We start from the raw sequence: 121896 nt of genomic DNA, 5'->3' as shown, positions 1-121896 counted from the left end.
TGTACAGCTGGTATAACCTGCGGATCTCCTGTATATAATGATATATGTACAGCCGGTATAACCTGGGGATCTCCTGTATATAATGATATATGTACAGCTGGTATAACCTGGGGATCTCCTGTATATAATGATATATGTACAGCTGGTATAACCTGGGGCTCTCCTGTATATAATGATATATGTACAGCTGGTATAACCTGGGGATCTCCTGTATATAATGATATATGTACAGCTGGTATAACCTGGGGATCTCCTGTATATAATGATATATGTACAGCTGGTATAACCTGGGGATCTCCTGTATATAATGATATATGTACAGCTGGTATAACCTGGTGATCTCCTGTATATAATGATATATGTACAGCCGGTATAACCTGGGGACCTCCTGTATATAGTGATATATGTACAGCTGGTATAACCTGGGGATCTCCTGTATATAATGATATATGTACAGCCGGTATAACCTGGGGATCTCCTGTATATAATGATATATGTACAGCTGGTATAACCTGGGGATCTCCTGTATATAATGATATATGTACAGCTGGTATAACCTGGGGATCTCCTGTATATAATGATATATGTACAGCCGGTATAATCTGGGGATCTCCTGAATATAATGATATATGTACAGCCGGTATAACCTGGGGATCTCCTGTATATAATGATATATGTACAGCTGGTATAACCTGGGGATCTCCTGTATATAAAGATGGTATAACCTGTGTGTTAACTATTATGTGAATTTGCCCAGTTTCAGTGCTGGTCTTTGTACAATAAATGAAACAAAATAAAGATAAAATAGCAAGTGATTTATTAAATCATCTTAGTAAAGGCACATAGTCGCCATCTTACATTCCCTCCATGGTCGTCTTTGAGGTCTTCGGATGGACACTGCTTGGCCGATACATCACATTCAATCACTTAGTGGGTGTGGTGTCCAGGACACTATTGCGGTTACCACTAGGCACATTAGCGGTGTATATAATTTCACATCATATAAAACGTGTGTTGGCTCATGGCATGAAAATGTATAAAAAGCCAACAAATAATATATTGACCCAGTGCTGCAGCAAGGTGCATTGGATGAGCCGGAAGCATCGATCTATGGATATGGAGAACAAGCATTGCATATTTTCCAGTTTTGCGCTCACCTATAGGTGCTAATTACAAGGACTTGTCTTGACGTAACATGGACATCGATGGATACTTAAGTCATGATCAGAACTATTGGCTGGGGTATTATATGACCCCATGGCGGTCCCTTCCAGGTACATAGTCAACTAATCAGAGACAAATCAAACACAGAAGCTAGAAATTGTCCATGTGTGATCCCCATCAGAGATGGAATCTCCAAGGTTCTTGGTTCCTCACCCAACATTCTGTAACCTATATATGTTCCATATATGAGATACACACTAGTAAGATTGAGCCATCTCATAGTAGCACAATTTGCTATTGGGAACCCTTATCTGGTTGGGAACTCGGTTGGGAACCCTTATCCGTGAGATGAACTGCAACGTCTAGAGTACCTCTTCAAATTCAGGACTGATACGGCCAACGTTCCTCCAAAAATTTGCCTTATAATAAATTTATAGTTTTTACAAACCGTGTCCACTCTTCTCATTACTCCACACTTTCGGGACTTGAGGAACTCATTTGAGAGACATCTAGAATACTAGTGGTATGTCCACCATCTTCTTGTAGATCTTATTAGATTAAACCTACAAGCAAGACAGTAGATGTGTATTGGCATATTGGTCGAACTCACCAAGAAGACGGGAAAAGCTGGCTATATATCATGCATGAGGTCCTCCCAGGAATCCCCTCATGGCAGATGGCGGTGAAGGTCCTTTAGTTCTAAGGTATACAACATTGCCCAAGCTGCTCTCTTGGCAGACGTCTAACGTCTATGGCCAGATTTGACCAAAGTGAAGACCAGCTACAAAAACATCTCTCCCTCTCGTGGACCCAACACGTCAATTCATTCAAGGCTTGAATACAAATTAAATCTGGTTGAGAGGTTTTCAGCATCCTGGAGCACTCTGGTAAGCTACTCTTTGGGATATTAGAATGCAGAGAACTCTTTATGTGACTCATTTCTTCAGGTACTGTATAGAGCGAATATAGAGATGCATACGATAAATGAAGATCATGTGTTGGATGTGTAGCATCCACGGAGACTGCCATTTTGAATTTATGTGAGACTACATGCTATGAGGTCTATACTGACCACATAGTCCACTTGTAGTAGTGGTCAGGAGCCACTCTCTCCTTATAATTTGGTGTGTTGAATTTCAAAATGGCTCCCATCACTATTTGGATGTAAAACATGGAATTTTAAGACCATTTCATTCACTCCTCTGTACAGCACCAGTCGATTTGCCCTTTTTAAGCAATTACTATGTAATAATAGACCTTAAGAGATGGACAGTGTTACTATGGCATGGTACTCTAAATCTAAATATGCCCATAAGCCCCAAAAGAAAAACATAAACAGATCATGTGTCCAATAATAAAAGAGACAATGTACCATGCAGAACATAATTAAATAATAATCAACAAAATCTCAAACTCATTGGCAGAAGAGTCATGGAGAAGAATCTCGAGTACAAAGATGAGAACCCACTTCTCGATCTCTGGTTCTGGAGCTGCAGATCATACAGTCCATGGGGATATTATATCCATGGTTGTTATTTCTACTTTAGTTGGCTTTACCCAACCCAACCCAACCCAAACGTCTACAACAGTTTTTTTATCTTGCAGTGACTCTTCAATTATTGATCCAGTTACTATTCAAAGGTGGACCCTTAAAATGTTCCCGCTCTTCTATCATAAGAAACTTAGGACGCATTCAGAAGAGTTGGACCATCGATTTTTCAGTTTGTCAACTAGGCAAGTGCCTAATGTGACGTATAAAGTTTTTGTTGTTTTATCATCAGGAACAGTTAGTCCATTTACTCATCTGACCACGAATCTTCTTGATCTTGATGTACACCTTGTTTTGTTTCTTGGACTTCCTGCTTTGTCTTAATAAGATCTTCAGCCACCACTGAAGATGATATTTCAGATGTGTCATATAAATCCCCTTCACTGAGATATGGGTTTATCAATTTCTTAGAATACTGACTTTGTTCTGATGCAGAGTCTGCTTGAACGATGGTGTTAATTTCAGAAGCTTCATCTAAGTGACCTTCCTTATGTTCAGATGCTTCCAACAAAGATTGGAAGAGGCCCTCACTTTTCCCTTCCAATACTTTAAATTCAATAACAGAATCTTCTATTTTAACTTCCGATTGAGAACTGACTATATCAGAATCCAATGTTACAATAGTCTTTGTTTCAGAAATGATGATTTCTCTGTTCTCTTCGGTAGAATGTCCATTGAACATATCAACGTCTAAATTGAGAGTGGCCTGGACAATGGTGTGCCCAAATATTCCATTCACTGTCTTTCCACTTTCACTAATTCCACCTGTATTTTCTAAAATATATTCATGTTCTTTGTTAGACTCAAGAGAAGAATCACTTCTTTCATCTGACACGTCCGTATCTTCATCTGATGATATCTGAGGTTCCTTCGGACCGCCTGTCGGGACTAGTTCGGGGGTCAATACTAGATTATCTTGTACAAGTTCTTGTGGACTAATGTCACCACTGATGTCACTTGTCTTCACAGATGTTTCAGAACTTTGTGTTTTGATTTCTTCATGGTCAAGAGTGTAACTAATAGTTGACACATTTGGTGAGCTCTCATCTGAAGTTGTTGAGTCATCAGTTTCTGAACTTTCCTCTAATGGTTTCTCATCAATCTTGACATCTTCTTGACTAGTCTCCATTGTTATTCCATCCGGTACCTCGGATTCTTCAGTGAGAACATCAGACACTTTTGATGTGATTATATCGTCTTCATTAAGTTCATCCAGAGACTCGGTTGAAGGTTTTTCCTCCTTATGGATATCTTTTTCCTGACCTTCAGTATCTACACTTTCTTCATGTCCCAGTTCAAAATGTTGTGTGACCAAATCATTTTGTCCCTTTGATATGTTTTCTTCATTCTCTGTTATATCTTCAGGAATTGATTCTATCTCAACATGTTCTGATGATGGAACAAATTCAAGGTTTTTGATTGATACATTCTCACTATTTGTATCTTCAACTAGATGTGTCCCCCTTTCTTCTGGTTCTTTATTTTGGTCTCGATCAAGATTATCACTGACCAGTTCATTAGAAGATTCTTCTTGCTCATCTGGAGAGGATGTCTCAAATTGGATATTTTCCAAATTTGAGATTTCACTAGCTTCGGATTCATCAACTTTTACTGAACAAATGGCATCCTGAGAAGTTGTGGACTCTTCGCACTTATCGTTCTTGCTCTCTTTAGGACTTTCTGATGGTTCTTCAATATCCAATCTTGCAAATGAATCTTCCGTATCCCCCGTAGGGTCTACAAATTGTTCTGAATGTTCAATCACAGGAATATCTTCCGAACATTCAGCTTTCTGCTCTGAGTCTTTGACACCATCTTTAATTATATGTGAATGCTCACTTGCTTCCCCGAGTATTTGTGATGATTGTGACTCCAAACTGCTGTCTAACTCCTCCTCAGTTTCACCACTATCTACAGGACTTTGAGATTTGGTCACATTCGATGAATATTCTGAGGCTAATATTGCTTCTTCTTCAACCAAATTGTCGAAATCTTTATCAAGATCAGTCAAAGGTGTCTTGTCTTCCTCGGGCTGTCTCACCTCTTCCTGTTCTTCACCATATATTTCTTCTGTCTGCGCCAATTCTGAATCTTCTTTAATTAAATCAGAATGTATCTTTGTTACGTCTTCCACATTCTCTGTTTCATCTTCATGACTTGGAGAAGGATCGGTCTCGGTATGTTCTGATGAAAGTATACCTTCAACAGGTAGAGTTGTCAAAGTCTCTAATTTTTCATGTTTCTTTTCTTCAGATTCTTTATTATTGTCTTCATCCACATTTTCGCTGCCGAGCTGCTCTGAAGATATCTGGTCTTGTTCTTCTACTAATTCCTCAGATTTTGTAGTAAGATCAGGAAGTGATATCTCAAATTGGGCATCCTCCAACTGAGAATCTTTAGGTGCTTCATATTCATCAACCATTGTGCTCTCAGCAAGAGTTTGTGTAGGTTGCTCCGTAACCAGTGCTGCAGAAGAATCTTCTGTCTTAGAGTCTACAACATCTTCTAGATTGTTGCCCTCAAGATCTTTCAGAATTTCAGTTTGTTGCTCATTGTCTGAGTCTTTGCCCTCTTCTTTGATTGAAGTTGACTGCTCAATTACTCCTGGAAATAATTGTGAAGATTGTGACTCCAAACTGCTGTCTAACATCTCCTCAGTTTCACCACCATCAACAGGACTTTGTGATTTGGTAACATCTGCTGAATGCTCTGTTGCTGATATTATTTCATCTTCTGCCAAATCCTCAAATTCATCATCCAGGTTGGGCAGTGGGGTTGTATCTGGAAGAGTTTGTTCTAATTGATAATCTTTACTAATTTCAAATTCTTCACTTTTTGGAGAATATATTGAAATATCTTGAGAGTCCAAAGAATCCTCAGATTTTGAATATTCATTATTTAGATTACTAGTTTCTTCCATCTCATCAAACTCTGTTAGTTGCTTTTCGGTTGTTTGGTCGAAATCATATTTTTCAGCTGGAGTCTCTGCAAAGGCCACGTGTGGTCTGTCATCTTTTAAGTTGAAAGTTTCATGCTCTAATTCTAATGACTGTGTTGACTGCTGGTAGATTATTTCACTTTCCACAATTTCTTGATCCTTTTCTTCCTCATAAACAGGAATATCTCCTTCACATGTTTTTGTGTCAGCAGGTTGAGCCTCCGCAGCATTTTCAGTTGTAAATCGAAGGTTGTTTGAGATCATGTTCAATGTAAATCCCATGTATTGGTCCTCATTAGAATCTTTATGGGGTGCTTGGCTCAGTTTGTCTTCCACCAAAGATTCTACATTGTCATTTGATTTGGAAATATTCACGTCATCCACTTTGTTGTCTTCTTGTTCTTGCTGATAACCCTCTTTGCCATCCACTTCATGGAAATAATCCTTTTGTCCTTCTATATCTTGATGGTAAACTTCAACCTCTTCTACTTTTTGGTGAGCATCCCATTCCTTTTCTTCTTCTTCTTGGGGATAACTCTCTTGTGTTTCTTCTACTTCTTGGCAATCAGTCTCTAGTTTCTCTTCAACTTCTTGCTGTTCATTTTGTGTTTCTTCTATATTGTTTCGATTACTCTCCTGAGTTTCTTCTATTTGATTATCGGCCTCTAGCTTCTCTTCTACTTCTTGGTGATCATCCTCTTGTTTTTCTTCTATTTCTTGGTGAGAACTTGCTTGAGATTTTTCTACCTCATGGTGATCAGTCTCTGGTTTCTCTACTATTTCTTGGTGATCACCCTCTTGTTTTTCTTCTACTTCTTGGAGATAACTCTCTTGAATTACTTCTACTTCTTGGTGATCACCCTCTTGTTTTTCTTCTACTTCTTGGTGATAACTTTCTTGAGTTTCTTCTATCGCATGGCGATCAGTCTCTAGTTTCTCTTCTACTTCTTGGTGATCACCCTCTTGTTTTTCTTCTACATCTTGGTGATAACTTGCTTGAGATTCTTCTACCGCATGGTGATCAGTCTCTAGTTTCTCTTCTACTTTTTGGTGATCATCCTCTTGTTTTTCTTCTACTTCTTGGTGATAACTTTCTTGAGATTCTTCTATCGCATGGTGATCAGTCTCTAGTTTCTCTTCTACTTCTTGGTGATCACCCTCTTGTTTTTCTTCTACATCTTGGTGATAACTTGCTTGAGATTCTTCTACCTCATGGTGATCAGTCTCTAGTTTCTCTTCTTCTTCTTGGTGATCACCCTCTTGTTTTTCTTCTACTTCTTGGTGATAACTTTCTTGAGATTCTTCTACCGCATGGTGATCAGTCTCTAGTTTCTCTTCTACTTCTTGGTGATCACCCTCTTGTTTTTCTTCTACTTCTTGGTGATAACTTTCTTGAGATTCTTCTACCGCATGGTGATCAGTCTCTAGTTTCTCTTCTACTTCTTGGTGATCACCCTCTTGCTTTTCTTCTACATCTTGGTGATAACTTGCTTGAGATTCTTCTACTGCATGGTGATCAGTCTCTAGTTTCTCTTCTACTTCTTGGTGATCACCCTCTTGTTTTTCTTCTACTTCTTGGTGATAACTTGCTTGAGATTCTTCTACTGCATGGTGATCAGTCTCTAGTTTCTCTTCTACTTCTTGGTGACCATCTTGTTTTTCTTCTACATCTTGGTGATAACTTTCTTGAGATTCTTTTATCTCATGGCGATCAGTCACTAGTTTCTCTTCTACTTCTTGGATATCATCCTCTTGTTTTTCTTCTACATCTTGGTGATAACTCTCTTGAGTTTCTTCTTCTTGTTGATCAGTCTCTAGTTTCTCTTCTACTTCTTGGTGATCATCTTGTTTTTCTTCTTCTTCTTGGTGATAACTCTCTGGAGTTTCTTCTTCTTCTTGGTGATCAGTCTCTAGTTTCTCTTCTACTTCTTGGTGATCTCCCTCATGCTTTTCTTCTATTTCTTGGTGATAACTCTCATGTGTTTCTTCTACTTCATGGTGATCAGTCTCTATCTTCTCTTCTACTTCTTGGTGATCTCCCTCATGTTTTTCTTCTATTTCTTGGTGATAACTCTCATGTGTTTCTTCTACTTCATGGTGATCAGTCTCTAGCTTCTCTTCTACTTCTTGGTGATCTCCCTCTAATTTTTCTTCTACATCATGCTGATAACTCTCTTGTCCTTCTAAATCTTGCTGGACGTTTTCCTCTTGTTTTTTATTTATGCCTTGGTCATAGCTTTTATGTATTTCTTCTACCTCTTCTACCTTTTCTTCAATTTGATAATCCACTTGTTGTGCTTCTACTTCTTGATAGGAAACCTCTTTTGCTACCTCTACTTCTTCATGATAACTCTCTTTTCCCTCTTCTACTTCAAAACAACCTTTTTCTTCTAGCTCAATATCTGAAACATCATTCAGTTGTACATTTGTCTCATTTTTCAATAATTGACTTTCCTGTATGGCATCACCTTTTTCTTGCTTAGTCTCATCTTCCTTTGATGCAATATATTCTTCATCTGTCACAACAACCTTAGCACTTTCTTCATGGTCTTTATCTTCAGGTTCTTGGACTAGAGCCTCAGTTTCCGGCACAAAATCGGTCTTTTTATAAGAAGGTGAATCTTGATCATCTTCTGAATCTTGTTGAACATCATCTAATTTTACGATATCCTGTTCCACATCTGCAAAAACCTCTGCTTGTCTTTCAATAAATGGTTCAGTGTCTCCTAACAATGATTCACCTTCTTGTGTATGTTCCAAGCAAACACCTTGTTCCTGCTCTTTTACTGTTTCATGTTGTTGTATACAACTGTGTTCTTTTTCACCTGGTGGCAAAGGTTCTTCTCTTTCTGTAATATTGTCCTCCTCATGGGATACATATTCCTCATGAACAGTCACTTCTGTCTTGACTGATTTGGTGTATTCTGCTGTGGAAATCTCATAATCCTCTTCGCTCACTTGTTCCTCCTTATCTTCTGATATGAAACTATCGTCCTTTACTCCTGCTGGTGTAGGTTCTACTTTGTCAATAATATTGCTTTCCTCATGAACAGATTGAGGAATCACTTCAGTCTTTATTGACTTGGTGTATTCCACCACTGTGCAGACCTCATAATTCTCTTCAATCACATCTTCCTCATCTTCTTCCTTATGTTCTGGTGCAGAACTAACTTCCTCTTCACCTGGTGTTAACTGTACACTTTCTGATATGTCACTTTTCTCAATTTCTTCCTCAGGTTTTTGGATGTTTTTGTCTTCTTCATTAGAAATCAAAGTCTCCATGTCTAGCAACTGGTTGCCTTCACTTTGCTCAATTTCTATCTTGAGTGTTTGGATATCTTCCTCTTGTTTATCAGGAATCATGGTCTCCTCCTGCACAATATCATGCAATTCTTCTTGTTTCACTTCTGGTTGGGTGTCTAGCATTTGGTCACCTTCTTCTTCACTCTCCTGGGCTTGTACAACGTGCTCATTCTCAGTATAGTCTTCATCAACTTGTTGTCCCTCTTCTTTTGTGACATTCACATCATCACTCATGACATCATCTAGGTCTGGCTGCTGACTGTCAAGTACAACTTCTTTTTGCACATTATCCGTTGAATGAAATATTTCTTCATTCTTCGGCTCCTCTGATTCTTCTTGGTTGGTGTCAATAAACTCTTCAGTGATTTCTTTCAAACTGTACTTTGCTTCTTGGCTTTCAAGCTGTAGCTCTTCAAGATCTTCCAGAACCTGGTGGTTGGTATGCTGATAGACTTCTTTAACAACAACAATACTGGACTGCTCAATATGAGTAGAGTCGTAGATATTTTGTTCAACATCAATGATATTGCCATCATGCTCATGATCATTCTTGTAATCCTCCTGATCTACTGACTCGGAGGCAACATCAAGCTCAAGTCCCTCTTGTTTTACCTGCTCAAAAGGTGTGTATTCCTGTTTGGTATTTTCATATTGGTCAACATGAGATTTTATATCTAATATATGAGGTTCTTCAAAAATGTCTTGTCTGGGTGGTTGCTGGTCAAGACTGTTATCGTTGATTGCATCTTCAGGGACATCTTTTTCAGTTTTCTCGTTATACTCTTCGATTTCCCTTTTCTGTTCATTCTTTGTGATGTTTTGTTCGTCATCAAACAGTTGGTTATTATCTGGCTTTGAAAAACCTAAGATCTGGGCCTTCTGATCCATAGTCACTACTTCTTCTTGAAGATTAACTTCTGCTTCAAGATAATGGGATGTCTCTTGACTTGAATCTGGCTCCTTTTTAAGATGCAAGATTTCCTTTTCTTCGTCGATCGCTTCACTTGAATTGTCAACATAACTAGAGACTGGAGTATCAAAATCAAGCTCTAGGTCAAGGGAATATTCAATGTCCTGGTCAGGCACAGCATTTAAAGAAGGCACACTTGGTTCATTCAAGTCTTGAGTATTTGGTTTTGTAAAATCCAGAACTTTTCTCAACTCCTCATTATTCGCTTTCAATGGTGTCTCTATATTTTGATGTTCTTGTGGTTCCACTAACTCTGCTTTTTCAACATACTCTCTCTCACAACTCACAATTTGACTAATAATCTCTTGTTTCTCAATGACATTTCCAAAGCCTTCAACAAGATGGTCATCATTAGCTCGTGAAACCTCAATGTCAATCTTTTCTTGATGGGCTTTCTCGAAGACAAGTCTATCTTTGTTTTGAGCTTCCACAGACTCGTGTTGCTCCTCTAACTCTAATTCAGAGATTACTTGATTCTGTTTTACGTCTGCCTTCAAAGAAAACTCCACTGGAGTCCACGTAGCCTCCTTTTCAGTTGAAAGTAGAAGTTCACCTTCGGCATCAGCCTTAGTGTCTGTCTTTATCAATCCTGTGTCCTGAGCATTTTCGTTGACTACAGGTCGGGCAATTGTTTCCTTTCTCGTACTCTCCTTAGTGATGGATTTGGAAGCCCCTTGAGTATATGACTTGGAAATATCTTCCACTTTACTTTTTGTAAAAGTTTCTCCATTTTGAGGGCGTCTTCCTAAATTGCTTTCTAGTGGAGGCAGTGGTGTAGAGGTTTGAGCAGAAGTTGCTTTGGTGTAGTTAAGGCTTTGAGATTGAAGCACTGAGCTTACTTTTTGAAACTCTTTGGTTACAGGACTTGCCCTGTTTGAAAATGAGGTACTTTTCACATTCAGGTAGCGGTTTGTTCTTGGTGTCTCTACACTCTGCTTTTTGTTGGAGTTTAACCTGTTGTCCCTAGAGACAAGTGATTTAGTATTCTCATGGCGGCTCTTCCGGAAGGTGCTTTGTTCCAGCGCTGCATCTATGAGATATAAGAGAACCTTGTTATATGTATATACATGGTAATACTGTATACAAGCAATGTGCTCCATTAGAGAGCTATAGTTATTGCAAAGACTCCATGGGAAACTTTGTATAGGTGTATAATTTTGGCTTTGTGTTAATTTCCCTCCCTCTACAGGTCTAAACATTTTAGCTTATGAAATGAAAACAAAATCACTCTCTTCTGAGTTTTAATGGTTCTTCAGAGCTCTTTCAGACATAATTTGAGCTTTTAGGGTAATATCCTTCATCCATGAAAAGGGTTGGCCACCAAAACCATGTATCACCACAATTGTGAGACCATTTCATAATCTTTTTGTATGGGCTAATCCCTTAAAGGAAACCTACCACCACGGATCTACCTTTTTGATCCTCCTTCCTAGACATCTTCATTCGTCCGCAAAGCCGGAGTTCTGCACATGGGCAGTAGCTCCGGCTTTGGAGCCGATATTGCACAACCACTGGCCTGTGTTCTGCTCATGCTGAACTCTGGCTTCGTGGACGAGTGTGCGCAGCTCCTTGTAGCTGCGCGCTGAAGATATCTGGGTTGAGGATCAAAGAGGCTACTGGGGCATGGAGAAGCCGCGCGGCGTAGCCTCATTTCCGGCTACTCCACGCCCCAGTAGCCTCTTTATAAAATTTGCATATCAAGGCCATTAAACTTTCTAAAAGATTGTGGGGACTATAGGATTAGCCCTAAAAAAGGGCTATCCTTACATTAGTTATATGCTCCTACCACCGATCTACCTTAATAGGTAGAAAGTATCCTTGATAGGTGATGACTATCTCAAAATACAGCTACAAAATGGTTACTGCCAATATATAGTACCGAAATCTTTTCAAGTACAAGGGATATTCACAAAGCACCTACCAATTCTCCATAGAGCCCTTATTCAATAAATTCCTATTTCGATATGATTGGATAATGTGAGGCTCATAAGGGACTCCACCCCCCCCTCCCAACACCCAGTTAACGATTTATTCATAAATGTCTAGTAGTAACTATAAATAACATAGGAAAGAAAAAAAAATACTGAATTCTGAGTAAAAAGGGGCCCAAACATAGTTATTTCAGGAGAGGTTTAAACATGGCACAATCCCTATCATTCATGTGAAGCTGAGGCTTAGAATCTGGGTAGTGATAAATATACATCATTCTCCGCTGCCGCCTTCTACCGTCTAAATATTTCGGCTTGGAATGATTTATAAGGAGTAATGTTCCGTGCCCAGGGAAAGTTGTGAAAGCTTTACTTAAAGCCGTGAAGATTATTTTAGTATCGGTAAAATCCAATACTACCAGAAATGAGACCTTTTGCTATGTCGGGAAAAGTCGTCAGGATTATACATAACAGGGAAAAAAATAATTTACAGTGAGACAAATAAGGAGAATTTTAAAGGGTTTTTGCTTGGTGGAAGCCATTTTTTGATAATTATGATCACTCATCAGATCGGTGGAGGTCCGACAACTGGACCTCATGTGTGGGACAACTGTGTCCATAGTTCCGATAGTACCTTGTCTGTTGGGTCATCAATTTCGGCAATGACGACCCAGAATAAAGCTCTCAAAATCTTTAGTGTGGATTGGACATTGACATATAAACTAGTGATAATAAGACCTACCGTGGAAGGAGATTTTGTAATCTGCAACCGGAGAATATACTCTTGTATTTTCAGCTTCGAGAAGGGATCTGCGAGGACATAAAGACGGTTATAAGTAAAACTTTAGATAACAATTCTACTATAAGTAACTTTTCATGTTATGTTTATGATATCTATATGTAATGGTGGCTACCAAAGTAATGGGGGTCATTTATCATTTATGAGTTTTTGAGTGCATCGGAGTATTTACTCAATTTTTGGCGCCTTTTTTCAACAGTTCGCCAAAGTTCGATGCCAAATTTGTCTTTGTATTTTTTCTGCTTCCAGATGTTTGCGCCTAATTTAACATTGATTTGTGCCGATATGGGCCCAAATAATTGCCCAATAACACGCCAGTCCTGACCATGCTTAGGAAAGGCGATGGCATGATTTACACCAAAAATTGTGCAAAAAGAACTTTATTTGACTAAGACAAATCAGGTGCAAAAAATAGACTCACAAAAGGCGCAAAAAGGGGGAAAATAAGATAAATGACCCCCAATGTGTTGTTTTTTAATAAGATTTTGTTATGGGTCGCTGGAAAAAAGTTCACTAATCATCAAATACACTTAACTCTAAGGATTGGTAAAAGTTTACGGACACCAAGGTGGGAATCATCACCGTTAAAAAGTTTTTCGACCAGGATTTAGTATCGATGGACTTGAATTGGCCATTAGAACTTGATTGGGGTGGAGGTAGTGGACACCGGAATCCCTCACTGATCATTTGGTTTCTTCTCTATAAATATAGGTACAAATACCCCAATATTTGGTGGAAGTCCAAGTCATTGAAAGTGAATGTGGGACTCATGGCTTCAGAAAAGGCTTCGACCACTATACAAGATCATGAAACCAACGTCTTCCAGAACCTTGTGTTTACAGGACAGAGAGAGAATAGTGTAGTCTCACAAGGGCCGTGTGTTGGCTTCACGCTTTTCAAGTATATGTGACCTATCAGGAGGAGAGACCATTGATTCTTAATCTTGGTCAACCCCTTTAAAGTTTTGGATTAATTGTGAGGGACTGGTATAACAAAATCCCTGAACTTGGGTTAAAACCATGGAACATCAGAGAAATTCACTGGGAAAATTCACAAAACCACCAAGGGTAATAGTCACTGAACAAGGGGGACTAGGGTCGAAACTGGTCGAACAAACCTGGCATTGAATCACAAATCCACTAACCACTAGTGCCTAGTGTTGTCATCATAAGGCACCATAGAGAGAAACACAAGTCGATTGAATCAGGGACATGGGGAAGTAACCATTGATCATTAGGGACTAACTGGTGTCAATACAACTGATCACCAGGGACCAAAGTCAAAACCACTAGTCAGGGTCAAAATTACCAGTCATCAGTAACTAAATCTTAAATGCACTAAATACAAGGGTCTAAACCACTAATCACTGGGGACTTTTTCACAAATCCAACAAACACCATGGGTAATGACCACTTGGGAATGCATCGATAGCATGGACAACAGGGACTACATTATAGAACCATTGACCATCAGTGTCCAAATCACCAGGAACATGAGCACTGAAAGACTAGACAGGTCTGACCAATGAACATGAAAATGATGGGGCTTTGTGAGGACCATCCTCCTATAAACTGAGGTTCTCGGAGGCTTTCAATTTTGGTAGAATGCTCATCTTTTGGACCTCTTCGAGATATAACTTGAATTTCTGGGCCCTACTGTAAAATTTGTAACAGAATCTTCTACCTACTGCGTACCATTTATGTCACTGGTGACCACTTATGTGACCTTCTTAGCCTCCTCAGGCACCAGGACTCACATGTTAGATTTTGTTAACCCCTCTAACGACACCTCTGTTCTTTGAGGAAAACATCTGACTAGATATGTTAGAAAATCGACAAAACCCAACATCAAAATTTCAATTTAGCAATGCCCCAGTTTTTCCTACATTTTTGAAATTTCTTTGAGTCAAAAAACAGTCCTTGCAAAATTCAGGAACACACAAATGTCTTTTAAATTGGGCTAAACTTTTTGATGAATTAAAAAAAAAAGAAAAGAATAAGTTTGTGCGCCTGCCCGGGCTCACGCACGCTGGCTCTTGAGAACCTCCTCATCCCTTTCACTCTCACTTTCTAGCTAGATTTATATTGTGTGACACAAGTGGCCCAATGACATAATGGAATGTGTCGGGAGTGAAAGTTTCTAGCCTCAGTCCCTGTGGTCAGCATTATGATGCTAATGAGCCGCCCGCCTTTGTTTAATACCATCTGGAAGACCGAGAACAAAAAAAAACCAACTCAAAGTAAAGGGAAAAACTTTGAGTAGAAGTTCGTTGTTGGGACCAAATTCCCATGGATGAAATGGGATGTTAAAGGAGAGACGTATTCAGGGGGGGGGGGGGGAGCCAAGCAGACATTGTACAGGAACAAGGCCGGTTGGGGGAATTTTTGGATAAAGCGTCAGTTCAACCTAGACTATAATGTATATATCTAAGTAGGGTCCATGACCATGGACAATGACTCGTTAATTTGGTCTTACTCACTACAGAAAATACACCCTCACCCATCCAGAACACAAACCAAAAAGAAACCAAAATTATTCATGAAGTTAAAATGAACTGAACTACAAATGGCTGAATACATTAGTCTGTGCAAAAAGAGGCTGATAATATGCTGAGGTCACACCCTCGGTGATGACGGCAGGGCGTTGGCATAATCACACGGAAGCATAAGGAATCTCCTTTCTCAACATTTTGGGGGTTCTGTTCAGTCAGACACCCACCCATCAGGCTCTGGTGATTGGTAAGAACGTCATTAACTTGTCACATTATTTTTAGTATCATCATGTGCATAAAAAAATTCTTCAAAGAATTTTAAAAATATGCTATTAATGAAGTTAAGGACTTTCCTAAGACAAAGTCAACAGCTCTCGTGCTAGTCGTGGGCGCAGGACCTGATCTCTGAGATACAGAGATCTGTTCTGTTTCTATAATTCTCAGCTCGCTCTGCCATGCAGTTTTTTAAACTATAATTCTCATCTGTTGGAGTTACGGTAATAACGTAGAACGGCCATCTTCAGCTCTTTTTGTAACTCTGATCACCTCAGCATCACAGAAACAAGGTCATTATCATCTGGGCTGAGGGGATTTTCGGATGCGAGATGCTGCCTCCGGCAGTGACAACTCTGGGTCACCATGAACTTCTGGAAACTAGAGTAACCACTGAGCACATACGCAGTTTACCTCAGTGACTATCTTTAACCATAATGGACTGAGAATAGGGAAACGGTTATATAACTTTTCTGTCAGAATAGATGAATATGATGATTTGGGCAGGACGCCATATTTGTGTAGACCATGGGGCAGTTTTGCCTATGGGTGTGGGCCCATGGGTCTATATGGCGTTGTCCAGCCCCTAAATGTGTGTTCCCTCTAACTTTTATCCATGTATATTGTGATAGTAGATAAGGATTCTAGAAAACCCACATAATCCATCCTATAACAACAAAAAAGGATCATGAATGAAAATGCCTTTCCAAAAAATTCAAGTCATAAGCCAGAAGTATTCATGACGAGAGATGAGCCCAGATCCTATAAATAGTCGGTCTGTATCGCCAGACGTGTTTAAAGTACGTTTATGCACTCTGTCATCTATTAGTAACGCCACTACTATGACAACGTAAACATTATACCACCTCAGTATCTCCAGGAGAAGTCGGGCCTATAAATCACTATTAGGCGCCAGATTTATCTTTATCAGTAAAAAACCTGAGGTAAAAATTGTTAAAGGGGTTGTCATATGCCCTATGAAGGTCACTTAAACTTTATTAGCTATAGGTTTCTCTTAGTAGGACCACAGATAATAATAATAATTATTTATATAGCGCCTACAGATTACGCAGCGTTGCACAAAGCAGGTCAAATTGGTCCCTGTCCCCATGGGGCTCACAATCTAATAATATATCTCTTCATAGATATATAGATACAGGCGCAGCGGCAGCACCTGGCTTACCCAGGCAAGTGGCGGGCCCAAGGGTGCTGGAGGGGCCCACTCGGGCGGCAAAAAAAAATTTCAGCCCCCGGATCAACTGTACCAGTGTTGCTTTAAGACACTGGTATAAATGATCACTTCCGGCTTGTGTAGTATTCTGCCTCTATGCTGCGCTTGTCGGGAGCGCAACATAGAGGCCGCATCCATAACTCACCTTTCCTTGTTCCCCAAAGCGGCGCTCCGCACTGTACAGCTCTGAAGCTGGCGCACACATAATATTGTCATCAGACTACGTGTGCCGGCTCCAGAGCCAGCATGTACAGTGGGCACATGCCAAAGAAAGAAGGCAGCTGCAGGTGCTGCTCCGGAGGAGCAGAGTGTAGGGGGGGGGGGGGGGGGTCAGTGTGTTTTATGGGTGGGGGGAACAGGATGGCTACAGTGGGGGGCAGTGTGCCTTATGGGTGGGTGGGGAACATTATGGCTATGTGGGGGGCAGTGTGCCTTATAGAGCTGCAGTGTACCTTATGGGTGGGTGGGGAGCAGTGTGGCTACGGGGAGGAACAGTGGGGTTGGGGGAGTGTGACTACGGGCAGTATGGATATGTAGGTGAGATAGTGTGGCTATGTATGAGGGTCAGTGTGCCTTTGGGGGGTGGGACAGTGTGGTTACTCCGGGGGTGGAGGGGGGAGCGCCTTCTTGCTACTGGGAGGAGGCCCACTAAGGGGCCCACAAAGGCTCTGTCGCCCAGGGGCCTACTTAAACCTGAACCCTGTATAAATATATCTTCTTGTTTCCATGATATCCCCGCTAGCCCTGACTACAGTGTCCTGACTATCTATCCTGCCCGCCCAACCTAAGGACTGTCTATAGACTGCCTAGTCCAGCTACCACCTTTAATGAAACCTCTAAAAAGGTAGCAGACTGTGACCTTGTCACAACAAAGTCCAGATGGGGTCACTTAGATAATGTCCTTGGGAGTAGCCAAACCTTTTAGGTGGCACAGTTGACCCCCCCGGCCGCTGTCCTTTACAAACATAATCTTTTTCGGTAACATAACATGAACATATGACATGGATCAACTTCAATTTGAAGGGCATTAATGTGTTGCCATTTTAAACCTGAAGGGGGCAGTAAAGAGTTAGTTTACCTGTAAGTCGCCACCTCCAGACTGAGAGACATTTTAAGGTGCATGAGCTGTTGTCTGTCTTCCAGAACTTGGGCGATCTGGGCCCTCAGATCTTGTTTCTCCTTCTCCAAAGTTTCGACTTCAAGCTGAAATATAATAATAAGAATAAGAATGAGTCCAGGAGGATGTAGACAAAATGGCCGCCCCCATGGGGAGCACTCTACATCTGCTATCTAGGGTTACCTAAACTTGCCTCAAAGGGGCAAATGTGTAAGATGAAAATACCCCTATCCGACCATGGAAGGTGACTACCTAAAGTTTGCTTCTGATTCGGCTTCAGGGTAATAGTTTCTTAGCAATATCTACGCTATTATTAGGACATTGTTGTTGACAACCAACATGGCCGCCAGCAGTGGTAGTCACCCTGTAAGAGGGTGCTGTGGGGGTGAAGGATGACTTGCAGATGGCCGCGCTGATCTCTCTTCATTAGGACATGTCCGTGACAGATACCTTTACAATCCATCTGATCACAAGCCCCTTTATGAGCTGCGCTCAGTATTCATCCTCCAGCCCTCAGGGATCACCCAGATCCCACGTCATGTCCATGTAATAAGGTTAAGTGCCCCAAATTAACTTAAGAGCCCTAAAAAGGCGAGCCATATGGCGGGGTGATCCATAACACAGCACAATGAGACATCTGCTTCCTTCCACCTCCGGACGAGATTACTACATAACAAGACACCAGTAACACATAGACCAGGCCCGGCATGAGATTGTGTGCTCATAGGGCGAGGGTCACCTATGTCCTGACACAGAGAGGGACAACCTGCCAGGTCACATCTATCTATCTATCTATCTATCTATCTATCTATCTATCCATCTCATATCTATCTATCTATCTATCTATCTATCTATCTATCATCTATCTATCTATCTATCTCATATCTATCTATCTATCTATCTCATATCTATCTATCTATCTCATATCTATCTCATATCTATCTCATATCTATCTATCTCATATCTATCTATCTATCTATCTATCTATCTATCTATCTCATATCTATCTATCTATCTATCTATCTCATATCTATCTCATATCTATCTCATATCTATCTATCTATCTCATATCTATCTCATATCTATCTATCTCATATCTATCTATCTATCTATCTATCTATCTCATATCTATCTATCTATCTATCTATCTATCTATCTATCTCCTATCTATCTATCTCATATCTATCTATCTATCTATCTATCTATCTCATATCTATCTCTCTCCTATCTATCTATCTATCTATCTATCTCATATCTATCTATCTCATATCTATCTATCTCATATCTATCTCATATCTATCTATCTCCTATCTATCTATCTATCTATCTATCTATCTATCTATCTATCTATATCTATCTATCTATCTATCTATCTCATATCTATCTCATATCTATCTCATATCTATCTCTCTATCTATCTCATATCTATCTATTTATCTATCTCATATCTATCTCATATCTATCTATTTATCTATCTATCTCATATCTATCTCCTATCTATCTATCTATCTATCTATCTATCTCATATCTATCTATCTATCTATCTATCTATCTATCTATCTCATATCTATCTCATATCTATCTCATATCTATCTATCTATCTATCTATCTATCTATCTATCTATCTATCTATCTCATATCTATCTCATATCTATCTCATATCTATCTATCTATCTATCTATCCATCTCATATCTATCTATCTATCTATCTATCATCTATCTATCTATCTATTTATCTCATATCTATCTATCTATCTATCTCATATCTATCTATCTATCTATCTATCTATCTATCTCCTATCTATCTATCTATCTATCTCATAACTATCTCATATCTATCTATCTCATATCTATCTATCTATCTATCTATCTATCTCATATCTATCTATCTCATATCTATCTCATATCTATCTATCTCCTATCTATCTATCTATCTCCTATCTATCTATCTCATATCTATCTATCTATCTCCTATCTATCTATCTATCTATCTATCTATCTCATATCTATCTCATATCTATCTATCTCATATCTATCTCATATCTATCTATCTCCTATCTATCTATCTATCTATCTATCTATATCTATCTATCTATCTCATATCTATCTATCTCATATCTATCTCTCTATCTATCTCATATCTATCTATTTATCTATCTATCTCATATCTATCTCATATATATCTATCTCCTATCTATCTATCTATCTATCTATATCTATCTATCTATCTCATATCTATCTATCTCATATCTATCTCTCTATCTATCTCATATCTATCTATCTATCTATCTATCTATCTATCTATCTATCTATCTCATATCTATCTCATATCTATCTCATATCTATCTATCTATCTCATATCTATCTCATATATATCTATCTATCTATCTATCTATCTCATATCTATCTCATATCTATCTCATATCTATCTATCTATCTATCTCATATCTATCTATCTCATATCTATCTCATATCTATCTATCTATCTCATATCTATCTCATATCTATCTCATATCTATCTATCTCATATCTATCTCATATCTATCTATCTATCTATCTATCTATCTATCTATCTCATATCTATCTATCTATCTCATATCTATCTCATATCTATCTCATATCTATCTATCTATCTATCTATCTATCTATCTATCAAAAATAACAAAATAGAAAAAAACAGCGCTCCACAAAGATGTTGTAACTGACAAAAAGGAGACCAATAATTCCAAAACAGGTGACGCTTGGAAACGTTATCTATCTATCTGGAAGGAAAGATAGTTAAATATGAGATAGATAAATAAATATCAAATAGATATGATTGATATGAGATAAATAAATAGATAATTTGTATATAGATAGTTGATATTGAGATGGATAGACAGGTAAAAGATATATGATAGATAATAAATAGATATTGAATAGATGTATAGATAGGAGATAAGATGATAGATAATAGATAGATAGATAGATATGAGGTAGATAGATAGATAGATAGATAGATATGAGATAGATAGATATGAGATAGATAGATAGATAGATAGATAGATAGGAGATAGATAGATAGATAGATAGATAGATAGGAGATAGATAGATAGATATGAGATAGATAGATAGATAGATAGATATGAGATAGATAGATATGAGATAGATAGATAGATAGATAGATAGATAGATAGGAGATAGATAGATAGATAGATAGATAGATATGAGATAGATAGATAGATAGATAGATAGATAGGAGATAGATAGATAGATAGGAGATAGATAGATATGAGATAGAGATAGATAGATAGATATGAGATAGATAGATAGATAGATATGAGATAGATAGATAGATAGATAGGAGATAGATAGATAGGATATAGATAGATGATAGATAGATGATAGATAGATAGATATGAAATCGATAGATAGATAGATAGATATGAGATAGATAGATAGATAGGAGATAGATAGATAAATAGATAGGAGATAGATAGATAGAGATATATGAGCTGTAAGGACAGACAGGTCTATACTATAGGCGGCTGTGTGGCCTGCTCTTCCTCTGGAGAATACAAGGCCTCCTCATATACATATCCATTAAGGAGACAGAGAAGAGCCGGCTACATTCATGTAATGGTTTCATCAATGACTCAGCTCCCCGGATAATTCCGGCTTCCTTTCCCAGACACATCTGCTCTTACTGTAACATATGGAGGCCATCCAGTCATCACAGCTCCGCATGGAGCAGGGGCAGGACAGTAGCCGCATTACAGATCTATAAAGAAGGACCCTAAAACAATCTAGTCCCCCGCCCCCTGAGATCTGGAGGGGTCCTCTATTCTCAGGTTCTCAAACATCTACCATGGGCACACTGTCTGGCACATTGGACCTTGTTTTGTGTTATTTTCCCTAGAAAGCAGGCGCTGGGTTCCTGGAGAGGTATCTGATCCGAGCGCCGCCATGTGTGCCGTGACTTAGCGGTTTTTGGAGATGACAGCTGTGGAGGATTACTAAACTATGTCTGCACATAGTTATCTCTAGAACAAGGTCAGGGGAAAAACCCTTTAATTAAGACAAAATTTAAAGGGATTGTCCAGAAGTGTATAAATAAAGTTGCTTGAACAAACCACCCTATGTAGTTATTTACTAGGCCGGAAACTGTCTGAAAGACAATCTGGCTTTGTTGCCCACAGCAACCAATCACGGCACAGCTTTCATTTTCACACAGGGCTATAAGAAATAAAAGCTGTTCAGTGATTGGTTGGTCGTAGGTAACAAACAACATTGCTTTCAGGCAATATCATAAATGTTTGTATTCAATAAACTTTATTCTTACAGTTCTGAAGTAGACAATTAAAGGAATTTTTCATCTAATAATTGATAATTTAGCTGCGTCTGATAATATATATTTCATAACTATAATTCTCACTAGAAATAATCCAATATAACAATTTAGGTGGAAGTTTAACAATCAAGAAGAAGACACCCCAAATCTCAACATTAAACCCCTTGAGGCAACATTGACAATTTTGGTAACCTAGAACCCACCTCAGACTAGTTGTCACCAAAACTGTCCTCCATATTGACCCATATTCACCTTGATAGTGAGAGTTTTGTGTAATTTATGGATAAACAAAGACTTTTTTTTTAGGAAAGAACTTAAGGTCTCAAGAAACTTCTCCACATTTACTCTTAAAGGGGTTGTCCAGTTCAGTTAAACACAGACGCCCTACCTGCTCACAGGTTATTTGCTCAGGCCATTATACCAGACATAACCTATGAACTGATGTGGTGCTGTTTCTAGTAGAGGACTGACATGTTTTTTCTAGAACTGGACAACCCCTTTAAGTTCTGGATAACCCTACTTTTTTGGGTGAATTACAGATCGGGCCATAATAAGCTAGTAACTAGGTGGTGCAAATGGTTCTTGTGGCCAAGAAGGCCGGAGCCATGGACTAGGGCCTACATTTAGTCGTCACGACAACCTAGAGAGCATTCATGCTCCACCCACAATTAGACCAATTATAACGCGTGCTATTAGTTATCATCCCTTCTATTGTATTCATTTGGCTCCAGATGTTTAGAACTTTCTACCGGAAGAAGTCGGAGCTTATTCCCCTGCTCCAAATCCCTTTTCCCTCACAAGTTTAGTGTGCGGGGGATGTTAATAAATGTTTATGCTCCTTTCAGGAAGTAGAAGAAGATATTTGACTTCATGGGAAGTGGGGATGAAATATTTCACATATCTTGGATACATAGATATACTGTACCTATATATAGAACCTTCTTGAGGTCCAGTGAGAGGTGTCAGGCCAATCCATTGTCACATACTGACAAGCGGCCTGCCAATTTGTTGACGTATTTGGCTTCTTAAAGGGGTTGTAACTTATACTCAATCGGAAGAACGGGGTCCCCATGTAGCCCATAGAAGTCTATGAATCCCCAGTCACACATTAGTACTGGTAGGACTTTCTGTCTCCTGTTTCTAGGGGTCGGAGTGGTTAGACCCCTACCCATCTGACCAGTGTCTCAGTAAAAAAAAATTTTCAGGGGAGGGGGCAAACCTTTTAGAAAACCTTATGTAAATAGATCCTTGTAGCCTCCAAAATGTGGGTTGTACTGATGGACCTCATGGGTCTAGCCCTGGGCCCACCGAAGAATCCTCTGGTGGTCTAATCCAAAACTATACTTGACATTTTGCCCTAATCTGGGGAAAGGTGATTCTTAACTTTAAGGGCACAACCCTTTAAAGGAAACCTACTATGAGGAAGTAGACCTGATGGTAGATCCATCCTGCCTCTGCCCTAATCTGTAATTTAATAATCCTGGAACCTAACCTGACTTTTTAAAAAGCTCTATTATAGTAATATGTAAATTAACTGCAGAGGCTACTGGGGCGGGCACTGGGAGCTAAGGCTACTCCACGCCCCATTATCCTCTGCAGGTAATTTACATATTACTAATATGTTTTTAACAAGTCCGGTTAGGTTCCAGGTTTAGGATGACAGGAGGAATCTATCATCAGATCTAGGTTTCCTTTATGGTGGCCATATACAGCAGATTACCATGGGCAAGATTTGCCAACTTCTTGGACGTGAAGATTCAGGCATGTTGAATTTCAACATGTTCAATCCTTTAAAGGACATCTATTATCAGGATTATGTATTATAAACCAAGTATACTAACATGATGTTGTGTGCCCCCTTTGTCAGGATCCGCTCTTCTTTAAGCTTTTTATGTCTTTGTTTTTACAAAAAAGGCTTAAAAAATCATACAAATGAACCTGAGGGGCTCCATGTTCCATAGAAGTTAATGGAGCCTGTATGTCCTCAGGCTCATTTGCATAGTTTTTAAAGCATATTTTCTTAAAATCGAGGGCATAAAAAGCTAAAAGAAGAGCAGATCCTGATAAAGAGGGCATTCACCAATATGTTAGTGTACTTGGTTTATAATCCATGATCCTGATGGTAGATTTCCTTTAAGGGTTGGCAGACCATAGACACTTGTGTAGAAAGGATCATTAGTGTCAGATCACTGAGGGGCAAAACACTGGGACCTCTAAGGATTGGTAAAACATCATTCACTTCTATAGGCAGGGTCACCATCTTGCCAAATTCTTAGAAGAGAACGGAGGACCAGTCATGCACGAACATGAAGGATCTAGGAAGATTTTTGGTCTTCTAATCATTGGGAACTAAACTTATCCTCTATCTTTTTGGTCCAAAAGTGGATTGACACCTGATAATGGTAGAGTTGTGCAATCAATGTGATTGGCCCAATCATTACCAATGGCCGAACCAACTAACTTAACACCATCAAAGTCACAAAATGAATGACATTCAAAATAAAAATGGGCACTAAACCTAAGGCTTTGTCTAGTTTCCATTCACTTCATGGTTATATGCTGTCTATTGTTCTCTGGTATCAACCATAAAAGGGGAGGAGGCTGCACTATTGTCTATGGACTGGTGGACAGGAAGTGCAGAATGCTCCAACCTCCCTATGACTATGACTCATGTCACATATTTATGATTTATGTAGTTTGTCTATTGGGGGTCCACATTAGGTTTAGTAACCCTTTCATAACATATGTAATTCATGGTAAGGAATCACATACATACCTGTAGTGCACTTTCTTCATCTTGCTGTTCCATCCACTGCTTGGCCAGAAGTTCCTCCAGCATCTCCTTCTTGCCTTTGAGATTCTGCAAGTCTCTGTCTAGATTCTGCAGTTGCAGTTGACTCTGTTTGTTCTCCTCTAACACCTTCTTCAAGTTCTCTTTGGCCTGGGACAAATTTGCCTCCAGAGCTGACACTTCATTGGTGTAGTCCTCAACAGCTCCCTGCCATATCTGTGACATTTTATTTGCATAGTCTTCTACGTTGACTGGATTGAAGTTTACTGGAGCAAGTTTGAAGTTCTCCAGTCTTTGGGAGTAACTGGAGATCTCCTCTTCCATCAGTGCCTTATCTTCTTCGTGAGTCTTAATGATGTCCTCCATTTCTTCCTCCAGGTGGACTAGTCTTTCTTTCAACCATATTTGGGCTCTTTTCTCTTCTTCTAGCAATTTTTTGCTTTCAGACAATTCTTTCTTGATGTCTTCTTGGGCTTGCTTCTCCTGAAGGCATAGATCCTTCACATGCTCAATCTCTTCACAGATGCAGTCTCTGTCAGTTTCCACCTGGACCATCTCCCGATGTCCATCATCTAAGGCGTCCCTCAGCTTCATAATTTCGTCATGGTACTTTCTCATTACTGACTTATTGGACTTGGTGCTCTTAAGATGATGGATCTCCGCCCTAAGGAGTTCATTTTCTTCTTCTAGGGCTTTGACTCGGGAGAGGTAAGCCTCAAGGCGTTTGTTGAGGCTCCACATTTGTGCAGACTCTTCACCAAGGGATATGGTTGCCGGATAGGTCTCCATTCTGCTCATTGATATTCTCCAAGTCCTCGTGAAGGATACTTCTCTACCAGCTTGTGGGAGTGTGATGCTGGATTCTCAGCAAGTGAGAGAATGGCTCAGGAGGAGCAGACCCAAAGCTATTCATACACTGCATCTGGCCGGGGAGGGGAGGGTCCCATTATAAGGCAGTGATTAACCCTTCCAAGGAAGTCCTGCTGCATCCTATGACACTGTCAGATTCACGAACACTTCCGTCAAAATGTATTCACTAAAGCATACACAACTCCCGTGTTTCCTAGAAAGTCATTTCCTTCCAACGTGAGGACAATACCTCATAGATTTTGTTAATAATCCAATTATTTATTTTTTATCTCAAATTTCTTTCTAGAACACCTGAATTTTACAACATTTAAAGAAAAAAAAAATAAAATTAAAAACATCCAAGAGAGTAAAAAATTTTAAAAATGACCAAGTATGTTTTGGAAAATACTGAATGACAACTAACATAGTAACCGTTGTAGATGTCAGAAGGTTCATCACTCAAACTTCTTCAACTAATGAACATCAAAAGGGTACAAAAAAGGGAGTGCAAGCTGGGCCAATAGATAAGAAGTCTGGAAACTATGGGAGTTGTGGTTCTTCGACTTCTCAATAGCTGTCAGGGTTCTTTGACATCTACAATGGGTGTCCTATTTCTTTGACTATATGAGGGTCAACATGGTTCTTTGACCTCTGTAAAGGGTGTGATGGATCTGGGACTTCAACAAGGGGTGTCCGGGTTCCTAGACTTAAAGGGTGTGGTTCTTTGACTTCTACGATGAGTGTTGGGGTTCTTTGACCTCTATAATGGGATCTTTGACTTCTTCCATCGTTCTTTGACTTCAAGGGTTGGCACTGTGGTTCTTTCATTTCTACAATGGTTGTTGTAGTTCATTGACTTCTATGATGGGTCTTATGGTTCTTTGACCTCCATAGTGGCTTGACTTCAACTAGAGGTGTTGGGGGTTCTGTCACTTAAAGTGAACCTGTCATCAGAAATTTGTCTAATAAACCAATACCAGTTTGTCGTGAAGCAGCTTAATACCTTCCAGATCATGTAACTTTCATGGCCCAGTGTGGTGGCATCATCTTGAAAATAATTTTTGAAGTGAGATGTCTACGATGGATGTTGTGTTTCTTCTGTGATGGGCATTGTGGTTCTTTCACCTCTACATTGGGTGTTGGGGGTTCTTTGCTTAGAAGGATGAATGGTGTGGTTCTTTCACCTCTACAATGGGTGTTGGGGGTTCTTCGCCTTGAAGGATGGATGCTGTGGTTCTTTGACTTCTAAGATGGATGTTGTGGTTCTTCAAATTCTGTGATGGCTTTCATGGTTCTTTGACTTCTTCCAAGAATGTTGGGTTTCTTCAAGAAAGGGCACTGTGGTTCTTAAACTTCTACTAGTAGTTTTGGGGTTCGTTGATTTAAACGTTGGATGTCAGGGTTCTTGAAATTTTGGATGCTCATTGTTTTTTTGTTTTTTTTAATTTTATAGTGGGAATCAGGGTTCCTTGACTTCTACAATAGGGCACACAGATTACGCAGCGCTGCACAGAACTTGCCAAATCGTTTTAGTTACCTTTATAATGGGTGTTGGAATTATATGATATTTATGAAGGGTTTTGATGTTCTTTTGGGATGTTGCAATTTATCAAACCAAATCACAGTGTACGTATAAATGTTGCAACCTCGATCCCGCGGTGTGTTGTCTGACGAGGATTCGGGTCAGGCGCGATTCATTAAGGGCGTGCGTCCAATTTCCTGCAGGTGTCGCTTCTGCGCTGAGATCCGCCGGAGTTCCCCTTTATCTTCCTAGTGCATTTGAGTGCTTGATCTTACGACACAATTAGTTAAATTCCGCAGTTTGTCCGAATCCGGCGGGTTGTCCGACGGCCACAGTCCCGATTTCTGTCGCATGCAAGCCGGTGCCGATGCACCACAATCCGATCGCATGTGCCAAAAACCCAGGGCAATTTGGCGCAAAAACGGTGCAAAGCGGAAATATTCGGGAAAACCAGACGGAATCGCGGTCCGTGGACCCTTAGTAAATGTACCCCAATAAGTCAATAAAAATTCTCCTTCTCATAGTCTTTCTAGGTCCCAGGGGTCGAAATATCATTGCTACCCCTCATAATAAGGAAGCTACATACTGATGACAAATTATGTTTATTTTGAATCTTTAAAAAAGTAAAAATCCTATTAAATTATCCAAAAAATGACACACACAATGTAAAGAAATTATCTTACACCTTTTCTGCGGGACTCGTGTTCTCTCCCAAATTCCCTAAAAGAGTGCGCACACTGTGCCACCTTGTGGTGTATTTATAGTACTTCATAGGATCCAAGACCTTGCAAAAGAAATTCTGACTACTGAGCGTTTTAACATTAAACATTAAAATTTAGTTGAGGCCGTCCCAACAATAATAAAAATATCCACAAAAAAAACACTGTTATTGTCACATTCAATAGACAACATGATGAAACTTAGACGTTGTAAGTCGTTAAAGCGTAATTTCACAAGGTTGTGTATATTGTCGGGCAGGACTATGGTATTATGTCACGGGTGCCCCTGCGACCCATATCCCGGGTACCTCTGTGTGCCCCAGCCTCTCACTCACCTGTCCCGGCTCCAGCGGTGATCACCGCACTCCGGCGCGCACCGGTTCTATACAATTTAAAGAGCCAGTGCACCTCTAATTGGCGCTGGCAAGCTGCTTGCCATTATAAATTCCAGCCCCTTCCTTTGTCCCCTGCCGGATCTTTGTGTTTCCATGCCTGAGAGAAAGCTATATTCCGAACCCTCTGCGACTATCCTGATTTCCCGTTGTGACCTTGATTCTGTTCCGGACTCCAATCCCATGCTGCCTGTCCTGACCTACAGCTACGTTCCTGACTCTTATCCTGTGCTGCCTGTCTCGACCTCCTGTTTGTCCCCGACCATGAGTTTGCCTGACGATTTTGTACTACGCCTTGGCCACCACCGCGGAGAAAAAAAGTCACGCCTGTGGAATGACCTGATGGTACCACGCTGCAACAAGTCCAACCTGCTTTGCGGCCGGCTCTGGTGAAAACCGGGAACCACTTAGACTCTGGTCTCAGGTGTTGGCTTACGTTACTGTCTGCAGTGCTTCAGAGGATCCATTACCACCAGCCAGTTGCCGTGCAAGGTCAGCAACTCTCCGCTATGCTACAGCAGCTATTGTCTTCCCAGCTGCAGCAGCAGCATCCGGTTTCTGCGGTACACTCCGCTACTGCGGTCGCATTATCCCAAGTTGTGCAGGGGCTTTATCACTCAGTGCTCCCTGCACATTGAACTCATGGTGTTCTTCACAGAACGGTATAAAGTGGCTTTCATCATCAGCCTCCTCTCCAGTAAGGCCTGGCATGGGCTACTCCTCTCTGGGACAGGAAAGACCTAGTCACGGCTAATATCCCCACCTTCTTTGCCGAGTTCCGGTCCGTCTTGAGGAACCAACCCGGGCTTCTTCTGCTGAGACCGCCCTGCTGAACTTGTGTCAAGGGGACTCATTTGTTGGTGACTATGCGGTTTAGTTCTGTACCCTGGGTACTGGGCTTGCCTGGAACGAAGCCGCCCTGGTCACAACTTTTAAAAAGGGATTGTCTGGTCAGATAAAAGAACTTATCTCTCTAGCCACTCAGATAGACATCCGGTTTACTGAGCGCTCTGATAAAGCATTCTTTAGTGGCCTCGTCCAGGGGGACTACGAGCCATACAGAGATCTCTGGGCTTTGCCAATTATTACCGGCAATTTATTCCACATTTCTCCTCTCTTGTATCTCTCATTGTGGCGCTGACTAAGAAGAACGCCAATCCGAGACTCAGGCCTCTGGAAGCTGAAGAAGCCTTCACCAAGCTGTCTGCCAGTTCCCCTGCGCCAGTTCTCACACGGCCTGATACGGAAAAGCCATTCCAGTTGGAGGCTGGCGCCTCATCCGTTGGTGCCGGAGCCGTCCTCACCCAGCAAGGGCCCAAAAGTCGAACCCTCACCTGTGGCTTCTACTCAAAGACCTTCTCAGCTGCCAAGAGAAATTATTCCATTGATGATCAGGAACTTCTGGCCATAAAGCTAGCTTTGGAGGAATGGCGCTATCATCTGGAAGGAGCTCATCATCCGATCTATATCTGCACTGACCACAAGAATCTTCTCTCTCTCCAGACTGCTCAGCGTCTCAATCCTAGTCAGGCTTGCTGGTCCCTCTTTTTCTCATGATTCTACTGCGGTCCAGCCAAGAAATCAAAGCTGATGCCCTCTCTCATGCCTCTGATGTTGTTGGGAAGAATCAGCTCCTCATCATATCGTTCCTCCGGAAAGACTGGTCGCTGCGGCTCCTGTGGACCTAAGGCAGCTCCCTCCTGGCAAGATCTATGTCCAACCAGCTCTTCGAAAGAGGATACTAACTTGGGGACACTGCTCTCATGTAGCTGGACACCCTGTGGTGCAGAGATATGTTGCCCTCATATCTCGTTAATACCGGTGGCCAGATCTGGTCAAGGACGTTCGACATTTTGTTCCTGTGCTTTCTGCGTCCGTAACAAGTCATCACGCCTCAAGCCTTCAGGTCTGCTGCTCCCAATGCCGATACCCAGTTGCCCGTGGACTCACATAGCCATGTACTTTATTTAGGATCTCCCATCTTCTTCCGGAAGTACAGTCATCTGGGTGGTAACGGATTGCTTCTCTAAGATATCCCACTTTGTTCCTCTGCCCGGTCTGCTGTCGGCTCCACACCTTGCAAGCCTGTTTTTCCTGCCCATCTTCCCACTATATGGACTTCCCCTGCACATTGTCTCGGCGCTCTCTGTGCGGTCAACTACAGGTTAAACTGGACATCTCATCTGCGTACCATCAACAGTACAATGGACAAGTTGAGAGGGTTAATCAGACCCTGGGATGCAATCTCCATCATTTTGTCTCTGCCCGACAGGATGACTGGTCCACCCTTCTACCATGGGCGGAGTTTTCTTACAACTCTCTGGACTATGAATCTGCTGGCTCTACTCCATTTTTTGTTGTCTTTGGGCAACATCCACGCCCGCCTTCCTCTGTCCGGGCCTTCTGATGTTTCTGCCGTGCAGGATCTCAAGTCCATCTGGGAGCAAACACGGCAGTCACTACTTCGGGCCTCTGCCCGCACCAAGCCTGAGGCCGACAAGAGACACAGGCCTCCTCCAGTCTTCTCTCCAGGAGATAAGGTGTGGCTGTCTTCAAGATACGTCCAGCTGAAGGTTCCCAGCTACAAGCTATCTCGGTCCATTTGAGGTGCTAAAGTGCATCAATCCCGTGGCGTATAAGCTTCGCCTTCTTGCCACCATGCGCATCCCGAATTCCTTCCATGTCTCCCTTCTGAAATCAGTCTTCCTGAATCGCTTCTTTTGGCAAGTACCACTTCCAAATCCTGAGGCACATTCTACCGATGAGGTAAAAGAGGTCCTGGGTATGAAGTCTGTCAGAGGGAAGCAGTTCTTTCTTGTTGACTGGAAGGGGTATGGGCCAGAGGAGAGGTCTTGGGAGCCCGAGGACAGCATCCTGGATCGTGCTCTTCTGCAAAGGTTCCTCCAGTCCAAAAAGAGGGGGAGACCGAAGGGGGGGATACTATCACGGGTGCTCCTGCGACCCCTATCACCCCTGTACCTCTGTGTGCCCCAACCTCTCACTCACCTGTCCCTGCTCCATCGGCGATCCCCGTGATGTCGGTGCTCCAGCGCGTGTGCTCCCATGTCCTAGGGCACGCGCGCGTTGGCTCTGTAAAATTTAAAGGCCCAAGTGCTGGCCAGCTGCTTGCTATTAAAAAATTCCAGCCCCTTGGTGCTTCCATGCCTAAGAGAAAGCTATATTCCATGCCCTTCCTGATTTCCTGTTGTGACCTCGATTCCGTTCCTTACTCCGATCCCGTGCTGCCTGTCCTGACCTACTGCTACGTTCCCAATTCTGTGCTGACTGTCTCCATGAGTTTGCCTGACGATTCTGTACTATGCCTTGGCCGCCACCGCGATCAAAGTTGCTCCTGTGGAACAACCTGGTGGTACCATGCCGCAAGTCCAACCTGCTTTGTGGCGGGCTCTGGTGCCACTTAGACTCCGGTCCCAGGTGTCGGCTTACGTCACCGTCCGAGGTGCTACAGAGGATCCACTACCACCGATCCTGACATATTAAACCAACCAGATGTTGCAGTATAGGAATCTTTATAATATTACAAATACCTTAAGAAAGTAAATCAAACAAACAAAAAGGATCTTTTCTACCAATAGAAGCCCTCGAAAACAAATCCTTTCTGTACTGGTCCAAAACTGTGCTCTTCCTTAATCTAGTCTTGCCCCCGGTGTCTGACACCAGACATGGCCGCCCATATAGAGGACAATCAGCCTCCGGTGAGATTCCTGCAGCTTCTGGCTCCTCCTATCTTGGCTCTGGTTTGTATATTTCTGTTATTTCAGTTGACTCCATAAATTGATACCGACCGACCCTTGTTCAAAACTAAATATTTATAATAGTAAAGCTTTATTTCTATAGCGCCATCATATTCTGCAGCACTTTACCGATGATAGGGAACATACACAAAAGAAACAAGTTATTACAGAGCAATAACATAATGAAATGAAATAAATGGTGTGAGGGCCCTGCTCACAAGAGCTTACAGTCTATGAGGATGAGGGGGTGACACAAGAGCTTACAGTCTATGAGGATGAGGGGGTGACACAAGAGCTTAAAGTCTATGAGGATGAGGGGGTGATACAAAAGCTTACAGTCTATGAGGATGAGCGGTTGACACAAGAGCTTACAGTCTATGAGGACGAGGGGGTGACACAAGAGCTTACAGTCTATGAGGATGAGGGGATGACACATAAGAGCTTACAGTCTATGAGGATAAGGGGGGAAACAAGAGCTTACAGTCTATGAGGATGATGGGGTGACACAAGAGCTTACAGTCTATGAGGATGAGGGTGTGACACAAGAGCTTACAGTCTATGAGGATGAGGGGTGACACAAGAGCTTACAGTCTATGAGGATGAGGGGGTGACACAAGAGCTTACAGTCTATGAGGATGAGGGGGGGACACAAGAGCTTACAGTCTATGAGGATGAGGGGGACACAAGAGCTTACAGTCTATGAGGATGAGGGGGTGACACAAGAGCTTACAGTCTATGAGGATGAGGGGGTGACACAGGAGCTTACAGTCTATGAGGATGAGGGGGACACAAGAGCTTACAGTCTATGAGGATGAGGGGGTGACACAAGAGCTTACAGTCTATGAGGATGAGGGGTGACACGAGAGCTTACAGTCTATGAGGATGAGGGGGTGACACAAGAGCTTACAGTCTATGAGGATGAGGATGTGACACAAGAGCTTACAGTCTATGAGGATGAGGGGGTGACACAAGAGCTTACAGTCTATGAGGATGAGGGGGTGACACAAGAGCTTACAGTCTATGAGGATGAGGGGGTGGCACAAGAGCTTACAGTCTATGAGGATGAGGGGATGACACAAGAGCTTACAGTCTATGAGGATGAGGGGGTGACACAAGAGCTTACAGTCTATGAGGATGAGGGGGTGACACAAGAGCTTAAAGTCTATGAGGATGAGGGGGTGATACAAAAGCTTACAGTCTATGAGGATGAGCGGTTGACACAAGAGCTTACAGTCTATGAGGACGAGGGGGTGACACAAGAGCTTACAGTCTATGAGGATGAGGGGATGACACATAAGAGCTTACAGTCTATGAGGATAAGGGGGGAAACAAGAGCTTACAGTCTATGAGGATGATGGGGTGACACAAGAGCTTACAGTCTATGAGGATGAGGGTGTGACACAAGAGCTTACAGTCTATGAGGATGAGGGGTGACACAAGAGCTTACAGTCTATGAGGATGAGGGGGTGACACAAGAGCTTACAGTCTATGAGGATGAGGGGGGGACACAAGAGCTTACAGTCTATGAGGATGAGGGGGACACAAGAGCTTACAGTCTATGAGGATGAGGGGGTGACACAAGAGCTTACAGTCTATGAGGATGAGGGGGTGACACAGGAGCTTACAGTCTATGAGGATGAGGGGGACACAAGAGCTTACAGTCTATGAGGATGAGGGGGTGACACAAGAGCTTACAGTCTATGAGGATGAGGGGTGACACGAGAGCTTACAGTCTATGAGGATGAGGGGGTGACACAAGAGCTTACAGTCTATGAGGATGAGGATGTGACACAAGAGCTTACAGTCTATGAGGATGAGGGGGTGACACAAGAGCTTACAGTCTATGAGGATGAGGGGGTGACACAAGAGCTTACAGTCTATGAGGATGAGGGGGTGACACAAGAGCTTACAGTCTATGAGGATGAGGGGGACACAAGAGCTTACAGTCTATGAGTATGAAGGGGTGACACAAGAGCTTACAGTCTATGAGGATGAGGGGGGACACAAGAGCTTACAGTCTATGAGTATGAAGGGGTGACACAAGAGCTTACAGTCTATGAGGATGAGGGGGGACACAAGAGCTTAAAGTCTATGAGGATGAGGGGGTGATACAAAAGCTTACAGTCTATGAGGATGGGGGGTTGACACAAGAGCTTACAGTCTATGAGGATGAGGGGGTGACACAAGAGCTTACAGTCTATGAGGATGAGGGGATGACACATAAGAGCTTACAGTCTATGAGGATAAGGGGGGAAACAAGAGCTTACAGTCTATGAGGATGAGGGGATGACACATAAGAGCTTACAGTCTATGAGGATAAGGGGGGAAACAAGAGCTTACAGTCTATGAGGATGAGGGGGTGACACAAGAGCTTACAGTCTATGAGGATGAGGGTGTGACACAAGAGCTTACAGTCTATGAGGATGAGGGGTGACACAAGAGCTTACAGTCTATGAGGATGAGGGGGTGACACATGAGCTTACAGTCTATGAGGATGAGGGGGTGACACAAGAGCTTACAGTCTATGAGGATGAGGGGGGGACACAAGAGCTTACAGTCTATGAGGATGAGGGGGACACAAGAGCTTACAGTCTATGAGGATGAGGGGGTGACACAAGAGCTTACAGTCTATGAGGATGAGGGGGTGACACAAGAGCTTACAGTCTATGAGGATGAGGGGGTGACACAAGAGCTTACAGTCTATGAGGATGAGGGGGTGACACAAGAGCTTACAGTCTATGAGGATGAGGGGGTGACACAAGAGCTTACAGTCTTTGAGGATGAGGAGGTGACACAAGAGCTTACAGTCTATGAGGATGACGGGGACACAAGAGCTTACAGTCTATGAGGATGAGGGGGACACAAGAGCTTACAGTCTATGAGTATGAAGGGGTGACACAAGAGCTTACAGTCTATGAGGATGAGGGGGGACACAAGAGCTTACAGTCTATGAGTATGAAGGGGTGACACAAGAGCTTACAGTCTATGAGGATGAGGGGGGACACAAGAGCTTACAGTCTATGAGGATGAGGGGGACACAAGAGCTTACAGTCTATGAGTATGAAGGGGTGACACAAGAGCTTACAGTCTATGAGGATGAGGGGGGACACAAGAGCTTACAGTCTATGAGTATGAAGGGGTGACACAAGAGCTTACAATCTATGAGGATGAGGGGGGACACAAGAGCTTACAGTCTATGAGGGGGTGACACAAGAGCTTACAGTCTATGAGGATGAGGGGGTGACACAAGAGCTTACAGTCTTTGGGGATGAGGGGGGGGGGGTGACACAAGAGCTTACATTCTATGAGGATGAGGAGGTGACACAAGAGCTTACAGTCTATGAGGATGAGGAGGTGACACAAGAGCTTACAGTCTATGGGGATGAGGGGGTGACACAAGAGCTTACAGTCTATGAGGATGAGGGGGAGACACAAGAGCTTACAGTCTATGAGGATGAGGGGGTGACAGAAGAGCTTACAGTCTATGAGGATGAGGGGGTGACAGAAGAGCTTACAGTCTATAAGGATGAAGAGTGACACAAGAGCTTACAGTCTATGAGGATGAGGGGGTGACACAATAGCTTACAGTCTATGAGGATGAGGGGTGACATAAGAGCTTACAGTCTATGAGGATGAGGGGGGTGACACAAGAGCTTACAGTCTATGAGGATGAGGGGGACACAAGAGCTTACAGTCTATGAGGATGAGGGGGTGACACAAGAGCTTACAGTCTATGAGGATGAGGGGGTGACACAAGAGCTTACAGTCTATGAGTATGAAGGGGTGACACAAGAGCTTACAGTCTATGAGGATGAGGGGTGACACAAGAGCTTACAGTCTATGAGTATGAAGGGGTGACACAAGAGCTTACAATCTATGAGTATGAAGGGGTGACACAAGAGCTTACAGTCTATGAGGATGAGGGGGTGACACAAGAGCTTACAGTCTATGAGTATGAAGGGGTGACACAAGAGCTTACAGTCTATGAGGATGAGGGGGGACACAAGAGCTTACAGTCTATGAGTATGAAGGGGTGACACAAGAGCTTACAGTCTATGAGGATGAGGATGTGACACAAGAGCTTACAGTCTATGAGGATGAGGGGGTGACACAAGAGCTTACAGTCTATGAGGATGAGGGGGTGACACAAGAGCTTACAGTCTATGAGGATGAGGGGGTGACACAAGAGCTTACAGTCTATGAGGATGAGGAGGTGACACAAGAGCTTACAGTCTATGAGGATGAGGGGGTGACACAAGAGATTACAGTCTATGAGGATGAGGGGGTGACACAAGATCTTACAGTCTATGAGGATGAGGGGGTCACACAAGAGCTTACAGTCTATGAGGATGAGGATGTGACACAAGAGCTTACAGTCTATGAGGATGAGGGGGTGACACAAGAGCTTACAGTCTATGAGGATGAGGGGGTGACACAAGAGCTTACAGTCTATGAGGATGAGGGGGTGACACAAGAGCTTACAGTCTATGAGGATGAGGGGGTTACACAAGAGCTTACAGTCTATGAGGATGAGGGGTTGACACATGAGCTTACAGTCTATGAGGATGAGGGGGAGCACAAGAGCTTACAGTCTATGAGGATGAGGGGGTGACACAAGAGCTTACAGTCTATGAGGATGAGGGGGTGACACAAGAGCTTACAGTCTATGAGGATGAGGGGGTGACACAAGAGCTTACAGTCTATGAGGATGAGGGGGTGACACAAGAGCTTACAGTCTATGAGGATCAGGGGGCGACACAAGAGCTTACAGTCTATGAGGATGAGGGGGGTGACACAGGATCTTACAGTCTATGAGGATGAGGGGGTGACACAAGAGCTTACAGTCTATGAGGATGAGGGGTGACACAAGAGCTTACAGTCTATGAAGATGAGGGGGTGACACAAGAGCTTACAGTCTATGAGGATGAGGGGGTGACACAGGAGCTTACAGTCTATGAGAATGAGGGGTGACACAAGAGCTTACAGTCTATGAGGATGAGGGGGTGACACAAGAGCTTACAGTCTATGAGGATGAGGGGATGACAGAAGAGCTTACAGTCTATGAGGATGAGGGGAGACACAAGAGCTTACAGTCTATGAGGATGAGAGGGTGACACAAGAGCTTACAGTCTATGAGGATGAGGGGTGACACAAGATCTTACAGTCTATGAGGATGAGGGGATGACAGAAGAGCTTACAGTCTATGAGGATGAGGGGGGTGACACAAGAGCTAATAGTCTATGAGGATGAGGGGGTGACACAAGAGCTTACAGTCTATGAGGATGAGGGGGGACACAAGAGCTTACAGTCTATGAGGGCACACAGGAGGTTACCATGCTCCATAACATAATTGTGCATGAGCCAATCACCATATTTATGTACAGAGTCCATAGTGCATGATCCTGAAAAGAAAGTGAAAGTAACATGAAGTTAGTAAATGTGATAGGTCTGCCTGAAGAGATGGCATGATTGACGCTTTGGTGGTTGGGTGTTAGTTTGTTTGTCCGGAGTAGGACATTCCAGAGAATCGGTGCAGCTTGGGAGAAGCTGCCAGTGGAAGTTTCGAATTAAAGAAAAGAATAATCTTAAAATGTGGGCTGATTGAAGAGCACAGGTAAAGTGGAAGATGGAGATGAGGGAGGAGAGGTAGGTAGGTGCAGCTCTGTGTGGAGCTTTGTGGATGAAGGTGATTTGATTAAACTGCATTCAGAAGACGATGGGGAACCAGTGAAGTGACTGGCAAAGACTGAAGGCACAGACCTGTAACTTCTCCTTTGGGGTGCGTTCATAAGTTCAATTTTTCAGATGGGCACTTAAGCCATAATCCCTTTCACCACATGCGGTGGACAACATAAATGGGCACTTCTGTAAATGCCAATATGAACTTGGTGTAGAATGTAGCTGTGAAATAAACCCCCATGGTGGACTATTGCGGTGGCATGGCCCGGTAGGAGGACCACTGCCGGATGTGACTTGCAGTATCATATATTTACGGGCTGCAGAGGTTGGTTGCCTCCACGACTTGGGACCTCTTTGCTCTGTAAATAGAAGCAGTGGAAATCCATAATCATGAAGAAAGAAGTCTCTCTTTAAATTTTCAACCCAGATCCAAAATCTGTATTTATTTTTAGAAAACAAACGTTCACCAAAATCTTGCTGCGATGGCCGGGAATCGAACCCGGGTCAACTGCTTGGAAGGCAGCTATGCTCACCACTATACCACCATCGCTCACACAGGCTCAGCATTATGAGCGTACGGCTCAGTACAGCCCACCCATACGGCCTCCTCCATCCTCCCGGCCCCCTACCTGCTTGTAACCTGATACTGAGGTGGACGTCTCCTGACTATGGATGTCCTCCCTCCGGCCGGGGGGGGGGGGGGGGGGAGGGGGGGGCACATTCCTACATCAGCTGCGTGTACAGCTACAAGAGCCGACAGATCCCCCTCCCTGCGCTGTCATCCAAGGCTCCAGCGGTGGTCTCCTCACACTTCACATGGCAGGATCCTGCCATGACATCATCTCCCAGATCATAGGAAGGTCCTCTTCTGTCATGTAGTTTAAGGGTCACATCTCCTCAGAGGTGATCATGATGAAACCTGATATCCACCATCCCTCCAAGCTTCTTCTTCTCCTTTCACCACTAGTTAGGATAAAATTTGGTGTCCAGGGTCTTCACTTGAGGTGTAAGAACCTCATCAGACATCGCCGATATCTCGGCTTCCGATGTTGTATTTCCACTATGTTGGTAGCAATATCGATCTTCACCCGGATTTCCCTGAAATATTCTTAGGGGCGCAGTTATTATGTAAGGATGGATTACAGGAGGTCTGGTATGTCACCCAGAAAACTGTGTCCAAAATCCATTCCTCATTGAATCCATATCTGGGTTCAGATATATGAGGGTCGATCAGTGGAAAATCTCAGACTGCTAAGATGTGAATGAGCCTTAAAGAGAACCCGTCATGCAAAATAACCCCCCTAATCTAAATATATTTCCATAAACTGCCATTAGAGAGCATTGCCTCTATCCCTTCATTGTCCCTCTACATGCCTGTAACCCTAAGCAATGAGGTCCTAAAGCTGTATGCAAATGACCTGTGAAATGTCCAATGAGTCATTAGCATATTCAAGCTGTCCAGCTTATTCATGAGTGGGAGGCACAGCCACACCCCCAGTGCTTGACTGACAACCTGTATAATGGTGTGAGGCTGTATAATGATGTGTTTCCTGGTGCTGGCGCCCCCTGCAGTACTTGTGTAGCTGATGTCTGTGTCTCTGTGTATTAGGAGGATGCAGCATGTCAGCAGATAAAGCACAGACACCGGCAATGCTTTACTATATATTACACACATACATGAGCAGTGGGAGGAGAGGGGAGGGGGAACAGCCTCTGACCATGTGACCCGCCTCATTTACATAATAAAGAAAAGATGATTTTACAATGATTAATGTATGAATTGACTAGATAAAGGCTGGGATGGAATTCTTGTGAGCTGCTACAACAGGTAGAGGTGACAGAAATAGTGACAGAGACCTGATGACAGGTGTCCTTTAAGGAGGGTGTTATTACTGTGTGCGGTAATAATCTCTCCTCTCAGTCTATCTATACCAGCCCGTGCTCTCCGATCCGCCAGGGATATGCTCTGCACCAATTCTCTGGATTGACCTTCCCCGAACTCTCTTCAGGCAGATCTATCACACTCGCTAACTGCATGAAACTTCAACTTTCTCTTTACTAACCCGTCCTGTGTCCTCCTCCCGTCGGTTATGTGGCAAACAGCAGATATTTACCAAGCTCCAGGCTTCTCTGCAGTCCCATTGACTTTGTATATACCGTATATACTCGAGTATAAGCTGACCCAAGTATAAGCCGAGGCCCCTAATTTTACCACAAAAACCTGGGAAAACCTATTGACTTGAGTATAAGCCGAGGGTGGGAAATGCATTGGTCACAGCCTCCCCATTATATAGCCTGCTGGACCCTGCCCCATAGTATATAGCCAGCATCTGCTCCCCAGTATATAGCCTGCCTGCCCATATCCCTCAGTATATAGCCAGCCCCCTGCCCCTGTATATAGCCAGTCCCCTGCCCCTGTATAGAGCCAGCAGCGGGGGAAGCTGGAAAGGTGAGTTTTGATTTTGTTTTTTTTTTTTACTGTAGTATAAGCTGAGTTTGGGTTTTCAGCACATTTTTTTTGTGCTGAAAAACTAGGCTTATACTCGAGTATATATGGTAAGATGCGGCTGATGACTGGTTCAAGCAGCAGCATTTTTTATTATTTTATTCTATTCACTTATAAAGAATGGCTGGACCATTATACATGCTCTTACACCTCTTGTGTCACCCCCTCATCCTCATAGACTACAATATAACAATCTTAATGTGTTGCACACTTGACTCCTAGGAGCTAACAACAGCTCAAGACCGGTCCACAAACAGTCCCACAATTAAAACAAAATAAAGAGAGAAATTCCTCTGGCCGGAGCTCCTAGAATCCTCTATAAATTCTTTATGGATCCATCACAGTATATTGCTTGACGCATGGATCCTTTTCAATGAGTATTACACATCTCCACAGGTTTCTGACAAGAATAGGTCACCATTCAGACCAACTCCATCGCGTCTCCTAATCCTCCTTCATTGCTATATTTCTTTAAGACAATTTCACTAGAAGAAATACGCGTACGGACAGTGCAGTATATTCTTTCTAGTTTAAAAATATACTCACAAAATATTTGTAAAAATGCGCATATCTAGACATAAGCAGGACGCCAGTCACACATGTCCAACCGACCCTGGGTTTCGCCTACACAGCTTCTTCCGGGGCATTGGGTGATATTAGCGTGGGGGTTATTATTTAACTAGGGGGCGCACAAGAGATATTATAACTGCTGGGATGAAATTAGTGAGGGGGGGTGTTATTATATCACTAGGGGGTGCACAAGAGATATTATAACTGCGGGGGTGATATTAGTGGGGGGGGTTATATCACTAGGGGGCACACAAGAGATATTATAACTGCGGGGGTGATATAAGTGTGTTGGGGGGGTTATTATATCACTAGGGGTGCACAAGAGATATTATAACTGCAGGGGTGATATTAGTGAGGGGGGTGTTATTATATCACTAGGGGGTCCACAAGAGATATTATAACTGCGGAGTGATATTAGTGTGTGGGGGGAGGGTGTTATTATATCACTTGGGGGCGCACAAGAGTCATTATAACTGCAGGGGTGATATTAGTGTGGGGGGTGGGGATTATTATATCACTAGGGGGCACACAAGAGATATTATACGTGCGGGGGTGATATTAGTGTGGGGGGAGGGGGTTATTATATCACTAGAGGGCACACAAAAGATATTACAACTGTGGGGGTGATATAAGTGTGGGGGGAGGGGGTTATTATATCACTAGGGGGCGTACAAGAGTCATTATAACTGCGGGGGTGATATAAGTGTGGGGGGAGGGGGTTATTATATCACTAGGGGGTCCACAAGAGATATTATAACTGCGGGGTGATATTAGTGTGGGTGGTTGTTATTACATCACTTGGGGGCGCACAAGAGTCATTGTAACTGCAGGGGTGATATTAGTGTGGGGGGAGGTGATTATTATATCCCTGGGGGGCACACAAGAGATATTATAAGTGCGGGGGTGATATTAGTGTGGGGGGAGGCGGTTATTATATCACTAGGGGGCACACAAAAGATATTATAACTGTGGGGGTGATATTAGTGTGGGGGGAGGGGGTTATTATATCACTTGGGGGCGTACAAGAGATATTATAACTGCGGGGGTGATATTAGTGTCGGGGGGTTATTATATCACTAGAGGGCGCACAAGAGATATTATAACTGCGGGGGTGATATAAGTGTGTTGGGGGGGTTATTATATCACTAGGGGTGCACAAGAGATATTATAACTGCAGGGGTGATATTAGTGAGGGGGGGGGTGTTATTATATCACTAGGGGGTCCACAAGAGATATTATAACTGCGGAGTGATATTAGTGAGGGGAGGGTGTTATTATATCACTTGGGGGCGCACAAGAGTCATTATAACTGCAGGGGTGATATTAGTGTGGGGTGAGGGGATTATTATATCACTAGGGGGCACACAAGAGATATTATAAGTGCGGGGGTGATATTAGTGTGGGGCGAGGGGGTTATTATATCACTAGGGGGCACACAAAAGATATTACAACTGTGGGGGTGATAGTGTGGGGGGAGGGGGTTATTATATCACTAGGGGGTCCACAAGAGATATTATAACTGCGGGGGTGATATTAGTGTGTGGGGGGGTTGTTATTATATCACTTGGGAGCACACAAGAGTCATTATAACTGCAGGGGTGATATTAGTGTGGGGGGAGGGGATTATTATATCAATGGGGGGCACACAAGAGATATTATAAGTGCGGGGTTGATATTAGTGTGGGGGGAGGGGGTTATTATATCACTTGGGGCGTACAAGAGTCATTATAACTGCGGGGGTGATATTAGTGTGGGGGGAGGGGGTTATTATATCACTAGGAGGCATACAAGAGTCATTATAACTGCGGGGGTGATTTTAGTGTGGGGGGGTTGTTATAATATCACTAGGGGGCACACAAGAGATATTATAACTGCGGGGGTGATATTAGTGTGTGTGTGGGGGGTTATTATATCCCTAGGGGGTGTACAAGAGATATTATAACTGCGGGGGTGATATTAGTGTGGGGGGAGGGGGTTATTATATCACTAGGGGGCACACAAAAGATATTATAACTGTGGGGGTGATATTAGTGTGGGGGGAGGGGGTTATTATATAACTTGTGGGCGTACAAGAGATATTATAACTGCGGGGGTGATATTAGTGAGGGGGGGTGTTATTATATCACTAGGAGGCATACAAGAGTCATAACTGCGAGAGTGATATTAGTGTGGGGGGAGGGGGTTATTATATCACTAGGAGGCATACAAGAGTCATTATAACTGCGGGGGTGATATTAGTGTGGGGGGGTTGTTATTATATCACTAGGAGGCACACAAGAGATATTATAACTGCGGAGTGATATTAGTGAGGGGAGGGTGTTATTATATCACTTGGGGGCGCACAAGAGTCATTATAACTGCAGGGGTGATATTAGTGTGGGGTGAGGGGATTATTATATCCCTAGGGGGTGTACAAGAGATATTGTAACTGCGGGACTGATATTAGTGAGGGGGGGTGTTATTATATCACTAGGGAGCGCACAAGAGTCATTATAACTGCGGGGGTGATATTAGTGTTGGGGGAGGGGGTTATTATATCACTAGGGGGTGCACAAGAGATATTATAACTGAGGGGGTGATATTAGTGGGGGGTTATATCACTAGGGGCGCAAAAGAGATATTATAACTGCGGGGGTGATATTAGTGTGTGTGTGGGGGGGTTATTATATCCCTAGGGGGTGTACAAGAGATATTATAACTGCGGGGGTGATATTAGTGTGGGGGGAGGGGGTTATTATATCACTAGGGGGCACACAAAAGATATTATAACTGTGGGGCTGATATTAGTGTGGGGGGAGGGGGTTATTATATAACTTGGGGGCGTACAAGAGATATTATAACTGCGGGGGTGATATTAGTGAGGGGGGTGTTATTATATCACTAGGAGGCATACAAGAGTCATTATAACTGCGGGGGTGATATTAGTGTGGGGGGGTTGTTATTATATCACTAGGGGGCACACAAGAGATATTATAACTGCGGGGTGATATTAGTGTGTGTGTGGGGGGGTTATTATATCCCTAGGGGGTGTACAAGAGATATTGTAACTGCGGGGCTGATATTAGTGAGGGGGGGTGTTATTATATCACTAGGGGGCGCACAAGAGTCATTATAACTGCGGGGGTGATATTAGTGTTGGGGGAGGGGGTTATTATATCACTAGGGGGTGCACAAGAGATATTATAACTGAGGGGGTGATATTAGTGGGGGGGGGGTTATATCACTAGGGGCGCAAAAGAGATATTATAACTGCGGTGGTGATATTAGTGTGGGGGTTATTATATCACTAGAGGGCGCACAAGAGATATTATAACTGCGGGGTTGATATTAGTGTGTGTGGGGGGTTATTATATCCCTAGAGGAAGCACAAGAGATATTATAACTGCGGGGGTGATATTAGTGTGTGGGGGGGGGTGTTATTATATCACAAGGGGGCGCACAAGAGTCATTATAACTGCGGGGGTGATATTAGTGTTGGGGGAGGGGGTTATTATATCACTAGGGGGTGCACAAGAGATATTATAACTGAGGGGGTGATATTAGTGGGGGGGTTATATCACTAAGGGCGCAAAAGAGATATTATAACTGCGGTGGTGATATTAGTGTGGGGGTTATTATATCCCTAGAGGAAGCACAAGAGATATTATAACTGCGGGGGTGATATTAGTGTGGGGGGGTGTTATTATATCACTAGGGGGCACACAAAGAGATATTATAACTGCGGGGGTGATATTAGTGGGGGGGTTATTATATCACTAGGGGGCGTACAAGAGTCATTATAACTGCAGGGGTGATATTAGTGGGGGGGGGGGTTATTATATCACTAGGGGCGTACAAGAGTCATTATAACTGCAGGGGTGATATTATTGTGGGGGTGTTATTATATCACTAGGGGGCACACAAAGAGATATTATAACTGCGGGGGTGATATTAGTGGGGGGGGTACTTTTTAGGGTTCACTTTTATGGGAATTAGCAGTTACTGGTACATTTTTACTATTGGGGGCACAATTATGTGGGGAAACTGAAGGGGGTCATCACTTTTGGGGGTCACAAATGACATATTAGTATATGGGGGGCACAGGAGGGGGATTATTACATTATGAGCAGCAGTTGGGGCTCATATCAGTAATTTTGCAGGGACAGTGATGATATTAGTGGGGGGGGAATAATTATACATGAGGTGTCCTGCGCTAATCCTGAGGAGATTCTCGCCTCATCTGTGCCACTGCCCCGGATTCCCCGGTCTCATACGTCATCCAGCAGGGCGTGGCCGCCGCGCTCACTGGCAGCACACACAACGGGCGGGGTTATAGTAACAGGCGGGGCCTGCTTCCAGATGGTTCTAAAGAAAAGGCGGGAGATTAGAACGCGACCGTACATCGTTAACGCATCAGGATGTGGGCGTGGTTTAGGCTATGCCTGCGTACCATTGGTCGTTTAGGAGGTAACAGGCGTGGCCTCTCCAGGATCGGGGGCGTGGAACGGCTTTCTAGAGCTTTCCAAGCGGCTGGGGAATCGATTAGCGGAGGGGCGTGTTGATGCCAGGAGGCGGGGCCTGGGTGCTAGTTTAGGAGTATAGCGGCGGGCGCGGCTTGTGCGCTGTAAGGGCGTGGTTTGTTCCATATCGGGATATGGGGCGTGACTGTGGGAGGTAGTTGTGGGCGTGGCAGTGCTTCCAGAGAGTTCGGAGAGGAATTAAAGGTACAGTGCGGGGTGTTGTGCTGTGACGCGACAGGACCGGCCCGGGGACAGGTAAGAGGGGACCCCGACACGTGACGTCACCCCTCCAGCCCAACTATAAGAGACTGAGCCCAAGAGCTCGCACTCACTGCCCCTACAACCATTACTACATACCGCTACATTATAGTATTATCACTGTACATTATCTCCTGCTGCTGGATTATTATCACTGTATATTATCTCCTGCTGCTGGATTATTATCACTGTATATTATATTACTAGTATCGCTGTATATTATCTCCTGCTGCTGGATTATTATTTCCATTTACAGCCTGGATATTATGCATCCTACTGCTGGAGTATCACTGTAGATTATATATCACTCATGGGATTATTATATCCATGTGTAGGTCATTATTAGTATATGAATGGAGATTATTATAATCTACACTACTGACTGCACTTTATATATTTGTGCTGGATTATTATCACTGCATATGACATGTGTAATCATCCTACTGCTGGATTATTATCACCATACTTTATATCCAACTCCTGGATTACTATAACTGCACATTACATCTATAGCCTAAATTATAATTGTATAATATATCCTGTTAATATAATATAATTTATCCAGTTATTATTGCTCTCCTCACACACGGCGGTGTATTATAATGTAACATTGCTGTCAGGAGACTATAGAGTGCAAGCTCTTGGGTGCAGTCACCAGGACGGCTTGTAGCCAGTGTTTATGTGATGTGGAGGTGCAGGGGGAGTTATGTGGACGCGTCTGTATAGCGCCAGCAGTGGTGGTGATGTCGCTCACTTCCCCCTTTAGCATTGCTCTGTTCCATCTACAGGGACGGGAAGAGGTTCTGCAGCTTCCCCTGCACCCCCCCTGCCTTATAGGATGAGCCCAGTATGTGCTGGGGGAGTGGTGAGAATCCTCTAGAAGTGTCCTGACCCCGGGTGACCCTGCTGCTGTAACGCAGCTGAGGAGTCGTTACAATGTTTCCGCTTTGTGATTCTTTACTGCTGTGGGGAAATAATAATAAGTTTCCTGTCCATGTCCTGTGCTGACACATTGTAACAAACCAGCAGCAGTCAGGAGTCCAGCCTGTTTAGCTTCTTGTAACAGACCCTCAGCTCTGACAGCAAGCAGAGATCCTGAAACCTCAAGTGTATCACAAAAACGTAGAAATTTTTATTAGCCGTCCCATTAAAAAAAAATTTCTAATATCGGGTCCGGAGTGGAAGCTGGACATGGCAATAACCAAAAGTTTTGGTCCTGTTCACACACAGATGTTTTGGGAACAAAAATTCCGGGACCTTGGTTGCTATTTATAGCGCACTGCCCCTTTACATCCCGTACGTGCGCTCCTGCCTGTGAAGGTGACATATTGTGTCGTAGTGTTTGCTCTCTGGTTAATGTACAATCCCGCGGCGGCCTCTTATATAATCTGTGACTGTAGATTATGATAATCCAGCCCTCGCTGCGGTGTAGACTGTAAAACGACATCTCCCACAATGCAATGCGTGCGTGGACTGCGTTCTGTGATCGGCTCCGGATTATCAGATTTTCCGGATTATCAGATGATGATGATTATACACGCTATTACCGCTGTACTGCGTCCCACAATGCATCGCTTCACGTGTTGACCAGTATGTACTGTCTCCCCCGCAGAACATGGTGAAGGAAACGGCGTATTACGATATCCTCGGGGTCCCCCCCGCCGCTTCTTCTGAGGAGATAAAGCGGGCGTTCAGACGACTCGCCCTGAAATATCACCCGGATAAGAACCCCAATGCGGGCGAGAAGGTAAGAAGCCGCCGTATTTGTGTAGGCCTCAGTGTTTCTACTCTACCACAGTTATGTTGCTCATAGCAACCAATCAGTGCGCAGCTTTGAATTCAAAACATGCTCTAGTAAAATGAAAGCTGCGCTCTGATTGGCTGCTCTGTGGTATAAAGCCAGACTTGCCTTTTAAACATAACATTATATCATGGATGCCTCAACAGGTGGGAATAAAGACTTAAAGGGGCATTTTAAAGGGGATGTCCTAGATTCCTGAGTAATAATTTCTCTACTGCTCAATCCCTCTCTAGTTCAAACAGATCTCTAAAGCCTACGAGGTGCTGTCTGATTCCCGCAAGAGAGACCTGTACAACCGCGGGGGAGAGTCGGCGCTGAGAGACGGCCCGTGTGATCGGAGCGGACATCATGCCTCGCCCATGGACATCTTCAGCGTCTTCTTCGGTGGCGGTGGCTCCATAAACCGATCCCGGGGTGACAGGAGTGGTAAGCCTGGGGCGATGAGCTCATCAAGGTCCCATTCACTGACAGCAAGCAGAGAACCCGAAGAAGCAGCCCTTGTAATCCTTAAAGGGAGTGTCTCTGTGTAGGGCGTCGGTCACATCCGACTTGTCTGCTCTGTTCTCAGGGAAGACGGTCACCCACTATCTGCCGGTCTCCTTGGAGGACTTGTACAACGGGGCCACACGGAAGCTGTCCCTCCAGAAGAACGTCATCTGCCCAAAGTGTAAAGGTGAGTGGGCACCCAACATCGCCCCCCGACTGAAAGATGCACATCTGTGGCTTATTTTTCTTGTTATTTATAATTTTATATTTAAGACTTGTTTTTTGTGGGATGAGAAGCATTTTATGTGAGCTATCTTTTTTTACTGTGTATTTGAAAGTGTAGGGGTTTGTTTTTTGCTAGATGGCCTGTTTTTATGGGAGTCTTAACTTTATTTTTATGTATGAGGGCTTGTTTTTGCAGCATAAGTTTATGGCCAAACTAGTTTTCTGTCAAAGTAGGGTTTGTTTCTTGCAGGATAAATTTGTTTTGTAGGAGGGCTTGTGTTTTTTTTTTTTTTTTTTTTTTTTGTTTTTTTGTTTTTTTTGTATGTGAATTATATTAATTTGTGAAATCTCTACCTTTTGCATTTCTTTCTTGAAAGGTTTATTACATTTTTATTGCATGATAACTTGTGTTTGTTTTTATGGGGATGTAGCTGTATAAAATCGTTTTTTTTGTTTTTTTTCTCCCCCTTCTGCGGATTTAGCAGTGTGAGGGTCTGTTTCTTTGTGGAACGGGTTGTATTTTTCTGAAAAGCTGCAATTTTTTTTTTTTCACAATAGCAGAGCTTGTTTTTTGTAGGGAAAACTGTAGTTTGTTATTTTATTTATTTATTTTTGGTTTGGTATCTTACTAGGATAGTTCACACCAGAAATTCTGTTTTGTTTTTTACATTATTTACTGAAGGGACCATACAAAATCTTTACAGTGGCTTTATCTTGGTTTTATGTTTTCTTTATAAACTTATATATATTTTCCTCCAACTTTGCAATGACTGACTACCTCCTTATTAGGCCCCACCCCCAGCATGGACATGGTTGTACAAAAATGTGAGCATCACTTTGTAATGGCGCTGTGGGGTGAGGGTTGATTATAGAATGTCACACATTGATACACCCCTTAGATGCCACCATTACTACTGTACTGCAGCACCTCGGAGGTTAGATGTCAGATATTAACTCTTGTTAAATATCAATCTGCTCTGCAGGCTCGGGTGCCAGACATGGCGGAGTGGTTCAGTGCCCCAAGTGTCATGGTAGCGGCATGGAGACCCATATCCTTGGGCATATGCCAGGGATGATGCACTCCCTGCAGACCACGTGTTCGGAGTGCCACGGACAGGGCGAATACATCAGGACGAGGGATCGGTGCCGGATATGCAGTGGCAGGAAGGTGATCAAGGAGAAGAAGATTCTGACCGTGCACATAGACAAAGGTAGGTGCCCATTTTTTGGAGAGTGGTTTGGCAGCCATTTTTGGGGTTCTTCAGTGCTGAAGTGACTTTGTCCTTTTTCAGGTATGAAGAACCGGCATAAGATGATCTTCCACAGGGAGGGCGACCAGTCCCCAGGTCTGCACCCCGGAGATGTGGTCATCGTCCTGGAGCAGAAGGAGCACCCGGTTTTCCAGCGGAGGGGCAACGACCTGGTCATGACCATGGAGATCGGACTGGCAGACGCCCTCTGTGCCTGCAGGCAGAAGGTCCAGACGCTGGACGACAGGACCATCCTTGTCACGTCACAGCCGGGTACGGTATACAGGACGGCAGAGGAGCTGATAACAGAGGGCAATAGATGACCGTAAGTCTTCTAATATTCTCATTACCTTCCCTGTAGGTAAGGTGATCCGGCCTGGTGACATCAAGTGTATTCCGAAAGAAGGCATGCCCGTCTACCGCGATCCCTTCGAGAAGGGGAATCTTATCATACACTTTCAGGTAAGCAGCAATGCAGGTCTGATCACCGCTGAGGGTTTGTCACCGTTGTATCTGCCATATGTGTGGAGTCACTGTTTAAAGGTGTTTGTCTTGAGGTCAATAAAACATGGCTGCCTTCTTCCAGAAATGGCGCCACACCTGACCATGGATTGTGCCGGTATTGCAATTCTCTCCGTTCATCTCTATACAGTTGAGTTGCAAAACTGGCACAAACCGTGATCTTCCTCCGGACAAACCCTTCAAGTTTACATAAAGCGGTGTAGTGTGGAAGCAAGTGTAGCGGACCCTCAGCTGTGAGAAGAAACACACATCTGGTCTACGCTTGTTCTGAATGCAAAAAGAGTTTTTAAAAATTGAGGGGGAAATTAAAGGCAAAATGTTCTGGGATAAATTAGACGTTTAATAGGGATTGGCCAGGATGTACTATTGGTGGTCTCACTTTCCATTGGTGGTGTAGTTGCATCTTCTGGCCACTACGGGTCCATGGAGCTAACTGCACAGGCAATAGCATTTCATTCGTATGGAGACATTGTAGACCCCCGTTCTTGTCTTGTGTAGGGGGGTCCAAAGACAAGGGAAGGGAACCCCAATCTTGATCACCATAGCACTAGTGGGCCTTACCAGTCTCTAAGTGTATTGATTACATCACATGCACCCATGTGACCTCTGCAGCCAATCACTCATAGGACAACTGCTGAGCTATGTGATTGGCTGCGGTGGTCACCAAGTAGCGGCCAGACCGCCTACAGGGTTGTGTTTCTTTTTGATATCAAAAATTTTGTTTTCCACCCTGTGCTAAAGGTGAAGTTCCCCGATCCCGGTTGGCTTCCCGTAGAGAACCTCAAACAGCTGCAAGAACTGTTCCCCTCCCGACCACAACCCAACCTCCCGGAAGACACAGAGGAGGTGACCTTGTCCAATTACGACCCACGCGAAGAGCACAAACGTCAAACCCGAAAAGAAGCTTACGAGGAAGACCAAGACCGCAACTCCTACCACCATCCAATGCAATGCCAGACCTCCTAGTCCTCCGAGACGGGACCATCACCTTGGTCCAAGAACTCAAATATGAAGATGGTGGTGGACATCTCTCGCCCACCGTCTTCTCCTGGTGGCCGTCGGTCAACTCCAACCTTCTCCAGATGGTGCTACGTCCTCGCGGTCCTCAGCCCGTGAGATGTCTGGGACGGTCTACACCTCCCTGTATATAGGACTTTATGTTGGACTAATTAGCACTTTAGTATCAGTGTGAAGACCTGAACTTAAAAGGGCCACCCAGGGGTCCGCTCACCGCTTCTGATCAACTAACACGACCTCGTTCTTATTTATTTCTGTCCGGATGAATCATTCCACCGTTGTGATGACGTCTCCTGAGCCAATGGAAGAGAAGACACCTGGTAGTCCTCCATCGAGAAGAGACAAGACACCTGGTAGTCCTCCATCGAGAAGAGACAAGACACCTGGTAGTCCTCCATCGAGAAGAGACAAGACACCTGGTAGTCCTCCATCGAGAAGAGACAAGACTCCTGGTAGTCCTCCATCGAGGAGGGTCCTCCGGCCGCAGATCACTGCCTTAGCCCTTCGATGGGGGATAGGACAAATTCTGCCCAGAAGTGCAATACTGCTGCCCTAAATCAGCGAACCAATGAAGCGCCCGCTCCGGAGGCGAAATGATCCAATCACGTTTCATCGTCGAGCGACCGGCTCGGTCTCACAATGTGAATAAATTTTTTTTTTTTGGGTTTGTTGAGTCGTCTGTTGCTTTTTTCAGAGTAGGGTGAGGAGCGCTAATGCGTTTTGATGACCCGGGAACTCTGGTCAGGGACAGGCGGGTCCAAATACCCATTATTTAAGGACCGCCTCCAAAATCCATGTGGGGTCTGATGATGAATTTGAGGTCTTGAAATTTGTTTGTTGGGGGGGGGGGTGTGTATACAGAGATTATGGCTCTGAACAAGGTGGAAATTCGTTGTGTGTAAGTTTTTGTCTGCCTGATCCAAAAGGTGTTTAAGTATTTGACGGAAATGTGTACAAAAAGGAGCAGCAGGACTGTGAAATATAGATGAATGTTCTAGGATTCTACCGAAGAGGGTGCCCTCACACTTTTGTGCTATCTGCAACCAGTTTTATGTATTGTCCCTGCAGAATTGTTTAATCCGATCTCTGAGTTTGTGGTTAGTAGCAGCAGGACTGTGAAATATGGATTAATATTACAGAATTGTACTGGAGGCAGGTCCTCCCACTGCTGTACTCTGTGCTCTCTGCAGCCAGTGTTATGTATTGTCCCTGTAGAGATGTGTATTCATAACTTTGTGTGTTGTTAGTAGCAGCAGGACTGTGATACATGGATTAATATTCCAATTCCAGGATTGTAGATTCTGTTGGATGGGGTTTCCAGGTCCAATACCCACCTTTGAATTTATATTCTAGCATTGTACGTGCACTGGGGGAGGGTTTTCCTCACACTTCTGTGCTCTGTACAAGTAGTATTAGGTATTGTCTCTGGAGAGTTGTGTAATCATACCTTTCTATGTGTTGTTAGTCACAAGTGCACTGGGGGTATGCATTGCTGTGCTCTCTCTCTGCAGGGACCATACCTTACCCTGCCCTTGGAGAGCACAGCAGTGTGAGGATTTGGAAAAATCTACAATCCTGGGATTTTAAATCCATACATCACAGTCCTGCTGCTACTAACAACATACAGAAATAAATAAATTGCTGTAGGGACAATACCTAACCTTGTGTGTGTGTGTGTGTGTTATCTAGTAGCAGCAGGACTGTGCATTATGGATGTATTTTCCAGGATTGTAGATTCTCCAGACCCTCACACTGCTGTGCTCACTGCAGTACTGTTAGATATTGGTCCTGGAGAGAGGTATAATCCTACCTTTGTCATTGTTATAGGTAGCAGCAGGACTGTGACACATGGATTTATATCGCAGGATTATAGCATCGGAGGGCATGTCCTCACACTGCTGTGCTCTGTGCTACTCCACATCCTCTCCGATCTTCGGTATACAACAGGGAGCTGCTACAATGTAACGGGAGGCTGGTTATAGGTGCAGAGCTCAGCAGATTACACAGAAGCATTATCTACATGTGATCCACCCTGTGGGGAACATGCTGCAGAGCATTATGGGTAACAGAATATTTCTGCTCAGATAAGAACATTCTCCAGGTCTCTGCTTCTAATAGATAAGAACATGTAATGTGCTTAGTGACCACTAGAGGGCAGGCACGGTATACGTGGACCCCTTCTGCCGATTTTGGCCTCTAGGACATGGTCCCATTTTTCACGTCTGCCCTGTGTCCCTAGAAGTGGTTATAGCTTTGAAACGCTTTATCATATCCAGGAGATTTTGAGATTTGTTTTCTCGTGACACATTATACTTCAAATTAGTTTAAAAATCTTTTGTGTTTAGTTATGAAAATGGAAATTTGGCAAAAATTTTGAAATATTCTCCGTTTTGTAGGTATCTGTTGAAGCAGATACAGCTGACACCCGCTGCTACTGGGGCCGGGGCGGCTCGTGAGCTGGAGTGTGAAGTACCTTCCTGCATGGACGTACTATTCGTCTGGGTGGGGGAAGGGGTTAAATATACAGTACAGACGGTCCCCTACTTGCGAACACCTGACTTACAGATGATCCCTAGTTACAGACAGACCTCTGGATGTTGGTAGGTTACTGCACTTTAACCTTCGGCTATAATAATCAGATATAACAGTTATCACAGGCGTCTGTAATGAAGATTTATTGTTAATCCTGGTTCCAACATTTTTAAAATACAATTGAGAGCCAAAAAAATTCTGGCTGGGGTTACAAACATAAACTATACAGTTCCGACTTACATACAAATTCAATTTAAGAACAAACCTCCGGACCCTATCTTGTACGTAACCCTGGGACTGACTGTACATGAAAATTAAACCCATTCCCTTCCTGTATACAAGCGGTAAACTCTCTGCCCCTGCCTAAAAAAAAAAAACCTTAAGCCAATCGAAAAAACCCGCCTGACGGCCATACCTCAAGGGGACAGACCAGAGGTACTCGTGGTTAACCCGATCAAAAGATTAACCCGATCAACACCTCTTCAGCAAGGATTTCACTCTGGAGATGTCCTCACGACTACCTCCAGACGAGACGAGATGCTCGAGTTTCCTCCTCAGGCCCTGATACAGGCGGTACCTGTCCAGGCTCCTGAGGCTCGAGAGCTGGCGGAAGAATCTCGCCACCCTTTTCTTGAGCATCTCCCACCACTCTGACTTACTGCTACAAAGGCCCAGCAATGGTACCTGGCTCTGAAGAAAGTCCTCAAAGGATTGTCTGATCTCCGCTTCTTCCAGGAGAGACGAATTGAGCTTCCAGTAGCCTCTTCCCATCCGGGGGGTCTCTGTAACATTCAGAGAAAACAAAATTAGACAGTGGTCGGAGAACTCCACCTCAACAACGGACACTGCTGAAGAGATGGCTTCCTCCTTTAAATAAAACCTGTCTATTCTAGACCTGCAGCTACCCCTATAATAGGTGAACCCCGCGTGGCCTGGGGTGTGCCGGATGTGGACATCCACCAGGCGAGCCTCACTGGCTATGCTATTAAGAGCGACGCTATCATAAGTCAGCTTGTCTCTGGAACCTCCCCTATCCTGGGACCTCGTGACAGCATTGAAGTCCCCTCCAAAGACCACCTGCCGACTTGTAAAAAGGTAGGGCTTGATCCTCATAAAGAGACACTTCCTGTCCCACTTGGACTGGGGACCATAGATGTTAATAAGACGAAGTTCTTGTCCCTTCATGAGGACATCCAGGATCAGGCACCTCCCCATTTCTAACTCAATAACTTGTCGGCATTCTACCGGTGCAGTAAAAAGGACCGCCACTCCGCTATACGGCTCGGCCGCAAGAGACCAATAGGAAGGCCCGTGTCTCCATTCCCTCTTAGCTATATACACGGCCGCCAAATCTGGCAGCCTGGTCTCCTGCAAAAATAAAATGTCGGCTTCAACACGGCCGAGAAAATCAAAGGCCGCAAATCTGGCCGCATCAGACTTAATGCTGGCGACATTAATGGACGCCAGCGTCAACAGAGTGGGTGCCGCCATCATGAGTGAGATAGACGGCTTTCCTTTTCCCACTACCCTTCTACTCAGTTTCAGAAGAGGACCCCTTACCCCACTTTTATAAAACCAAAGTTTCCATGACAGCTTCCTCATCCTCGTCTCCAAACTGCTGGTCAGTCTCCCATTCGGAGGATAAAGCTTCCCCTGAAGGCCCCACCCCCGCCATCTCCGGAACCTCATCCTCAATCTCTGAAGCAGAGATATTGTCAAGGGCTTGGAAACTGTAAAAAAAGACCAACCAGAGGTTCAGTTTTACCTTCCTTAGATTTCTGAGTGAGGGTGGGAGAAGATTGTGTGTCCTCCTTCTTTTTCTTTTGCACCCTTTTTGCACGCTTTTCCTGTAGCCACGCCCTATTACCCTCATCTCATCCATACTCTCATAATGGGAGGATTTTGAGAGTGTGGCAGCTTCCTCCCTCTGGATATTCCTGACCTCCTAATCCAACTTCTCATTCCTCGGACAGGGTTGGGAGCAGTGACCTGTCAGGCTCCAGGGGTAGGGACCTACTCAACCACCGAGGATGATGACGTAAGCCGACAGCTGGGAGCGCAGTCTAAGTGGTCCCCATTTTTTAACCAGAGCCCACCACAAAGCGGGTTGGACTTGCTGCAGCGTGGTACCACCAGGTCTCTCCACAGGCACGATTTTGTCCGCGGTGGTGGCCAAGGTGAGGTGCAGAATTGTGAGGCGTTGACGGAGTCAACGAGGTTCAGAACAGACCGCACAGGATCAGAGTCGGGGATGTAGCGGAAGGTCACTACTTATTCTTACATAGCAACACTACTACAATTCTACAATAGTAGAATGCTATTAGGTGTCCCAGGACAGAGGTGTAGAGGGTGAAGGGCAGGGGGCCCAGGACAGAGGTGTAGAGGGTGAAGAGCAGGAGGCCCAGGACAGAGGTGTAGAGGGTGAAGGGCAGGGGGCCCAGGACAGAGGTGTAGAGGGTGAAGAGCAGGGGGCCCAGGACAGAGGTGTAGAGGGTGAAGAGCAGGGGGCCCAGGACAGAGGTGTAGAGGGTGAAGAGCAGGGGGCCCAGGACAGAGGTGTAGAGGGTGAAGAGCAGGAGGCCCAGGACAGAGGTGTAGAGGGTGAAGAGCAGGAGGCCCAGGACAGAGGTGTAGAGGGTGAAGGGCAGGGGGCCCAGGACAGAGGTGTAGAGGGTGAAGAGCAGGAGGCCCAGGACAGAGGTGTAGAGGGTGAAGAGCAGGAGGCCCAGGACAGAGGGGTAGAAGGTGAAGAGCGGGGGTCCCAGGACAGAGGTGTAGAGGGTGAAGAGCAGGAGGCCCAGGACAGAGGTGTAGAGGGTGAAGAGCAGGGGGCCCAGGACAGAGGTGTAGAGGGAGAAGAGCAGGGGTCCCAGGACAGAGGTGTAAAGGATGAAGAGCAGGGGGCCCAGGACAGAGGTGTAGAGGGTGAAGAGCAGGAGGCCCAGGACAGAGGTGTAGAGGGTGAAGGGCAGAGGGCCCAGGACAGAGGTGTAGAGGGTGAAGGGCAGAGGGCCCAGGACAGAGGTGTAGAGGGTGAAGGGCAGGGGGCCCAGGACAGAGGTGTAGAGGGTGAAGAGCAGGAGGCCCAGGACAGAGGTGTAGAGGGTGAAGAGCAGGGGGCCCAGGACAGACGTGTAGAGGGTGAAGAGCAGGGGGCCCAGGACAGAGGTGTAGAGGGTGAAGAGCAGGGGGCCCAGGACAGAGGTGTAGAGGGTGAAGAGCAGGGGGCCCAGGACAGAGGTGTAGAGGGTGAAGAGCAGGGGGCCCAGGACAGAGGTGTAGAGGGTGAAGAGCAGGGGGCCCAGGACAGAGGTGTAGAGGGTGAAGGGCAGGGGGCCCAGGACAGAGGTGTAGAGGGTGAAGGGCAGGGGTCCCAGGCCAGAGGTGTAGAGGGTGAAGGGCAGGGGTCCCAGGCCAGAGGTGTAGAGGGTGAAGGGCAGGGGGCCCAGGACAGAGGTGTAGAGGGTGAAGAGCAGGGGTCCCAGGCCAGAGGTGTAGAGGGTGAAGAGCAGGGGGCCCAGGACAGAGGTGTAGAGGGTGAAGAGCAGGAGGCCCAGGACAGAGGTGTAGAGGGTGAAGAGCAGGGGGCCCAGGACAGAGGTGTAGAGGGTGAAGAGCAGGGGGCCCAGGACAGAGGTGTAGAGGGTGAAGAGCAGGGGGCCCAGGACAGAGGTGTAGAGGGTGAAGAGCAGGGGGCCCAGGACAGAGGTGTAGAGGGTGAAGAGCAGGGGGCCCAGGACAGAGGTGTAGAGGGTGAAGAGCAGGGGGCCCAGGACAGAGGTGTAGAGGGTGAAGAGCAGGGGGCCCAGGACAGAGGTGTAGAGGGTGAAGAGCAGGGGGCCCAGGACAGAGGTGTAGAGGGTGAAGAGCAGGGGGCCCAGGACAGAGGTGTAGAGGGTGAAGAGCAGGGGGCCCAGGACAGAGGTGTAGAGGGTGAAGAGCAGGGGACCCAGGACAGAGGTGTAGAGGGTGAAGAGCAGGGGGCCCAGGACAGAGGTGTAGAGGGTGAAGAGCAGGAGGCCCAGGACAGAGGTGTAGAGGGTGAAGAGCAGGGGGCCCAGGACAGAGGTGTAGAGGGTGAAGAGCAGGGGGCCCAGGACAGAACCCTGAGGGACAGTGGGGGCGAGGTGAGGAGGTGGTGTGAGAGTGATAGACACTGAACGTCCGGTTGGAAAGGTATGAGGAGATCCAGGAGAGGGAAGAGAACAAAGCGTCTGCAGGAGGAGAGAATGGTCAACAGTGTCAGAGGACAAGTCAAGGAGGCGGAGGACAGAGTAGTCATGTTTCGCCTTGCCTGACAGTAGGTCATCAGAAACTGAGGTCTCAGTGATATGAAGAAGTATTCCTACAGCCAGTCACTAGGGGGCAGTATATTACAGTATAACCCGTATACAATACCTACAGCTGCTCTCCGTGAGGTCTCCTCATTATCTCTGGGACTTGTAGTTCTCAGTCACCCAGCTTTCCCTGATCCTGCACTGCTGTACAATCTTGGCCGCTCCAGTTGTGGAATTTGTAAGTAGTCATCAGAGCAGAACCGTCACTCTGTCATCTCTGCCTGTCACCGGGGAATCCTAAGTATTTCCCCCCCTCCCGCTCACATGACCTGTAAGATTCCTGGGGTAATTAGATACCTGTTCACTCACCTGTAATACAGACCTGCAGCAACTCATAGGGAGAAAGTGGCCCCAATTCTACACTTGCTCCGTATGACATCTGTTTCTGGTTGGAAACAGTCAGCAAGTTGCTGTTGATGGATCTGTTTCGCATTAGATTGTTTGGTTGTTGCTGGTTTGCTCTCAATATCCATACAACACATTATAAAAAAAAATCATGATATAAGATCTGTTAAGAGCGGTGATCCTACTTGTTGATGGTCTCCCCCTTTTTATTATAGTTTTTTTTTAACCCTATCCGTAATGAAGTTCCCTGGTTCATGACCTCCATCTATCCCACTTTGGTGACATCTATGTCAAATGACAGATGGTTTATATGTAAAATATCCCTTTAAGGCAGTAGCGAGATGCGGCCACTAGGTGGCAGCGTTTCATTGAAGATGCAGTGTCATACGTGATGGATGGGTCTGATAATTTACATCTCATTAGAGACGGGTACATCAGAGCTTAATGACAAACTTGTAACGAATACCCTTCTCGTTTTCCTGTGTTGATGACTTACCTGATCTCCGGGACCACTCACCTGCTCTTTTCATACACAAATCCTCCACGCCACATCTATACATACTTTGGGGGAAATTTATCATAAGTTACTTAGAGCAGAACTGTTCTTGTTGCCTATGGCGGAGCTCAGCCAATCGGAGCTAAGCTTTCATTTTCCCACAGCTGTTTATAAAATTAAAGCTGAGCTCTGATTGGTTTCCATGGGCAACTGGAACAGTTTTACCTCAGAAACTTCATGATAAATCTCCCCCTTTGTGTCTCCGTTTGGGTCTAACTTAGATTACATTGCTCTGACCTGCAATGCCACACATAACCTTACAACAGGAGTGGTGCTGTTCCCGAAAGAAAGTTATGTTTTTTTCAAGCCTGGACAACAGTTAGGATGACAGGGTATCTAGTGATAAACCTTCCCTTTAAGACATTAGAACACCCCTTTAACCGGGAGTCAGATCTGGTACAAACAAAACCCTTGACTTGCCTATGTCTGGCCCGGAAGATTAAGTGCCCCACATATGATGACAGGGCGCCCATATGTGTAATTACATGAGTCATGCCGCAGATTCCCCGCTCTGCTATTTTAATAACCTCCTCCGGTATCATTAACCGTCCTCAGGAGCAGATGTTCTCGAGAGGAACACAGACTCGACCAACCTTTAAGTGCTATCCCAAAATTAAAGGGGCGAGTACGATCTACTGTGAGAAATATTAGTTTTTCCATTCACTGACAGCAAGCAAAGGTGAAAATTTGACAGTCTATTAGAAAACTTGAAACGAGACATTAAGAAATTATACTAAATTTATAGAAGAAAATTTTTCTTCACTAAATTCGCATACATGAAAATCAAATCCTACAGCAGCAACTTGCTGACCTCCATGCTGTGAATATGTAAAATATCCCTTTAAGGCAGTAGCTGAATGTACAATTGATCTGTCACATAGAACAAAGCAGATACGTTATGAAAATTCTGAATTATATAGTAAGTCACCATAGGCCTGGTGATAATGGACTTCCCCTTTAAGAGAGCCGATTCCTGCCGCTCCTTGGAACGCTTTCCTACTTCCGCTACCCCCGTTCCTGAAAGTGCGCTGTGATTGAAAGTGAGCGCTTTAATCCCTATCAATCCTTGTTTGCCGAGGAATTAAATCTGCAATGTTCCATTTTCAGCCGCTCAGCAGAAATTTCCGAGCGGGAATCGGGGCCAAACCAAAAGCAATTTGTTTCAATTACCCTGGAAATCTCAGAAAAATCACAGAAAAAACTTCTCCGTATGTGACGAGGACGAGGTTGTGGTTTATGTGCAAAAAACGGAAAGTGTAATGGTGCGAGTTGATGTAAGGGTACAGTATAATCATAGCGTGCCTTTAAGACAGGTTAAGACACGCCCCCAAACTGTAGAAGTGAGGAATTACTGATCCCTACAGTTTTTAGTAAGGATGTGAGTAGTACGTAAGTCCCATAGGCCCCTATAGCCCTCACTCCTGATTATAATGCGTGGCCAATCCACAGCCCAAAAGTCATGTGATACAATTTCCTTCAGGCTAGACTCGTTAGAAACAGGAAGAGGCGTGGTTTTAATGGGTCCATGGGGCAGAGCTCCCTTAAAGAGACATAAATCCTAGTCTCCTTTTATGGTATAAATAATATTGGCAATCCCAGTAGTGAACTATTGGATGACAATTGTCCCCTCCCTTCTCATACAAGTGCATCCGCATCGTCAATAAGTCCTTTCACCCTTTAAGAAACAGGAAGAGGTGTGGTTTTAAAGAGCTTACAGGGCGGAGCTTCCTTAAGTGGTATAAATCCTAGTCTCCTTTTATTGTGTAGATAAGGTTGGCAATCCCAGTCCTGAACTAATCGATGACAGCTGTCACCCCCTGCTTATACATGTGCATCTTCATTATCAATTAGTCCTTTCACTCTTTAAGAAACAGGAAGAGGTGTGGTTTTAAAGAGCTTACAGGGCGGAGCTTCCTTAAGCGGTATAAATCCTAGTCTCCTTTTATTGTGTAGATAAGATTGGCAATCCCAGTCCTGAAGTAATCGATAACAGTCGTCACCCCCTGCTTATACATATGCATATTCATTGTCAATAAGTCCTTTCACTCTAAGAAACAGGAAGAGGCGTGGTTTTCATTAATTGTTTTTTGGCATGTGGTGGGATAAATTTTACCTACTAGTCCAGTTTTATAGTATATTGTAGAGATTACAGTCACCCGTCTCCCATATACACATGAACACTCGGCTTGGCTGATGAGTCCTTTCACTCTTTTAGAAACAGGAAGAGGCGTGGCTCTTATGAGTCTAGTGGGCAGGGCTTGTTATTTGAGTCTCTTGACCTACTTAACGCATACTAGTTCACCTGTATAGTACATTGTAAAGGGGAATGTGACCTGTTCTTCATAGACATGCACACCCATCTTAGTCCATGAATCTTGTAAGCTTTTTAGAAACAGGAAGAGGCGTGGCTCTTATGAGTCTAGTGGGCAGGGCTTGTTATTTGAGTCTCTTGACCTACTTAACGCATACTAGCTCACCTGTATAGTACATTGTAAAGGGGAATGTGACCTGTTCTTCATAGACATGCACACCCATCTTAGTCCATGAATCCTGTAACCTTTTAAGAAACAGGAAGAGGCGGGGTTATAATAAATCTAGGGGGTGGAGCTCCCTTGGACATCAAGACTTAAATTTTGTCCAGTTATATATTAGATTGTACCAACAGTAAGGACCACTAATTCTGATAGGAATCACCGCGCCAAATATGGGTTAGGATGAGGTTACCAGACAATGGATCCATGACCAAATTTTGGGTGTCCCACTGTAATACCCGAGGTAACGGAAGTGTAAACATGACTTGAACAGGAATTTGGGGATCGCAATGTAGCCTTCATTCACTTATGTTACTTCAAGGGTCACAAGGCAACAGGTTACTCTTTGGAGTTATGGCCAAATTTCCACCAAGTCTTCTTGGATGGGACCTAGTACTAAAAAAGTACTAAACTGGTGGATACAACTAATGTTGTCCACCTACAAAAGTTAGCTGTCCACCAAATTATCATTTTTAAGAGCTCTGAACACTTGCCATCCTTATACACAGGCACACCTGGCTTGGACAATGAATCATGTTCTTCTCAGACTTGACTTCTAGATTCAACTCCAAAAGGAGATTGTTGGAGAAGCCTTTAAGACAATGGACAAAACGACACCCCTTGTTCTCTTGCAGTGGAGACTTGTGAAGGAAACCTGTATAATACTGTGAAATCGAGTCTATCCGTGAAGAATTTTCGAGGAAGGATTGAATCAATCTCCTGAGAAAGTTAAAAAGTCCCTGTCCTGTCTGAGCCTACAGGAGGGCCGGCCGGCAGCTTCAATAGACATCATACACAAGACATGTTGCTTCATGTCCTGGGGGCCTAACACTCAACTGCAGTTGACCTCTGACTGACAGCTGAAACTAAGCAGATCCTGATGTGTTGGGAGGGTAAGCCCCGGAGAGTCGTAGAGATGAAGAGGGCAACAGGAGGCCATGAGGGAAATCACACATTTGCTCCCACTCTTCCTTTTCCATAGGAGGCCCCCTGGTCATGGCATTTTCTTTATATCGTTTTTTTGGATAATACAAAACAGTTCTGAGTTGAGGTCAACATTGGGCCAACCATGGAGACCCTAGGCCAGAATTGTTCAAAAGTGGTTTATGGCCTTCCCCAAGTGTCATCATTGAGAAAATGGAGCAATGGACTTGAGAAAATGACCTCCCTGACCTCTCACTTCAGGGCAGCAAATGGGAAGCGAGGCAACAAAAGTCAATCCACCTTGGCTTTGAAGTGGAACTAGAGGAAAGTTCAGGTTTACGAGCTGGAAGTCTGTGTCTCCCGAAGGGGGGAGATCAAGTGATTTATAACCCTTTATGATCCCGGGTGCCATATGCGTCCAGCTCTGCCATAAAGGCCATTGTCTAACAAACAGTTGTAAAATCTGGGATGTTTAAGCCCCATTTCCCCTGACCCTAGAGAAAAAGTCAGGTGGAGGCCAGAGCTTCCATTCACCTTGACAACCCCAGATGTATGTACGGCAAGACAAAGTTCATAGGGTCGAAGAACTGAATAAAAATATAGCACTTTTCTGAGATGGATGATCTAGTTATTTGGCCTAAGCTACATTTTGGGAAAGTCTGGTAGATCTGAGGGCACTATGAAGCCTTGGGCACCAGGTCGGAAGAAGAGGTGTTATCATGACGTGTAAGGTCTTCTTCATGTGTGACCTTCCTGGGAACTCTTTGGTATTTCTCAATCTAAAAAGACATGGGATTTAAGAACTGACTCGAAATATTGTACATTATGGTCCAAGTAGTCTTCAGTTGTGTAATGTGTGTCAACTTGAAACTGGTCCTTAACTACTTGGGAAACGTTTGGTGGTTTGGAGAGCACTGGGCACCAGGAGAAGAAACGTCACTATGATAGGCGAGGTTGACAACAACATTTAAGAAATTTAATTTAGGTTTTAGCCTTCCGTGGACCCGAAAGTTCATGAGAGTGAAGACAGCCAAGGAACTAGACCTTAGCTACATGGGTGACCTTTAGTAGCTCAGAGGGCACTGAAAACACCAAGGCACCAAGTTGGAAGGAGAGTTGTTCTCATGCTCGATGCAGTCAACAACCATGGGGAGAATGGAATGGAGACTTTGTTAGGTGTTGACTAGAGATGAGCGAACATGCTCGTCCGAGCTTGATGCTCGGTCGAGCATTAGGGTACTCGAAACTGCTCGTTACTCGGACGAATACTTCGCCCGCTCGAGAAAATGGCAGCTCCCGCCGTTTTGCTTTTTGGCGGCCAGAAACAGAGCCAATCACAAGCCAGGAGACTCTGCACTCCACCCAGCATGACGTGGTACCCTTACACGTCGATAGCAGTGGTTGGCTGGCCAGATCAGGTGACCCTGGGATAGACTAGCCGCTGGCCGCGCTGCTCGGATCATTCTGTCTCTGGATGCCGCTAGGGAGAGAGCTGCTGCTGGTCAGGGAAAGCGTTAGGGTGTTCTATTAGCTTACTGTTAGGCAGGAGTGATTCTCAAAGAACCCAACAGCCCTTCTTAGGGCTACAATAACGTTCTACTTTTTTTATTTTAATTTGCATCTTTTACCATTTTGTGAGGAATTAGCAGGGGGACTTGCTACCGTTGTGTTTAGCTCTTAGTGGCACACATATCCATAGCAAAGACCGAAGTGGGAAAATTCAGTAGGGGTTGGATTTCTATTAGGCAATAACTCAGTGTCATCTCATCTGGCATAGTAGTGTGCTTCCTTTGATACTTGGCTAGAAAATAGCCATAGGAGAATACAAACAGCTTCTTGAAGCCTACAGTAGCGTTCTATATATTTGATTTCTGGTTGATCTGCTGGTGGCTGTAGTTTCTGCAGTGCATGTACTTGCCAATTCTGAGCAATTTGTAGTGAGACTTGCGACCGCTGTGTTCTGCGCTTAGTGGCGCACATATCCATAGCAAAGGCCGAAGTGGCAAAATTCAGTAGGGGTTGGATTTCTATTAGGCAATAACTCAGTGTCATCTCATCTGGCATAGTAGTGTGCTTCCTTTGATACTTGGCTAGAAAATAGCCATAGGAGAATACAAACAGCTTCTTGAAGCCTACAGTAGCGTTCTATATATTTGATTTCTGGTTGATCTGCTGGTGGCTTTAGTTTCTGCAGTGCATGTACTTGCCAATTCTGAGCAATTTGTAGTGAGACTTGCGACCGCTGTGTTCTGCGCTTAGTGGCGCACATATCCATAGCAAAGGCCGAAGTGGCAAAATTCAGTAGGGGTTGGATTTCTATTAGGCAATAACTCAGTGTCATCTCATCTGGCATAGTAGTGTGCTTCCTTTGATACTTGGCTAGAAAATAGCCATAGCAATAGGATAGGATTGTTTGGTTTTAAAAACTCAAAAAAAAACAAAAAACACAAAAAAAAAAAAAAACACAAAAAAACACAAAAAAAAACAAAAAGAAGTAAAAAAAAAAAAAAAGTTATAACTCTCATTTTAAAAATGTTTAACCCGAGGGCTAGGGGTAGAGGACGAGGGCGGGGACGTGGGCGTCCAACTACTGCAGGGGTCAGAGGCCGTGGTCCTGGGCGGGGTGAGACACCACCTGCTGATGAGGGAGCAGGGGAACGCCGCAGAGCTACACTCCCTAGGTTCATGTCTGAAGTTACTGGGACTCGTGGTAGAGCACTGTTGAGGCCAGAACAGTGCGAACAGGTGATGTCGTGGATTGCTGACAATGCTTCGAGCAATTTGTCCACCACCAGTCAGTCTTCCACGCAGTCCACCCATGTCACCGAAATCCCCACTCCTCCAGCTCCTGCACCTCAGCCTCCTCCCCCCCAGTCTGCCCCCTCCCAGGAAAATTTGGCATTTGAACCGGCATACTCTGAGGAACTGTTTTCTGGACCCTTCCCACAGTCACAAACCACTTGTCCGGTTGCTGCTGAGCAATTTTCCGATGCCCAGGTTTTCCACCAGTCACAGTCTGTGGGTGATGATGACCTTCTTGACGTAGTGGAAGTGTGTAAAGAGGTGTCCGACGATGAGGAGACACGGTTGTCAGACAGTGGGGAAGTTGTTGTCAGGGCAGGAAGTCCGAGGGGGGAGCAGACTGAGGGATCGGAGGATGATGAGGTGACAGACCCAAGCTGGGTTGAGAGGCCGGGTGAACACAGTGCTTCTGAGACGGAGGAGAGTCCTCGACCTGAACAGGTTGGAAGAGGCAGTGGTGGGGCCAGACGGAGAGGCAGGGCCAGAGCTGGTGCATCAGCGCCACTGTCAACTAGTGAAGCTCCCGTGGTGAGGGCTCTTGCGGCGAGGGCTAGATCTTCAGAAGTGTGGAGGTTCTTTAAGGAAACACCAGATGACCGACGGACTGTGGTGTGCAACATTTGCCAAACCAGGCTCAGCAGGGGTTCCACCACTACTAGCTTAACTACCACCAGTATGCGCAGGCATATGAATGCTAAGCACCCCACTCAGTGGCAACAAGCCCGTTCACCTCCGGCCGTGCACACCACTGCTCCTTCCCCTGTGTCAGCTGCTAGTCAGCCCCCTGCCCAGGACCCTGGCACAAAAACCCCATCGTCGCCTCCACGATCCTCCACAGCATCCACCAGCGTTCAGCTCTCCATACCCCAGACGCTGGAGCGGAAACGCAAATATAGTGCAACCCACCCGCACGCCCAAGCCCTTAATGTGCACATCTCCAGATTGCTTAGCCTGGAGATGCTGCCCTATAGGCTAGTAGAGACCGAGGCCTTTCGCAACCTCATGGCGGCGGCCGCCCCTCGGTATTCGGTCCCCAGCCGCCACTACTTTTCCCGATGTGCCGTCCCAGCCCTGCACCAGCACGTGTCAGACAACATCATCCGTGCCCTGACCAACGCCGTTTCTGACAAGGTCCACCTGACCACGGACACGTGGACGAGTGCTGCCGGGCAGGGCCACTATATATCGCTGACGGCACATTGGGTTAACTTGGTGGAGGCTGGGACCGAGTCTGACCCTGGGGCTGCTCATATACTGCCGACGCCGAGGATTGCGGGGCCTACCTCGGTCCAGGTGTTTCAGGCCTACTATGCCTCCTCCTCCTCCCACCCCTCCTCCACCTCCTCCTCCGAACTACCATCCGTGGGCACGGCGCCATCAGTCGGTAGCTCTAGGCACAGCAGCAGTGCCGTCGCTAAGCGACAGCAGGCGGTGCTCAAACTGCTGAGCCTAGGCGACAAAAGGCACACCGCCCAAGAGCTATTACAGGGCATCACGGCGCAGACTGATCTGTGGCTGGCACCGCTGAACCTCAAGCCGGGAATGGTTGTGTGTGACAACGGCCGTAACCTGGTGGCGGCTCTGCAACTCGGCAGACTGACACATGTGCCATGCCTGGCCCATGTGTTAAATCTGATAGTGCAGCGTTTCCTCAAGACATACCCCAATCTGTCTGATTTGCTCACGAAGGTGCGCCGCATCTGTGCGCATTTCAGGAAGTCCAGCCCAGATGCTGCCACTCTCAGGGCAGCGCAGCGCCGCCTCCAACTGCCCGCTCACCGACTGTTGTGCGACGTGCCCACGAGGTGGAATTCAACACTGACCATGTTATCCAGAGTTTACCAGCAGCGCAGAGCGATTGTAGACTGCCAGATGTCAACTTCCACCAGAACTGGTAGTCAGGTCAGTCAGCTTCCTCAAGTCTACAATGAGGAGTGGACGTGGATGTCTGATATCTGTCAGGTGCTGAGTAACTTTGAGGAGTCAACACAGATGGTCAGTGGCGATGCCGCCATCATCAGCCTCACCATCCCGCTGCTTGGCCTGTTGAAAAACTCTCTGGTCAGCATGAAGTCGGAAGCTTTGCGCTCGTCACAAGAGACGGGGGAAGAATATTCCCTTGTTGATAGCCAAAGCACCCTGAGGTCTGTTTCTCAGCGCATATCGGAGGAGGTGGAGGAGGATGAGGAGGAAGAGGAGGAGAATGTTGGCGAGACACAAGAGGGGACCATTGTTGAGTCCTTCACTGTTCAGCGTGTATGGGCAGAAGAAGAGGAGTTGGAGGAGTTGGAGGAGGAGGAAATGGACAGTCAGGCCAGTGAGGGGAGTGAATTCTTACGCGTTGGTACTCTGGCGCATATGGCAGATTTCATGCTAGGCTGCCTATCCCGTGACCCTCGCGTTCAAAGAATTTATTCCAGCACCGATTACTGGGTGTTCACTCTCCTGGACCCACGGTACAAGCAAAATCTTCCCACTCTCATCCCTGGAGAGGAAAGGAGTGTGAGAATGCATGAATACCAGCAGGCCCTGGTGCACAAGCTGAAACAGTATTTCCCTTCTGACAGCGCTAGCGGCAGAGTGCGTAGTTCTGCGGGACAAGTAGCGAGGGAGAGTAGGCGACCAGGCAGCTTGTCCAGCACTGGCAAGGGTACGCTTTACAAGGCTTTTGCCAGCTTTATGTCACCCCAGCAAGACACTGTCACCTGTCCCCAGTCTCGGCAGAGTAGGGCTGATCTTTACAGAAAGATGGTGAGGGAGTACGTAGCTGACCATACCATCGTCCTAAATGATCACACAGCTCCCTACAACTACTGGGTTTCAAAGCTGGACATGTGGCACGAACTGGCGCTGTACGCCTTGGAGGTTCTTGCCTGCCCTGCCGCTAGCGTCTTGTCCGAGCGGGTTTTCAGTGCAGCTGGTGGCATCATCACCGATAAGCGTACACGCCTGTCGACTGACAGCGCTGACAGGCTGACGCTTATTAAAATGAATAAAGGCTGGATTTCTCAGAATTTCCAATCTCCACCAGGTGAAGGAAGCTCAACCTGAATAATTGATCCACTCCTCCTCCTCCTCATTTTCCTCCTTCTCCTCCTCTTTGTACAGTAAAGCAGAGGAAAATGGCTATTTTTTGACAGGGCCCACTGGCTCTTGCTATAGTACTTCATGCATTTAATTTTTCTGGAGGGCCACCTACCCGGTCCTCTGTTTGAAACAATTTTTGTGAGTGCCACATACAGGCACTCAATCTATTCCATTTTTCTGGAGGGCCACCTACCCGGTCCTCTGTTTTAAAAAATTTTTGGGACTGCCACATACAGGCACTCAATCTATTCCATTTTACTGCAGGGCCACCTACCTGCTCCTCTGGTTTGAACAATTTTTGGGACTGCCACATACAGGCACTCAATCTATTCCATTTTACTGGAGGGCCACCTACCTGCTCCTCTGGTTTGAAACATTTTTGGGACTCCCACATACAGGCACTCAATCTATTCCATTTTACTGCAGGGCCACCTACCTGCTCCTCTGGTTTGAACAATTTTTGGGACTGCCACATACAGGCACTCAATCTATTCCATTTTACTGGAGGGCCACCTGTTCTGTCCCCACACAAGGCGATTGAAGGTGTAACTGACTAGAAGATAGTAACTGGGAAACTTTCCTACCTTCGTATCCAGAATGTGGAGCAGACAGGACCAGAGCTCAGATGCAGGAGATAAGATGCAGTAATCAGTGATGTGAAGCAAGACTTGGTTTATTACCTCAGATACAGCGATAGTCACAGATACAGTGTTGTGTGGCTCTGAGATTGTTGATGCTGGTAATTGATGAGTCTTGAAGATGATATACGCTTCTGTAATACAGAGATCTGAGCTGCTGGTCAGAATTTGATGCTTCTGTAGCCCAAAACACGTGTGTTCCCAGTTACAGGCAACCGAAGATGGCTGCCACAGGAAATAACCAGCGACAGGGCTCCAAAACCACTCCCACTTAGAAAAAACTTATAAAACAAGCAGAGGGAGCGCATGTGCATCCTGACCAGCAGATGGCAGCATAGCCCCAATATATCACATATAATGGAGGTAGAACAAAATACAGTTATGTAAACAGTAGAATAACAACATATACAACTAAGGGGAACAGCACACTCCCCGTCTGAAATTCCCTTTGGGGATTTCACTATGAACTAATGTCTATAAGATATAGTCCAAACCTGTAACAAAATGTTAGAATACAATATAAAACACTAAGATAATCCTGTTTCTCAAGTCACGAACAAGATCCATGAATAAAGTTCAGTCCTGTTCATCTTGCAGGAACATCCTCAATGGGTAGTATCAGAATGAGCTCATTGATTGGTCTTGCAAATGTTTTAGACTCGCCTTTCCTGGAGATCTTCAACTCCACTTTCCGAATCTTGCCATCTTTGCTGGGAAGAACTTTTGTGACTAGTCCCATAGGCCAGTCAATCCTTTCTGTTTGTTGTTCCTTCATCAACACAAGGTCTCCTTCTTTGAGATTTGGTTTCGGATGTTGCCATTTTCTTCTTCCTTGAAGAATTACAAGATACTCCTTTCGCCATCTATTCCAGAAGTAATCTGCTAAGTATTGTACACGTTTCCACTGTTTTTGGTAGATGTTTGCATGTGTATACTCTCTACTTGGCATTAGTGGATTCCCGGTCTTCTGGGTGAGAAGAGTAGCTGGAGTCAGTATGGCCGGCGTTTCAGGATCCATTGATACTGGCACAAGAGGTCTTGAATTGATGATGGCGGAAACTTCAGCAAGAAGAGTAATCAGAGTCTCATGTGTGAGTCTTGAAGAATTCACATCCATTAGCATAGAATTTAAGATACTGCGTGAGATCCCAATCATCCTTTCCCAGGCGCCTCCCATGTGGGAACTATGTGGAGGATTAAAAATCCAAGTGCAACCGTTCTCCGCCAACTGATCTTGGATGGGCTTTGTGTCAATGTTTAATTCTCGACATGCTCCAATGAAGTTGCTTCCACGGTCAGACCTCAACTGCTTTGCTGGTCCTCTGATGGCAAAGAAGCGTCTTAAAGCGTTAATCAGACTCGAAGCATCCATAGATTCTATGACCTCTATGTGAACGGCACGCACGCTCATGCAAGTAAATAGTACGGCCCAACGTTTACTGTTTGCGTGGCCACCACGGGTCCTGCGTGCAGACACCATCCATGGCCCAAAGACGTCTAGGCCAACATAAGTGAAGGGTGGCTCAGTACTTAGTCTGACTGCAGGTAAGTCAGCCATCTGTTGGTGTAACTGCTTACCCCTTGCTTTCCGACAATGCACACAGTGATGCAGTAAGTGTGCCACACGTTTCTTCATGCCTACAATCCAAAGGCCTGCAGATCGTAACTTGCCCTCTGTCATTTGCCTATCTTGGTGTTCTGTCTTTTCATGATGGTGTCGGATCAACAAGATGGTAACATGATGTTTGCTGGGAATGAGGATAGGATTTTGCTCCGCAACTCCCAGGCCAGCTTGATTTAGTCGACCACCAACCCTTAACAATCCAAAACTGTCCAAAAATGGATTCAAATTGGCAATAGGGCTTTTTGCTGGAACCTGCTGTTTGTTATACAGGCACTTCCATTCTGTATTGAATTCTTCCTGCTGCACGTGACGTATTATAAGGAATTCACTTTGAGAAATGTCCTCTGCAGAGAAGGGTTTATGGCAGATATGCCAACCACAACAATCTTTATCCCCAGATGTATGGTGATAGCATCTTGCAATATGCACTAACCTTGCAATAGTTCTTACAAGTCTCCTCCAACTGGAGAAACGTTCAAAGCGTTGACAACCGAGGCTGGAAGTTGGCTTTGTTCCAGTGACTAATGCACCAACCTCAGTGCGGATTTCTGGATCATTATCTGGATCCTGGATGCTGAAGTCCTCCGGAACATGTTTGTTCGCCTGTTTTAGCAGAAATTCTGGACCTGTGAGCCAAGAAGAGTTAGCAAAAGAACTTATAGACATAGGCCTAGTGGCATGATCTGCTGGATTAAGCTCAGATGGTACATAGTGCCATTGTCCTGGCTTGGAGGACCTCCTGATCCTCTGTATGCGGTTACTGACATACACATAAAATCGCTTGGTCTGATTGTAGATGTAACCTAAGACGACCTTACTGTCAGTGTAGTATTGGACTTCGTCTAGGTCAGTACCCAGTTCTTGTTGTATGAAGTCTGCTATTTCTACTGCTGACACAGCCCCACAGAGTTCAAGTCTGGGAATAGTGTGATCAGGCTTGGGGGCTAGCTTAGCTTTGCCAAAAACTAGCCCAATATGAACTTGACTGTTGTGTTCTGTTACCTTCAGGTAGGCGACAGCTGCTATGGCCTCTGTGGAAGCATCCGAGAACACATGGAGTTCTTTTCTTGCACTAGCAGTGAGTGAGATTTTTACATAGCATCTCGGGATGCAGATCTGATCCAAAGCACACAGAGATTTCTTCCAGGCTTCCCATTTTTTCTCTTTATCAGAAGGAAGTGGAGCATCCCAATCTTTGACGGTTTCAGAAAGTTGTCTCAGTAAGGATTTACCTTGTATGGTAATAGGCGCTACAAATCCCAGTGGATCGTATAGGCTGTTTACAACTGACAGGACACCACGTTTTGTGAATGGTTTGTCTGCACAGCTTACTTGAAAGCCGAAGGAGTCAGTTGACAGATCCCACCTCAGGCCTAAACTTCTTTGCAAGGGTGGACTGTCCAGTCCCAAGTTTATGTCCTTGAATCCAGGTGCATGGTCATCTGATTCAAAGGCTCTCATGACAGCCAGGCTATTTGAAGCGATTTTGTGTAATCGCAGTTTAGCTTGGTACAGCATGTTTTGAGTCCTTTTGAGTAAATCAATTGCTGCTTCTTCTGTAGGTAATGATTTGAGTGCATCATCTACATAGAAGTCCCTTTCAACAAAGTCTCTGGCATCTGTTCCATACTCAGACTCTCCTTCTCTAGCAGTTCTGCGAAGGCCATAGGTCGCTACAGCAGGTGAAGGGCTGTTCCCAAATACATGTACCCTCATGCGATACTCCACCATCTCCATGCTGGGGTCATTGTCCTTGTACCACAGAAACCTCAGGAAATTCCTGTGGTCCTCTCTGACTAGGAAACAGTGAAACATATGTTCTATATCAGCAGTGATGGCAACAGTCTCTTTCCTGAACCTTATCAAGACTCCGAGTAGATTATTTGTCAGATTAGGACCTGTGAGAAGTACATCATTAAGAGATATACCTTGATGTTTGGAGCTTGAGTCAAACACAACCCTAATTTGATTAGGTTTCTGCGGATGGTATACTCCAAATGAAGGCAAGTACCAGCACTCCTCATTCTTCTTTAAGGATGGAGCCAGTTCTGCGTGGTTTTTCTGGAATATTTTTTCCATAAAGGTTACAACATGTTCTCTCATTTCAGGCTTGTTGTTTAGAGTACGATGAAGAGAGTTGAATCTAGACAAAGCTTGTTCCCGGTTATTTGGGAGTCTTGCCCTGGAAGCTCGGAAGGGCAATGGAGAAACCCAATGACTGGTTTCATCTTTAGAGAACTCACTGTCCATTATCTTGATAAATTCTCTGTCCTCTACTGACAAGGCTACCTTATTGTCATCTTTAGTTGTGAGAAACACTGATCTCCCCAGGTCATCAGCATAGGGGGAGGGAATGACGTCAGGCACCTGTATGAGGTCTGTATGTTTCTCTTTCACCTTGTAGTGATGAGGGCATGGCTTGATGCAAGATGTGCGTCCATCCCCACACACATATGTCTTAAAAGAGTCAACTCCTGGTTGATCCAAGCATACATTTCCTATGACTACCCATCCCAAGTCTAGTCTCTGGGCATACGGGGCATAGTCAGGACCGTTACACTGTTGACGCACCTTGTGTACCCTTAGATTGTCCCTGCCAAGCAGAAGTAGAATCTCGGCGTCCATATCCAAAGGTGGGATAACACTGACCAGGTGCTTTAGGTGTGGTTGGTGAAATGCAGCTTCTGGGGTGGGAATTTCATCCCTGTGATCGGGTATTTGGTCACATTCAATCAAAGTAGGTAGAGGTATCTCAGTGTCCCCATTGATAGCAGTAGCGATGAATCCTTGTGCTCTTCTTCCACAAGTCTCTATGCTACCTGAACAGGTATTTAAAGTATAAGGTGTTGCAGGTCCCTTGATTCCAAAGGCTTCAAAGAACTTAGGTCCCGCTAGTGACCGGTTGCTTTGGTCATCGATGATTGCGTACATTTTTATAGCCCTTTCTGGTTGTCCCTCTGGGTAAACCTTGATTAAACATATTCTGGCACAACATTTGTCTCTTTGGTGCTCTCCACATACCTCCAAGCATGAACAGGAAACATCTGTGGTAGAGTTAGCAGGCTTCTGGGGCTCCCCGCCATGGCTTGGAGCAGGAATACTGGTAACTACAGCTGGTGAATCTCTGGTGAGTGGGGTTAGGTGCATAGCTGTGGCATGTCTGTCGCTGTGACACTCCTCACACTCAATTGCAGATTTACAGTCCTTTGCCATATGCTCCAATGAAGCACAACATCTAAAACATACTCCTAGCTCAGTGAGGATTTTCTTGCGTTCCTGTATGGGTTTGGACCTAAATCCTCTGCATTTGTTTAGCGAATGTGGCCTTTTATGAATGGGACATTCACGATTGAAGGATTTGTCTCCTGAAGAGTTAGTATGGCGTTTGCCAGTGGCTACTGCATGTGGTGGCAGGTTGGTCTTTCTAACATTCACACTGTTCTTAAAGTCTTTGTGTTTTTGTGTGATGCCTTCATACCTTGATGATGCAGTTGCGGTGTTGAACTCCAGAAAGTCGAGACTGGGGTCGTTTCTCATCTGGGCCTGCTCATCGATGAACTTGCAAAAATGAACAAACGGGGGAAAGGTGACATCATGTGTCCTTTTGTATCTTGAGACTGATGTTGCCCATTTCTCTTGCAAACTGTATGGTAGTTTTGTGACAATTGGGTTCACCCCATGGGCAGTATCCAGATAACACAATCCAGATAGACGAGGGTCTCTTTTGGCAAGTTCCAGTTCCATAAGCAGATCACTTAAGTCCTGGAGCTTGTTGACCTCCTTGAGATTAATCTTTGGAACGTTCTGCAATCTCTTGAATAGGGATTTCTCTATCGCTTCGGCACTGCCAAAGGTACGTTCAAGTCTCTGCCAGGCAGCGGCAAGACCTGCTTCTGCCTGTCCCACATAGACAGTCCTGAGGCTCTTGATGCGATTTGTAGAACCTGGTCCCAACCACTTGACAAGGAGGTCAAGCTCCTGCTCTGCGGTTAGGTTAAGGTTGGCGATGGCAGCTTTGAAGGTTGCTTTCCATGCTCTGTAGCTTTCTGCACGGTCGTCAAATTTTGAGAGACTGGTGTTGATCAGTTCCCTGCTAACCATATACCTAGCAAACTCAGACATATCTGCTTTCTCACTGCTTGTTGCCGTGTCAACTCGTGGTACCCCTTGGGCGTATGGGTTGCTTGGCGTGAAAGGGTGAGATGTTCCTGGGTAGAATGAGGTCGCTGAAGGGTTGAGCTGTGGTTTAGCCTCTGGAAGTTCTGATGACCGCTGCTTATGCTGTAGGCCAGAAAATAACTGATAGCCATCTTGCTGAGATAACTGTCCATGAGAAGATACAACAGGGTGAAGATTATTAGTTTGTGCAGGTGCTATGGACAGCACTGGAACCTCAGGTAGAGCTGACTTGTATGTTTCAGCATTGTCAACTTGAACAGTACTGAGAATAGGGAGCGCTGCAGATGACTGTTTCAGCACATAATCACTGGTGCGATCAACTGGATTGTCTGTTTCCTGTGGTGGCGAGCAAACTGGATCAAGACCTTGGCTCAATGCTTGCTCAAGTACCTTTACTTTGGCTAATGCGATTTCCTCTTCCATCTCTATTTGAAGAGTCTTTATCAGAGCCTCTGCTTCTGCTCTCTCTTTTTTAGCCTTAGCGTCTGCCATTAATTCTTTCTCTCTGAAGGCACGTCTTATTTTGGATTGCTCTGCATCTATGCGGGCCTCTAGTAATCTGTCACTTAGGACTGAGCTTCTTGAGCAGGATGATCTGTATGTTCGTGATGAATGTTTGGATGAAGTTGATGCGTGTGATCTAGTCTCCTGTACATGAGAGATATGGAGTTCCGCTTTAGCTTTAGCATTCTGCACCATGGCGTCTCTTTCTCTGTCTACTGATTCTGCTTTGTTCAGCTCTGTTAAGGCTTCATCAATATTACAGTCTTTTAAGAACGTGACGTACTTTGCCAGAAGTCGCTTATATCTTTCGTGCGCTGTATTTAGCTTTGTAACGAAGTCTTGTAACCTCTCAGCATTACCTTTGAGGGATTGAAAGCCTGACATGAGGGAGGTAACTCGCTTCCATAGATCTTCCAGGTTATCACAGAACTCATCTTTTGTAGTGTGATAGTTTTCAATGACCTTCAGTGACGGTTTGAGAAAGCGTCTTGGTCGTGCAATCTCATCTGCTGAAAGTGCGACTTCCTTTTCCTGCTCTTCAAAATCATCCGAATCAGCTTGTCTTTGCTGTGTTTTATCACTGGGAAATTGTTCCACATCTTTTTCAGCCATTTTGGTGTAAGGTGGACTGTCTCTTTAAGAAAACAAAGTTTTTGATTTGGGGCTAAAAATCGCAGCACAGCTTCTGTGGAACACCCAAATAATATTCCCAGGGTAATTTCAGTAAATTGCAGTGTTTTCAAATCTCTTTGACTGCAGCAACGTGAGATATGTCCAGGAAGTCTCTTAGTAGGAGGATGGTCTGAGGAAGACCTTGCTGCATGTATGGGATATTACAGATACACTGAGCATCCCCTGAGGCTTGTCCAGACATGTAATATAGCCGGGCAGAGTCACTGCACATGAACTTGTTGCAGAAGATATTTCTGACTATGATTTTGGGCTTTAAGACAAATTCTGACTGTGATTTTGGGCTTTAAGACAAATTCTGACTGTTCTGTCCCCACACAAGGCGATTGAAGGTGTAACTGACTAGAAGATAGTAACTGGGAAACTTTCCTACCTTCGTATCCAGAATGTGGAGCAGACAGGACCAGAGCTCAGATGCAGGAGATAAGATGCAGTAATCAGTGATGTGAAGCAAGACTTGGTTTATTACCTCAGATACAGCGATAGTCACAGATACAGTGTTGTGTGGCTCTGAGATTGTTGATGCTGGTAATTGATGAGTCTTGAAGATGATATACGCTTCTGTAATACAGAGATCTGAGCTGCTGGTCAGAATTTGATGCTTCTGTAGCCCAAAACACGTGTGTTCCCAGTTACAGGCAACCGAAGATGGCTGCCACAGGAAATAACCAGCGACAGGGCTCCAAAACCACTCCCACTTAGAAAAAACTTATAAAACAAGCAGAGGGAGCGCATGTGCATCCTGACCAGCAGATGGCAGCATAGCCCCAATATATCACATATAATGGAGGTAGAACAAAATACAGTTATGTAAACAGTAGAATAACAACATATACAACTAAGGGGAACAGCACACCACCTACCTGCTCCTCTGGTTTGAAACATTTTTGGGACTGCCACATACAGGCACTCAATCTATTCCATTTTACTGCAGGGCCACCTACCTGCTCCTCTGGTTTGAACAATTTTTGGGACTGCCACATACAGGCACTCAATCTATTCCATTTTACTGGAGGGCCACCTACCTGCTCCTCTGGTTTGAACAATTTTTGGGACTGCCACATACAGGCACTCAATCTATTCCATTTTACTGGAGGGCCACCTACCTGCTCCTCTGGTTTGAACAATTTTTGGGACTGCCACATACAGGCACTCAATCTATTCCATTTTACTGGAGGGCCACCTACCTGCTCCTCTGGTTTGAAACATTTTTGGGACTGCCACATACAGGCACTCAATCTATCCCATTTTACTGGAGGGCCACCTACCTGCTCCTCTGGTTTGAAACATTTTTGGGACTGCCACATACAGGCACTCAATCTATTCCATTTTACTGCAGGGCCACCTACCTGCTCCTCTGGTTTGAACAATTTTTGGGACTGCCACATACAGGCACTCAATCTATTCCATTTTACTGGAGGGCCACCTACCTGCTCCTCTGGTTTGAAACATTTTTGGGACTGCCACATACAGGCACTCAATCTATTCCATTTTACTGCAGGGCCACCTACCTGCTCCTCTGGTTTGAACAATTTTTGGGACTGCCACATACAGGCACTCAATCTATTCCATTTTACTGGAGGGCCACCTACCTGCTCCTCTGGTTTGAAACATTTTTGGGACTGCCACATACAGGCACTCAATCTATTCCATTTTACTGCAGGGCCACCTACCTGCTCCTCTGGTTTGAACAATTTTTGGGACTGCCACATACAGGCACTCAATCTATTCCATTTTACTGGAGGGCCACCTACCTGCTCCTCTGGTTTGAAACATTTTTGGGACTGCCACATACAGGCACTCAATCTATTCCATTTTACTGCAGGGCCACCTACCTGCTCCTCTGGTTTGAACAATTTTTGGGACTGCCACATACAGGCACTCAATCTATTCCATTTTACTGCAGGGCCACCTACCTGCTCCTCTGGTTTGAAGAATTTTTGGGACTGCCACATACAGGCACTCAATCTATTCCATTTTACTGGAGGGCCACCTACCTGCTCCTCTGGTTTGAAACATTTTTGGGACTGCCACATACAGGCACTCAATCTATCCCATTTTACTGGAGGGCCACCTACCTGCTCCTCTGGTTTGAAAAATGTTTGGGACTGCCACATACAGGCACTATCCAAATTAAATTGTCTCCATAGCAGCCTCCACACGTTGTCTCCATTGCTACCTCCAAAAGTCGTCCATATAGCTGCCTCCATACATCGTCCCTTTATCAAACGAGGTGTGTCAGGCAGAAATTTGGGTTGTTTTCATGGATTCCACATCAAAGTTGTTAACTTTGTCGCCACCCTGCTGTGTTATCCACAAAATATACTGGCAAACTTTTACCATTTAGGGATATTATTTCAGCGCTTCTTGCGCATCTGTTTACATTCCCCTCACCCGGCATATCCTAAACTTATAAGAACGCTACTACACTTGATCTTATACAAAAGGTTCTTAGAAGTGCTGTTTGGGGAGTAGCCTAGAGACAGGGGCTTGGATTGGCGAAAGCTCGCCTGGCAGCGGAACGCCAGCTCCATGCGCATCATGCGCTTCTTGCGCATCTGTTTACATTCCCCTCACCCGCCATATCCCAAACTTATAAGAACGCTACTACACTTAACTTGGTGCAGGCTGGGACCGAGTCTGACCCTGGGGCTGGTCATATACTGCCGACGCAGAGAATTGCGGGGCCTACCTCGGTCCAGGTCTCAAAGGCCTACTATACCTCCTCCCACCCCTCCTCCACCTCCTCCTCCTCCGAATTACCATCCGTGGGCATGGCGCCATCAGTCGGTAGCTCTAGGCACAGCAGCAGTGCCGTCGCTAAGCGACAGCAGGCGGTGCTGAAACTGCTGAGCCTAGGCGATAAAAGGCACACCGCCCAAGAGCTATTACAGGGCATTCCACATCAAAGTTGTTAACTTTGTCGCCACCCTGCTGTGTAATCCACAAAATATACTTGCAAACTTTTACCATTTAGGGATATTATTTCAGCGCTTCTTGCGCATCTGTTTACATTCCCCTCACCCGCCATATCCTAAACTTATAAGAACGCTACTACACTTGATCTTATACAAAAGGTTCTTAGAAGTGCTGTTTGGGGAGTAGCCTATAGACAGGGGCTTGGATTGGCGAAAGCTCGCCTGGCAGCGGAGCGCCAGCTCCATGCCAAGATCCAACTAACATAGTTTTAACTGCAGCACCTTTAATCTACTACTAGTTCACTGCCTCCATACATGGTCCCCTTATCAAACGAGCTGTGTCAGGCAGAATTTTGGGTTGTTTTCATGGCTTCCATGTTAACTTTGTCGCCACCCTGCTGTGTAATCCACAAAATATACTGGCAAACTTTTATCATGTACCGATATTATTTGAGCGCTTCTTGCTCACCTCCTTTGGTTCCTCTCTGCCACCCATTGGTTTGAAGCCTGAGTCCAATTAGGGTATGTCGCCATGCCACTCTCTAGCCTGCCGCTGCTGCCGCTGCCTCTGCATGCCGTCCCCTATAGTGTCAGGGTCAATTATTGGATGTTTTAGATGCTATCTAGCTTCATTCTGTCACTCTGTCATGGCCATGCTGTTGCCCATAATTTTGGCATAATGGTGCGATTAGGCAGCCTCAGAGGCATCCATGCATGCTGCCCCTGCTGTTTCCTGTCCATTTCCGTGGTGTTTCCATCCTTTTCTGAGGTTCCCAGGTGTTTGGCCAAGCTTCCCTGTGCAGAGCCTTGGTCCCCTTGAAAAATGCTCGAGTCTCCCATTGACTTCAATGGGGTTCGTTATTCGAGACGAGCACTCGAGCATCGGGAAAAGTTCGTCTCGAATAACGAGTACCCGAGCATTTTAGTGTTCGCTCATCTCTAGTGTTGACCTTTCAGGGCACTTCCCCATCCTTTTAATTTGCCCAATCATATCTCTTTTCTTAGAAGCGTTCCTCAACCAGTAGAGTCTGAAAAAAAAGAATTATCATGAAGCCTCCTTCTAGAGCAGGGGCGTAACTACAGCGGTAGCAGCCATAGCTAATGCTATGGGGCCCACAGTGTCAGGGGGTCCTGGTATCCAACCTAACACACTAAAGAATGGAGGATGTGCACCAGTATATACATATTATGATGCACATTGTAAAGCATATTATATATTGTCAGGAACCAGGGGTAGTGGACCCACTGGACCACCGTGGATGATGACGTAAGCTGACACCTGGGAGCAGAGTCTAAGTGGTACCCGGTGTTCACCAGAGCCCACCACAAAGCAGGTTGGACTTGCTGTGGCCTGGTACCACTAGGCCGCTCCACATGCACAACTATGTCAGAAGGCAGGCACGGAGTCGTAGTCAAGAAGAGGGTCAGGACAGGCAGCATGGGATCAGAGTCAGGGATGTAGCAGGAGGTCAGGGCTGGCAGCAAAGGAGCGAAGTCAGGAACGGAACCGAGGTCACAACAGGAAATCACTATTAACGCAAGGGACATAAGGAACAAGCTTTCTCTAAGGCACAAGGGAATGAAGATCAGACAGGGGACACAGGAAGGGGCCAGGAATTTAACAGGAAGACTGGCCGGCCAACGCCAATTATCGGCATGCTGGCCCTTTAAATTTCAGATAGCTGGCGCACGTGCACCCTAGAGGGTGGGGACGCGCGGGCCGGAGCGAGGAGACCGCCGGTGAACCGTGGACAGGTGAGTGAGGCTGCTGCAGAGAAGAGGGGGCACAGGGAGACACATGGGTGCGCCTGCCACCTGGGATATGGGTCACAGGAGCACCTGTAACATATATATAACAGTGCACATCTTCCACAGCACACAGCATGAATCGTAAGCTCAGATAATAAGGGAGGGGGCAGCAGAACAACAGGACTAGGGTTGTCTCATCTCTAATTCCTGCCGTATACTTCCCCCATGTGGTCAGCAGCTACTGGGACAGAATACACATCTATATCCATAGAGAAGCGAGAGGCCGATGCTGTATCACTGTGATATATACTGCATGTTCTATAGTTTTCCATGCATGGTCATGGTGCGGTGAGACAGCGTATACTCACCACACCATGGGCCTAAGAGAGTGTATAAATGTGTGAGTATACAAATATGTATATTTTCTGATGGGGTAGGGGGGCCCCATTCAGAAGTCTACATTGGGGCCCTGTCTCTCCTGGTTACGCTCCTGTTCTAGAAGGTTTTGTAGTGTTCTCCATCTTCTCATATGTTCCATTCCTTGTAAGAAAGATGTAAGTCATGTCATGGGTTCACCATGGAATATAAAAGCCCCATGGCAGCAACTGACGCCCAAAGATGACATCATAACTGCAGACTTGTTTAAAGGGGAATTGTCCTGCCACATCTTACATGGTGTTGGAAGTTCACTCTTTACCCAACTTCCATGACGTGTGATGCCAATCCTAGTTGAATATGAATTCCTTGCCTCTTGGATTGCTCTACTCCCGACTCCAACCCTTGGCTCAATTTTTGACCGGGCTCCTACCTTGTCTTCTCTACTGTCCCATCTTCTTAACGATGACCTGTGAATCAATTCCTAAAATCGATACTCTAGCATTGGTGGAAATACCACCAATCCAAGGGAATTGTTCTATAAACAAAGTCCCTGCCACCTAGAGGGGGTTATGGGTAAAAGCCAAAGGATTCTCATGACTCGGGAACTTGGGACTAAGTCAACTGGAGAAAAGATTTTGCCTTCGGAATCTACATTGTGGTTTATGATCGTAAGCCGGAGGTGAGGCTCAGTGGTGGCCCCTGTACAGGTAGTTTCTTCTAGAAGTATCTTCTCATACAGTACAGACTTCCATTTGTAGGCCCTCCAGTTCTCCTTGAATCGGACCATCTGCTTGTTCCTGGATCTCTCCGATAATCTGAAGAAGAGGAATTAATTTCCAGCAAAACACTTCTCCCCGACTGAAAATAAACACACAATCCCCACAACTGAACCGTGTCCCCGGGCCACTGGCCAAACACAGACGAGGAGCCAATGGAACTTCTAGAAACCCTGCCAGAACTTTGTAGATAATTTCTCACAGTTAAATGGTCCCTACAGCGTGGATGTGAAGTCGTAACTCGCAGGTGTCAGCCAGGAGGGGAGGAAAGTGGGCAATGAGATTAGATTTCTATCTCCGGGAGTTTCTCACAGCTATGTTCCTATGGATAGATAGATATGAGATAGATAGATAGATAGGTCATCCGGTGATTCTGGTAGAACATTTAACACCTTAGATACAGGTTTACTATCATAGGTAGATGGAAACTTTCCACACGTGGACATCTTTACAGAGAGGGACCAGCTGATGGAGGAACCATCCATGAATCACAACTGGGGGTTCTGCGCCAGTAGTGGATGTGCCAGGTTTTTCCAAGATTGTCTAGACAGTTCTCATCCTGCATCCTGGACTTTGATCTGGAGGACACACGAAAGGTTCACTGCACAGAAATATCTATAAATATATCATCTCTTGGATCTGTGGTACACTGCGGGGGAAAGTATTTTATGAATACACCAGGTATATCAAGCTTTGATGTGGTCTTTCCTTCAACCAAGGAAACGAATTAGAGAATGTGCTGTGATTTCCTGCTGGGAGATGGGAGGAAGAGCTTCTTCAGGCCTGATACATAAAGGGGGAATCTTACCAAGAGCATCACAATTAACTGATAGATGCAGGTCCCAGTTGTGGAAAACTAATCTCAAAAACTGGGGTCCCCCGTAGGAGCATCAAACATGACTAAAGTTGTTTGGTTGGCTTTTTTCGTCTTTACCTTAAACTTGAATGGGGAGCGCCAGGCATCAACAGGGATCAGGAGATCCCCGCTTTCCAGGTATCTATCAGATATTTATGACATATTATGACATATTTTATGGATAAATCCTCCATATCTGAAACAAAAATACCCCGTGAAGTTCAGTGATTGAGGCAGCTCTCTCTTTCCCTCTCGCAGCAGGAAATCACAGCAAATTCTCAATCTCCTTCTGTTTTCTGTCCTTGGTTGAGAAATGTATCCCATAGATAAGGTATAAATATCTCATTTGCACACTACTCCTAAAATCATGGATATTTTTTACAATGCTTTGGACACTAGAGGGCACTGCTGTGAGTTTTTGGATTAAATATATTTGTATTGTATTGTAAACTATATTAGGTTGTTTGGTCCTCTGGCCATCATCAAGATAGATCATTAGTATCAGATTGAGCCTCCACTTAGTCAAGATTTTCGTAGTAATTGGCCACTAAGGGGCACTGCTAATATGGTGGTCTGGTTTTCAGTATCACCAAGCCTCCAGCTTCTGGTTCTGTCTCAAGTACTGGTTCTGGTGCTACAGGCAACTCTAAAGAGCTTGTAAAAAGTGGTTCCATATCTCAGACCATCACCACCTATCATGATGATATTTCATCATCACCAACAAAAAAACCCAGGAAACCCTACAACGCATCACACGTATAAAATATGAAATTGACTTCATATGTTTCATTGCATTGTTATAGAGCATTAATAGGAAAATAAAGAAACAGTACTTTCCCTTTAAATACCTTTATGAGCCTGTTGTAGGTGGCCCCTCCATGTTATATCCAACATCTGGAGCCGAACAAGAGGCTGAAGCAAAAAGAACTTCCTAGAGGGATTTACACAATCTACACACAGAGGGGTTAACACCTCAACTCCAAGAATTCTACTGAACCCGGGCCAAGAACCTACAAATCACAGGGACCAAGATCTACTTCTACTGAATGTAAGGAACGACCGCCATATTGTCTAGAGATGACACATCCACTGCCTCTGTGTACAAGAGTATAACAACTATAATACTGCCCCCTATGTACAAGAATATAACTATTATAATACTGCCTCCTATGTACAAGAATATAACTACTATAATACTGCCCCCTATGTACAAGAATATAACTACTATAATACTGCCCCCTATGTACCAGAATATAACTACTATAATACTGCCCCCTATGTACAAGAATATAACTACTATAATACTGCCCCCTATGTACAAGTATATAACTACTATAATACTGTCCCCTATGTACAAGAATATAACTACTATAATACTGCCCCCTATGTACAAGAATATAACTACTATAATACTGCACCCTATGTACAAGAATATAACTACTATAATACCGCCCCTTATGTACAAGAATATAACTGCTATAATACTGCCCCCTATGTACAGGAATATAACTACTATAATACTGCCCCCTATGTACAAGAATATAACTACTATAATACTGCCCCCTATGTACAAGAATATAACTACTATAATACTGCCCCCTATGTACAGGAATATAACTACTATAATACTACCCCCTATGTACAAGAATATAACTACTATAATACTGCCCCCTATGTACAAGAATATAACTACTATAATACTGCCCCCTATGTACAGGAATATAACTACTATAATACTGTCCCTATGTACAAGAATATAACTACTATAATACTGCCCCCTATGTACAGGAATATAACTACTATAATACTGCCTCCTATGTACAAGAATATAACTACTATAATACTGCCCCCTATGTACAGGAATATAACTACTATAATACTGCCTCCTATGTACAAGAATATAACTACTATAATACTGCCCCCTATGTACAGGAATATAACTACTATAATACTGCCTCCTATGCACAGGAATATAACTACTATAATACTGCCCCCTATGTACAAGAATATAACTACTATAATACTGCCTCCTATGTACAAGAATATAACTACTATAATACTGTCCCCTATGTACAGGAATATAACTACTATAATGCTGCCCCATAAGTACAGGAATATAACTACTATAATACTGTCCCCTATGTACAAGAATATAACTACTATAATACTGCCCCCTATGTGCAAAAATATAACTACTATAATACTGCCCCCTATGTACAAGAGTATAACTACTATAATACTGCCCCTATGTACCAGAATATAACTACTATAATACTGTCCCCTATGTACAAGAATATAACTACTATAATACTGCCCCCTATTTATAGGAATATAACTACTATAATACTGCCTCCTATGTACAAGAATATAACTACTATAATACTGCCCCCTATGTACAAGAATATAACTACTATAATACTGCCCCCTATGTACAAGAATATAACTACTATAATACTGCCCCCTATGTATAAGGATATAACTACTATAATACTGCCCCCTATGCACAGGAATATAACTACTATAATACTGCCCCCTATGTACAGGGATATAACTACCATAATACTGCCCCCTATGTACAAGAATATAACTACTATAATACTGCCCCCTATGTACAAGAATATAACTACTATAATACTGCCCCATATGTACAAGAATATAACTACTATAATACTGCCCCCTATGTACAGGAATATAACTACTATAATACTTCCCCCTATGTACAAGAATATAACTACTATAATACTACCCCCTATGTACAATAATATAACTACTATAATACTGCCCCCTATGTACAGGAATATAACTACTATAATACTGTCCCTATGTACAAGAATATAACTACTATAATACTGCCCCCTATGTACAAGAATATAACTACTATAATACTGCCTCCTATGTTCAAGAATATAACTACTATAATACTGTCCCCTATGTACAGGAATATAACTTCTAAAATACTGCCTCCTATGCACAGGAATATAACTACTATAATACTGCCCCCTATGTACAGGAATATAACTACTATAATACTGCCTTCTATATACAAGAATATAACTACTATAATACTGCCCCCTATGTGCAAGAATATAACTACTATAATACTGCCTCCTATATACAAGAATATAACTACTATAATACTGCACCCTATGTACAGGAATATAACTACTATAATACTGCCCCCTATGTACAAGAATATAACTACTATAATACTGCCCCCTATGTACAAGAATATAACTACTATAATACTGCCCCCTATGTGCAAGAATATAACTACTATAATACTGCCCAAAATGTACAAGAATATAACTATTATAATACTGCCCCCTATGTTCAAGAATATAACTACTATAATACTGCCCCCTATGTACAAGAATATAACTACTATAATACTGCCCCCTATGTACAAGACTATAACTACTATAATACTGCCCCATATGTACAGGAATATAACTACTATAATACTGACCCCTATGTACAAGAATATAACTACTATAATACTGCCCCAATGTACAAGAGTATAACTACTATAATACTGCCCCCTATGTACAAGAATATAACTACTATAATACTGCCCCCTATGTACAAGAATATAACTACTATAATACTGCCCCAATGTACAAGAGTATAACTACTATAATACTGCCCCCTATGTACAAGAATATAACTACTATAATACTGCCCCCTATGTACAAGAATATAACTACTATAATACTGCCCCAATGTACAAGAGTATAACTACTATAATACTGCCCCCTATGTACAAGAATATAACTACTATAATACTGCCCCCTATGTACAAGAATATAACTACTATAATACTGCCCCCTATGTACAAGACTATAACTACTATAATACTGCCCCATATGTACAGGAATATAACTACTATAATACTGACCCCTATGTACAAGAATATAACTACTATAATACTGACCCCTACGTACAAGAATATAACTACTATAATACGGCCCCTATGTACAAGAATATAACTACTATAATACTGCCCCCTATGTACAAGAATATAACTACTATAATACTGCCCCCTATGTACAAGACTATAACTACTATAATACTGCCCCATATGTACAGGAATATAACTACTATAATACTGACCCCTATGTACAAGAATAGAACTACTATAATACTGCCCCCTATGTACAAGAATATAACTACTATAATACTGCCCCATATGTACAGGAATATAACTACTATAATACTGCCCCCTATGTAGAAGAATATAACTGCTATAATACTGCTTGTTGTGGACATATATATATTTAGGGATTTAAATTAGCAAAGAGAAGTCTCTGTGGGGCAGTGCATGGTCCCTGGAATAGTCGTACATATTATTTGGTGATCTGTTGGCCGCCTGTTACCCAGCATCCTTTATAACTTAGAACACGCTGGAGTTCACAGCAGGGGGATTTTCCCACAGAAACATGAAACATCGCACTAAGCCTCTCAAAATGAATCACATATGAACTACTTCAGGAAATTGGTTCCTGCCAGAGCCAAACCTGCAGCTATAGGAAAGGTGACGAGGTACAGGGGAAACAATATCATAGAAGATTAACAGCAGAATAGCCAAGGGAAATAAAGAATACCGCCTCACCTCTCCGCCCTGCACAGGACTATACTGCTGCTCCAGCCATAGGGGGCAGTATTATAGTAGTTATATTCTTGTACATAGGGGGCAGTATTATAGTAGTTATATTCTTGTACATAGGGGGCAGTATTATAGTAGTTATATTCTTATACATAGGGGGCAGTATTATAGTAGTTATATTCTTGTACATAGGGGGCAGTATTATAGTAGTTATATTCTTGTACATAGGGGGCAGTATTATAGTAGTTATATTCTTGTACATAGGGGGCAGTATTATAGTAGTTATATTCTTATACATAGGGGGCAGTATTATAGTAGTTATATTCTTGTACATAGGGGGCAGTATTATAGTAGTTATATTCTTGTACATAGGGGGCAGTATTATAGTAGTTATATTCCTGTACATAGGGGGCAGTATTATAGTAGTTATATTCTTGTACATAGGGGGAAGTATTAAAGTAGTTATATTCTTGTACATAGGGGCAGTATTATAGTAGTTATATTCTTGTACATAGGGGCAGTATTGTAGTAGTTATATTCTTGTACATAGGGGCAGTATTATAGCAGTTATATTCTTGTACATAGGGGGCAGTATTATAGTAGTTATATTCTTGTACATAGGGGGCAGTATTATAGTAGTCATATTCTTGTACATAGGGGGAAGTATTAAAGTAGTTATACTCTTGTACATAGGGGCAGTATTATAGTAGTTATATTCTTGTACATAGGGGGAAGTATTATAGTAGTTATATTCTTGTACATAGATGGCAGTATTATAGTAATTATATTCCTGTACATAGGTGCAGTATTATAGTAGTTATATTCCTGTACATAGGAGGCAGTATTATAGTAGTTATATTCTTGTACATAGGGGGCAGTATTATAGTAGTTATATTCCTGTACATAGGGGGCAGTATTATAGCAGTTATATTCTTGTACATAGGGGGCAGTATTATAGTAGTTATATTCTTGTACATAGGGGCAGTATTATAGTAGTTATATTCCTGTACATAGGGGGCAGTATTATAGTAGTTATATTCCTGTACATAGGGGGCAGTATTATAGCAGTTATATTCTTGTACATAGGGGGCAGTATTATAGTAGTTATATTCTTGTACATAGGGGGCAGCATTATAGTAGTTATATTCTTGTACATAGGGGGCAGTATTATAGTAGTTATATTCTTGTACATAGGTGGTAGTATTATAGTAGTTATATTCTTGTACATAGGGGGCAGTATTATAGTAGTTATATTCTTGTACATAGGTGGTAGAATCATAGTAGTTATATTCTTGTACATAGGGGGCAGTATTATAGTAGTTATATTCCTGTTCATAGGGGGCAGTATTATAGTAGTTATATTCCTGTACATAGGGTGCAGTATTATAGTAGTTATATTCTTGTACATAGGGGGCATTATTATAGTAGTTATATTCTTGTACATGGGGGCAGTATTATAGTAGTTATATTCTTGTACATAGGGGGCAGTATTATAGTAGTTATATTCTTGTACATAGGGGCGGTATTATAGTAGTTATATTCTTGTACATACGGGGCAGTATTATAGTAGTTATATTCTTGTACATAGGGGGCAGTATTATAGTAGTTATATTCCTGTACATAGGGGGCAGTATTATAGTAGTTATATTCCTGTACATAGGGGCAGTATTATAGTAGTTATATTCTTGTACATAGGGGCAGTATTATAGTAGTTATATTCCTGTACATAGGGGCAGTATTATAGTAGTTATATTCTTGTACATAGGGGCAGTATTATAGTAGTTATATTCTTGTACATAGGGGGCAGTATTATAGTAGTTATATTCTTGTACATAGGGGGCAGTATTATAGTAGTTATATTCTTGTACATAGGGGGCAGTATTATAGTAGTTATATTCCTGTACATAGGGGGCAGTATTATAGTAGTTATATTCCTGTACATAGGGGGCAGTATTATAGTAGTTATATTCCTGTACATATGGGGCAGTATTATAGTAGTTATATTCCTGTACATAGGGGGCAGTATAATAGTAGTTATACTCTTGTACATAGGGGGCAGTATTATAGTAGTTATACTCTTGTACATAGGGGCAATATTATAGTAGTTATATTCCTGTACATAGGGAGCAGTATTATAGTAGTTATATTCTTGTACATAGGGGCACTATTATAGTAGATATATTCTTGTATATAGGGAGCAGTATTATAGTAGTTATATTCTTGTACATAGGGGGCAGTATTATAGTAGTTATACTCTTGTACATAGGGGGCAGTATTATAGTAGTTATACTCTTGTACATAGGGGCAATATTATAGTAGTTATATTCCTGTACATAGGGGCAGTATTATAGTAGTTATATTCTTGTACATAGGGGCACTATTATAGTAGATATATTCTTGTATATAGGGAGCAGTATTATAGTAGTTATATTCTTGTACATAGGGGGCAGTATTATAGTAGTTATATTCTTGTACATAGGGGGCAGTATTATAGTAGTTATATTCCTGTACATAGGGGGCAGTATTATAGTAGTTATATTCCTGTACATAGGGGGCAGTATTATAGTAGTTATATTCCTGTACATAGGGGGCAGTATTATAGTAGATATATTCTTGTATATAGGGAGCAGTATTATAGTAGTTATATTCTTGTACATAGGGGGCAGTATTATAGTAGTTATATTCTTGTACATAGGGGGCAGTATTATAGTAGTTATATTCCTGTACATAGGGGGCAGTATTATAGTAGTTATATTCCTGTACATAGGGGCAGTATTATAGTAGTTATATTCCTGTACATAGGGGGCAGTATTATAGTAGTCATATTCCTGTACATAGGGGGCAGTATTATAGTAGTTATACTTGTACATAGGGGGCAGTATTATAGTAGTTATATTCCTGTACATAGGGGGCAGTATTATAGTAGTTATATTCTTGTACATAGGGGGCAGTATTATAGTAGATATATTCTTGTACATAGGGGCAGTATTATAGTAGTTATAGTCTTGTACATAGGGGGCAGTATTATAGTAGTTATATTCTTGTACATAGGGGCAGTATTATAGTAGTTATATTCTTGTACATAGGGGGCAGTATTATAGTAGTTATATTCTTGTACATAGGGGGCAGTATTATAGTAGTTATATTCTTGTACATAGGGGGTAGTATTATAGTAGTTATATTCTTGTACATAGGGGGTAGTATTATAGTAGTTATATTCCTGTACATAGGGGGCAGTATTATAGTAGTTATATTCCTGTACATAGGGGGCAGTATTATAGTAGTTATATTCTTGTACATAGGGGGCAGTATTATAGTAGTTATATTCTTGTACATAGGGGGCAGTATTATAGTAGTTATATTCCTGTACATAGGGGCAGTATTATAGTAGTTATATTCCTGTACATAGGGGGCAGTATTATAGTAGTTATAGTCTTGTACATAGGGGGCAGTATTATAGTAGTTATATTCTTGTACATAGGGGGCAGTATTATAGTAGTTATATTCCTGTACATAGGGGGCAGTATTATAGTAGTTATATTCTTGTACATAGGGGGCAGTATTATAGTAGTTATATTCTTGTACATAGGGGGCAGTAATGGATCTGTTGGAGGAAGGATCTTTCAGATTTATGAGTAAGGTTCTACCTCATAAGAAAACCATATGGCGGTACCTTGTGTTTTCGGCCCGGTGGGTTCTGCCAACTCTTTTCACGTGGCCTCGTCTGATATTGTTCTAAGTCTGTCCTGACTCATCCCTCTCCCTGTTATTGTACTGGTGCCAACCATCTGACAAGTTGGTTTATGAACCTGAAGGGAGATTATGGAGAAGGTGAGATGATGATGATGATGATGATGTGTCCGGTACATCTTCTCCTCTAGCTGTAGACATCTTATCGCGGTCTCTTCTGCTGGTGCCACATTTGCTGATTTATAAATTAATATCTCATATTCACAAACTCCTTTCACTATTGAATCTTCCAGACGTTGAATCATCTCTAGAAGGATCTGAAGGCAGAGATGAAGGAGATCTCTGCCGCAACATGAGGACATTCCACAGTAATTGGAAGATCTAATATGTTCCTGGAAAAGCTGGGTGCTGGTCATCTCATTTACCATTGAGGTGGTCACCCAGCTCTCCCGGACATGAATGGGTCTACATTTGGCCAATACTCATTTCAAGTACTATCAGGACTGTAGGAAAGCTGAGTGATCATAAAGAAGCTTTTATAACCACTCACACTTGGGTTGTCACCCAGCTTTCTAAGGCTCCTGGATAATGCAGATGTATAGCTAGTAATAATAATGGTAGTAATAGTAATAATGTTCTCGGTGAGCAATGCAGATAGATAGCGCCGCACAGCGTCCAGATAGATAGCGCCGCACAGCGTCCAGATATATAGCGCCACACAGCGCCCAGATAGATAGCGCCGTACAGCGTCCAGATAGAGAGCGCCGCACAGCGTCCAGATAGATAGCGCCGCGCAGCGTCCAGATAGATAGCGCCGCGCAGCGTCCAGATAGATAGCGCCGCGCAGCGTCCAGATAGATAGCGCCGCGCAGCGTCCAGATAGATAGCGCCGTGCAGCGTCCAGATAGATAGCGCCGCACAGCGTCCAGATAGATAGCGCCGCGCAGCGTCCAGATAGATAGCGCCGCGCAGCGTCCAGATAGATAGCGCCGCGCAGCGTCCAGATAGATAGCGCCGTACAGCGTCCAGATAGATAGCGCCGTACAGCGTCCAGATAGATAGCGCCGTACAGCGTCCAGATAGTGCTGCACAGCGTCCAGATAGATAGCGCCGCGCAGCGTCCAGATAGATAGCGCCGCGCAGCGTCCAGATAGATAGCGCCGCGCAGCGTCCAGATAGATAGCGCCGCGCAGCGTCCAGATAGATAGCGCCGTACAGCGTCCAGATAGATAGCGCCGCGCAGCGTCCAGATAGATAGCGCCGCGCAGCGTCCAGATAGATAGCGCCGCGCAGCGTCCAGATAGATAGCGCCGTACAGCGTCCAGATAGATAGCGCCGTACAGCGTCCAGATAGATAGTGCCGTACAGCGTCCAGATAGTGCTGCACAGCGTCCAGATAGATAGCGCCGTACAGCGTCCAGATAGATAGCGCCGCACAGCGTCCAGATAGATAGCGCCGTACAGCATCCAGATAGATAGTGCCGTACAGCGTCCAGATAGCACCGCACAGCGTCCAGATAGATAGCGCCGTACAGCATCCAGATAGATAGCGCCGTACAGCGTCCAGATAGATAGCGCCGTACAGCGTCCAGATAGATAGCGCCGCGCAGCGTCCAGATAGATAGCGCCGTACAGCGTCCAGATAGATAGTGCCGTACAGCGTCCAGATAGCGCCGCGCAGCGTCCAGATAGATAGCGCCGCGCAGCGTCCAGATAGATAGCGCCGCGCAGCGTCCAGATAGATAGCGCCGTACAGCGTCCAGATAGATAGCGCCGTACAGCGTCCAGATAGATAGTGCCGTACAGCGTCCAGATAGTGCTGCACAGCGTCCAGATAGATAGCGCCGTACAGCGTCCAGATAGATAGCGCCGCACAGCGTCCAGATAGATAGCGCCGTACAGCATCCAGATAGATAGTGCCGTACAGCGTCCAGATAGCGCCGCACAGCGTCCAGATAGATAGCGCCGTACAGCGTCCAGATAGATAGCGCCGTACAGCATCCAGATAGATAGTGCCGTACAGCGTCCAGATAGCGCCGCACAGCGTCCAGATAGATAGCGCCGTACAGCATCCAGATAGATAGCGCCGTACAGCGTCCAGATAGATAGCGCCGCGCAGCGTCCAGATAGATAGCGCCGCGCAGCGTCCAGATAGATAGCGCCGCGCAGCGTCCAGATAGATAGCGCCGCGCAGCGTCCAGATAGATAGCGCCGCGCAGCGTCCAGATAGATAGCGCCGCGCAGCGTCCAGATAGATAGCGCCGCGCAGCGTCCAGATAGATAGCGCCGTGCAGCGTCCAGATAGATAGTGCCGTACAGCGTCCAGATAGCGCCGCGCAGCGTCCAGATAGATAGCGCCGCGCAGCGTCCAGATAGATAGCGCCGCGCAGCGTCCAGATAGATAGCGCCGTACAGCGTCCAGATAGATAGTGCCGTACAGCGTCCAGATAGTGCTGCACAGCGTCCAGATAGATAGCGCCGTACAGCGTCCAGATAGATAGCGCCGTACAGCGTCCAGATAGATAGCGCCGCACAGCGTCCAGATAGATAGCGCCGTACAGCATCCAGATAGATAGTGCCGTACAGCGTCCAGATAGCGCCGCACAGCGTCCAGATAGATAGCGCCGTACAGCATCCAGATAGATAGCGCCGTACAGCATCCAGATAGATAGCGCCGTACAGCGTCCAGATAGATAGCGCCGTACAGCGTCCAGATAGATAGCGCCGTACAGCGTCCAGATAGATAGCGCCGTGCAGCGTCCAGATAGATAGCGCCGCGCAGCGTCCAGATAGATAGCGCCGTGCAGCGTCCAGATAGATAGCGCCGTACAGCGTCCAGATAGATAGCGCCGTACAGTGTCCAGATAGATAGCGCCGCACAGCGTCCAGATAGATAGCGCCGTACAGCGTCCAGATAGATAGCGCCGTACAGCGTCCAGATAGATAGCGCCGCGCAGCGTCCAGATAGATAGCGCCGCGCAGCGTCCAGATAGATAGCGCCGCGCAGCGTCCAGATAGATAGCGCCGCGCAGCGTCCAGATAGATAGCGCCGCGCAGCGTCCAGATAGATAGCGCCGCGCAGCGTCCAGATAGATAGCGCCGTGCAGCGTCCAGATAGATAGTGCCGTACAGCGTCCAGATAGCGCCGCGCAGCGTCCAGATAGATAGCGCCGCGCAGCGTCCAGATAGATAGCGCCGCGCAGCGTCCAGATAGATAGCGCCGTACAGCGTCCAGATAGATAGTGCCGTACAGCGTCCAGATAGTGCTGCACAGCGTCCAGATAGATAGCGCCGCACAGCGTCCAGATAGATAGCGCCGTACAGCGTCCAGATAGATAGCGCCGCACAGCGTCCAGATAGATAGCGCCGTACAGCATCCAGATAGATAGTGCCGTACAGCGTCCAGATAGCGCCGCACAGCGTCCAGATAGATAGCGCCGTACAGCATCCAGATAGATAGCGCCGTACAGCATCCAGATAGATAGCGCCATACAGCGTCCAGATACATAGCGCCGTACAGCGTCCAGATAGATAGCGCCGTACAGCATCCAGATAGATAGCGCCGTACAGTGTCCAGATAGATAGCGCCGCACAGCGTCCAGATAGATAGCGCCGTACAGCGTCCAGATAGATAGCGCCGTACAGCGTCCAGATAGATAGCGCCGTACAGCGTCCAGATAGATAGCGCCGCGCAGCGTCCAGATAGATAGCGCCGTACAGCGTCCAGATACATAGCGCCGTACAGCGTCCAGATAGATAGCGCCGTACAGCGTCCAGATAGATAGCGCCGTACAGCGTCCAGATAGATAGCGCCGTACAGCGTCCAGATAGATAGCGCCGTACAGCGTCCAGATAGATAGCGCCGTACAGCGTCCAGATAGATAGCGCCGTACAGCGTCCAGATAGATAGCGCCGTACAGCGTCCAGATACATAGCGCCGTACAGCGTCCAGATAGATAGCGCCGTACAGCGTCCAGATAGATAGCGCCGTACAGCGTCCAGATAGATAGCGCCGTACAGCGTCCAGATAGATAGCGCCGTACAGCGTCCAGATAGATAGTGCCGTACAGCGTCCAGATAGATAGCGCTGTGCATAGTGCCCATATTGTGCCATACAGTGCTCATGCTGCCATACTACGTACCCGTGGCACACAGCAGCCCCCCCAGCCTACACGTGCTGCCTCCCCCCTCTACATGTGTGATCCATCTGGCAGACATTAGCGCGTCCCCCCGCACTACAGTGCAGCAGCTTCAGGGGAAGGTAAATGAGGGCGCACATAATACCGCCACCTATTAAGCAGTGTATATGCTTTATGTTCCTGTTTGATAGCTCAGATGTAAATTCCTTGCAGCCATGTTCCTGCATTATTATACTGGATGCCTCATAAACCGGGAAAGCTGGAAACACGTGAAGCCGGGGAGGAGAAGGATCGGGAACATGTGGCGCCACGCGTGGAATAATGGGGGATAATGAGGGGACATCTCTGACCTGGATGTCATCAATACGAGATGAGGTGACGGTATAAGGTTATGTAACCTTGATCATGAACTACCACTCTCATCACAGCACCGCTATACCGCAATGAAGTGATTTAATAATACCGCCATATGGTGCACAAATGATTGATGTGCCTCTCAAGTATCTCCTTCTCCAGCAGAGGTGCTATTATTTGAGCACTGTATTGCGGTATGGTGGTGCAGTATCGAGAGTGTCAGTTCATGACATCGAAAGCTCAAAATGCTACATAATCCTATACCGCAATACAGAAATGATGTAATACCGCCATACATTGCTCAAGCATTACCGCTGCACAGTAGCCAACAAATACCACAGCAGAGTGTCAAGTAATACCGCCATACATTGCTCAGGTATTACCACTACACATTGGCCAATGAATAATACCGTAATGTAGTTCTTATTTAATACCACCATACACCATTAGTACATAATACAGAACGCCATAAAGCATACCACCAAGCAATGGCCAAAAATAATACTGCTATGCTGTGGCGAATGATACTGCAAAACAGTGCTCAAATAATAGCACCGAATAATGACCAAGCTATACTGCTCTAGTAAGGTAAATTACACTGCCAGACACTGTATAAATAATACCGCCATTAACGGATTCAGCTAATGCCACCATACAGCGCTGTAATAAAATGCACACTGCAGTACAGAGGATAAAACTCCACCATATAGTGCTCTAATAATACCCCATAACAATGGTCCAGCTATAGCACTATGTGATACTGCAATGATACTCACATAATACCACCATTAAAGGGAACCTGACAGTGACAGGTCCCTAGTAACTAACTGACACCCTTCATTTAGCTAAAAATAGTTTCCCTCCCATCCCCATAAAATCAACTTTATTATCTTACCTGGCATCAAGTCAGATCAAGCAGCGAGTCAGAGGGGGCGTGTCCTGCTCAGCCCTCCCATTCTCACTCACATCTACTCCTCCCCATGCCTCCTTCTCACCATTCAGCACTTCATGTCATGTGACCAGGGTGATGTCTTCTAAGGTCCTTTACCTACTGACATTGCAAATTCTACCCCATTATGTATCTGATCATATGAAATCAGAAATCACAGCAGCCTCCAGGGATTTCTACTCCTCCCCATCCTCCTTGGAGGCTGCTGGGATTTTATGTGATCAGATACCTACATGGGGTAGAATTTGCAATGTCAGTAAAGGACCTTAGAAGCCATCACCCTGGTCACATGACATGAAGTGCTGAATAGTAGGGAGGAGGCGTAGGGCATGGAGAGGAGTAGAAGTGAGCGAGGATGGGAGGACACGCCCCTCTGATCTCTCCCTGTATGCCAGGTAAGATAACAAAGTTGATTTTATGGGGATGTGAGGGAAACAATTTTTAGTTAGAAGAAGGGTGACATTTAGGTAATAGGGCTCTATGTGAACCTGTCACTAGCTGTATTTGTGTAATGTGCTGACAGGTTCCCTTTAAGTACTGAACTTATACTGGCACACAACAACCAAATAATAGCAAAGTAACCTAACAACAATACAATACAATGGGGGTCATTTACTAAGGGCCCGATTCACGTTTTCTCGCCGTGCTACCCGAATATTTCCGATTTGCGCCGATTTCCCCTGTATTGCCCTGGGATTTTGGCGCACGCGATCGAATTGTGTCGCATCGGCGCCGGAATGCACGCGATAGAAATCGGGGGGCGTGGCCGAACGAAAACCCGTCGGATTCGGAAAAAACGGTGAACTCCAGCGCGTTCAGATGCTTTTCAGCGCAGCAGCGCCACCTGGTGGACGGCGGAGGAACTACCTTGATGAATCCCGGCCGGATCCGAATCCACCGCAGAGAACACGCCGCTGGATCGCGAACGGACCGGGTAAGTAAATCTGCCCCAGTGTCTATATAACACCGCCACATACTATTTGTGGTGGCTGTAAGACGCGTGGCGCCCCCTGCAGACCTCATACTAGCGACACATGGTGACTCCCGATGCTCCCTCCACCCTGCCGCTTCCAATCCTTATTAATCCTCCGCCACTTACAAGTTTCCTTTTTTCTAACCAATTTTTTATGATTTTTTAGGCTTCCATTTTTTTATGAGCAAAATGCGTTTTCCAGAAATTTCCCTGAAACATTCCACATCCCGCTCCGACACCTCAGATCCTGCCGCTATCATGTCTGCCGGCCAAATCCAGCTCTGTCTGTGGGGGGACTCCCTAATCCCGCACCCCGGGAGGACGTCCAGGCAGAGGGCTGTATGGGAGACCCCCGCCCTCCACCGCACAAGCCAGGGGTGTCGCTTTTTAATTTTGACTTCACATAAAACCCTCTACAAATCTCGCCCGTCCCTGACAGTCCATTGATGACTTAGGATCGGGGCCAGACGCATCTGGTCCGCCATCACCTTTCTGCTTTCTCTACTTTTTGGCTGCGTTTTATGGCACCAAACACTGTTAACCATTTGCTGTCCTTACATCATCACAGCTTAGGTTAAAAACAGCAACAGTTCTCCTATGTAACTTATACGCAGTTTTTAAAGCAACTCGGCAGGAAGGTTGTTCCAGACATCTTGGAGAACTCACCACAGATCTTGTGTGGCTGTAGGGTTTCTCCAATCCTCCTGTCTCTTCATGTAATCACAGACTGCATGATGATGAGATCAGGACGTCACATTACTTCTGAAAGAACTCGGTAGGGAGGTTGTTCCAGACATCCTGGAGAACTCACCACAGATCTTGTGTGGGTGTAGGGTTTCTCCAATCCTCTTGTCTTTTCATGTAATCACAGACTGCATGATGATGAGATCAGGACGTCACATCACTTCTGAAAGAACTTGGTAGGGAGGTTGTTCCAGACATCTTGGAGAACTCACCACAGATCTTGTGTGGTGTAGGGTTTCTCCAATCCTCCTGTCTCTTCATGTAATCACAGACTGCATGATGATGAGATCAGGACGTCACATTACTTCTGAAAGAATTCGGTAGGGAGGTTGTTCCAGACATCTTGGAGAACTCACCACAGATCTTGTGTGGGTGTAGGGTTTCTCCGATCCTCCTGTCTCTTCATGTAATCACAGACTGCATGATGATGAGATCAGGACGTCACATTACTTCTGAAAGAACTCGGTAGGGAGGTTGTTCCAGACATCTTGGAGAACTCACCACAGATCTTGTGTGGCTGTAGGGTTTCTCCAATCCTCTTGTCTTTTTATGTAATCACAGACTGCATGATGATGAGATCAGGACGTCACATCACTTCTGAAAGAATTCATTAGGGAGGTTGTTCCAGACATCTTGAAGAACTTACCATAGATCTTGTGTGGGTGTAGATTTTTCCAATCCTCCTGTTTCTTCACGTAATCACAGATTGGATGATGATTAGATCAGGACGTCACATCACTTCTGAAAGAACTCGGTAGGGAGGTTGTTCCAGACATCTTGGAGAACTCACCACAGATCTTGTGTGGCTGTAGGGTTTCTCCAATCCTCCTGTCTCTTCATGTAATCACAGACTGCATGATGAAAGAAAGAACTCAGTAGGGAGGTTGTTCCAAGCATTTTGAAGAACTTCTGTGGATGTAGGTTTCTAAAAGAACTTAGCATGGAGGTTGTTTCTGACATCTATGAGAATTAACCACTGATCTTCTGTGGATAACGGATTCAATGTCTTCATGTAATCCCAGAGCGAGTGCATAACGATGAGATCAGGACTCCATGGCGGACATATTGGGGCAGATTTCCTTACCCGGCCCATTCGCGATCCAGCGGCGCATTCTCTGAACAGGATTCGGGTCCGGAGGGGATTTATGAAGGTAGTTCCTCCGCCGTCCACCAGATGGCGCTGCTGCGCTGAAAAGCATCGGAACGCGCCGGAATACACCGAGCTGGACCAGGTGAAGGTAAGCGCTTCCCAAGCGTCATTTTCAATTATTAAATGCGGCGGTTTTTCCGAATCCGTCGGGTTTTCGTTCGGCCACGCCCCCCGATTTCCGTTGCGTGCATGCCAGCGCCGATGCGCCACAATCCGATCGCGTGCGCCAAAATCCCGGGGCAATTCAGGTACAATCGGCGCAAATCGGAAATATTTGGGTAACACGTCGGGAAAAACGCGAATCGGGCCCTTAGTAAATGACCCCCATTGTTTCCAGACACTTTCTGAAAGAACTCAGCATGGAGGTTGTTCTGGACATCTTGGAAAACTAAACACATATCTTCCGTGGATATTGGCTTGCTCCAATTCTTCTGACCCCTCATGTAATCCCACTCAAAGACTGCATGATTATGAGATCAGGGATCTCTATATAACATATGACTTCCAGATAGTTTCTTCAGAAAGAATTCAGCAGGGAAGTTGTTCCTGACATCTTTCAGAGCTAAGCACAGATCTTATGTGGATGTAGGTTTGCTACAACCCTTCTGTTTCTTCATGTCATCCCACACAGACTGGATGATGATGAGATCATGGCTATGTGGGGGACATATCACTTCTAGAAATTTTCTGAGAGAGCTTGGCAGGAAGGTTGTTCTTGACTACTTAAAAAAATAACCTGCAGGGGATACAACTTTGCTCCATCTATCTCTTCATGAAGATGGAGTAGATAATGGTAATATTAGGAGTCTGTGGGGGTATAACATTTCCAGAAAGCTCCTGATATAACTTTGCAGGAAGGTTGTTCCAGACATCTTTGATTATTAAGCACCAATCTTCTGTGGATGGAGGCTTGCTACAATCCTTCTGTTTCTTAAAGGTATCTCACACAGACTGGACTTTGTGAGGGGGACAAATTACTTTCAGACAGTTTCTGAAATAACTTGTCAGGGAGGTTGTTCTGGACATCTTGTAGAACTAAGCTCAGATCCCATGTGGATGAAGTCTTTTCATGGTAACCCAAACAGGCTGGATGATGATAAGGTCAGGGTTCTTTGGGGAATATATCATCACTTCCAGACAGGGATGTTGTTCCAGACATCTTGGATCATTGTTGGATTAGGCCTCCATGTTCATATACACTCACAAATGTACACATGTTCAAAGCCACTTTATTAGGTACACCTGTCCAACTGCTCGTTAACACTTAATTTCTAATCAGCCAATCACATGGCGGCAACTCAGTGCATTTAGGCATGTAGACATGGTCAAGACAATCTCCTGCAGTTCAAACCGAGCATCAGTATGGGGAAGAAAGGTGATTTGAGGCCTTTGAACGTGGCATGGTTGTTGGTGCCAGAAGGCCTGGTCTGAGTATTTCAGAAACTGCTGATCTACTGGGATTTTCACGCACAACCATCTCTAGGGTTTACAGAGAATGGTCCAAAAAAGAAAAAACATCCAGTGAGCGGCAGTTCTGTGGGCGGAAATGCCTTGTTGATGCCAGAGGTCAGAGGAGAATGGGCAGACTGGTTCGAGCTGATAGAAAGGCAACAGTGACTCAAATCGCCACCCGTTAAACCAAGGTAGGCAGAAGAGCATCTCTGAATGCACAGTACGTCCAACTTTGAGGCAGATGGGCTACAGCAGCAGAAGACCACACCGGGTGCCACTCCTTTCAGCTAAGAACAGGAAACTGAGGCTACAATTTGCACAAGCTCATCGAAATTGGACAGTAGAAGATTGGAAAAACGTTGCCTGGTCTGATGAGTCTCGATTTCTGCTGCGACATTCGGATGGTAGGGTCAGAATTTGGCGTCAACAACATGAAAGCAGGATCCATCCTGCCTTGTATCAGCGGCTCAGGCTGGTGGTGGTGGTGTCATGGTGTGGGGAATATTTTCTTGGCACTCTTTGGGCCCCTTGGTACAACGCCACAGCCTACCTGAGTATTGTTGCTGACCATGTCCATCCCTTTATGAGCACAATGTACCCTGTAACATCTGATGGCTACTTTCAGCAGGATAATGCGCCATGTCATAAAGCTGGAATCATCTCAGACTGGTTTCTTGAACATGACAATGAGGTCACTGGACACAAATGGCCTCCACAGTCACCAGATCTCAATCCAATAGAGCATCTTTGGGATGTGGTGGAACGGGAGATTCGCATCATGGATGTGCAGCCGACAAATCTGCGGCAACTGTGTGATGCCATCATGTCAATATGGACCAAAATCTCTGAGGAGCTTCCAGCACCTTGGATGATGGGATGATGATGAGATCAGGGCTCCTTTGGGGATGTTCTTAAAGGGTCATCTCAGTTTTAGATATTTCTAAGGATCATTGTGTGAGATAAGGCTGTGAATAATTTCCATTCTTGGTCTTCAGATGTGTAGATGAGGTTACGAGGCCGCGTCATCGCTCATCACAGGTCGTCTCTGCAGCGCCAGATCCAGTCATCCGCCTCATGTGTCATGGCCGCCGCGCCTCTGTATTAGAAGCATATGTGGGACACCCATGAGGAGAGATTCCAGAGAAGTGACGGACAGTGTGAACACGGCTGTATGTAATGAGCAGAGACGGCCATGTTTACTTCCACTGACAGGAGCTGTAAACCCCAGACTTCCGATCACAGGAGTTTGTTAATGTTTTACAGTTTGCAGAGAACAAAGTTTTCGCCTCCGGACATGGATTATAAGAGTCGGAGAAATCTGGGAACCAAAATGTGAGGAGCAGGAGGGAAGACTGAAAGGACCCAGACCACAGGCACCAACGTACCAGAGCTCACTGAGGGGAAAAGATCCACAGTGATGTCACAGTACAGGGATAATACACACAGTAATGTCACAGCACAGAGATAATACACACAGTGATGTCACAGTACAGAGATAATACACACAGTAATGTCACAGCACAGAGATAATACACACAGTGATGTCAGAGTACAGGGATAATACACACAGTGATGTCACAGTACAGGGATAATACACACAGTGATGTCACAGTACAGGGATAATACACACAGTGATGTCACAGTACAGGGATAATGCACACAGTGATGTCACAGTACTGAGATAATACACACAGTGATGTCACAGTACAGGGATAATACACACAGTGATGTCACAGTACAGAGATAATACACAGAGTGATGTCACAGTACGGAGATAATACACACAGTGATGTCACAGTACAGGGATGATACACACAGTGATATCACAGTACAGGGATAATACACACAGTGATGTCACAGTACAGGGATAATACACAGTGATGTCACAGTACAGAGATAATACACACAGTGATGTCACAGTACAGGGATAATACACAGTGATGTCACAGTACAGGGATAATACACACAGTGATGTCACAGTACAGGGATAATACACACAGTGATGTCACAGGACAGAGATAATACACACAGCGATGTCACAGTACTGGGATAATACACACAGTGATGTCACAGTACAGGGATAATACACACAGTGATGTCACAGTACAGAGATAGTACACATAGTGATGTCACAGTACATGGATAATACACACAGTGATGTCACAGTACAGGGATAATCCACACAGTGATGTCACAGTACAGGGATAATACACACAGTGATGTCACAGTACAAGTATAATACACACAATGATGTCACAGTACAGGGATAATACACACAGTGATGTCACAGTACAGGGATAATACACACAGTGATGTCACAGTACATGGATAATACACACAGTGATGTCACAGTACAGGGATAATACACACAGTGATGTCACAGTACAGGCATAATACACAGAGTGATGTCACAGTACAGGGATAATACACACAGGGATGTCACAGTACAGGGATAATACACACAGTGATGTCACAGTACAGTGATAATACACACAGTGATGTCACAGTACAGGGATAATACACACAGTGATGTCACAGTACAGAGGTAATACACACAGTGATGTCACAGTACAGGATAATACACACAGTGATGTCACAGTACAGGGATAATACACACAGTGATGTCACAGTACAGGGATACTACACACAGTGATGTCACAGTACAAGGATAATACACAGAGTGATGTCACTGTACAGGGATAATACACAGAGTGATGTCACAGTACAGGGATAATGCACACAGTGATGTCACAGCACAGGGATAATACACACAGTGATGTCACAGTACAGAGATAATACACACAGCGATGTCACAGTACAGGGATAATACACACAGTGATGTCACAGTACAGGGATAATACACACAGTGATGTCACAGTACAGGGATAATACACACAGCGATGTCACAGTACAGAGATAATGCACACAGCGATGTCACAGTACAGAGGTAATACACACAGTGATGTCACAGTACAGGGATAATACACACAGTGATGTCAGAGTACAGGGATAATACACAAAGTGATGTCACAGTACAGAGATAATGCACACAGTGATGTCACAGTACAGGGATATTACACACAGTGATGTCACAGTACAGGGATAATACACACAGTGATATCACAGTACAGGGATAATACACACAGTGATGTCACAGTACAGGGATGATACGCACAGTGATATCACAGTACAGGGATAATACACACAGTGATGTCACAGTACAGGTATAATACACACAGTGATGTCACAGTACAGGGATAATACACACAGTGATGTCTCAGTACATGGATAATACACACAGTGATGTCACAGTACAGGGATAACACCCAGTGATGTCACAGTACAGAGATAATACACACAGTGATGTCACAGTACAGGGATAATACACACAGTGATGTCACAGTACAGGGATGATACACACAGTGATATCACAGTACAGGGATAATACACACAGTGATGTCACAGTACAGGGATAATACACACAGTGATGTCTCAGTACATGGATAATACACACAGTGATGTCACAGTACAGGGATAATACCCAGTGATGTCACAGTACAGAGATAATACACACAGTGATGTCACAGTACAGGGATAATACACAGTGATGTCACAGTACAGGGATGATACACACAGTGATGTCACAGTACAGGGATAATACACACAGTGATGTCTCAGTACATGGATAATACACACAGTGATGCCACAGTACAGGGATAATACACACAGTGATGTCACAGTACAGGGATAATACACACAGTGATGTCACAGTACATGGATAATACACACAGTGATGTCACAGTACAGGGATAATACACACAGTGATGTCACAGTACAGAGATAATGCACACAGTGATGTCACAGTACAGGGATATTACACACAGTGATGTCACAGTACAGGGATAATACACACAGTGATATCACAGTACAGGGACAATACACACAGTGATGTCACAGTACAGGGATAATACACAGTGATGTCACAGTACAGGGATGATACACACAGTGATATCACAGTAGAGGGATAATACACACAGTGATGTCACAGTACAGGGATAATACACACAGTGATGTCTCAGTACATGGATAATACACACAGTGATGTCACAGTACAGGGATAATACACACAGTGATGTCACAGTACAGGGATAATACACACAGTGATGTCACAGTACAGGGATAATACACACAGTGATGTCTCAGTACATGGATAATACACACAGTGATGTCACAGTACAGGGATAATACACACAGTGATGTCACAGTACAGGGATAATACACACAGTGATGTCACAGTACAGGAATAATACACACAGTGATGTCACAGTACAGGGATAATACACATTGTGATGTCACAGGGATAATTAATATTATAAATCCTGAATTATCTGCAGCCACTATTATGAGGTGCTGAGGAGCTCACTGCATATAGTTTTATCATTTAGTTCCATGTACATTATGTATGTAGACAGTATGCGCCCTCTAGTGGTGGCAGTGGGGAGAGATGATCTTAGCACATAACTGTTTGGGGCTGTGTTTCAGAAAAGCAATGGATTGCTAGATGCTCAGATATACTGAGGCATCCATGACGCGAGCATGTGCCGTGCTGTCCCCTTCCTATAGGCCCCGGGCCCCTCGGCCCCCGGCTTGGGGCAGATTCGGACCTGCTGTAATGTATATCTGCAGCTCTTAGTTTCTAGTTAATCTCTAAGAATCGGCTCCTGGCGGACGTCCAGCGATGGAATAATAGAAATTCCTCACAAGAAACCTGGAGATTTAACAAGATCTGTGCAGCGGTGACGTCATGGTAGTCAGCGGTTGGCGCTACTTTCTTGGATCCTGCTCCGTCTTTATGTCCAGACATCTCGGGGACCAGGTTCCTGCTTGTTCCTTCATATCTGGAGCATAGAAACTCCTCTTTCCTTTGGAATTACATCATCATTCATTAACCCTCTATGTCCAAGTGATTAGATAGAGCTAACAGGTAATCACACTGACTGCAGAGGACACCACAGCGCCACACCTGTCCACAGGTACTAAGTGGTACTGCACCCCAGTGCTATTCACATGAAAACCTCCCGAGCTGCAAGACTTCAACCTGTGAACCAGGAGGGGGACAGACATGGAGAACAGTTGGTGTGAGAGTGAGGGGAATGGGGAGCAGTCTGCGTGAGAGTGAAGGAAATGGAGAGAAGTTTGCGTGAGAGTGTGGGACATGCAACACGTGAGTATGGGTGACCTGGAGAGAAGTCTGCATGAGGGTAATGGCGAGTGGTCTGTGTAAAAGTGAGGCTCATGGAGAGAAGTCTGTGTGAGGGTCATGAAGAGAAGTCTGCGTGAGAGTGAGAGACATGGAGGGAAGTCTGCGTGAGAGTGAGAGACATGGAGGGAAGTCTGCGTGAGAGTGAGAGACATGGAGAGAAGTCTGTGTGAGAGTGAGGCTCATGGAGAGAAGTCTGTGTGAGAGTGAGGGACATGGAGAGAAGTCTGTGTGAGAGTGAGAGACATGGAGAGAAGTCTGTGTGAGAGTGAAGGTCATGGAGAGAAGTCTGTGTGAGAGTGAGAGACATGGAGAGAAGTCTGTGTGAGAGTGAGGGACATGGAGAGAAGTCTGTGTGAGAGTGAGAGACATGGAGAGAAGTCTGTGTGAGAGTGAGGGACATGGAGAGAAGTCTGTGTGAGAGTGAGAGACATGGAGAGAAGTCTGTGTGAGAGTGAGAGACATGGAGAGAAGTCTGTGTGAGAGTGAGAGACATGGAGAGAAGTCTGTGTGAGAGTGAGGGTCATGGAGAGAAGTCTGTGTGAGAGTGAGGCTCATGGAGAGAAGTCTGTGTGAGAGTGAGGGACATGGAGAGAAGTCTGTGTGAGAGTGAGGCTCATGGAGAGAAGTCTGTGTGAGGGTCATGGAGAGAAGTCTGCGTGAGAGTGAGAGACATGGAGAGAAGTCTGTGTGAGAGTGAGAGACATGGAGAGAAGTCTGTGTGAGAGTGAGAGACATGGAGAAAAGTCTGCATGAGAGTGAGAGACATGGAGAGAAGTCTGTGTGAGAGTGAGAGACATGGAGGGAAGTCTGTGTGAGAGTGAGGGTCATGGAGAGAAGTCTGTGTGAGAGTGAGGGACATGGAGAGAAGTCTGTGTGAGAGTGAGGGTCATGGAGAGAAGTCTGTGTGAGAGTGAGAGACATGGAGAGAAGTCTGTGTGAGAGTGAGAGACATGCAGAGAAGTCTGTGTGAGAGTGAGGCTCATGGAGAGAAGTCTGTGTGAGGGTCATGGAGAGAAGTCTGCGTGAGAGTGAGGGTCATGCAGAGAAGTCTGTGTGAGAGTGAGAGACATGGAGGGAAGTCTGCGTGAGAGTGAGAGACATGGAGGGAAGTCTGCGTGAGAGTGAGAGACATGGAGAGAAGTCTGTGTGAGAGTGAGGCTCATAGAGAGAAGTCTGTGTGAGAGTGAGGGACATGGAGAGAAGTCTGTGTGAGAGTGAGAGACATGGAGAGAAGTCTGTGTGAGAGTGAGGGTCATGGAGAGAAGTCTGTGTGAGAGTGAGAGACATGGAGAGAAGTCTGTGTGAGAGTGAGGGACATGGAGAGAAGTCTGTGTGAGAGTGAGAGACATGGAGAGAAGTCTGTGTGAGAGTGAGGGACATGGAGAGAAGTCTGTGTGAGAGTGAGAGACATGGAGAGAAGTCTGTGTGAGAGTGAGAGACATGGAGGGAAGTCTGCGTGAGAGACATGGAGAGAAGTCTGTGTGAGAGTGAGAGACATGGAGAGAAGTCTGTGTGAGAGTGAGGGACATGGAGAGAAGTCTGTGTGAGAGTGAGAGACATGGAGAGAAGTCTGTGTGAGAGTGAGGGTCATGGAGAGAAGTCTGCGTGAGAGTGAGGGACATGGAGAGAAGTCTGTGTGAGGGTCATGGAGAGAAGTCTGCGTGAGAGTGAGAGACATGGAGAGAAGTCTGTGTGAGAGTGAGGGTCATGGAGGGAAGTCTGCGTGAGAGTGAGGGACATGGAGGGAAGTCTGTGTGAGAGTGAGGGTCATGGAGAGAAGTCTGTGTGAGAGTGAGGGTCATGGAGAGAAGTCTGCGTGAGAGTGAGGGTCATGGAGAGAAGTCTGTGTGAGAGTGAGGGTCATGGAGAGAAGTCTGCGTGAGAGTGAGAGACATGGAGAGAAGTCTGTGTGAGAGTGAGAGACATGAAGAGAAGTCTGTGTGAGAGTGAGAGACATGGAGAGAAGTCTGTGTGAGAGTGAGAGACATGGAGAGAAGTCTGTGTGAGAGTGAGAGACATGGAGGGAAGTCTGCGTGAGAGTTAGAGACATGGAGAGAAGTCTGTGTGAGAGTGAGAGACATGGAGAGAAGTCTGTGTGAGAGTGAGAGACATGGAGAGAAGTCTGTGTGAGAGTGAGGGTCATGGAGGGAAGTCTGCGTGAGAGTGAGGGACATGGAGAGAAGTCTGTGTGAGAGTGAGAGACATGGAGAGAAGTCTGTGTGAGAGTGAGGGACATGGAGAGAAGTCTGTGTGAGAGTGAGAGACATGGAGAGAAGTCTGTGTGAGAGTGAGAGACATGGAGGGAAGTCTGTGTGAGAGTGAGAGACATGGAGAGAAGTCTGTGTGAGAGTGAGAGACATGGAGGGAAGTCTGTGTGAGAGTGAGAGACATGGAGAGAAGTCTGTGTGAGGGTCATGGAGAGAAGTCTGTGTGAGAGTGAGAGACATGGAGGGAAGTCTGTGTGAGAGTGAGAGACATGGAGAGAAGTCTGTGTGAGAGTGAGAGACATGGAGAGAGGTCTGTGTGAGAGTGAGAGACATGGAGAGAGGTCTGTGTGAGAGTGAGAGACATGGAGAGAAGTCTGTGTGAGAGTGAGGGACATGGAGAGAAGTCTGTGTGAGAGTGAGGGACATGGAGAGAAGTCTGTGTGAGAGTGAGGGACATGGAGAGAAGTCTGTGTGAGGGTCATGGAGAGAAGTCTGTGTGAGAGTGAGGGACATGGAGAGAAGTCTGTGTGAGAGTGAGGGACATGGAGAGAAGTCTGTGTGAGAGTGAGGGACATGGAGAGAAGTCTGTGTGAGGGTCATGGAGAGAAGTCTGTGTGAGAGTGAGGGACATGGAGAGAAGTCTGTGTGAGAGTGAGGGACATGGAGAGAAGTCTATGTGAGAGTGAGGGACATGGAGGGAAGTCTGTGTGAGAGTGAGGGACATGGAGAGAAGTCTGTGTGAGAGTGAGGGACATGGAGAGAAGTCTATGTGAGAGTGAGGGACATGGAGAGAAGTCTGTGTGAGAGTGAGGGACATGGAGAGAAGTCTATGTGAGAGTGAGGGACATGGAGAGAAGTCTGTGTGAGAGTGAGGGACATGGAGAGAAGTCTGTGTGAGGGTCATGGAGAGAAGTCTGTGTGAGAGTGAGGGACATGGAGAGAAGTCTGTGTGAGAGTGAGGGACATGGAGAGAAGTCTGTGTGAGAGTGAGGGACATGGAGAGAAGTCTGTGTGAGGGTCATGGAGAGAAGTCTGTGTGAGAGTGAGGGACATGGAGAGAAGTCTGTGTGAGAGTGAGGGACATGGAGAGAAGTCTGTGTGAGAGTGAGGGACATGGAGGGAAGTATGTGTGAGAGTGAGAGACATGGAGGGAAGTCTGCGTGAGAGTGAGAGACATGGAGAGAAGTCTGTGTATAGGGGAGGAAGATGCCTGTGTACAATGGGGTACAGGGGAGCAGTCAGTAAGACACAGGGGCATGGGAGCAGACTGTGTAAAATAGGGCCATGGCGAGCAGTCTGTGTGACACTGGGGTACAGGGGAGCAGTCTGTGTGACACTGGGGTACAGGGGAGCAGTCTGAGACAGTGGGGTACAGGGGAGCAGTCTGTGTGACAGTGGGGTACAGGGGAGCAGTCTGTGTGACAGTGGGGTACAGGGGAGCAGTCTATGTCTATGGGACATGGGGAGCAGTCTGTCCATCAGTGGGACATATCTGCCAACCATCCAGCGTCACCTCTCTGGGGGGGAGGAAGGTAACAGAGGCTTGTAAAGAGTTAATAATGAGACCTTTCAGTATAGCCGGAGTTCCTTTCGTAACTTATGAAACAGGAAATCCTAGCGAGGCCATAAAGATGATGGACACCTGCCAAGTACTGCCAGGGGGTGCGTGACCCGGGGACTGCTCCCCCCTCCCCAAAACACACATTTACCCCCGAAAATCAATATATTCAATAAGAAGCAACTCTGGGATTGTGTCCTGTTGAGATGTGTATCTAAGTCATGTGATGCGGTCTATAGTACTGCTGTGTATCTAAGCCTAGCATGTGTGATACCGTCTATAGTGCTGCTGTGTATCTAAGCCTAGCATGTGTGATACCGTCTATAGTGCTGCTGTGTATCTAAAGTGCTGCTGTGTATCTAAGCCTAGCATGTGTGATACTGTGTATAGTGCTGCTGTGTATCTAAAGTGCTGCTGTGTATCTAAGCCTAGCATGTGTGATACTGTGTATAGTGCTGCTGTGTATCTAAAGTGCTGCTGTGTATCTAAGCCTAGCATGTGTGATACTGTGTATAGTGCTGCTGTGTATCTAAAGTGCTGCTGTGTATCTAAGCCTAGCATGTGTGATACTGTCTATAGTACTGCTGTGTATCTAAGCCTAGCATGTGTTATACTGTCTATAGTACTGCTGTGTATCTAAAGTAATGCTGTGTATCTAAGCCTAGCATGTATGATACTGTGTATTCTCCTGCTATATCTAAGCCTAGCATGTGTGATACTGTCTATAGTGCTGCTGTGTATCTAAAGTGCTGCTGTGTATCTAAGCCTAGCATGTGTGATACTGTCTATAGTGCTGTGTATCTAAGCCTAGCATGTGTGATGCTGTCTATAGTACTGCGGTGTATCTAAGCCTAGCATGTGTGATGCTGTCTATAGTACTGTGGTGTATCTAAGCCTAGCATGTGTGATGCTGTCTATAGTACTGTGGTGTATCTAAGCCTAGCATGTGTGATGCTGTCTATAGTACTGCGGTGTATCTAAGCCTAGCATGTGTGATGCTGTCTATAGTGCTGCTAAATCAAAGCCTAGAATGTGTGATACTGTCAATAGTACTGCTGTGTATCTAATCCTAGCATGTGTGATACTGTGTATCTAAGCCTAGCATGTGTGATACTGTGTATCTAAGCCTAGCATGAACAGAGCTTTGGCAAGTGCGGCAAAAATGGACATCCCCTTTAAGTGGTTGTGTTTGGCTTGTGAGAGGTCTGATAGAGCCGTCATCCCTGCGGCTCCCCGCTGCACTGCCTGTTACTATGGACGGAAAGAATGACCTCACCCCGAAACCACAGTGTAAACCCTAAGCCGGGCACCGCTCCATCCCAGGAAAGGGAACGCGCTGCTTTCCGAAGGGAAGTTCTGCTGAATATCAGTAACTGAATATGGCTGCAGGTCAGAGTCACCCCGAAATATTCAGTACTGACAACCCCCCTATCCCAAAAGATGAAAACTACTACCAAACATTGTGATCAGTAACAACCCCAAACCAACATCTCCAAGATCTACACCACAAAACCAACGTACTACATATACATATTATACACTACACTAAATACACACTGTACACTGGCTACAAACATATTAAGGGGGACCTGGCACCCCAATAATCTATCCTGGACCTGCTTACTAAGGTGAGCAGCTCCTAGCCCTACCCAGGTGTAGCAGTGTAACATACCTATACGTTAGCGAATCCTGCACTATGTAGCCCTCAGAACACCGGACCGAGCTTACAGAGGTCCGGTGTATTCATAAGGGGGTGGTCCGAGGAGGTGGTGACTACCACATAAAGCCTGACAGTTCCGCCGGAAGTGCAACATCCCCCACCGGGGCCTAGCCTTTTCCTGGAGCCTGGAGGCAGCCGGGGCCTGGTGTCCCTGGTGGATGGATGAGGGAGCCCGTGATGGTGATACAGCTGTAGCAGGGACCAGACGGAGGCAATGTTGTGCATAAAAGTAACTTACAGTTCTTTATTCAACCAACGGTGACAACAGGCCAAACGATTCTGTACAGATGCAATACTGGAGTGATTGTGGAGAGGAACCTCAGGAGTTGTCTCACCAGCCTGGATGTAGCTGTGTCCAATCCTGGAAGCTGCAGCTTTGTCCTGTTCGTGGTACAGCATCACTCTGTGTCAGGTTGATGAGCTGAGGCCTAGGAGCTTCTCCTGTGGTGAGAGCTGGGCCTGAGAGATCTGCTCTCTCTCAAGTTTCTGGAACTCTCTCTGTAACTCCTCCCCTGACTAAGGGTTTAGTTCCTCCCTAGTCAGGTGGTCTCCTTCTCCAATCACACTCCAGTTACAAGAGTGGAACATCATTGGATGATAACATTAACCCATTCTTAACCCTTGCCTGTCCAGGCAGAATCTACCGCTGCACAATTACCTCTGTATATACTGGATGGTACAAGGGGCTTATTCGCAACTACTCCTCTGCCATGCGCATTGGCAGGGACGTTGCATACCCCCAGGGCAATTGAAAGATCCGTCCACGGCTCGACTATTGGACCGGATGGGAAAAGAGAACAAATGCTGTCCAGCAGCAGATGGCCTCCGGAGTGTCCAGGTGTAACAGCCGGTAGGGGTAAAGATGGAACAGATTGCACTTTCGAGGAAGCGGTGGCTATATGCAGACCTGGAGACAGGCACCTGGGTTGATGTTGGACTAAGTACAAAAATACAAATATATGTGACAGTTTGTAGCTAACGCCCTTGACCAACTGTGTAGTAGTGAAAGGTGTGGTGTCATGTCCTGTAATCCACTCCTTGCACCAGGGCCTGACTATTTGTTCGAAAACTCTTCTTCCTTGGCGACAAATAGTAATACATTTAGGTACATGTTATACATACAGTATACTTTTAACCTGCCGTCTGACGGTCTTACCCTTAATGTATGGCAGCTAGGTGCTTCTAGTTGAAAACCTTGGTCCCCTAAAGACCCGTGGTTTACAGACTACCATAACGAAGCTTCGGTTTGAGGCATAAGCCAGCGGTCAGGATTTACATACAAAGACATTCCAACACAGTCACACTATCACCTGCAGAGCCTAAGAAAATGTTAAATGCAAACTTACTGACAATAAATGACAGTTGTGCTCCAGAGCTGCACTCACTATTCTCCTGGTGGAGTCATTGAGGCATATTTACTAAGGGTCCGAATCGCTCTTTTTTGTCGGGTTTCCCGAAAATTACCGGTTTGCACTGAATTGCCCTGGGTTTTTGGCGCACGCCATCGGATTGTCGCGCACCGGCGCCGGCATGCATGCGACGGAAATCGGGGGCGTGGCCGTCGGAAAACCCGAAGGATATGGGAAAACCGCTGTATTTTTATTTTAAAAATGTGTCGCTTGACACGCACTTACATGCACCCAGGATAGGTTGGTGAACTCCGGTGGACCTTGGCGCAGCAGCGACACTTGGTGGACATCGAGTGCACGACCTTAGTGAATTGCCGGAAGACCCGAATCCTCAACAGAGAACACGCCGCTGGATCGCGACAGGACCGGGTAAGTAAATGTGCCCCACTGTCTACATACATGACATTATGACTTATTCTTTAATAATCCAGTGTTTCTAATCCTTCCATTCCCATTCCAGGCAGCAACTGTATGTGTCTCCCCCTGGAGGCAGTAGTACAATCTCTAGCTCCTGTAGGAGATAAAACAGCTTCCATTTCAAGGAAATTACCACGTTGAGTGTTTATAAGGAAGTAATTTACACCCGTCTTCATGTCGCTGGTGCACTGTATAGCGGCGGTTTCATCTGTTTCCACTTTGGTTCATATGGTTTTACATGATCCCTGTGTGCTCCTCCACCTAACAGCTGTCTGGCCGGCCGCGCTCAACCCGCCTGATGTCACATCATTGATATTTGTCTTGGCCAATTAATCCGATGTCTTCCCAAGTGGTGGCTTTGCCTTGTTCTCCAGGTGTGGCCACCTATCACAATAGCACCACGCCTTCTTCTGGGAAGTCATGGCGCAGGAATGCCACAGGAGATCACTCCCCATGCGTCATCTTGTGAGGATGCTTTTTCAGCTGGTGTAGGAGACACATTTGGACTTGTTGAGAGCTGAGGTCACTCTTTTCACTCTTTTCAGAAAACCATTTAGTTGGGCTGATTCATTCATTTTCGACACTACTTATCTGGATGGGGATAAATGTGGCTCTCTCAGTAGTCTCAGCCCACCATATAAGCTAGTGGTGTCCTGAGATGAAGCTTAAAGTGGCTTTATTAGCAAGATCGGTCCACTATGTAAGGTGGTGGTATCCTGAGATGAGGCTAAACGTGGCAGAACAACGTGGCACTCCTGAGGATCCTGAGATGGAGCTATACGTAATGCTCTAGGCAGGATCGGCCCACCATGTAAGGTGATAGTATCATGAAATGGTGCTAAACATGATGCTGTTGGCAAGATCAGCCCATCATATAAGGTAGTGGTATCCTGAGATTGGGCTAATCAGCTCACCTTATAAGGTGGTGGTGTCTTAAGATGGGGCTAAATTTGGCACTCTCTGCAGGATCATAATCTGGTGGGGTCCTGAGATGTGGTTAAACATGGCACGCGTGGAAAAATTACCCCACCATATATGTTGGTGGTGTCCCAGGATGGCGCCAGGTCTAGCACTCTTGGCAGGATCAGCCCCACAGCATAAGGTAGTGGTGCCTTGAGATAGGTCTTAACATAACACTTTTGGTTGGATGATGAAAGGCGATGTTGTTGGAAGATGGGTTTAAAAACTGTCACGCTAGGCCGATCAGTCCATCACATAGGGTGCTAGTGTTTTTAGATGCAACTACATATGGGGTTCTCAGTAGTATCATAAGGTAGGGATGTGCTGAGATTGGACTTAACGTGGCACTTTTGGAAGCATTTTTGGACTTTTTGGTGTCCTGAGTTGAGGCTAAAACTTGTACCCATGGTAGGGTCAGCGCACCAAAATAAGTTACTGATGTCTCGAGAAAGCACTAAACAGAATCAAATGAGGAACAGATAAGGTGGTGGTCCTGTGAAATATGCCTAAATGTGATGCTCTTCATGCAAGGATCATGTATCATGGCTGTAAATATAAATGTGGCACTCTGGGTAGGATCATAAGCTGGGGCTGAATGGGGCCCTTTTGACGGAACTATATTAGATGGTGTTGTCCTGACGTTGTTGTCCAGATGTTATGTAAAAGTAGAGGCTGAGTGTTTGGTTTCTACTTGTCCGATCATTTGTTCTAAAGTTAGATGAGCTGAGATGACTTGTCCCTAGAAAAACGTATGTACTCTCCGAAGTCTGGATGAAAAACAGTCTCAAAGAGGATAAGAACTAATATAGGGGACAGGGTTCTGAGTTCATATCTGACCAAGTGTAATATCTGCTTAGAATTGTATGTTCTCCAGATGATTATCCTCTGATTTCCTCCTGCACTGCCAAAGAGGACAGCTGCTGATATAAGTGATGGTGCCGTGAATTTGTATCGGACCAAAAATACCATCTGGTTCATTGAGGATCCCAGTGGTTGAACCCATCAATCACCATTTTATCCTCTATAATGAAGATTTTAAGATAACCTAGATAAGATCTAATGTTAAAATTTTGAATTCTCCTTTAAAAGATATTACAGTTGATGTATAAATCGGAATTGTTCTCTTTACCGTCCTATAGTGGCAAAGTTTTTGAAGTGGGTTATGACCTTGGGCATTTCACAGGCCCCACTGACATGATATGAAGAACATTAGGCTGGTGAAGAAAGCTCTGTGTTTTCTTAATGAGTCATAAATCGGGTCACCTCAGGTTCACAGACAAACTATCTGCTTATCTCCTTGTTTTCCCAAATGAACCTTCCCTTCTCAGGTCGGTCACTGCACAATTTTGGTCAGGAAGAATGGGCATGGGCCCAAGACTAATTTAACATACCAAAGTGAGAAGGTACTCAGGAGCCAGACGTTGGTACGTGCCACCGCACATTCATCCTCTCGCAGACACTGTGACCTGGTGGTGCTCCGAGTTTAATCAAGGCCCAGGAAGTCAACCGAAAAACAAGTGTATTGTTATATAATTCTCAGTGGAAATGGCAGCTGGAAACAGAGAGCAGGTGATGAAATGATGTAGAACATTTACATGGGTGGGGCGGCAAATACTTTAGTGAGGGCTTGGGCTATATGATGGTAGTGGAGGTATCTTCCAAGCTTATATCAAAGGAAGGTCCATCTGATTGTCTTCTTACATACCAACACATTGGTCAGATAGGTCCTGTAAGGATGAACAGAAGGAACTGCTCCCAGATGACAGCTTGAAGGTTTAAGCAAGAAGCTACTGTTCGAGAACAGCAAAGGTTGATACAGTCAAGTCATACTCATCAGAAAATTAAACTACAAACAATTGGCCTCCATCATTTGTTGTACTATCTGCCCAAAAACTTGAGACTAGGACAAGGGTAATGAACCGCAAGACTCCAGGGTCTTTGTCTCAACACCACCAGACAACACAAGCTTAGGCACTCAATTTCTGAAGATCAGAGATTACCTCCAATTACCACTGGACACCAAGAACAGAGAGACTAAGTTTTTGGACATCAAACCAGTAAACGAGAGGTTGAGCACCAAGACATCAAGAACTGTGACACGAAAAGTAGCCCTACTCATGAAGTAGGTTGATAATTGATGATGGAACAGTGGAGAACTCCTTGAGACATCTCGAGGTTCTAGGCAGCCAGTTGTAATGTTCCTTTATACTTTGTCTACAGACTAAATACGGGAGTCGGAGAACCGCTCTCGTATTCGAGCTATGAAAAAAAATTGTCTATGTTCAGAGGTTAAAGATGGGCCGTATCTAATCCCCAGGGGGAGATGTGTGCCATAAATGTAGAGTGTAACTTGCATTGTGCAGCAGGGACCGAGGAAGGGGAGGAGGTGGGTCTTGCCCTTGTACTCCGCCTGGCCATGGAATCTGTATTGTCATTGGCACCTCATTAACTCGTCCAAGCAGCAGGCATCCAGCTGCGCACAACCTCTGGACCTTCGTAAATCTGCCCGGGATGAAAGAAACGTTACTAATCTTCTGTGAAGAGTAGGAGCTGTTATGAAGGACTCCTGGGCGAATGTGACATTTGTAGCTCACATTAATGAGTTACCAAGGAGACGGTATGGCCATGACTCACGGTGGTTTGTTCTATGTATAAAGTCATTTTTTTAATGGTCCACAAGGACGGCGTTTGATTAAATTTTTTGTTTTATTAAAGGCTGACCAACCACAAAACAAATGTTTTTGATTACGGAGGATCAAACCAAATGTTCAAAAAACTTCCGTCAATCCAAACAAAGGCCAAGTTGTAAAATCCAAAAATAGTCCAAAGGGGGCAAATGTCATTGTCTATAAAACTTTGAATGTGCTGGACTGGTCTACCAGAAGACCAGAAGATAAGATGAAAAAAGGAAGCACTATACAAGTAAAAAGTGAAGGAGCAACCAGCCCAAGGTCATGGCGCCCATGTGATGGATGACAAAATGAGCAAGGGTCAAAAAGGTTAGATTCCTCACGTCCAAGACTAAGGAGATGTTGTGGCATGGACAGGATCTATTTTTCTAAATGCATGGCAAAAGTTATCAACTCCGGTTATGTTCATATTCCGAGTTCCAACATATCAGAAGAAATTACACTTCACAAGGTTAATACAAAACAAAACTTGTCCTACAGGCAGCAAGATGTCTACAATTAACGTAATAAGGTCTGCTAACTCGGTGAAACATAACCCCTCTCCCGCCTCCATTGTACCTTCATTAGTCAGCTCGGGAGATGGAATGTAGTCACAATGAGAACCAACTGGACCCAGAGAAACCGAGAACAGAGGAACGTGGGGCCGGGAAGTAGGAGATAGGAAAAGCCTCTTAACCCTTTGACTCTAGGCTCCACATATGAGTAATATATTTCAAGTCTAAACTTAGGAAATGGGTAAGTGAGAAAGTTCCATAGTCTTCCCTGAAGTCGTTGTGACCTACTAGCCCCATTGTAACCCAAAAATCAGACTCAGTGGTGGATCCTTCAAGAGTTGATGGGCCAATGTCACTAGTTATAAGCCGTACTTTTACTTACCCATGTTCTAGAACGTTACCATGTGTTCATAAGTTATCCACATATCAGATATACAGATATCTTGGGGTACTAGTTAGTCTCTTGTTACCCATGTACAGTCTTAGCCAACAGAAATCATTACTATTCCATTACATAGTCTACTAAGAAGTTTATGACCTTCGACCTCCTCTTCTTCAATCCCATTTTGGATCTTCTTCGAACCAGAAGAGAACCAGGTACTTTTTAAACACATTTTTAACCTGAGGTTCCAAGTTTTACCCCCCTCTGTTGGATGATGGACCAGTTCATTTCTTACCCAGAAGACCCGTGGACCATTACCCCACAGAAAACCCAATTTGTAGGTAAGGAAACTATGACAGCATGCAATCTGTTTTTACTCAAAGTACAGCATCAAAAACAATTCCAGGTGGAGCTGCCCTTTAAAAATTGCGGTGGCTGAGCGTTATAAACTCCGTGAAGCATCTATAAATTCTCTCCGTGAACTTTTAAGGTTGATTAATGGAAAATCTCGCTCTGCAGACCACCCTGTCACCACCACTTTGATTTTTTTCCCATTTTTCTCATCAAGAAACCTTCCTGGAGACAGAATTTATGTCCTGGTGGAAAGATGAGGTGAAAACGTGGAATATTCCAGGCCTAGGAATGAGATTTCACGTCTGTACATGTTTTATGACTTCTAGGAACAATATGGAGAGGGAAGATACATGCGATGGCTAGAAGATATACACGTAGAAGACCAACCGTCCTCAAGAGTTATGGTAGGTGCCAAGTGGGCGTATGTTGGAGGTACACTGGTTAACTCTTTCATCAGTGCGATTTGTCATATAATCCCTTTGTGGGATATAATATTACACAGGCTTATCTTACGAGAGTCTGGAATGTGTGTCGTAGGCTCCAGGTGTTGTGGCTGGAATCTCATTGTCGTAGCAGTGACTTGTGTAAAAAAGAGTATGAAACCTGGATTCTCTTCTCTGAGGTCCTGGGTGGGAGCCATACACTTCCCTGCAAGATATTGGGAAGCTGCCACCTGGTCGAGATAGTGAGATTTAGTATTTTTGGAAGTAATTGGTATTGACAGCAAAAATATGACATATCTTGTGGGACCGATGCTAGAAAGATCTGCAATTCTACAAGATCCAACTTTTGGGAACAAAAATTTAGTGTTTGATAGTATCAAAGGTGTTTTTTGCTCTGGAGGACCTATCATGTATTGATTGTGTGGCTACAGTGTAATATCTAATTTTTCCACAGGGGCGCTACAGGAAACATAAAATGGAGGTTCTCTTCAGACATCATTAGTATCCACCTGTAGACAGTAACCTTCGAACAACTAAACATTGTCCAGAAACATTGTCCAGACCAGGGCACCTACCCAGTGGCGTAACTTGAAGCTGATGGGCCCCAGTGGAAAGTCTGTGCCAGGCCCCCAACTATAATGTATGGTTTATAGTAATCTTCTCATATGGAGAAAGTGAGACCTTATGGGCCCCCTAAGCCTCTTGGGCCTGGTTGCGACTGCACCCTCTGCACCCCCTCAAGTTATGCCCCTGCACCTACCTAAGCACGTAGTCTATAAGCATGGGTGTGTGCTTTGGAAGTAAGCAGGGGTGTATTCAGACTAGTAAGCATGAGTGTGTGCTGTATATAAAAGCAGGGTTGTAAACAGGAATTATAAGCATACGCAGTTAATGTGAGCAGGGCTCCCCAATATCATTGAGCGTGGGTGTGGCCAGAAGTTGTGTGTGGAACCCATTAAGCATGGGCATGTGCAATAGATGTAAGCAGTGATTTGTTCAGGTTAGAAAGCACTGGCATGTGCTGTAGGTTAAAGCTGAGATGTGTCGGACAAATTACCATAAGCACGGGCTGAAGATGTGAGCTGGAGTGTGTTCAAACACATTAAGCATGGGCGTGTGCTATAGATCTACGAAGGGGTTTGTGCTGTAGATATAAGCAGGGGTGTTTGCTGTAGATATAAGCAGGAGTTTGTGCTGTAGATATAAGCAGGGGTGTGTGCTGTAGATATAAGCAGGGGTGTGTGCTGTAGATATAAGCAGGGGTGTGTGCTGTAGATATAAGCAGGGGTGTGTGCTGTAGATATAAGCAGGGGTATGTGCTGTAGATATAAGCAGGGGTGTGTGCTGTAGATTTAAGCAGGAGTGTGTGCTGTAGATATAAGGGGTGTGTGCTGTAGATATAAGCAGGTGTATGTGCTGTAGATATAAGGGGTGTGTGCTGTAGATATAAGCAGGTGTATGTGCTGTAGATATAAGCAGGGGTGTCCGCTGTAGATATAAGCAGGAGTATGTGCTGTAGATATAAGCAGGAGTATGTGCTGTAGATATAAGCAGGGGTATGTGCTGTAGATATAAGCAGGGGTATGTGCTGTAGATATAAGCAGGGGTGTGTGCTGTAGATATAAGCAGGGGTGTTTCCTGTAGATATAAGCAGGAGTTTGTGCTGTAGATATAAGCAGGGGTGTGTGCTGTAGATATAAGCAGGGGTGTGTGCTGTAGATATAAGCAGGGGTGTGTGCTGTAGATATAAGCAGGGGTGTGTGCTGTAGATATAAGCAGGGGTATGTGCTGTAGATATAAGCAGGGGTGTGTGCTGTAGATTTAAGCAGGAGTGTGTGCTGTAGATATAAGGGGTGTGTGCTGTAGATATAAGCAGGTGTATGTGCTGTAGATATAAGGGGTGTGTGCTGTAGATATAAGCAGGTGTATGTGCTGTAGATATAAGCAGGGGTGTTCGCTGTAGATATAAGCAGGAGTATGTGCTGTAGATATAAGCAGGGGTATGTGCTGTAGATATAAGCAGGGGTGTGTGCTGTAGATATAAGCAGGGGTGTTTCCTGTAGATATAAGCAGGAGTTTGTGCTGTAGATATAAGCAGGGGTGTGTGCTGTAGATATAAGCAGGGGTGTGTGCTGTAGATATAAGCAGGGGTGTGTGCTGTAGATATAAGCAGGGGTGTGTGCTGTAGATATAAGCAGGGGTATGTGCTGTAGATATAAGCAGGGGTGTGTGCTGTAGATTTAAGCAGGGGTGTGTGCTGTAGATATAAAGGGTGTGTGCTGTAGATATAAGCAGGGGTATGTGCTGTAGATATAAGCAGGGGTGTCAGCTGTAGATATAAGCAGGAGTATGTGCTGTAGATATAAGCAGGGGTATGTGCTGTAGATATAAGCAGGGGTATGTGCTGTAGATATAAGCAGGAGTATGTGCTGTAGATGTAAGCAGGGGTATGTGCTGTAGATATAAGCAGGGGTATGTGCTGTAGATATAAGCAGGGATGTGTGCTGTAGATATAAGCAGGGGTGTGTGCTGTAGATTTAAGCAGGGGTGTGTGCTGTAGATTTAAGCAGGGGTGTGTGCTGTAGATATAAGGGGTGTGTGCTGTAGATATAAGCAGGGGTGTGTGCTGTAGATATAAGCTGAAGTTTGTGCTGTAGATAAAAGCAGGGGTGTGTGCTGTAGATAAAAGCAGGGGTGTGTGCTGTAGATATAAGCAGGGTTGTGTGCTGTAGATAAAAGCAGGGGTGTGTGCTGTAGAAATAAGCAGGGGTGTGTGTTGTAGATATAAGCAGGGGTGTGTGCTGTAGATATAAGCAGGGGTGTGTCCACAAACATTAAACTTGGGAGTATGCAGCAGAGGAGTTTGGACAAGAAATGTATACGTGCAGTGCAACCAAATCCATGTGCTGTACCAATAGTAGGCAGGAGTAGTCACTTCTGATGTTAATCATGGATCATACCAAGAAATCACACCCCCACTATGCTTCATTCTTAGCTGTCATCTTCAGACCAGGCTCATGTGTCCCACATAAATCAGTTTTCACCAAAGTGACTAAGACTTGAGATGCAGGACCAGTCACTGGCAGGAGAATTTTCTCCCGAGACTTCAAAGACTCAGTTACCCCCGCGTCTGAGCTGTTGATGGCCTAAGATAACTGAGTTCTTTGCCAAGGAATTGTTATTTTAGTGGAAAAATCTGTAACATCAAACAGCGAGAGTTAAATGGAAACTATTTCACAGATATTTTTTACCACGTCAAAGAACAAATCCACCCTTGAGCTAAAACCATGTAAAAGAGGAACTCCACCTTAAAGGGGTGAGATAGAAAGCAGAAACGGTGCCACACCTGTCCACAGGATGAGTGGGGTATTGCATATCAACTGGGGGTGGGGTATTGCATATCAACTTTCTTAAAAGTGAGAGTGACTTCTTGAGGGCAAGAAAGCATCATGGGATGATGTGGAATTGTCCCTTAAAGGAGAACTCTCTACATTGACTTTTTTCACCAAAGTCTTCCATCACTTTCATCATTGACTTTCATCTCATCTACTTCTCCTTTGTCAGAACTTACACATAACTAGAGAT

At 44.8% G+C, this 121896-nt stretch overlaps 2 protein-coding genes across 5 annotated transcripts; one reads left to right on the top strand and one right to left on the bottom strand.

Moving 5' to 3' along the window:
* Window positions 1–794: 794 nt before the first annotated feature.
* NES (nestin) lies at window positions 795–40900 on the bottom strand. Of its 2 annotated transcripts, none has more exons than XM_072114904.1 (4): window positions 40853–40900; window positions 17725–17849; window positions 12595–12662; window positions 795–10954 (listed from the first exon to the last, which is right to left on the bottom strand). In XM_072114904.1, the coding sequence occupies exons 1-4, from the start codon at window positions 40883–40885 to the stop codon at window positions 2961–2963; spliced, it is 8220 nt and encodes a 2739-aa protein (XP_071971005.1). In that variant the 5' UTR covers window positions 40886–40900; the 3' UTR covers window positions 795–2960. The 2 variants fall into 2 exon arrangements, with proteins under 2 accessions (XP_071971005.1, XP_071971004.1); XM_072114903.1 differs by lacking the exon at window positions 40853–40900 and adding an exon at window positions 24870–25819.
* Window positions 40901–45229: 4329 nt separating this feature from the next.
* Window positions 45230–51599, top strand: LOC140069335 (dnaJ homolog subfamily A member 1-like). Of its 3 annotated transcripts, none has more exons than XM_072114902.1 (8): window positions 45230–45322; window positions 47246–47380; window positions 47668–47860; window positions 48003–48107; window positions 49129–49356; window positions 49438–49668; window positions 49757–49857; window positions 50659–51599. In XM_072114902.1, the coding sequence occupies exons 2-8, from the start codon at window positions 47249–47251 to the stop codon at window positions 50881–50883; spliced, it is 1215 nt and encodes a 404-aa protein (XP_071971003.1). In that variant the 5' UTR covers window positions 45230–45322; window positions 47246–47248; the 3' UTR covers window positions 50884–51599. The 3 variants fall into 3 exon arrangements, with proteins under 3 accessions (XP_071971003.1, XP_071971002.1, XP_071971001.1); XM_072114901.1 differs by lacking the exon at window positions 45230–45322 and adding an exon at window positions 45441–45579; XM_072114900.1 differs by lacking the exon at window positions 45230–45322 and adding an exon at window positions 45472–45630.
* Window positions 51600–121896: the final 70297 nt, after the last annotated feature.

This window comes from Engystomops pustulosus, chromosome 7 (assembly GCF_040894005.1).
Source record: "Engystomops pustulosus chromosome 7, aEngPut4.maternal, whole genome shotgun sequence".
NCBI lineage: Eukaryota > Metazoa > Chordata > Amphibia > Anura > Leptodactylidae > Engystomops > Engystomops pustulosus.
The sequence above is the reverse complement of the archived record's forward strand: the minus strand, read 5'-3'. Positions and strand labels throughout refer to the sequence as shown.

What these genes read in the sequence shown, in the direction of transcription:
- NES (XM_072114903.1), bottom strand. Translation starts at nt 25,682, where the DNA reads ATGAGCAGAATGGAGACCTATCCGGCAACCATATCCCTTGGTGAAGAG. An exon ending in ATGAAGAAAGTGCACTACAG is followed by an intron (nt 17,850 to 24,869) that starts GTATGTATGTGA and finishes ATTATATTTCAG; the next exon opens with CTTGAAGTCGAAACTTTGGA. An exon ending in CTGGAGGTGGCGACTTACAG is followed by an intron (nt 12,663 to 17,724) that starts GTAAACTAACTC and finishes ATGTCCTCGCAG; the next exon opens with ATCCCTTCTCGAAGCTGAAA.
- LOC140069335 (XM_072114902.1), top strand. Translation starts at nt 47,249, where the DNA reads ATGGTGAAGGAAACGGCGTATTACGATATCCTCGGGGTCCCCCCCGCC. An exon ending in ACCCCAATGCGGGCGAGAAG is followed by an intron (nt 47,381 to 47,667) that starts GTAAGAAGCCGC and finishes ATCCCTCTCTAG; the next exon opens with TTCAAACAGATCTCTAAAGC. An exon ending in ATCTTATCATACACTTTCAG is followed by an intron (nt 49,858 to 50,658) that starts GTAAGCAGCAAT and finishes CCTGTGCTAAAG; the next exon opens with GTGAAGTTCCCCGATCCCGG.